At 48.6% G+C, this 142,047-nt stretch overlaps 3 protein-coding genes and 1 long non-coding RNA gene across 4 annotated transcripts in view; 1 reads left to right on the top strand and 3 right to left on the bottom strand.

Moving 5' to 3' along the window:
• Positions 1 to 26,376: 26,376 nt before the first annotated feature.
• LOC142094333 (uncharacterized) lies at positions 26,377 to 67,052 on the bottom strand. The gene is made up of 2 exons (XR_012677640.1): positions 66,926 to 67,052; positions 26,377 to 26,708 (listed from the first exon to the last, which is right to left on the bottom strand). It is a non-coding gene; the product is annotated as an uncharacterized LOC142094333 (long non-coding RNA).
• LOC142094076 (uncharacterized) lies at positions 30,522 to 54,294 on the top strand. Its single transcript, XM_075175913.1, has 21 exons — positions 30,522 to 30,620; positions 32,509 to 32,565; positions 33,259 to 33,341; positions 34,555 to 34,720; positions 35,432 to 35,538; positions 36,583 to 36,810; positions 37,886 to 38,030; positions 38,323 to 38,469; positions 38,653 to 38,883; positions 40,420 to 40,613; positions 42,768 to 42,885; positions 43,069 to 43,269; positions 44,040 to 44,219; positions 44,879 to 45,013; positions 45,355 to 45,486; positions 45,926 to 46,057; positions 47,972 to 50,467; positions 51,181 to 51,336; positions 51,763 to 51,870; positions 52,025 to 52,075; positions 53,963 to 54,294. The coding sequence occupies exons 1-21, from the start codon at positions 30,522 to 30,524 to the stop codon at positions 54,131 to 54,133; spliced, it is 5,337 nt and encodes a 1,778-aa protein (XP_075032014.1). The 3' UTR covers positions 54,134 to 54,294.
• A 1,517-nt stretch (positions 67,053 to 68,569) lies between the features above and the next one.
• On the bottom strand, positions 68,570 to 92,324 carry LOC142094099 (uncharacterized). The gene is made up of 21 exons (XM_075175938.1): positions 92,226 to 92,324; positions 90,280 to 90,336; positions 89,504 to 89,586; positions 88,126 to 88,291; positions 87,308 to 87,414; positions 86,036 to 86,263; positions 84,816 to 84,960; positions 84,377 to 84,523; positions 83,963 to 84,193; positions 82,233 to 82,426; positions 79,962 to 80,079; positions 79,578 to 79,778; positions 78,628 to 78,807; positions 77,834 to 77,968; positions 77,361 to 77,492; positions 76,789 to 76,938; positions 72,397 to 74,892; positions 71,528 to 71,683; positions 70,994 to 71,101; positions 70,789 to 70,839; positions 68,570 to 68,901 (listed from the first exon to the last, which is right to left on the bottom strand). Exons 1-21 carry the CDS (start codon positions 92,322 to 92,324, stop codon positions 68,731 to 68,733), a joined length of 5,355 nt encoding a protein of 1,784 aa, XP_075032039.1. The 3' UTR covers positions 68,570 to 68,730.
• A 40,800-nt stretch (positions 92,325 to 133,124) lies between these two features.
• Positions 133,125 to 142,047, bottom strand: part of LOC142094098 (uncharacterized) — an 11,538-nt gene continuing 2,615 nt past the window's right edge. Inside the window, exons 5-11 of the mRNA XM_075175937.1 lie at positions 141,794 to 141,925; positions 141,205 to 141,354; positions 136,812 to 139,307; positions 135,943 to 136,098; positions 135,409 to 135,516; positions 135,204 to 135,254; positions 133,125 to 133,307 (exon numbers count right to left, since the gene is read on the bottom strand). Coding sequence (XP_075032038.1) covers positions 133,137 to 133,307; positions 135,204 to 135,254; positions 135,409 to 135,516; positions 135,943 to 136,098; positions 136,812 to 139,307; positions 141,205 to 141,354; positions 141,794 to 141,925 — 3,264 coding nt within the window. The 3' untranslated portion in view covers positions 133,125 to 133,136. The remainder of the gene's footprint in view (positions 133,308 to 135,203; positions 135,255 to 135,408; positions 135,517 to 135,942; positions 136,099 to 136,811; positions 139,308 to 141,204; positions 141,355 to 141,793; positions 141,926 to 142,047) is intronic.

The following is a 142,047-nucleotide window of genomic DNA, read 5'->3' as shown; positions in this document are numbered from 1 at the left end:
CTCCACATCTGCTCTCGCCGCCTGGGAGCAGGCGATGCAAAGGAAAGAGAGCGAGCGGGACCCCCCGTCCCCACCCCGAATGCCAGGAGTCCCGAATATCTGTCTTTTTCAAAAGTGTTACAAGCGGCAAGCGCTTGGCTGCCGTGGGAGGTGCGGGAGGCAGCAGCTCGGGGGTCTCGCAAATCGCACGTCTCAAAAACCAGCTCCTGAGCCAGAGCGGTGGAGGGAACGAGGCTCTGATTGGCTTCCAGGTGAGACAGGACTCTCTGTTTTTCCTTTGTTCCTAGGGTCACCTGGAATTGTGCGTGGGCAAATCGAGGGGAGATAAACCGAAGATCTAGATGCTCTTTTTCCACCTATGCCTTGTGCTCGTGAGTCAATTTTCGTACTTGCCGAGGGCCCGACAGGCTCAGTGTGCCGGGTGCTTCCGCGCGCTGCACTGCTGCTCGGGCCACGGACAGGGAGGAATTGGTGATCCCTTGTGGGTAGACGGTGATTCCAGCCAGGCCCGCTGGGCCCTTAAACCAGCGCTTCCAGTCAGGCAGTATTATTTTTCTAGATAATAAACGAGGCTGAGGTATAAACCCACTTACGTTCCTGTGTGGTGGTGTACTTTGTCAGAGAGCTCAGTAATACTGAAGAAGCTGGCACAGAGTTCGCTTGGGACTCCAGATTTGACTGTGTTGTTGTTGTTGACAGAGTTTAGAGTCTCCTTTGGAAGTTACTTGATGAGGCACAACTTTTCCGTGATTTTTGTACCTAAATTCTGACTGTAATGCCACTGCCACGTGATAACCTTCCTGCGAAATTTTTAAAATCAGCACGAGCGTTAGTAATCTGATTACCTTTTAACGGAATTCAAAACAAAGTTGCAACGGGAAATTTTGCAAGTCTTCCTGGGTGTTGCCGCTGTGCACGTTATCCGGCTGTCCGCTAATCTTCCCTGCCTCTCGTTCTGTTGTAGTAATTCCTTTGGGCAATGCACTGGCCTCTAGATGCACTGACTTCCTTCTGAGCACCCAAGGTATTATTGGTCTTTGCCTTCCTCACGTTTAAAAGGGCGTGGGAAGGCCAGAGAGACTGGAAGGCTCTGCTGTTTTGTGCAGAGCAGCTGTCAGTCTTAGAAGAGACTTGCTGTCGCCAGCCTGTAGCCAGCAAGTGCATCATGGTGCTTCGATACCAGGACGAGCCCACAGACCTTCTCCATCTTCTTTGGGAAAAGGGATCACAAGGAAGCGTGCTGACGTTGGAGGGGGCAGAGGTAGGAGGCAGCTTTCAACCCCTTGTAAGCTTTACTCCTGAACTCCTGAAAACGGTTACGGGCTTTGAGGGGTTTGGTTTGGGATTTTTGCCTTAAGTGTATTTACCTTTCAGGGTAACGCTTTCTGTGGCAGTTGGAAACAGTCCTCCTGGTACGCCAAACCAAACCCCGTGTTTGGAAGGGTCATTCAGGGCGCTGCGGCGTGCGTTTTATTCCCTATACGTCACTTGGCCCCAACCATACACATTCTTCCAGTTTGGCACATTCTTATCCCCCCTCACTGAAAGTCTTTTCACCAGTTGAATGCTTCCTCAGCCTGCCACAGGCCATAACAAATGTGTGTTTATAGACCACTTTCCTTGCTTGCTGGTTTCAGATTGGAGCATCGATGCCATGGACGGAGCAGGAGAGCAGCAGCTGGATGTAGAGCACAATCTGTTTAAACAACGTTTGGATACAGCTGGCCATCGTGTGACTCCAGAGGCCGAGAGACACGGTAAGGTGCTCTTCTGCCTTTCTGGGATGGCTGCTCTCGTAGTCTTTGCGTCACTGTGTGCCTGTTTTGAGATGCCCGGGAACAAGTGACAGCTGAAGAGCATTTAAACACCATAAACTCTTGAAGAGTTTATAGCACGCAAATGTATTAAACTGGCGGATCAGACCAACTCCTATTACACTCGCTACTTTTGCGAGGCAAAGCTTTGCCTGGTCCCTCTGAAATTGCGACAAGGACTCATGGATGCATTTCAGGAACAAAGCTGCTGAGTTAATGGTCTTTTACAACTAGAAATCAAGCAGCTGCTCTGCCAAAACTTGACTTTGCTTGTTCCTTGAACTCACAGCGGGCTGACAAATGGGACGACCTGGTTAGAGGAAAGAGCCTCTGCCCAGGCAGGGCTCCAGTGACGCGACCCGTAAGCCTGAACTTGCACCTTACTACCTTTACTTTGCGTGTGTTAATGCATACCTGATAAATATGTTTTAGTTGAGTTTTTAAAAGAGTTGGATTACTAAATTTGCCTGTTTCTATTCCTCCTTTCCTCTGTTTTTAGGGCAAGACCGTCAACGCTGGAGGGAGGGTTAATGGCAAACTTCCTTCATTACTTTTCTACTTCTGGATAACATCTTGGTCACCGGAAAAAACATGTTTTGCTGGGCCAAAGAAAAAGTTGAAGGCTGGAATCACGAATCCCTCAAGATGGAAACTTCTCTGGGGAAGGACACAACCTGACAGATGGGACAGACCAAGTTACTTCAGAGACGAAAATAGCGAAGGGTAGTCCAGAACCTATGGACTATCACGGATCCGTTCTTACAGGAATTTGCAGGTAGGAGGAATGAGAAGCACCAAATGACACCCGTTGTCTGTGTGAGCGATAACTGTCTGGTCTTTGCCCCCTCAGGATGCAAAGCCTGCAGCAGAAGTCAGAAGGCAAAGCCGTAACCAGGTTTTATTCCAAGACAGCTCACGTAACGAGGAAACAATTTACACAGCTCCCCTCTGGACACCACATAACCCCAGAGAAGATTCCGTTTGCTGAGATACAATCTTTGGGCTGCTGCAAAGGTAGTGCAATTTGCACTGCCCTTAAACAGGCGTGTAGACAAACTAGACAACCTAACTCTGCACGTTCTTAACAACTTCCAAAGGCATACCAAAAGCACAACAGTTCTCATCATTCTCTGAACATGTGCCCAGGAGGATTTCATTGCACAGACCTTCACAGGCATTTTGAAAAGAAAAAAACCTGCATGCAACACAACTGTTATTAATTCAAGTGCTAAGAAGATACGAAAAGGTGTAAAGGCTACCGAATGTCCTCTGACTCTGCCCCGTAACAGCTCTCGCAGCGACTGGCAGCCAAAGAATTTGGATCCAGCACTTTGTCGTCTTCTTTCCCCAGCTCTAAGACAAGAGAGGATTCAAAGTGATGAGGCACGTCTAGAAACGCTACCTTGTACTCTGCTTTTGTTCTACGCACCAGTGACTGTTCTACACACGAACGCAATGATTTCGTGTCGGAAGCTGCGCATCCTGCACCCAAAGCCCACCTGAAACGGTACGCATAGAGCCTGTTGAGGTGTGAAGTAAGGCCAAGAAGCAGAGGAGCATTTGTCATCTCAAGAACACCCTCCACAGAAAGAACTGGCTATCTGCAAGCCTTGCTGGAGCACTGATCAGATGTCACTTGCCTAAAGGCTTTGTTAAAACGTTGTCTAAAGTAGACCCAGTCAGTAAATTGCGACTGGTACAGGACCTGTTGCACAAACAAAATTTTAAATAGCAGTCAACCACAGTCAACAGTGCATAACGCATAATCCCGTCCCAACACGGTTATATATGGCTGTGAAACAAGATCGGAGTGGGAGTCTCCGAGTGGAAGATTGACACCCAGTCCTCCAGGATGACAATGCTGACAAGGCACACAGGTTAATCACTGCTCGCTAGAAATCTCCAGGGAATTTCCACCTTCTTCGTGACTGAACAGTTCTGCCAATGTCTGTGCCACGCGCGTGCTGAGTGTGCAGCCGCAGTACGGCTGGGGCACGAACTCTTGGAGGTTTATGTTCTTATGTGCAGAAGGCTGAAGAGGGACTTGTAACAGAGGAGATGAGAGCTGGTGACAGCTGAAACCCGCCAAAGGGCAGGAGATGCCTACAGAAAACTCAAACAGGACTTTTGTTTTGTCAGGAACCAAAACAAGTATCAAAGGTCTGCAAATTTGGGGGTTAGGAATAAGTGAGCCAAGGAATTTTGTGCCTACAATTTTCAAAACCGTTGGCTCTTATAATAGGAGGACCCCTTAAAATCAGGCTGTTTCAACTCGCAAATCCCGAAGGACAGGACCAAGTCTCCTGGGTTACAAAAGCCCTCAAGGGCTCACTATCTAGGCGCTGCTGCACTACCCTCTATCAGCCTTGAAGAGGTGGCTCCTTGGATAACTAGTGCTGGGGAGGGTGATAAGGTACATAGTCAGACACTGCTGAGGGGATAAAACGTTATCAGGCCCTTGTTTGGTGAGATGGGGAGGTAGAACAGGCGGACGGAAGTGAGTATTAAAGATGTCTGTATTTTGTATTAGCCACAGAAAGAAGAGATTTTAATTAGAAAGTATGAAATATGCATAAAAATCAATCATTAACCTTACTTCCTTAAGCAAACACTTTATGGTAGTTACGATCAAGCAAATAAAACCTTACCCATTATTAAACAACTGTGCGAGACTTTCCAAAGCTTACAACATTCACAGTAGTTAAAAGTGCACTTAAGAGTTCGTTGTTTAAAAAGCAGTATGGCTTTTCATCTTGTAATTACACTAAAAGATAGTGTCGGGAAGAATACAGCTTAGTAATTGCTACGCTTTGTCAAAGCCATGATTCCCACCATTTGAACAAGTACACCTGTACAACACACGGAGTCTTTCAAGGTCCAGCAACCAGGAACAGCTTTTTAAATGTAATCAGCAGCTGCCTGTTGAGTTGTCTCAGAGACAGCATCCAGAGGTGACGCACACAGTTTAGATACTATAAAGCAACTGCAGTACGTAAAACTCCGCATGCAGGGTTTCTTGCTGTTAACACGGTCCTCAACTTGCATGCAGATACGATAGGTGAAATTGGAAAACTCTGTCCACGTTAAAAGGAAGGAAACGGTAAGAACCACCAGTAAAGAGTTCAGTCACTTATTGCCTTTCAGTGGAAATGAGTAAGACGACAGCCAAGCACAGAATGCAACTATCCTGGAAATCGTGAAGCTATTAACTCTTTTAATGTAACTACGATTAGGAAAAGCCTCCAGCTACTACTCCATAAAAGCTGGGTATGCTTTACTAAATTTAAGGTCAATACTGCTACAGTTGCCATTTAAATAACTGACTGAACGTCAGTGTTACTAACAGAACCTGATAATCACAGGGTTTAATGAAGACGGGTGGATACTTCTGATCTAACTTGCAACACGGGTGATGGAAACTGAACTAGCCGTGTGCTTTTTCCAGACAGCAGAAGAAATTGCTTGTTGCGTGCAACGCATCTGATCTCTTTTAGAACGCCCCTTCTAGGCGAGACGGTTTGCTCCCTACACGTTTCTCTTCCTCTCCACTCACTGTATAAGGAGTCAGAGCAAGCGGTTCAGGCGGAGATTGGCAATGCAAGTAAGGCAGGAGGCCAGGTGTTAACAGAGAATGAGATAAGAAAAGCTGGCTTTGTCCCCAGACATTAAATCTGTAATGCCACAACCTCTGAATACAGAAAGGCTGCTAAGTGACACAACAGTAAGAACACTATCACCACATTCCCGTGACAACGGGAGAAACTCTCGTACCTACCGATTGTTCAGCTCTTGGCTTAGCTTAGCCTTTCAACTTCAAGAACAGAAAAGTTAAATCCGAGTGATACAAATCAACAAATTCAGTCCACGCTCATACGTAGAACTACACTATCTCCCAGAAAAGGTAATAAGGAGCTCGTGTTTTGGAGAGGAAAAGTCAGGACAGTATTACTGTTAGATTGCAACGCTTTGCCAGAATCGTTTCTGGTTTGTATCGAAGCACAACGATGAGTCATAACGTGTCAAAAACGTAGAGGAGAGGTTTGTGTAGCCAAGGACCACTTACTACAACTTGTAACCGATACATTTGGGGGCTCATCCGAGATGGTCTTGGTTCTCGAATTCTGACTTGATCTAGGAGAGGGTACCCCCACCGTTTTGGTGGCTCCTGATCGGGTCGGGTCGGGACTAACGCCATCCTGAACCTGAATAGAGGCAAGCAAAGAATCTGGATTTGATTTTTTTATGAGCTCGCTCCCTTGCCGGCTGCAGCAGTGTGTTTTGCCCGTAATTCTGCGCGCGAAGATCCGAACGGGGATACCGTTCGGTTAGATCCCGAACGAAGACGACGGAGTCGTAAGTGTTGTGCATACGTCCGTTGTGCATTCGATCCCGGACACCGTTCGGTTGGGTGGGTATTCGGTTGCCTGTGTGTGTAAGAGTGTGAGTGACTGAGTATAAGAGTGTGACTGAGACGGAACATAGTTCCGAAGCGAGTGCGGAGGTCTTCTAACCGCGGTTCAATCTCCCGCGAGGGACTTGGCCAGTGAAGGACCGAAGCAATTGGGGCGACTGGAGTGGTTGTACCGTTCGGTTCGATCCCGAACGAAGATAGAAATCGTGGGTGGGTGATAGGTCCTAAACCCCCTGCAAGACACTCTTACTAGGCAACCAAGGGCTGTAGGAATTGCCACAGTAAAATTCCTAGATGGGTCAGATAAAATCGAGGACCCAGGACCAGAAGAAAGGGAGCAAATTACCAGATATACCTCCGGAGAGTCCATTAGGAATAATGATTAAAAATTGGAATGAAAGGGGCCCCAGAAAAGGAAAAAATAAATCAAAATTAGTTCAATATTGTATGATAGAATGGCCAAAAGAACCTTTCAGACCGTATGTCTCTTGGCCTGTTTTTGGATCCTTTGACGACTGGGTTTGCCAAGTTTTAAATGAATATGTTAATTCAAAGGAACCTTTTAGACAGGAAGAAAGCAATTATGCGGAGTTATGGATCAGGACTTCACGTCCTTTTCCAGCCTCAATATTTACATTAAAAACAGATGAAAAAATTAAGGAGGAGGAAAAAAGCGAAAAAGAAAAAGAAAAAGATGATAAATGGGAGCCACTGGATAATTTACCTCCTCCGTACCGTAACAATCTAGCTTCGGCTCCCCCTCCGGTGGCTGCGCTACCTTTTTCACAGTCACCTCAGCCCCTGCCTCCAACATTAACAGCACCAGAATTAGATCAACCTCCTGCGGCATGTACGAGAAGTAAAACTGCCATATCAGAGGGGACTCCCCTATATCCCTTACGAGAAGTACCCCTCGGAGGTAATCAAGGAGGCATCGGGTTTGTGGCAGTCCCACTAAATACCACAGATGTGAGAAATTTTAAAAAGTAAATGGGTAATTTATTAGATGATCCCTTAGGAGTAGCAGAAAAACTGGACCAATTCCTAGGCCCTAATACTTATACCTGGGAAGAAATACAGTCCATTTTAGGGATTTTATTTACTGCTGAGGAAAGGGGAATGATAAGGCAAGTTGGAATGAGGATCTGGGAAAGACAGAATCAGGCAGGACCGCCGGGAGACCAGAAATGGCCAGGCGTGGATCCCCACCGGGACCATCAACAACCTCAAGGAAGGCAGAATATGAGAGATTTGAGAACATTAATCATACAGGGAATAAGAGAAGCGGTTCCCAGAGGACAAAATATTAATAAAGCATTTAATGAACAACAAGGAAAAGATGAATCTCCGACAGAATGGTTGGAGACATTAAAAAAAAGTTTACAAATGTATTCCGGAATAGATCCGAATACTGTGGCTGGAACCGCACTCCTTAAAACACAATTTGTGGCTAAATCTTGGGGGGACATAAGAAGGAAATTAGAAAAGTTGGAAGACTGGCAAGAGAGGGGATTAGCAGAGTTGCTTAGAGAGGCACAGAAAGTTTACGTTAGAAGAGATGAGGAAAAACAGAAAGCAAAAGCTAAGACTCTTATAGCAGCAGTAAAAGAAAGTCAGAAAAATAAGACCCCGTCTGAAGAGAAGGGAGAAAACGGAATAGAAGAAACAACACCCAGGGGGCAGCTTTGTCGGAAAAGATTTACAGTCCCTGTCTGTTACTACTGTGATAAGAGGGGACATGTTCAGAAGAATTGCCGCAAGCAAAAACAAGATGAGAAAATATTAAAGGAGGAATAGAGGTGTCAGGGGCTATATCTTCTGGGGACTTCAACATCAACCGAGCCCTTGGTAAAATTATTAATAGGTCCCCATAAGGAGGAAGTTTCATTTTTAGTGGACACGGGGGCTGAAAAATCCACCATACAAAAACTTCCAAAAGGAATAGAAAAAGGGAAAAGTTATATATCAGTAGTAGGGGCAAAAGGAGAGCCTTTTAAAGTGCCCATTTTAAAAGATGTAGAAGTAGAAACAGAAAAGAAGATTTGTCTTAATGATTTACTTTTGCTCCCTGAAGCAGAGTATAATTTATTAGGAAGGGATTTGATTTTGAAGTTAAACTTGAGTATTCAGAGTCAAGGGGACAAATTGCAGATTAAGTTATACACTTTAACACAAAAAGATGAAGAAGCCATTAACCCCTCAGTGTGGTATAAGGAGGGGGAAACTGGAAAGATAGAAATGGACCCCATAAACGTTCAAATACTAGACCCGAATTGTCCAATTAGAGTCAAACAATACCCTATACCAATGGAGGGTCGAAAAGGATTAAAACCTGTAGTTGACAGACTTTTGAAAAGAGGGACTCTAGAACCATGTATGTCACCTCATAATACACCCATCCTCCCCGTAAAGAAATCGGATGGGTCATACAGGATGGTACAGGATCTAAGAGCTGTAAATCAGCGAACAATCACTAAATTCCCTGTGGTGGCAAATCCTTATACCTTACTGAGTCATATATCTCCTAAACATACTTGGTATAGTGTAATAGATTTAAAGGATGCTTTCTGGGCCTGCTCTCTGGATGAAGGATCCAGAGATTATTTTGCTTTTGAATGGGAGGACCCCGAAACGGGACGAAAACAACAATTAAGATGGACTGTGCTACCGCAGGGGTTTACAGAGTCACCAAATCTATTTGGACAGACTTCAGAAAAAATCTTACAAGATTTCATATTACCCAAGGAGGTAAAATTATTACAATATGTGGATGATTTATTAATAGCAGGAGACACTGAAGAAGGAACCCAAGAAGCCACTATTAAATTATTAAATTTTCTGGGAGAAAAAGGACTAAAGGTGTCCCGATCAAAGTTACAGTTCGTAGAACAAGAAGTAAAATACTTAGGACACTGGCTAAGTAAAGGGAAAAAGAAGCTAGATCCTGACAGAATATCTGGAATACTATCCTTAAGACCCCCACAAACTAAAAAGGAGATTCGGCAATTATTGGGATTGTTGGGATATTGTAGACCATGGCTTGAAAGCTACAGTGAAAAGGTAAAATTTCTATATGAAAAATTAACTAATAACCAACTTAAGTGGTTCATAGAAGACGATCAGAAATTTGAGGAAATAAAAAAGGCATTAATCCAAGCACCTGTATTGAACCTCCCAGATCTAGAAAAACCTTTCTATCTCTTTGTGAATACATCAAACCAGACAGCATATGGAGTTCTTAGAAAATCGGGATATGCAATAATTAATAAGGACTTAGAACTTGTGGAATCAGGACCTCTGAGTCCATCATGGTCAGCTCAGGCTTGTGAGCTGTATGCCCTATGTAGGGCCCTGGAATTATTAAAAGGAAAAAGCGGGACTATATTTACGGATTCTAAATATGCGTATGGGGTGGTCCACACTTTTGAAAAAATTTGGGAAGAAAGAGGTTTGATTAATACTCAAGGGAGGAATCTAATACATCAAGAATTAATAGTAAAAATTTTAAAGGTATTAAGAGAACCAAAGGAGATAGCAGTGGTACATGTAAAGGGACACCAAAAGGGATTAGATTACCGAACCAGAGGAAATAATTTAGCAGATAAAGAAGCTCAGGGAGCAGCCCTGAGGATTCAGGTCGCTAAAATTAATGTAGTCCGAACAGAAGACAACACCAGCAAAGAAGAACAGGAGGAAGGGGAAAAGAAGTTTACCCCCGAGGAGTTAACAAAATTGGAGAAAATAAGGGCTAAATTAGAACAAGGAAAATGGACACTGCCCGATGGGCGAGAAATGTTGCCAAAAGCCTACGCCAGGCAAATATTGAAACGTTTACATGCACAAACACATTGGGGTACAAAGGCGTTAAGTGATCATTTCCTTAAACAATTTGGCTGTATTGGAATTTTTGAAATAGCAAAGCAAATTACACAAGGCTGTTTAACTTGTCAGAAGATAAATAAAAAGGTGTTTTGACAAGCGGCCATGGGAGGAAGAAAAACCGCTTATAGGCCTTTCGAAAAAGTACAAGTTGATTTCACTGAATTGCCCAAGGTGGGGAGGATAAAATATTTATTGGTAATAGTAGATCATTTAACACAATGGGTAGAAGCATACCCTGTAGCACGAGCTACGCACAAATGGTGGCAAAAATTCTATTAGAACATCTGATACCTAGATATGGGATAATCCAGTATATTGACTCTGATCAGGGCACACACTTTACCTCAAAAATAGTAAAATTATTATGTCAATCATTAGGTATTCAATGGAAATACCACACTCCGTGGCACCCACAAAGTTCGGGGAAAGTAGAAAGAATGAATCAAACAATGAAACAACAATTGGCTAAATTAATGATTGAGACACAAATGCCCTGGACTAAATGCTTACCATTGGCACTTTTAAACATAAGAACTAAGCCACATAGTGAGACTGGATTATCACCATATGAAATGTTATATGGCATGCCTTATTCTCAAGGGATGCCTCTGGGGAACAATGTAATTGAGGATCATAGTGTCCAAAAATATAGAATTACCATTGGGAAAAGATTAAAAGAGCTAAGAGAAATCGGGATGATGGCTCAGACACCACCTTTAGAATTTGCAATTCATCAGTTACAACCGGGGGATAAGGTTTTAATAAAGACATGGAAAGAAGAAAATTTATCTCCCCTCTGGGAAGGACCTTTTCTTGTTTTATTAACTACGGAAACTGCTGTGAGAACTGCTGAAAAAGGATGGACACGTGTCGCGAGTAAAAGGTCCAGTGAAGGAGTGGACAGTCACCTCTGAACCCGGAGAAACTATCCATCAGACGGACTTGAAAAGGCGTGAATTAGAGAATATAAGCTACATTGCTGTGGGAATTTTATTGTGACTACTCCTGTAGAATTGGGGAACGGAGAGACTCCTGAATGGATACCCATTAAGGGAGACAATTTATTAATAACAGGGATCAGTTAAGCATTACCCCTTAGGGATAACAATAGGCTATCCACAGTATACACCAGATTTTTGGGACATAGCATACAAATTGGAAGAGGCCACCCTTTAAGATTAAAGAAGAGGGCAAGACCGGATAGGGAACCGCTGTTGCGGCTTGAAAAGGTCTGCCAAGGGCTGCAACTCCTTCGGGCTGTGACCGCCGATCACTATGGCCCTTACCGGACCTCTTCTAATCCTACTTGGGGTGAGTTCCTTGACCCTGACTACGGCAAACAACTGCAGTCAGTGTGTGGTGACTACTAGAAGGGGACGGGTAAGTTCCCAGACCTTGGTGTATCACACTTTCTATGACTGTAAGGGCCAGAAAACAGGAATCTGCATTTATAACCAAACCCAGTATGCTCTATGCAGAGAAGGTAACAGGACCATATGCTATGATCCAAATGAACTCCCTTATCAATATTGGGTGGAAATGAAGACAAATTCAGGACAAGTAAGGTTATAGCCAATTTGAGTACATCGGTCATGAAATGGAAACAGGAGTGAAATATGAAATTCCCACAGTTGCTAAAAATCTATTTGTAAAATTTAATCTTAGTAATTGTTGTTTAGAAATTGATGAAGAGGGAAAAGCTGTAAATGAGCTTGTAAAAGAAATGAAGAAAATTGCACATGTCCCAGTTCAAACTTGGAATGGAATCAATCTAGGAGGATTTTGGAGAGATTTTATGAGTGGTGATTGGCTTACCAAAATCGGGATAGTTGTATTGGGAATATGTGGGGGATTGTTAATAATTCCATGTTTGATACCTTGTTTTACTAGATTGATCCACTCGATTATACAAGGAATGCAAATATCTGCAGTATCTATTGATCCCAAACCAGGGAAAACTCATTCCCTTATGATAATAAAAACAAAAGATGATCCAAAGTTAATACCAATTCGGCAAGTGTTGACTCGATTGGAAGCGAAAACAGGAATCAATACTATAAAAAAGAAGATGGGGGATTGTGAAATATGTTCATCTGATTCGTGTGATGAAGTGTGACCTTCTGTACTACATACCCTTGTATGACCACAAGCCTAAGTCTAGCAGCGTGGTTAATGTATATAGTATGTATATAGTTCCTGCTTCTTGCAAAAGCCACTTAGTGAACATTCTGGTATAGTAAATGAATTTACTATACTTTTTAGAGAAGGGGGGATTGATAGAGGGAACTAACACTTAAGGGTTAATAACAGAGCCATTGTCTAGCCTAAGCCATAAATTAACTAACAATTCCTGACTGAGATTTTACCATGGTACATCCTCCCACTTGATAAGAGCGGACAGGCCTTGAGCTGGCTCCTTAGGCCTCCTATGTAACAGCTGTAACGAGATAGTGTCCTATGTAAATCACTAACAATAAACAACTGTGAAGGAATAAGTGTTAAAGGACAAGATAACCCGATGCCCCGTTACATTCCAAGAGTCAAAGAAATTAAATGACCATATATAGACAAAGGAAGCCCAGAGTTCAACTAATGGACACAGTGAAGAAGACTATGAACGACCACCGGAGAGGAAAAAGACCCTAACCCTAATTTTACTGCGCATGCTTGGACAATGTAAATGACTTTTGGAACTCATTTTAATACGAAGCGGGGACAGGTCATGCATATGTATAGGCATATTACAAAATTATATGAATATGTAATGTTTCACTGTATATATTTATGATGAGTGCCGTGTTACGGTGTGTGTCCTGGTGGAGCGGAGACTCCCGGCACACCCAGCGCTGTTTGCTTGCCTCTATTCATTTAATAAATGAATGTTGGGGCAATTATTATTCATTTAATAAATCTTACACTGTGATCTATAGCTGGATAGCTGTTGTAATGTGAACAAAACTTTAATTTTTAATCATTTAAAGTTTTTCTTTTAACTTTAAAATGTGTGTATATTTTGATACTATCCTGTAAAGAGTAGCTGCCAGTTTGGGAAGATAGAAGGGGAGGACCTTATCAGCCTCAAAGTAATGTTGCAGTATTACTCATCTTCAAGACACAAAGAAGCAGCACTTCAGAAGCTGTTTACCGGTTTTCATACGTTTTGTTAATTTTGCGTTGGAAACTAACACAATTTTCACAGAAGAATTTAACTGGCTGTAAGTTATGGACATTTCAGGGCGGTGTGCAACAGCCAAGTGTTTCTGGAACATGGACAATTGCATGGCTATTTTTGAATTTCTAGTCATTATAGTTATAGATCCATTCTTTGAATGCTGCACAATTTCATAAATTGTAGTATATATACAGCGGACAATACAATGTAATTTGTTTGATCGCAGACTGTGTAAATTGTGGAAATGTACCTGATTGTTTACAGGAAAATACGTGTGGCGTATTAGCAGATGTGACCTTCTGAAACTGTTGTAATGCCATGTTTTGCTATGGAACTGCTTGCCTTTTTTGCTCAACAATGTGTAACTTTGTCTGGGAAAGCACTAGGGATTGCACTTTGTGAAAAGGCGTAGTGCTAGCCAATTAAATTACTAGTCTTTAAAGTTACAAAGATTAGAGAAGGCAGGGCCTAATGCAGAGGAGCTAGTTCTTTCTTCCGAAAACAAAGGCTGGCATTCATTTCCCAAAAAGAGAAATCTCTTCTCACTGGTAACTTCTTCCCTCTCTCACTGCAGAAATTAAATTGTGTACATTTGGCAAAAAAAAAAAAACCAAAACTTTGGAAGGTGGCCACTAAAAGAAATCGGTCTCCATTAGTGCTGTCCCTAAACGTGTCCTTGGTTCTGTAAAATCCTGTGAAGTTTTACTCTAAAATGTGAAAAACTGTCCAAGTGGTGTACACATTTAAGCTTTTGAGAAAATTTAACTATTTCAGAACATAACATGAAGCAGCTCAAAACTGTTCCTTACTCTAACCTCTGTAGAGCAGACTGGCTTAGCATGGAGGCAATGTGTTGTAAAAAGTTTTCTGTTTTATTATGCATTAAATGCCATAGTTGAATTTTGGTCTATTCCTAGTAATGTTTTGGATTGTGTTTTGTTTTGGTTTTGGATGTGTTTTGTAAGCCGCTTGGGTTCAAACAAATTAGTCAAGTATCTGTAAAGTTCTCTGTAAATGTTAATGGAAATGATTTCATAGATGTCGATGTGGGTTATGTTACAGCTGAGAAAAAACAGTGTATATGAAACAACCATTTAATAAAATGCTGAAACAAGTTGGTTGCTTTTGTGAATGAATGCATCTAAAACCAAAACCATGAGTGGTTGATCTGAATGATAGGTGCTTGAGGGTCCAAATCATTTACAGTCACTCCCTTAGACCCTGCTTGTATCTGGACTAGTGTGTAATAAAAACACTTGAACAAATACTACTTCAAAAAAAAATCAGCTGGCTTCAAGAATTTGAAGATCCAGTTTTGCATAAGGTTTATACCACAATTTCTATGTTAAAAGGACACAGTCAAGTGGAAAAAACTGCAGGTTTTGCTTACTGTAGTTAAATCACTTAAAATGAAGATGTTAGTAGGGGGGAACATGTGGAGCCCAAGGTTTTGCGTGCACAAGAATGCCCTTTTCAAGTAGGTTACAGGCACATAAAACACCAAGTAATGGCATAAGGACTCCCCAGAACATCTTTTGGACAACTCTATTTTATATAAGCAGCTGTTTTCATGCAACCTCAGCTGGCGTTGTGCTGCTCTTTACAGGGTTGGGTGAGTGGTGTTGTCTTTGGCAGTGTGGGCTTAAATGTGTTTCTAATGTATGTGTCAAATAATTACCTGTTAAACAGACTGCCAATCTGGCTGAAGCCAATGCTTCCGAAGAAGATAAAATAAAGGCTATGGCGATACAGTCTTGCCAGGAATATGATCCAATCAAGTAAGTGTTGATAATGTCAAATCTGTTCTTTGAAGATTATGGAAAAATTGTAGAGAAGTTTGTTTTAACGAGAGAGACACGTGCATACCTTTTTCTTTTTTTCCTAAAAAACTTTTAGTTACATGAAGAAACCCTGGGGTCCACCTCCACCATCATATGCTTGCTTTCGTTGCAGAAAACCTGGCCACCACATAAAGAACTGCCCAACAAAAGGGGTAAGACTGTGGGGGACTTCTGGTGTTACTTAGCTTTTCATTTTTTTACCTTGGCAGTTACATAACAAATCCATGAATACTCATATTAAGAATTGTTTCTCTTGGGGTGAAAGACAGAGGTTATTTGGCAATGTTGCAAAGCCCTTCAAAATTCAAGGGAAACCTAGAATTATAAACGTAAAATTTTCTTTTTTCTAGGTCAGAAACATTAAATATGTCCATAGATCTTTCTCTGTGAACTTTCATCCATATTTTTAAGTATTTCAATATTACTGGAAATTTTTCTGGTTTTAATTCTTTTTAATGAAGTTCACAGTTTTTAGTGTTTTGTATAAAAACAAGATGTTTCTGTTGACCCCATCTATTGAACATTTGCATGTTTTAATTACACAACTTGAGTATTCATGCCATTTAACGCTAGTCACTGAATGTACATGCACGAGGTATGGATTCAACCTTCATATATAGATGGTGCATATAAGTTTCCCCAGTGACTGATTCAAAGCACCGAATTAAGCTCTCGCTTTGAACTGCGCTTTGGAGGAGGAGGGGGTTTGTGTCTCTTCTCTGAATGGATGGGGAGCTAAGGGATATTTCACCCTTAAGGAACCTGAACTTAAGCCAAAGAATGTGGAATGAGTTCAAAACACTGCTCAAGCCTTTGGAACATCCTGGCTATATTCATTTAGGAAAATAAGTATTTTAGTCGAGCATCCCTTATGCTAGGTAAAAGGAGAGGATTAAAGGCTTTTGCTGCTTAAAATAATCATTGAAATGTCATTTTAAGTGTGGGTCTTAAGATGAGATATGTCTGCATTTCTTTTCTTAACAGGACAAAAATTTTGAGTCTGTTCCCAGAATCTAAAAGAGCACAGGAATTCCAAGGAGTTTCATGATGGAGGTGAAAGACCCCAATACAAAGGGTGCTATGCTGACAAACACTGGAAAATACGCAATACCAACTATTAATGCATACGTATGGAATTCATTGGACTGACCAAAAAGTGAGCAAGAGACACCATGCGTGCATGTCTGAGTGGCTATGCAACCAAGTTGGCCAGCATCTGTACTTACGGGGCAGGAAGCACTGTCATTGTGCTTAACCATAGAATCTGTGATACTTTTGAATATTAAAATAGGGTGGTCCTACTGTTCATGCCCCTGGAAGTTGGTTAAACCTGTGCTATGCTAAGAGTCTGTATTTCTGCAAAACATTTCAGTAGTGTTTACAGTGGAGTCCTTTTCTCTGAAAGCTCATTTTGCTTTTGGTTTATGTTTCAAAGGCTTCTTGCAAAATTTAACCAATAGCTGTTGGACTGACATTTCCTTCCCTTCTGACTTTTATCAAATCCCATCCCAGACTGAAGTTTTCCTGTTGCTATAAACTAAGAAAATACTACTGTGTGCTGACACGAGTGGCTGTTTTAAAATGCACTTGGTAGCACTTCTGTTTTTCTGTCATGGATCTCCTTTTGTAGAAGCTGTAACATAGATTTCTTCCATGTATAAAATGTAATTGCTCGGAGGCTAACTTCATCCTGAGCCTGCAATTTACATTTGCCCTCTGGCAAAAGAGAGGTGGGATTCATTCCACCTGATTTCTAGCTGTCAAAAAGTTATTTTTCTAGCCTGAGGTAATTTCTTAGTTGATCCAAAGAATGGGGGAGTGCTGCAGAAGGAAAATTGTTTCCCCCCTCCCTCTTCTAGTGTTGTGGCTATAGAAAAGTAGTTTAAACTAAATGCGTACGTTTTAAATGGCTAGTGTGGAGTGAGAATAATTCCATCTATTGTCTTCCTTTGATAAAATCCAAAGCTTGGAGAAATTTTCCTTTACCCATCTTTAACTTTTTTCTTTTTCCTTCCCCTCCAGGGAAGCTTATGTGAGAGGAAAGAAGGAAAAGCCTCCCTTTTCACCCGAGGAGCCCGAGTCCTCCTCCTCCTCCTCCTCAGATGATCCTCTTCCAGATGAGTTGTTATGTCTCATTTGTAGATACGATGACTGAGCAGTTGTTAGTCCCTGCTGTGGAAACTGTTATTGTGAAGAATGTGTTACTCCCATGTTTGTTAATTCAAAACATCATATCTGATCTTCTGAAAGCAGAAATAGGAGATAACAAAGTTACTTTGTTACCGGTTCTATTTAATACTTAAGTATACCCTGAATAGGAAAGGACTCTTCTCCCATAAAGGAAAAAAAAAACGGAAAGCTTTTTTCCCATTTTATGTATCTAGTTAAATCCTCTTTACATGCGGAAGGACGAGTATGAGAAGAGTGCAGAATTGTGCAGGTGATTACAGTGTTGGATATTGAATGCATTTAGTTTGTCCACAGCCTTTTCTCTCATACAAAATTCTATAGCCAACTCTGGTGACTTACTGTGGTCTGCCACAAACGGATAGTTAGGCATTTAATCCACATTCTTCTCCACAGGAGAGTTGGTTAAAACCTTCAGAACTCAAGCCTACTAATGGTTTTGTGAGAAGCGTTTTATTCATTAACCTTGAGGTTGGTGACTTCTTACTGTACTAGACAGTGGAAAGAAGACTAGTCGAAACATCAAGACACAGCCTACTCTACATCTTCAAATGTTACAGTAGTGAAATATCAAAACTGTATAGTTATTTGCTGCATACTAGAAATTTTTTACACTATTGAACATTTATAGCTTCATGCTCTCCATTCCAGACCCTATTCACACATTAATCATATACATCTTTTTATAATTGATTAACACCCCAAAAATGTCCTTAGTTTGGCTAAAAACTATTTTGATTATTCTAATTATTCACAGGTATTAGAACAGCATTACTGGAATCTGAGGAATATACATGCCCAACGTGTCATCAGACAGATGTTTCTCTTGATGTGTTAGTTGCCAACAGTTGCTACGCCAGGTAACATGACGACTTTTATGTAAACTGTTTGTAAGAAAAGTCTATTTGTAAAAAGCTGAAAGAGAAGAAAACATTAATTTACATCTCCTTCAGCAAGGCTAAATTGAATAAGGCTAAATTTACTTTTCAATACATTATCTGTTGTTACAGAAGCTTACAACTCTTTAAAGACAATCTGGCAAATTCAGGTCACACTTTCATTTAACATGATTGCCTCACTTTCAAATTCGGCGTTAACACTGAAGTACTTTAAATACAGATAAACTCTGAGTTACCAGTCATTAATATCAGTGTTTCATGTGATGTGTTCATATATCTCCATAAGACGGTTCAGCAGCAACAGCAGCAGCAGCCACCGCCACCGCCACCAGCACTCACGGCTGTTATACCTCCTGCTTCTCGGGTGACTGCCGCCCAACTTTCTAAATCTTCTTCTCTGTCAATCTGCAGTTTGTTGGACGAGAAGGTATGTTGTATTTCAACATATGCAGGCTTTGTGCCTGTGCCTCCACCTCCCTGGTATCCTCCACCGCCCCAGGCACTTCCTCTTCCACCGCGGGTACCACCACCACAGTTTCCTCCTCAGTTTCCACCTGGTCAGCCTCCATCTGCTGGATGCACTGTCCTCCCTCCAGGATATCCCTCAGCTCCTGCAGACATGTCATCAGCTTGGGTACCAACAGCAGTACCAACGGCTCATTCAAATACCATCCCAACGACACAAGAGCCTCCTTTATAGAATCACAGAATCATAGAATCATTTATGTTGGAAAAGACCCTTCAGATTGTCGAGTCCGACCGAAAACCTAACACGGCAAAGTCCACCACTAAACCATGTCCCTAAGCGCCACATCTACACGTCTTTTAAATACCTCCAGGGATGGCGACTCCACCACTTCCCTGGGCAGCCTGTTCCAATGCTTGAGAACCCTTTCGGTGAAGACATTTTTCCTAATGTCCAATCTAAACCTCCCCTGGCACAACTTGAGGCCATTTCCTCTTGTCCTATCGCTTGTTACCTGGGAAAAGAGACCCACCCCCACCTCACCACAACTTCCTTTCAGGTAGTTGTGGAGAGCAACGAGGTCTCCCCTGAGCCTTCTTTTCTCCAGATTAAACCACCCCAGTTCCCTCAGCCGCTCCTCATCAGACTTGTGCTCCAGGCCCTTCACCAGCTTCGTTGCCCTCCTCTGGACACGCTCCAGCACCTCCATGTCCTTCTTGTAGTGAGGGGCCCAAAACTGAACACAGGATTCGAGGTGTGGCCTCACCAGTGCCGAGCACAGGGGCACGGTCACTTTCCTACTGCTGCTGGCCACACCATTTCTGATACAGGCCAGGATGCCGATGGCCTCCCTTATCTAGGAAGGACTTTTACAGAGAACAACGGACACTTATAGAGGAGTAAGTATTTGGCTCAATGAAGTTGAGAGCCAGAGAAATCACAAGAAAAGATCTGCCCCCTAACAGTCAAATTAAGTAGAAACGCCAATAACTGCAAATGTGACTTCCAAGTAACTCAAGTGGGCTAACAGCGAGATGTTCAGATAAGCTTACTGCGCTGACTGAGACCAAAATCTTAATTGGAATGTATAGTTAAATGGGCAGCTTTCTCTCTAGATTTCTTATTTGGGGATTCATAAGCATCAGTTATGTATTAATGTAATGGTTTGGTTGTAGTCCAACACTACTTATTAATTCTGATTTGGGGATTTGCTTTAATTAGATAGTACTTTGACAGTGCTGTTTAACTCTGGTTTGATTGAGTTTCTAACGGCTTTAATCTTAGTAATATACTCTGACCTACACCCTGGTGGGCATTCCAGCTCTTCTGACAACAGGATGTGCTGCAATACCGCTTCTGGGGTCAGGCAGCACCCGGAGCTGCAGCGAGGGCTGGGGACTGACAAGCAGAGCGGCACCGGCTGACGAGGCGGCAGACGTCGAGCCAGGTGTGCGGAACGGCTGCCTGGATGGGAAGCTCTGCTGCAGGAGCCTATGCTGACCCAGCCCTCCTCCTGCCGGGGTGGATGCCAGAGGCACAGTGGCACAGAGCTGCTGGCTCCCGCTGGGCTGCAGGCCCCTCACAACAGGGCTTTCGCAGCAGAAAATAAAAAGGTCATGCTGCTAATCTTCTGCACTTGCTGTTCTTTCTCAAACATACGGGCTAAGGCTGTGCAGCCTGCTGGGAGAGCTGATGGAGGATCAGGAGCAGGCAGTGAGCTCTCCCAGCCACAGGAGACGGGGCTCCTGCACACATCAGCTGGTGCTGAGACCGGTGCTCACGTTCATCAGGGGCTCGGCTCAGGCACGCTCGCCCGTGCAGGACCTTACAGGAGGGCTGGCTGGGCTGCACCCGTTTCATGGGGACAGCAGGCAAGCACTCCGAGACTTCGAACAAAAGCCACTTGTCAACATTCAATCTGGAGAAAACCCACAACTGAAAAAACTAACCAGCCTAAAAGGCTGGCTGTTAGGCAGCAGACCCTGGCTATGATTTCCTATAGGAAGCTGAAAACTACTGTTACAGCTTATTTGCTAGTGTTACACAGCCATCTATAAGCGTAAAGTCAGTCCTTTTCTCCTGCTCACCTTCCCCTATTGGATATATGCTACTTTGCTCTTCCTTTTCCTAGCGCTACAGCAGTTGCCACAGGATTTAACCACCTGCTAATCCCGGGCTCGTCCACTGTGCTCACTGCGGGCAGCAGGGATTTCCTCCTGGGAATACTCAGTGTGGCCAACGGCAGCTGCTTGGGGAAGCAGCAGGCAAGAACATGAACCTACCATACATAACGAACCGTAACTCCCTTTCCTCTACATTTCTGGGCATATGCTCCCTGTGTTCTCACAAAGTTCCTTATTTTAAAGGGCCTGATCAAACAGAGCACACTTCAACATTATATACCTTAGCCCCTAGAGTATATAAGCTTGTTTCTTCTGTACCCTCTTTCTAGTCAGCTTGTGTTCTTAAAGGGTAACATCTAACAAAAGACATCCTGTGGTACAGTAAGAATAGAGAGAGCAATTCTGGGATGGAGGAGGATAAAGAAGAAAGGGTGCTCTACACCTGTTTAGCATGTGTCCTTGAGCACGAGGCACAAGTCCTTTTCTTTTGAAGAAAAAAGATTAAATTTGCCTCAACTCTAATTCAAACTTGCCGCTTACTCTCTAATCAAATAGTATTGCATGGGCAACACAAAGCAGGCTCGACACTTTGCAACGGACGCTGGGGACAGTGCAAGGCGCAGCGGTGGGAAGCAGCGGCACGGGACACACGAGGCCTCCCCCAGGCCAAAGAGACGACGACAGAACACGGGGCAGTCCCCAAGCCACGGGGCCCGGACCGCTGGCTGGACGAGCCAGCAATGGGCGGAGCCAGCAACGGGCGGAGTCAGCAATGGGCGGAGTCAGCAACGGGCGGAGTCAGCAACGGGCGGAGCCAGCAACAGGCGGAGCCAGCAACAGGTGGAGCCAGCAACGGGCGGAGTCAGGAACGGGCGGAGCCAGCAACAGGTGGAGCCAGCAATGGGCGGAGTCAGGAACGGGCGGAGCCAGCAACGGGTGTAGCCAGCAATGGGTGGAGCCAGCAACGGGCGGAGCCAGCAACAGGTGGAGCCAGCAATGGGCGGAGTCAGGAACGGGCGGAGTCAGGAACGGGCGGAGCCAGCAACGGGTGGAGCCAGCAACGGGCGGAGCCAGCAATGGGTGGAGTCAGCAGTGTGCGGAGCCTGCACCCGGCCACATGGGAGAGTTAAGAAGGCCAAAACAATCAACATGGTCGATGCCAACGGTCACGGCAATGTGCAGGCACGCGGCAGTGGGCAGAAAGCTGCGTCCTCGGCTTCCCCAGCGCTCCCAGCGCCCGGCAGAGCCCCTGCAGCCGCACTGCCAGAGCGCCTATCCCAGCAGGCGCCCGTGTGGTATTGTATGGTATGGTGTGTATTGTATCGTATATGTTGTATGGTATGTATTGTATGGTATGTTTTGTATGGTATGGTAGGCGTTGTATTGATTGTTTTGTATTGTATTGTATGGTACAGTATGAATTGTATGATATGTATTGTATTGTACAGTATGTATTGTATTGTATGTATATTTGTATTGTGTTCTATCATGTATCATAAATGCATTTTGTGTGGTATTGTTTATTGCATTTTCTATTGTATTATATATTTTATTTTGTGTTGTACTGTTTATTGTATTGTATAGTGTATTGTGTGTATTATATGGTATGGTACGTTTGGTGTGGGTATTGTGGGTATTACATTGTTTTGTACTGTATGTATCATAGGGTATTGTGTGTATTGTAGGGTATTGTAGGTATCATGTTTTATATATTGTGGTTTGTATTGTGTTTTCTATTTTGTAATGTGTTTTGTATTGCATTGTATGTATTGTATGGTATGCTACTGTACTGTATGTACTGTGTCTTGGTATTGTTTGTATTGTATTGTATTTTGTATTGTATTGTATTTTGTGTTGTATTTTAGGTATTGTACAGTTTGTACTCAATGTTTTGTATTGTATGTATGGTATGTACGGTATGGTTATGTATGGTATGGTTATGTATGGTATTGTATTTTATATTGTTGGTGTTTGGTATAGTATTTTTTGTGTTGTATTGTTTTGTATTGTGTATTGTTCATTGGGGTTTGGATTGTATTGTTTATTGGTTTTTGGATTGTATGTTGTTTTGTATTGTATGGTTTGGTATGTATGGTATTGTACGTAGTGTATTGTATGGTATTTATTGCATTCTGTATTGTATTGTACATATTGCATGTATGGTATGGTATGCATTGTATGTATTGTATTTTATATTGTGTAGTATGGTACATATGGTATGAATTGTATAGTATTGCATGGTATGGTATTTATTGTATGTGTTGTACATAATATGTTGTATTGTATTTTGTATTGCATTGTATTTCGTATTGTATTATATGTATTGTCTGTAGAATATAGTATGGTATGTAAAGGATGATATGTAATGTATGCTATGTAAAGTATTCTCTAATATATTGTATTGCATTGTTTGTATTTAGTTGTATTCTGTTTTGTCTGTTGTGTGTATTGTGTTGTATTTCATTCTATTTTATCTTGCACTGTATTGTTTGTATTGTATATTTTGTGTTCTATTCTATGATATGGCATTTATTTTATTGTATGTATTGTACTGTAGAGTATGGTATTTATTTTTGGTAAGTATTGTATGTATTATATGGTATGGGTTTTATTGTACTTTATTGTATTTTGTATTGTATGGTATCTGTTGTATGGTATGGTATGGTATTGTATGTTATGGTATTGTATTGTGTTTTGTTTTGTATTGTATTTTGTATTATATGTATTGTATTTAGCGCATGTAATGTATGGTACTGTGTGTATGGTATTTGGTATTTTGTATTTTGTATTGTTTTTATTCCATTGTAATTTATTTTGTATTGTATTTTACGTACTGTATTGTATGGTATTTATCATATTGTATGTATTGTAATGTATTTTGTATTGTAATATTTATGTATTGTATTTTATGGGTGGTATGGCTTGTATTGTACGGCTTGTATTGCATGGCTTGTATTGTACTTCAGTTTGTTTTGTATTGTACTGTGGTGTTGTAGACTATTTTGTAGAAGAATATATACAATATGTATTGTATCCTATTGTGTATTCATTGGTATTACCGAGACTTGGTGGAATGAGTCTGGGAGTTCTGGGATGGAGGGCTATGGGCTGTATTGTATATATTGCATTTTGTATCGTACTGTATTTTTTGTATTGTAGTCTTTGAATTGCATTGTATAGATCGTATTTTGTACAGTATTTTGTATTGTTTGTATGGAATTGTCGTGGTTTAACCTGGCAGGCAGCCAAATACCACGCAGCCGCTCACTCACTCCCCCCACCCCCAGCGGGACGGGGAGAGAATCGGAAGGGTAAGAGTGAGAAAAACTCGTGGGTTGAGATAAAGACAGTTTAATAGAACTGAAAAAGGGAAAATAATAATGATAATGATAAAACATACAAAATGAGTGATGCACAACGCAATTGCTCACCACCCGCGCTGACCGATAACCAAGTAGCGATCGGTACTTCCTGGATCACGCCTACCCTTCATATACTGAGCATGACGTCACATGGTATGGAATACTCCATTGGCCAGCTGGGCTGGCTGTCCTGATTATGTTCCCTCCCATCTCGTGTACCTAGCTCAGTCAGTAGGCACAGGAGCTGTCCTTGGACTAGGAGGGCACTTAGCAACAACTGAAAACATCCGTGTGTTATCAACATTCTCCTCATACTAAATCCAAAACACAGCACTAGGAAGAAATTTAACCCTATCCCAGCCGAAACCAGGACAGGTAAGCTATTTATTGTATTGTATGTGTAGTGTTGCATTTGTGTTGTATTTTGTATTGTATTGTATTTTGTATTGTATGGTTTGGTATGACTGTATGGTATGGACTGTATTGTTTCTATGGTATAGTTTGTATTGTATTGCATGTATTGCATGGTTTCTATGGTATGGTTTGTTGGTATGGTAGAATCATAGAATCATTAAGGTTGGAAAAGACCTCTAAGATCATTGAGTCCAACGATCAACCCAACACCACCATAACCACTAAACCATGTCCCTAAGTGCCACATCTACACGTCTTTTAAATACCTCCAGGGATGGTGACTCCACTTCCCTGGGCAGCCGTTTCCAAGGCCTGACCGCTCTTTCAGTAAAGAAATTTTCCTAATCTAAACCTCCCTTGGCGCAACTTGAGGCCATTTCCTCTTGTCCTATCGCTAGTTACTTGGGAGAAGAGACGAACACCCACCTCGCTACAACCTCCTTTCAGGTAGTTGTAGAGCGCGATGAGGTCTCCCCTCAGCCTCCTCTTCTCCAGACTAAACACCCCCAGTTCCCTCAGCCGCTCCCCATCAGACTTGTGCTCCAGGCCCTTCACCAGCTTCGTTGCCCTTCTCTGGACACGCTCCAGCACCCCAACGTCCTTATAGTGAGGGGCCCAAAACTGAACACAGGATTCGAGGTGCGGCCTCACCAGTGCCGAGTACAGGGGCACAATCACCTCCCTGCTCCTGCTGGCCACACCAGTTCTGATACAGGCCAGGATGCCGTTGGCCTTCTTGGCCACCTGGGCACACTGCCGGCTCGTGTTCAGCAGCTGTCAACCAGCACCCCCAGGTCCTTTTCCTCCGGGCACTTTCCAGCCACTCTTCCCCAAGCCTGTAGCGTTGCCTGGGGTTGTTGTGGCCGAAGTGCAGGACCTGGCACTTGGCCTTGTTGAACCTCATACATTGGCCTCGGTCCATTGATCCAGCCTGTCCAGGTCCCTCTGCAGAGCCCTCCTGCCCTCCAGCAGATCAACACTCCCGCCCAACTTGGTGTCATCTGCAAACTGACTGAGGGAGCACTCGATCCCCTCATCCAGATCATTGATAAAGAGATTGAACCGGACCAGCCTCAGTACTGAGCCCTGGGGAACACCGCTCGTGACCGGCCGCCAACTGGATTTAACTCCGTTGACCACAACTCTCTGGGCTCGGCCGTCCAGCCAGTTTTTTACCCAGCGAAGAGTGTACCTGTCTAGGCCGTGAGCCGCCAGCTTCTCTAGGAGAATGCTGTGGGAGACAGCGTCAAAGGCTTTACTGAAGTCCAGGTAGACCACATCCACGGGGAGGACAACTGGCCTGGCCGAATGGGGAGCTCTGGCTGGGACTCAGGAAAAAAAGGAGAGTTTATCAGGTGTGGAAGAAGGGGCAGGCAACTCAAGAAGAGTACAGGGATCTCGTAAGGTCATGCAGAGAGAAAATGAGAAAGGCAAAAGCCCAGCTAGAACTCAACCTGGCCACTGTCGTGAGAGACAACAAAAAATGTTTTTACAAATATATTAATGACAAAGAGAGAGCCAAGGAGAATTTCCATGCCTTATTGGATGCGGGGGCAAACATTGCCACCGAGGACGAGGAAAAGGCTGAGGTACTTAACGTCTTCTTTGCCTCAGTCTTTAATAGTCAGAGCAGTTATCCTCAGGGTATTCCCTCTCTCGTCACAGGGAACCGCTACGAACTCAAGAGCTTCAATCAGACAACAGCTCGTAATGGCTTACTTCTGCAAGTAAGAAACTCGTAGAATCTTTTCCTAAGTCACGTATTTACCTACCCCTTGCTTCTTCCTGCTGAAAAAGTGCAGTCCTGCAAAACGTCTTTTATTACAAAAAAGTTTAAAAATCACGGTCGCTAGGAGATGCTTCCAAATGCAAACAGAACCAATGCACCCCCATTTCCCGCAGCAAAACACAACACATTCCTGCCAAGGGCACAGGACAGGAACCCCGCGATGCTGCAGCCGTTCCTCTACAGGTTCAGAGGCTGACCCAGCTTCCCAGTCTCTGCTTCGGGATCAGCAGCCTTGGGCTCCCGGACCACAGCTGCTAAGGAGCAAGACAGCTCGTGGTGAAGGTCCGACAGCTCCTGCCTGGTCTTTGCACAGCAGTCTTGGGCCAGCTGCGTCTGCACAAGGGACACCTGAAAGAGGCAAAAGGCTGAGCTCAGACACGCCCGCGCTGTGAGGACCATCCGTAGCTCCACGGTACCGGCTGCCGGGGAAGACGCACCCTCGAACTCCAGCCCTTGCAGACGCTTTGTCCCTGGGGAACGGGAAGGAACAGGTTCCCAGAGTCACCCCGACTGAACTTAGATTACCAACAATCCAGGCTTCTTTCTGGCGTACCGTTCGCACGTACAACACCGAGACATCGCCCGTATATTGAAGACAGAGGTTCCTACAGGATTTCGTAACCCCACTCTTTTTATCAAAAGAGAGATTTGGGCTACTGACACCTTAGTTCCACATGCTTTTTCCTCAGCAGGAGCACTACTGGCTACACAAGGTAGTGAAGAACCGTCCTGCTATGATCTAGGTGAAAGACTTGTCAGCTAGCGCATGACGAGGGAGCAAACTCTCATTTCTCCTAACGTCAGAGCATTTCACCACTGAGCAGAGCATAATGCGATGAACTAAGCCCAGGGGGGAAATGAGCCCTAAAGGACTGCTGAGGCCTTGCAAAGCCTCAAACTCTCCTCTTTCCTGGCAACACGGGGTTGTGCCTGCGGGGCTTCTTGGTGGAGGGACCCAGCTGCTCTCACCTCCGGTGAGGTTTGCAGTGCAGAGCAGCCACAGGGGCTCTGGCATGTTGCCCTCTGCCTGCTTTGGAGCGGAGGAGATGCCAGCACTGGGAGCAGCGCTCGGTGCTCTGCCCTTTTGGGGAAAACAGCTCAGGTGAGAGGTCTTCCTCTCTTTTCAGAGTGACGCGTGCTTTGCCAAGGGCTGTGGTCCACACGGGAATGTGATCCCCAACCTCAAGCCAGCAATATGAAAATATTCCTTCTCGGCAAGTGAACTCAAATAACGGAAGCAATTCCTCAAGGAGTTTTATGGCTTATGGAACCTGCTACGTTTGAATCACAATACCGAGGTCTGTCCACGTAAAGCCAAACCAGATGAAAAGCGGGACCCTGATCTGCTAAGCATCTAGAGCAGACGAGGTGCGAAACGCAGGCAGCCAGCTCCAGAAGGGGAATGCGCGGTGCTGAATTAGAAGCCCGTAGTGCACACGGCAAGTAAGACGTCAGAGGGACTTCACGGCAAACAATATGCATAGGCCAGGGAACACCACCACCGAAGAGAGGGACAGATCTGACCTCCTCTCTGAAATCGTAAGGGCACCTTTGTGAAACCGGGCTAGGAAGCCTGAAAAACCCTCCCACGCTTTGGTAGGTAACAGTCCTGGTTCTGGCTGAGATAGACTTAATCTTCTTCCTAGTAGCTGGTACAGTGCTGTGTTTTGGATTTAGCATGAGAATAACGTGATAACACACTGAGGTTTTAGTTGTCGCTAAGCAGTGTTTACACTGAGTCAAGGACTTTTCAGCTTCCCATGCTCTGCCAGCGAGGAGGTGCACCAGGAGCTGGGAGGGAGTATAGCCAGGAAAGCTGACCCAAACTGGCCAAAGGGATATTCCATTCCATATGACGTCACGCTCGGTATTGAAGCTGGGGGGAGTTGGCTGGGGGGCAGCAACGGCTACTTGGGGACTGGCTGGGTGTCAGTCGGCAGGTGGTGAGCGGTTGCATCACTTGTTTTTCTCCCGGGTTTTGTCCCCCTCTGTCTCCCTCTCTCTCTCCCCCGTTGTTTGACTGTTCTTCTCTCAACCCACAACTTTTCTTACATTTGCTCTTCCGATTCTCTCCCCCATCCCACTGGGGCGGGGGGGAGGGTGAGCGAGCGGCTGTGTGGTGCTTAGTTGCCGACTGGGGCTAAACCACGACAGTAACCCAGAGGTATGAGTGGGAGAAGTGGCCATCTGCTGTTAAGAGCATCTCCCAGGAAGCGGGAGATCAAGTTCCAGTTTGCGCTGTTCCCCAGACGCAGCGGAGTGCCCTAACTAGCCAGCGGAGGACTATTCTTTGAGCAGAGCCCCTTCATTCTCCTGCTGAACTGCTGAAGTAGGTCCACAGTGCAGGCAGACACAACAGTCACAAGGGGAAGGGGGTCCAGTGAGTTATCTGTAGCAACAGAACTTCAAACACGGAGGCTTCCTGGTGAAAACGTCCTTAAGATACAACTTGATAGCTTCAGCAGTATTCTCGGCTCACTTGCCAGAGCTGAGCGTCATGCACTTCACTCACATAAATCCTACGTGCATTTTGCCCTCAACACCTGTGAAGATTCACCTCCTCAGGGAGCCCGGGTCTACCAGACCCATAGAAGTACCCAGAGGAGAAGGCTGGCGACTGCTGCTACTGCCAATACCACTGTCCAAGGATGCAGCAGGGTTCAGGAGCTGGGATGTACATTCTTACGCTGATAAAACAAATGGCCATGGAGCGTTTAGGTCTCTGACTCAGTCCGATATTGGGATCGTGATTGGCACAGAATAGCAACACGAGACTAACGACTGCCGGAAGGCTGTAAGCTCTGGCGCTGCCTCAGGTCCCTGGAGGCGAGGCGAGAGGACGAGCAGTACCTCCACGGGCCACAGCAATGGCTGTGCGAGATGTTTGACTCTACCAGGGGGTGGAGTGTGACTGTTCACTCAACTCCTGCTCGACTTTGGCCAACCCAGCTCATGCTAAGGCCTGATGTGTGCTGGGAGCAGCGCCGTTAGGTTGAAGCGAGAGCTACTTACCTACCAGGTAGGCAGCACAGGTGGCCAGGAAGAGCTGAGGGGCCATGATGCAGCCATTATCACGTGCAGCTGGCTGTCTCCTGCAGCTATCATCTTTGTCTGGCAGTATTGTCAGAATCTGCTGACTTTTGGGAATGGTATAGACCAGACTTCCAAGCTGGAAGGTGTGAAACAGCAGCTTACCCAAAAAGCCTTTGAAGCAGGTCCAACAGCAGCTGGACCACTGCAGCTTTCGTGCTTCCCAGGGTGATACAGGGGATGCCCGCACCGTCGCAGAGGAGGAAGGATGAGCACTCTCGCTAGGGAACTAATTCTTTTTTTTTTTTTTTTTTTTTTTGCTTGTAAGTGCATGAATTGAGTATTACGGGTTGTAAGTTATGAAACCTCGTGACTTGAGTGGTGAATTCACGTAATAGACTAGTCTGGACAAAGGGGACTGAGCCCCGTTTGTCATGTTTGTTGTATTTCTTCATGAGCTCATGAAAGAAAAGCCTAATTCACAGGGTACGTTGCCCTACAAATTTGAAGTTTTCTCTCCCCGCTTGCAGTCTGTCCCGTTCATGCTGCAAAACAGGGAGAAAAAGATTCACTAATTCCGTCTGTGTATGTTTGGTTTTCGTACTGGATGGGAACTCCTGCTCCAGCGGCAGTCGCGGGCTGAAGTTGGAGCTTTTAGTGGAAAGCCGTAGCTGTTCAGTTGGCTTCCCTGTGCGACGGACCTTTTCTGCTGTCACTGCGGTCCCACCCTTCTTGCCCCAGAGTCCCCGTACCCCCCCATCCGCCACTCTGGTGTCAGGCACCGGTTCCTCCGCTCCTTCTCTCCCAGACTGTACAGGGAGCGCTTTTTGCCTCCAACGTTCCGGGGCCGTTAACCCGGGCGCGTCCATCGCTTTCTGCTCTGTTCTCCGAGCAGAACTCGCCGGCGCGAACCGCTGCCGGGGACCGTTAACCGCCTCTGCGCAGAACTCGCCGGCGCGAACCGCTGCCGGGCGGCCTCTCCCCCGCGGCAGCACCGCAGCCCGGCGCGGCACCGTCAGCGAGGAGCGAGAAGGGAACCGCTGCCACAGCGCGGCCCCGAGCGAGCCCGGCTCTCCCGCCCCGCGGCCCGGCTGGCTCTCAGGGCGGCGGGCCCGGCTGGCGAGCGGGGCCATGGCGGCGCGGAGCCAGGCCTCCCTGCGGCGCCGGCTGCAGAGCTCGCAGGAGGCGCAGCACCGCCAAGCGGTGCTGGTGCGGAAGCTGCAGGCGAAGGTGAGGAGCGGGGGCGCCCGCCCGGGGGGAGCTGCCCGGGGCCGGGCCGCCGTGGCGGGGCCGGGCTGCCCGGGCCGCCCGCGCCGCGCGGAGAGGGGACCGGGCGGCGGAGATGGCGGGGGGCGAACGCGCGGCCCCAGCGGGGCCCTCCCCGGCGCTGCCGCGGGCGGGACGGCGCCGAGCCCGGAGCTCGGGGGGAGCCCCGGAGCCGCCCTGCTCCGCCCGGCCCGGCCCGGCCCGCCCAGGCGCGCTGGGCGCCGGGCGCTGCCGCTGTCGCCCTGCCGCGCCTCTCGCTGGGTCGTTTCCGTACTCGGAGAAAGAGGCCTGGCGTGCGAACCCTTTCTCCGGCCCCGCTAGCAGGGGGCTGTCCCGCGGCAGGGGTCGAGCCGGCGGGGCCGCTTTTGGGCGGCCCCGGGCGGAGGCGGGCGGCTCTGGCCGGGTTCGCCCGGGCCGCGGGAGCGGCGGCAGCGAGGAGGGTGCCAGAGCCGGGCGGGGGTCGGGGCAGGCCGCGCCCTGCCCGGCCCGGTGCCCGACGGCGGGCGCGGCGCTGCTGTCGGGTCCTCCTGCTTTCTGGCCCGTGCTCGCCTTCTGCAGCTGAACGGAAATCCGCGTTCTGCAGTGGCTGAGCAGGACTGGGGTCGGAACTGGCTTTGCTTGCCGCAGACTGAAAAGCGATTTTGATCCTTTCCCTAATTGCAAGCACCCGCTGGACTTCTAGCCCGCTGGAAATACTGATTTGGGGTACATAGTGGTGTTATAAATGCTTAGTCCCAAACAGGATTCCAATTAAAGTTTACAATTTATTAAACGAATAGAGGCAAGCAAACAGCGCTGGGTGTGCCGGGAGTCTCCGCTCCACCAGGACACACACCGTAACACGGCACTCATCATAAATATATACAGTGAAACATTACATATTCATATAATTTTGTAATATGCCTATACATATGCATGACCTGTCCCCGCTTCGTATTAAAATGAGTTCCAAAAGTCATTTACATAGTCCAAGCATGCGCAGTAAAATTAGGGTTAGGGTCTTTTTCCTCTCCGGTGGTCGTTCATAGTCTTCTTCACTGTGTCCATTAGTTGAACTCTGGGCTTCCTTTGTCTATATATGGTCATTTAATTTCTTTGACTCTTGGAATGTAACGGGGCATTGGGTTATCTTGTCCTTTAACACTTATCCCTTCACAGTTGTTTATTGTTAGTGATTTACATAGGACACTATCTCGTTACAGCTGTTACATAGGAGGCCTAAGGAGCCAGCTCAAGGCCTGTCCGCTCTTATCAAGTGGGAGGATGTACCATGGTAAAATCTCAGTCAGGAATTGTTAGTTAATTTATGGCTTAGGCTAGACAATGGCTCTGTTATTAACCCTTAAGTGTTAGTTCCCTCTATCAATCCCCCCTTCTCTAAAAAGTATAGTAAATTCATTTACTATACCAGAATGTTCACTAAGTGGCTTTTGCAAGAAGCAGGAACTATATACATACTATATACATTAACCACGCTGCTAGACTTAGGCTTGTGGTCATACAAGGGTATGTAGTACAGAAGGTCACACTTCATCACACGAATCAGATGAACATATTTCACAGTGGCCATAGGGCAGGCATGGCTGGCTAAGCCCGTCTCATCACTCTGCTCGCCATCGCTGTCTTAGGATGAGCAGGTAGCACTACGTGTAAAAGAAACCCTGTCTCAGTTTCTCTAAAGTTAGATAAAGTGAAGCTTCCCTATGTCGTAACGACTTCTGGTTGACTGTATCAGCAGCACTGTGAAAGGTACTGTGCTTGGGCTGTGAAGACCTGGAGAAAAGCTAATGCGGGAGGAGCCGAGGCTGCCACAAGCTGCATTCGCTCATCTTCATCCTATGTATCCGTCTAGGTACTGCAGTACCGGACCTGGTGTCGAGAGTTGGAGCAGCAACTGGAGGCAGGAGGGGTGAGTGTGCAGGCTGCTATCTAAAGATAGTGTGCGTAGCATTCGTTAGCGCAGACAAAAAGTTCCCCAAAGCAATGACAGAGGAAAAACAAGATTTTGCTACCTGAGGATTGAAGGAAGCACTCTAAGTTTGCCCGTCAGTGTTTCGTCCAGTTGCCATTCTTAGAGCAGCCAGTAGTCCCAGCAATGCCAGTGCAGAAAACCCTATCAAGAAGGATTTTAATTTTGTGAAAGAGTGCAATAGCTGGAGTAACATTTGTCCTCGGTCTGAGGAGAGGGTGTACTGCCTGTGACACTGTACGGCTGTCTCTGAAAAAGAATGGGTTGAAACATAGCATTTGGCGTTCAACGTAGAGAGCTGGCTCTGTGCTTTTCTTTCTGCTTCACGGCCAAAGTAACCCTAGGAAACGAAGGATAGGAGACTAGTCCCAGGCTTCAAGTCGAAGTGAGCGCTCACGGTCATGAGCTGAGGATACCTAGCTGGGAGAGTGCAGGAGTGGGAGACTGAGGAGAGCTACTCACACTGAGTAACACCCTTCCCCTCCCTTCCTCCCCGTAGTCATGACACTGTTATGTGGCCTGGAAGAAGCCACGAGCTCCTGCGATACCAAGCAAATGGAAGGGAAAGCGATGGATGCGAACAGTAGTGGAGGGAACACAAGAATTTGACTAAACATTTCCTTTCTTCTTAAGGGATCCCTTCCAGGCAGGTGGGAAGCCACAGAAGACCACAGCCTGAAGAAAGTGCTGCTTCAGTTGGAAGAGGAGCATCAAAGGTAAAAGGAAGAAGCGTTACCTCATCCTTGGTGTTCTGGACGCTCATGGAAGTGAGGGAAAACCTGTCAGTGCTGCCTGGTCTCCCCAAGGGAAGCAGTTGGGCAAGCCGTTTTGAAAGGAGAAAGGTCCACAGTTGTTCTGTGGTGCAGTAATAGCGTTGGGTGCTGAATGGCTCCGTTTGGAGCCGGGGGTTGCCGCAGGTGACCTCCAAAGGTCCCTTTCCAGCCTAAATTACTCTATGATTCAGTAGGTGAGCTACTCAGCAGAGCCCGGTTTTAGGTTGAGAATCAAGCCCTGACGTCCTGAACGTTTCATGGCGCAGAAGTTTCCCTGTGTGTTTTTACCTGAATAGCATATCCTGTGCTTGTGTCGGAGTCTTCCCGTAGAGCACTTGGCACCACAGGCGTTTTCTGCCAGATTTCTTTCTCTGCTTTCCTTTTTGCCTCTGCCCACGAGATAAATTGTGTGCGGTGTAAAAGGCATCTGCGTGCTGCGTTTCGTATGTTGCAAGCTAAGGTGGGAGAAGCACAACTCCCGTTTCGATCCAGAAACTGAGTTTTGTGCTTGTTCGCAGGGCAGCAGTTCTTGATATTCTGTTCATGAAATGTTTCCTGGGTGGGATATTAGTCTGTGGCCCCAAAGTCATTAAGCTGCAGTGCTTGACCTTCCAGTTTTCAGCTGAAAGTTTCATATAAAGCTGTTTCCCCTATGTATATGGTGCTGTCTTCGTGGTGTGCAGTTTACTGGATCAACAGGGCGGGGTCTTTGCTACAGGTCTTACACAGCGTATATAGGACAAGGACAGGGAGAGGCTTGACAAGAAGGTGAGGGCAGTGGTGGGTACAACATTGCAAGGGAAAAGGCCATGGAAACTTGGAGAGAGGTGTGGAGGAAGAGGCTATCAGGACAACGATAGAGAAAGGCGATGCATGCGGTGACCAGACAGCACGGAGGGGAGGCAAGACGTTAACTGTGGGCATCATCAAAGTTGAAGAGGAAGGGGGGACCGAAATCGTAGGTGGAAATTGAAGGCTCAGAGCAAGGAGAAGCAAGTGAGTTTGCCATAACAGAGAGATCTTAATCCTAGGAAGCACTTTTACTACCTCTCAGTTTGACAAGAAGGTCAGTGTTGAAGGAGTTGGAAAATCACGGGGATGCTGCTTGTGAATAGCTGTTGTTCGGTGACCTCATTGCTGTTTCTCCCTTTCCAAGGTGTGAGAAGCTGGCAGAAGTGACCACTCTCCTGCAGGAGCACCTAGATAAAGCGAATGAAGTTAATGTAGCCCTCAAAGAAGATGTTGGAAAACTGACGGCGGATTGGACGAGGGCCCGGGAGGAGCTGGAATTGAAGGAGAGAGAATGGCGCAATGAACGTGAGGTAAGGATAGGCTACGGGCATGTCAGACGTGATGCCAGAGTGGAATGAGAATGCATTTTATTTCTGGCACAGAGAACTTGCTGTGTGAAAGTTGTGGCGACATTGAGGATGTATTGGTGTTGACTAGCGGAAGACGGGGGTGTGAGGTGGAGGAGTGTCAGCAAATTGTGGTGACGGGAGATGCCCGCCTGCTGTGACCATGCTGCTCGGTCTTACAGGCAAATGCTTGCTGTTGCTGGGCACTGTAGGGCAGTCACGCATGAACGCTCCTCTTTTGAATAGTTCCTAAATCTCCACTGTCTACAAGCAGTGGAGAGCGGAGAGGTCTGCGTGTTTTCAGATTCAGAGTGGCCAACAGAAGAACAAGACAGGCCTCCCTTACCAATAGCCTGTTGTAAGCAAATCTGACGCTGGTCTTGGAGGGGCTTGCTTTGGTCTTCCTCCACCTCTGCAAGGCGAGATGATGAATCCTGATCAGTTTGCTCTGCTGGTACCCACTCCTGCAGGAGAAGCGTGGATGTTCCCTTCCTGGAAGTCAGGTGGCAGGTCTACTGAGGATGCTTATGTGGTGCTATTCAGTCCTCGATGCCCCTGTTGGAACTGCTATTAAAGGAGATCTGGTGATGATGGTCGTACTCTCTCCTACCCGAAAGACCTGTACAGTGACAGGGAAGGCTGAGTTGGCATTTCTTTTTGTCTTTGCATGTTTAGCTTTATGACAGCTACTCAAGGGGTGAACATAACCGCCTACTCAGCCTATGGCGTCAGGTGGTAACCTTCCGCCGTCATTTCCTGGAAATGAAGACTGCCACTGACCGGTGAGTAGAAGTTGAGGCTAGATGTCTTGCAGAAAAAATGTAGCTTCCCTTCACACCTGCTTTTTGAGCCTTGATGTTACTTTACTTGCGGCTAAAGATATGATTTCTCCTTCGGTAGTCTGAAGCAATGCCATTAAGCATGCTTGAGGCTATTTTCGGAATCATTTTGTTTGATGCTGGTTTTCAGATAAAACTGAGGGGCTTGGGCTATAAGCAATGCAGAGGCCCCGAACAGATGAACTTGACTGTGTTGATTTTGGGGCATATTAACACAGACACAGGCATATGTGGACACACTGGAAGAGACTCACCAAAGCTATGCATGCAGCATGTAGAGCGGTCCCTTTTATAGAGTGATTAAAATCTGCCTTAAATCTCACTGGCTTTCTTTTCCCACTGCTCCTGATGGAAAGATCATTCATGAATACATAGGGGTTTTTTCCTTCTCATTTCCAGCTTACATTTATTCTGGTCAGTTTGCATCCGCTTATTCCTGTACCAACATTGTTGAGAGAAAGAATAGCTTCTCTACCGTCTTACTGCATTTATCCAATTTATTTTGCTTAGTTTGATACCTCCTTTTTGTGATTGTTTGCTTGTTCTTGCGCGCTCTGAAGTTCCTTTCTCACAGTTGCCTTCTGTGAAACAAAAATAGTGTAGCCGTAATGGTACATTCTTCCGGTGTCAGCGTGCGGTTTCAAACTCTGGGTTACCGTCAGCCATTTACCTTATTTGATTATAAGCTTTCCTTAATGTGCAGAGGATGCCTGACCTACTGGTTAATTCTTGAAGCCTTCTGGCTGTGCCATACATTTCTTCTTATCTCTGAGGAGAAAATCGACTCATTCCTCGACCGTCAAATAGACCCATGGCTCAACTATCCAGATGTGTCCTGATCCCAAAGTGCCAGACGAATGATTCGCCCCCAACGAAAATGTCGTCTTTCCTGCCAGCTTTTACTGTTGCGCAATTACGTGCTTCAGAGGTGAGTCAGCGGATAAAGATGGTGGTGTGAACATTCTCTCTTTCTTTATTCTTCTCCAGAGATTTGTCAGAGCTGAAGGCAGAGCAAATGAGGCTTTCTGGGTCTATACTTGTAAACTGCTCCCACCTAAACTCTGGCATACAGCTCTGGGAGTCCGTCACTCTGGGTAGACCCGTCCTAGAAGATCAGGCACAGCAGCAAGCGGAACAGGAAATAAGCCAGAAGACTTGGGAAGCGATGTGCTTACAAGTCAAGGGGGACCTGGAGAAGAAGGAGCTTCAGGACAGGTAAATGTGTTTTAAACTTTGCTGTTACCAACGTTATCTTTTGTGGCTGCTTCTTGGATTCATAGATGGGCTGTGTTCACGTTTAAAACACGCCCATTCTGTACAGCCTTGTTTCTGTCCCTAGTCAAACTATTGCCTTCAACAGAATGGATAGGAAGAAACATCTGACTGACAGAAGCTCTTCTGAGTAAGACAAGACTGGAAAAGAGATTGCATATTACAATGGTTTTGCCGCTAACTGATTGTTGGTGAGAAATTGAGACCGGCATAAAGAGAGCTCTGTCTCTCGTACAGCCCTTTTGCTACCCAGGGCTGTGCTAAGGGAGTTGGGAGGAATTTGCACAGGACCATCATAAGCAATGTAGCACCTCTGTACTGACATTTCCTTGCAAGACTGAGCGCAGAAGGCCTTTGGGGCAAGAAGTGCCATTTTGCAACATTACTCATATTACCCTGAATCATCCTGCAATCCTATGATTATTGGATTGGAAATTCATAGACATCTCCCCGAATAGATTGCAAGCTCTTTCATCAATTCACTGCTGAAGGCAAAAGTAATTGTGGGAATAGTAATCTGGACTTTAAAAGTCTGTCTTAGCCAAAGAACAACTTTGGAAAGCCTTATATCCAACGTATGAAAGGGGAGAGAGAGAACTGACAGGCAGGAAGCTGTTAGCTACCTGAAAGGAGGTTGTAGCGAGGTGGATGTCGGTCTCTTCTGCCAAGTAACAAGCGATAGGACGAGAGGAAACGGCCTCAAGTTGCGCCAGGGGAGGTTTAGATTGGACATTAGGAAACATTTCTTCACCGAAAGGGTTCTCAAGCATTGGAACGGGCTGCCCAGGGAAGTGGTTGAGTCGCCGTCCCTGGAGGGATTTAAAAGACGTGTAGACGTGGTGCTTAGGGACATGGTTTAGTGGTGGACGTGGCAGTGTTAGGGTAACGGTTGGACTCGATGATCTTCAAGGTCTTTTCCAACCTAAGTGATTCTGTGATTCTATGATTCTATACTCTTGGTTTTGGAAATGAGGCTGTTCTTACATTAAAAACCTGTTTGTCTTTCCCCTTCTCATAGACTGAAGGACTTAGCTGCACTTGAAGGAGAACATTCATTATTACAGAGTGAGTTGGTAGTCGCAAGAGAGACACCGGAGGATTCGCACCTTCAGAGGGATCTGGTGAAGCAAGAGAAACATGAGCTTACGATGGCACTGGAAAAGGTACGGTCACCTTATTCCTAGGCAGCACTTGTGGGAGAGGGAGTTGTCATAGCAAGACCACCACAGATGTTGTTTCTGGCAGTAGAAGACAGGGACGATGTTGTTCTCCTTCTTGGAAAATGGTGATCAGACCACACAGGCTCTTTGGTGTAGTTAGTCCCCACTAACTTCGGTGCTTATTGGGAACACCGAAGTGGGAGTATGGCAGAGACACAAAAGGGGATGTGGAGTTGCTGCTTAAAGTCGGGGATTTTCCTGTCTTTGTTTTCACGTTGTTCTTTTGTCTCTTCAGGCAGAGCAGTCGGTGGCAGAGTTGACAGGGGCTCTGGAAAAGCGGAGTGCTGAAGTAGCTGACCTACATGTTGCAACAGCGAAGATGAGCGGTATTAATGAAGCCCTTGCGTTGGATAAGGCACAACTGCAGAAACTCGTGTTGCAGGTGAGCAGAGTCGCCAAAGATCTTGCCGGGTGTTCGTCTCCAGCTGCTGCTTCTTTTCAGACCTCTTGCCTTCCGACAGTATGACTGTCTGAATATGGAAACGTTCCTTTTTCTGTCCAAGCCAAAGCTTCTCCATAGTAAATCTTACTGTCTTTTATTCCCTCTGTGCTTCTGTGATCGTAGCTGGAGCAAGAGAATGGCGTTCTGTCAGGTAAAGTGGGCGAGATGGAGAGAGCAAAGATCTCTGACCAGGAGAAGCTGAACTTGTGTGAAAGAAGAAACGAAGAGCTCTGCGCAGAGAAAGCCCACCTGGAGCAGCTGCTGAAGAAAGCAGAGGAGCAACAGGAAGGGCTGCAGGTAGAGCTGAGGATACTGGCAGAGGAGAAGGCAGAAACCCAAGAGAAACTCAATCAGGCGAGACCAAAAACCTGGGCTTTTGGCTGCTTGGCTCAGTGAAGCCGTATCTGTTGGATGCTGCAGTCAAGGTTTTGTCAAGGAGACACTTGGTAGTGCTGGAGGTCAGAAGGCTTTGTTTACTTCTTTTTGGAAATGCGTTGATACTTGCAGAGGTGTTCTGCAATTCTTTGAGTTGTCCTCTGCTTCTACACGTTCCTTTAATCCACCTGTCTGCGCTGGCCTCCTTTTTGGCTTTTGATAAGCTGCAGAGAGATGATTTGTCTTGCCCATGAATCTGAGTGAGGCCACTACTCTCACATGTGGCAAAAGGAGCAAACAGCATAGCTCTCCACCCTTTTTCTGAGGCAAGACAAACGGGGCTGTGTGTTTCGATTTATGCTTTTTCTTGTGAAGTCTGCAACTTTCAAAACTCCATTTGTTCGAGCCTAGAGAGCGGGACAAAGCTGCAAGTCGATGTCTGCTGTCTGGTACTGCTAAGAATGGGCATGACATCTTGAAATTGTTGAAACTGTATTTGAAGACATACATGCAGCTTTGAATTGCTAGAGCCTCTGCAGGCTTTGAGGAAGAAGATGAGAAGCAGGTGATCACGCAAGACTGTTTACTCTGGACTGACTGATTTTGGTACAGTGGAAAAAGAGCTTGGGAGAATCATATCACTGGAGGAGACTAGGCAGTTTGCCATCATTCAAGTGTCAGTTTCATAACGTACAATCTGGGGTGTTACGGGATAACTTTGAGAGGAGAATTGTTTGTTTCTGATGGTCTGTTCTCTGTTAGACAGCCTTAGTTTTGGAGTACGTGGTATGTTTGGCAAATAGCCGGCAGAGGTGTTACACTGAAGGAAAAAAAGCTAAAAAATGCCGGTTAACCTTCAAGCTTGAATACCAGCAAGGTATATTAGACAACTTCTTTGTGTAAGACAAGTAAACAGTATTGTTGACATGAACTACTGTACAAATAGAGTCTACCATCTCTTTGGCCGCACCAGACAGGCTTTCATAAATCCCTAAAGGACACTGCTCACCACAGGGGCTGTTGCCCTGCCAAGCATCACCTCCTTGCATCCAACTGCTTTACGCGCTAAAGTAGGTGACACTTTGATCCTTTTTTTTTCCTAGAAGGAGAAACCATGTGTATTTCCACTTTCTTCAGAGAGCAAAGTTGCTTTTGCGCAAACTTTCCTGAAAATTTCCAGCACTGGAATAGATTCTGATAGAATTTTAGTTTGCAGGGTGGCAGTTCCGGAAAGTGCAGTACTTCTGCATGAGAACACGTAGTCTGGGGTATGTACGTTTGTCCTGAAGGAGCTGTCTGGTCCCAGGCTACCCAGCAGGGCCTTACACATCACTTCCAAGTTAACAGTCCCAGTGCCTTTTGGCAGCCCAGTGCGGTACAGAGCAGGTGCTCTTAAACTTTCAGCCCAGAAAGTGCAGGGGCTTTTTCTCCTCCAGGAGATTCAGCAGTGGCACTGGCTGGCTCTGGACAGAACTCCAGAGAAAGGACTCTGACTGTATTTTGTCCCACTTTCAGGTTTACCGCCAGCAAGAGTCAGCTAGCAGTGGTCTGGAGCAGTTGCGCCAGGAGTCCTCTCGCCAAGGGCGTGCACTGGCCAAGGTGTCCGAAGAGAAGGAATTGCTGGTGCGTGAGAAGGCTGCCCTAGAGGTGCGACTGGCAGCCACGGAGCGGAACAGACAAGGCCTTTCGGAGCAGCTGGCAGAGGCCAGGTAAAGGCAGGGAGGAGACCCTAGGCAATTATAAAGGTGGTAATCATTGCACGGGGGTTTATTGCATCCTCTCCGCTTTTCAGATGCTTTCACTGTCCGCCGACAGGAAACGGAAGAATCTCGAGCAAAAAAAACCCAACACTATAGCATGATTTGAATGTTATTTTTCTGACAGCGAAAGCTAACAAAGCTCTCCTGAGCCTTGGGCTCACGTTTATGCCCCCTTGCACATTCCTGTGTGAAGTCCAAAGCAAGCCAATATAATTCCTCAGTATCTGGTACCTTGCCTCTGCATTGAGTAATACTTAAACCACGCAGATGTTTACGGAAACCTGAAGCTTCTCTCTGGTTTTGGTTTCTTGTTCTGTGCGTTTGAAGATAGGTCTTTCCTTAGCAAGTAGTTTGACATGGGATCTTCAGAATTCAAGGCTATTACATTCGGACATTGTGAGTAGGACACTGCCATTTAGGGTGAAGCTAGAGGCTCGTGCTGAAAATCTTGAGGGCCTTCTGTCTCTAAGCTAACTCTTGTTACCTATGGTGCAGGACCTAGGGTTGGTTACACCAGCAGCAGGGAAACCTCTTTTGAATTCTCGCCAGTCTTCGGGAGTTCTTGCCCCTCACTGATGTCTGGGTCCTTACTCCTTACCACTGTGCTGTTTAGAGACAGACGTCATGGAGAAGTTACACAGGGAAGGAACAAGATTCTGTCCTTCTGTTGTATCAGGTTTCTAAGATCAAATGCGACAAGTTTGCGTTTCCAAAAAAAAAAAAACCACCCCCAAAACAACCCAAGGTATCGAGATGTTTGCCCTCCTCTTCGGTGTTTTTTAGAAGACTCCTGAACTTGCAGAGCTGTACAAATGATGTTTGTCATGCTTCTTGACTTTTACGCTTTACCACTCCAGAGTACGTTGTTAGCGAGGCTGATGAACACCCTTTTGACTCAGCCTGTTTCTTGAGAGCTGCTGCTTCTTCTGAGCTCCAGCTTCTCTTATTCGATCCAGCTGAATTATGTTTTGTCAATTATTGGGCTGTAGCAACTATTCTTGCCAGGTGTTGTTCTCAAGAGCCTTTTGTTGTCACAGTTTTGGACTCTATCTTTTCTGTTCTGTTTTAGAGGCTGACTTTGGCTTATCCTTAAAATGGAGCATAGTTACTTTGGACTGCCAGAGATTGGCGTAATCAGAAATATGTGCTTGTTCTCTTTCTTGAAGACACATCCTCCATTGTTCATCAAAGTTGGGGCGCTCAGGCGCCCCTGTACCCTGAAGGATGCTGTCCTGATTGCATCCCTGTACTAGTGAGGCAGGGCTGTGTATTGTAGGAACCTGGCACACAGGACGCTGCGTTAGATCAGGGAGGTAACTTCAGCTCCTGGTTCCAAAATCCCGTGTGTCATACGCAGCCGTCGGTTGAAGTCTGTGGATGTAACGGTTTGCCTCTGCAGTACTACAACTTCCATTTTAAGGAGCGACGAGTCATTTGGGCTACTGCCTACTTCATTAGCAACGCTTAAAGAAAAGTAGCAAGTTTTTCTCTTGAACTTCCAACAGTTTAAACTGAAGGATACCCGTCTCTCCTTTCAGGTAGTCCTTGTTCAGGTAAAATCTAGTTCATATTTCTTCCAAATGCTGCTACAAGCATGAGGTTTTATTGTATCATCTGATGTATTTCTTTAGTCCCTTTTAAATATAGGGAGTCTGGAGAATTACCTACACTAGGAACAGCATTAAAAAGTCACGAGTCAGCCAGGGAAATGCTCCTATTCTGTGCCCCTGCAGACAACTTGGAAGTGCTGATGAGATGAGGGCTGTGAGCAGAGGCTGGGCTTTTGCTTGCTGGCACAGACCTTGTGGGCACGGCTACCCGTGTGTCATAGATCAGAGAACGGCAATTTAAGAGTTGGCTGTTGAGATCAAATTCGGCCGGGCTTTCTGCGTTACGCTAGGTCGTAAGTAAAGCCTGGGCATCCCCTCGGAGGGGCCTGCATTGCTATTTTAAATGGCAGAGGTATGCTTTCTGTATACAAGTTTCCACGCAACCCATTTTCCGTACTCACGGGTAGGGATCTTGAACGACTTCTCACTGCAGTAACTCCCTGTGGGTGTCAGGAGCAAGAAACTCATTTCTCCCCGTATTTGCAACTCGTAGGTCAGTGAAGGAGACCCTGGAATCCAGCCTGTTTGAGGCGCAGCAGCACTTATCTCAGCTGGAGATCGCCAGGAGTCAGCTCGAAATCCAACTTCACGCAGCCACGCAGGCCAAGGAGGTGATACGAGGTGAGAGCCTCGTGTGCTTTGTTTCTGGTGATCCCCCTGCCTAGGGAAGGTGGTATAAAAAGAGCTCTCTGTCCGCAGTGCTTCTGAGGAGTGAAGGAGCTGGAGACAGATCCCTCCTGCACTGAAATTGAAATGGCTTAAGGTCAGTGAAGTCAGAAGCCCTGTTTGTGTAGGCACTGAATCTTGCCGTTTGTGTGTTTGCAGGGGAAGTGAAGTGCCTTCAACGTGAGCTGGAAGCAGAGAGATCTCTAATGAGGCGGGAACGGGAAAACATGGCACAAGAGCTCTTGCAGACAGAGCGGCAGTACGACAGCACCCTCAGGCTTCGGCAAACTGATCACGAGGTGGAAATAAACAAGCTCCTGCAAGACCTGGTAGGAAACAATGTGCTTTTGAATTCTTCAAGCAAGGTTTGTGGGCTGGCTTTAGAAGAGTAACAGCCTGAGAAAGGTGCGAAGTGGCAGCAATCATCTGTCATAGGCCACACGTGGCTAGGTCGGGCAGCAGAGCCAGTGGCTCGTACTTGAAGGCACGTGAAGACCCACAGGACTATGTTGGGACGGTAACTGCAGCCACAGATTCAGGGACGCGTTCAGCAGAAGGTTGGGCGGTCCCCACCCAAAGCATGGCAGCAAAGGGGTAGGATCTTACCAGGCTCCTGTCTACCATGAAGTAGACTCCTTACATTGCTGCCAGCTGCAGTCACGGGAACTTTGTTCCTTCCTTTCTGTCCTCTCATGGTTGACGGAGGTATTTGGGCTTAAAGCATACGGAACAGACCCCTTGTTCCTGGTACTTCAGTTCGTGGCCTGTCTTGTGACTAGCGCATCGGGGTGCTGGCCCCTTTCTCACCCTGCAGTCCATCTGCATCTTTTCGTTGATGAGAACGGAGTTGAGCTTTGAAAATAGAGACTCTGAGAACAGAGAGAAATCCCGAGGAGGGAGGTGCTAGGAGGCAGGCTGCCATCAGAGAGGGGAAGGTAACATCTCCTTTGAAGTTCCTTGACAGGATGTGATTTACGGAGGGCTCGAAGACACTACTGTGCACTGTTGAGGTGGGGGTTTGTGGGAGGGATGACGCTTCACATTTTCTTGAGGAGCTTGGCTGGGACTCCATCCTGACGTCTTTTCCTCCCCTCATCAGGCAAGAGAGCGGGAAGGGCACCGTTCAGAGCTACAGGAGATGCTGGAGCAATGGGAAAAGGAGAAGGCAGAGACAGAAAGGGAGCACGAGGAGACGCTCTTTGATATGAAGCAGAAAGTTGCCACCATGCAAGCTCAGCAAGAAGAGGAACGAACTAGAGTCGAAAATGCCAAGCAAGAGGTAAAGACTGTGAAAGGAGAATTTGTGTGGTTTTTTTACTCTTCTGGGCTCCTTATTGGCAGTGCTTCTCTGGACACTGTCCGTCTGGGTAGAAGTGTCTCTTGGATGCCCCTTTGTAAGCGTGAGAGGTGCTTTAGCAACGACGAGAGCTTTGTGCCATGAGGGAGAGGGCCTCTAAATCGAGAGGCTACCAGAGCATAGGTTTTAAGAAAGGCAGGGAGCGCGTTGCAGGCCTGAAGAGAACATGAACACCATAACCGTGTCTCACAATGAGTGAGCTCGCAAAGGAAGCCGCCTGCACAGCAAGGAGAGAGCTGGCTGGTTATCGGGCTGCTAACTAGGTGCGAAAGTCGCTATTGAAAGACAAACAGGACACAGCAGAAGACGAGGGATGCCCTCAGCGGCAAGGCGAGACACTTGAGAAATGCCACACGTTTTCCTGATGGATGACTACGAGCTTGTTGAAGATTCAATCACGGGTGGACCCTGTTTGTACTGCCAGTCTCACTTAGGAATCTGTGCCTCCAAGCGGGCAGATAATGACCTAGGAGACCAGCAGCACAGTGCTTTGAGAACGTGTGAGCCCGTCGGTCTTTGAGTCTTACCTCTCAAATTTTGTATGGGAAGTTTAAATCCGTCTTCTCTCTATTTCTGTGCAGGTCCTGCTAGAAAAGGAGCGTGAGAGGGACGCTTTATTAGAGGCGCTACTCCAAACTCAGGGAGAGCTAAGAGAAGCCCGCCAGCAGCTAGAGCAGCTCAGGCAGGAGGTGGAAGAGCAGCGAGAGACTGGGCAGGTAAGCCTGACTAGTAGGGTAGGTTGAAGGAACAGGCCGTTGGCAATGGGACGTAAGCTGAGAGAGAGGCTGAGGGCGCCAGGTGACAGAGTGCAGGGCAGTAACGAGGAAATAAAACATAAGTGCTGCGCCTGAGGAGGCAAGGACTACTGCAGGCACTGAAAGCACGGAGCCTGGTAAGCTCCGGAGATCAGCAACGGGAAGGAAGGGTTACAAGGGAAGCCGAGCTGGGTAGAAAAGCAGAAAGAAGTGGCTGAATGAATGTGCTTTTGAGACAGAAAGAGGAAAAAGCTGGGCCCGATGGCAGCTCCCAGTAGCTTGCTCTCCCTTTGTGTTTACAGAACGTCAGAGAAAAGCTGCAAGGAGAGCTGCAGGAAACTCGCAGTAAGATCAAGGCAGTGGAGGAGCGGCACCAAACCGTCAAAGAGGAAATGAATATCCTTCTTCAGCAGAGGGATGCTCTACAAAAACAGGTGACTGAAACAGCAGTAGCTACTGCAGTCACCAGACAGGTGGTCTCTCCCCTTCTTGCCTTTCCATCGCAGAGCAGCAGGCTGATGGGGTAATGCCTCTGACTGCCATCATGCTGTGGTCTCCACCTCAGCTGGTCTGAAGGAGACTTACCGGCCAGCTGAATCTCAGCTCCTCCCTGGACAGATGGGCTCGTCCTTTTGCCTGTTTGCCAGTAATCATCAGAATGGATTTCTGCTGGTCCTGTTTTTTTAAGGTGGTTTTTCAGATGAATGTGGTGACCCACCTAGATTTTTAAACAAGTCGGCTGTATCCATTTGAATCTGGTACTCTCATGATAGGGTGAAATTCAAAGTTGTCCTTTCCCTTTCCTCACAGTACATGATATGGCTGACAGTGACAAGCTGTAGTCTCTGACTGCTTTGTTGTGTTTTACTTGAGGTGGAAGAGTTGACATACCAGCTAGCAGCCTCCGAAGAGTGCCTAAAGAAGGAGGCTATGACTCTGCATCAAGAGGTGGCGTCTCTGGAAAAGAAACTCGAGAGCACTGAGAAGCAAAGAAAGGAGGTCCTGGTGAGACTGTCAGATGCTGTAAAGGGCCATTTCTTACACATTTTTTGGCCTTCTGTTAATCCTTCTAAGGAGCAACTTTTTCCAGTGGAGAGCTGATTTTGGGCGGTCTTGTACAGGTTCAGTCCAAATCTGAGAAGATACAGAGTACGCAAATGCTGACCAAGTTTCCCTCATTTTCCCCTTCCTTCCACTCAGCATTCCTTGTTTCCCAGACTTTTGCCATGTAGCTGAATTAGCAGGGTCATCACCTTGGGTAAGAGAAGACAGGCCAGAAAGGAGGGATAGTTAAGATGACCTGTATCACAAACTATGTGGAGAGACCACTCAGCACCACAGGAGCAGAAGAGTGTTATTTATAGCAGTGGTTGTTTTTTGGTTTAACTTTTCCAATTGCATTCTTCTGATTGAGCAGGAAAAGATGCTGTAGTCATATAAAACTCAGTTCCGATTCAGGGTGTTTATTTTCCTCAATTCTGAAAATTGTGGCGGAAAAGGACCTGGGGGTATTGGTCGACAGCCGGCTGAACATGAGCCGGCAGTGTGCCCAGGTGGCCAAGGCGGCCAACGGCATCCTGGCCTGTATCAGAAACAGCGTGGCCAGCAGGAGCAGGGAATTGGTCGTGGCCCTGTGCTCGGCACTGGTGAGGCCGCACCTCGAATCCTGTGTTCGGTTTTGGGCCCCTCACTACAAGACAGACACGGAGGTGCTGGAGCACGTCCAGAGAAGGGCAATGAAGCTGGGGAAGGGTCTGGAGAACAAGTCTGATGGGGAGCGAACTGGGGTTGTTTAGTCTGGAGAAAAGGAGGCTTGCTACAACTCCCTGAAAGGAGGTTGTAGCGAGGTGGGTGTCGGTCTCTTCTCCCAAGTAACAAGCGATAGGACGAGAGGAAACGGCCTCAAGTTGCACCAGGGGAGGTTTAGATTGGATATTAGGAAACATTTCTTCACCGAAAGGGTTCTCAAGCATTGGAACGGGCTGCCCAGGGAAGTGGTTGAGTCGCCGTCCCTGGAGGTATTTAAAAGACGTGTAGACGTGGTGCTTAGGGACATGGTTTAGTGGTGGACGTGGCAGTGTTAGGGTAACAGTCGGACTCGATGATCTTCAAGGTCTTTTCCCACCTAAACGAGTCTACGATTCCATGATTTCTGCCCTCGAAGCTTTAGTCAAAGTAATTTTCAAACTTATCTCTATTTACATTGCATGGTTTGGGCAATTATTTGTGTCCACTTCCATATTTAGATTTCTAAATATCTGGATCTGGAAAAAGGGGTGAGAAGACAAAGTTTGCCAGTCACAGAAAGCTGTTCCACATTGCCCATCTGAGAGCAGACAGTGGGGAAAAAATAGAGCCATGTGAGAAACAAAAGTGCTGATCCAGATAAATATGTATGGCTGCGAGGGGAAAACTCGTCCTGATTTCAAACACAGAATGACAGACTGCGATCTGACCATTACTCCTTCAAGAGGGGACAGTGGGGTTCTAGAAGATGGTACCATGAAAACTCTACACAGAAGAGGTCCAAAAAAAAAGACCCCCCAAAATCGGGAAATCAAATGTTGGGGTTGTTCTCTCTTCCCTTTCTTCCCTAATGGAGAGAACATCATCAAGCCACTGCCTAAATCGTGCCTAGTCTGGACTGTAAATCCTGGCTGCAGTTCTGGCGGCTCCTCCCCAAAAGAACACACTAGAGCTAGAAGAGGTTCAGAGAAGGGCAAAGAGGAAGATGGGACTGGCTGAGTAAGCTGGGAAAGACGCAACCTAAAGGGTGGCACAGGAAGGGTCTACAACATCCCGAGAGGCAGGGAGAGAGGGGGCAGCCCTTGACTGCCACTGAAGCCGGAGTTCAAATCTGGTACGACAAGCAAACCTATATGGATGGAATTATTGAATCTTTTTCTCACTGTTTTGCAGCATGAACGGGACAGACTGCAAGCAGTTAAAGAAAAACTGGTATGGGAGGTAAAACTTCTTCAGGAATCAGTCACAGCCTCTGAAACCCGAGCAAATACAGCCACAGATGTGACTCACTGCCTTGAACAAGAACTTCAAACGACGTTGTCCATCTTAAAAATGAAAAACGAGGAAGTGGAAATGCAGTGGGAGAAAATCCAGATGCTCCAGAAAGAGGCAGCACAGGGAAAAGCTTTGCAGGAGACTCTCACTCATATGACTGCCATCCTGTCAGAGAGGGAGGGAGAAATGAAGTTGTACCAGGAGCAGGTGAGAATGCTGGAAAAGCAGAAAGAAATGCATAAAACTACTCTCGCTCACGTTATTAAGGACATAACAGAGAAAAACGAGAAGATGGAAGCCCAGCAAGAACAGATACGGGACCTGGAGAAGCAGCAAGAAAAACAAAGGCTTGCTGTAAGCAAAATGAGCAGAGACCTGCAAGAGAGAGACCGGGAGATCAGATCCCAGCAAGAACAGATACGGGACCTGGAGAAGCAGCGAGAAATGCAGAGGGCTGCTGTGAGCAAGGTGAGCAAAGAGCTGGAGGAGAGAGACCAGGAGATCAAATCGCAGGAGGGGAAAAGAATGATTCTAGAACAACACGGTGCATCACAAGCGAGAAATCTGCAGGTGGATCTTGATCATATGAAAGGCAACTTGAAGGAGAAAAACTTAGAGCTTGTGCCTCTGACTCAGCAGATCCAAGAACTGGAAATGGAGAGAGCGCAGGTGCAATCTCTGCACGCGAGCCTTGAACACCTGAGGGCAGTTCTTAAGGACAGAGAGAGCGAGTGTGATTCTCCAAGGGATCCGTTAAGACTCTGGCAGCAGTACAAGGAACAGCAAGAGGGGTACCTGCAAGAGCTTCATGGTAAAGTAGAGAAGATGACACTTTCTTTATCTGAAAAAGATCAAGAGCTTGAGTCACAACAAAAGCAAATCCAGGAAGCTGAAGAAGTCATGGAAATGCAGTTAAGGGCTGTCCGTGACCAGCTGGAGCAGACCTTAGAAACCTTAAAAGAGAAGGACAGACTCGTAGACATCCAAAAGCAACAAACAAGGAGCTATGAGGAGAAAACAGGAGAACAGATGAATGTCGTACGCAGAGACTTGGAATACACTACGGCAATACTGAAAGAGAAGAATTTTGTGATTGAATCTCAGAAGGAGCTGATTGAGACCTTCCAAAACCAAGAACAAGACTCTGAACAGCAGAAGGAAATTCTGCAGCGTCTTCAAGTGGCACTAGAGGAAAAAGAGCAAGAAATTTTATCCCTTAGAAAGCGATGTGAGGCATGCGAGGAGAAGGAGGAAAAGCATGAAGCTGAGCAAACAAATCCTCAAGCAACCAAACTGACTCTGAAAGAAAGAGAAGAAAAGATAGGGGTTCTGGAGGAGGCTATCTCTAAGCTTCAACAGCAAAAGGAGGAGGCAGCGATGCAGACTAAAGCTATACTGCAAAAACTAGAATACGCTGAATCTTCCCTAGAAGCTAGAGATCGAGAGATAGCGTCTTTGCAAGAGCATGTCCAGGACCTTCGAGAGCAGAAGGAGTTAGAAGGCAAGCAGGATCTAGACAAAATGAGCCAAATATGGAAGGAGAACCGTTTGGAGTTCCTCAAGCAGACAGAGCAAATGAACGCGTTGCGGCTTCGTGGCGAAAGCACGAAAGCAGCACTAGCAGCATGCCAGAAGACGGTGACTCTGCTTGAGGAAGTGGTGAGGAAGAGAGACGAAGACAACGAAACTCTCATGCAAAAAGTCCAGCGCCAAGAAGAAGAACTGAAGACCTTGCAGAATCTCCAGTTTAGGCAAACGGAGGAGAACGAAGAGGTTAGACATCCCAGAGAGCAAGAGAAGCTCCTGGAAGAAGCCTTGCGTGAGAGGGAACGAGAGACCAAGGCTCAAGGTGAGCAAAAAGAAGAGGAAGTGAGAGCTCTTCGGGAAGATCTCCAGCACGTTCAGCTGACTCTGACAAAGAAGGATGAGGAGATCAAGTACCAGAGAGAGAGAGTCGGGTATTTAGAGGAGACTCTGACAGGGAGAGAACAAGAGCTTAGGAGGCTGAGTAAACTCCTGAAACAATTAACATCAGCTTTGCGATGGAAAGATGACGAGGAGACCCTAAAGAAACAGATCCAGAAACTCCAAAAATGGGAGGAAGAGGAAGCAGAGAAGAGGAGAGTTCTCCAGGAGAGAGACCGTTCCTTGCAAAGGCAGAAGGAGCTAACCCAACAACTGGAAGATGAGCGGAAAGCAAAGGGGGAAGAATTGGAGTGTGTGGTTGCTGTTTTGAAGCAGACTGAAAGCAGAGAAGTCAAATGGAAAGAGAAAGCACAAGCACTGACTCTTGCCCTTACCAAGAGTGAAATGGCCAATGGGACTTTGAGGGAAGAAGTAGCCGTCCTGCAGAGCATGGTTTCAGAGAGGGACACGGACCGGTTTCATCATCAGGTAGGCGGTGTGCTTGATCATCAGTCCACTAAAATGTCTATAAAGGATTCTAATGACTGTATATTCCCATAAATACGTGACCTGCTTGGCCAAAGAAACTATGATTGCAGCCAGCAGGCTTGCCTGTCTGTGTAGCTCCGGCCAGAGACCATTCACCGGCTAGAATGTTTTCTGTCAAGCCCAGAGCTACTGAAAGAACTACGGAGCTTGTTGTTAATTTTAACTCAAGCCCAAAAGTTGGGGATGGGTAATTGGTTCTCTCCTATCCAGGCAAGCTTAGCCAACATGTCGTGGTTAGGATTTGGCATGGAAAGGAAAGGGCACAGCTGACCAAACTAATGTACCAAACTCTGCAGAATTTTGTAACGATGGCTGAACGGCAGCTACACTGATGGTGCTTTCAGCGATTTAGATTTCTGAGGTACAGGTTTTCCAGTGTATTAAAAATAACGGAATTCGTACCATTGCCTGATCAGGCTTCATTGTGCCGCAGTCCAAAAAGCATGAAGGCAAATTTGTGTGGATTTCTCCAAGGTGACCTGGAGGAGGGCCCTGGGAAGAGAGTGTGTTGCTTTGGCCTGTGGACCAGGAGGAGAAGAAGGGACTTAGCACTGTCCGTTCCTGAGTCCGGTCACTCTCCCCGACTGGTTGATTCTGGCCCTTCTAACCTTTATGCGGCACCAGCTCACGTCATCTCCTCTCTGAATACCCAGCAGGCTGTTGCAGAGGGGGAGCAGCTATCATGGCTCTCGGAGAAGAGAATCCTGTCGCAGCGGCTGGAATGTCTGCAGCGAGCAGTTGCAAGGCAGGAACTTGAGAAGACTGAGCTGAAGCAACTCAACGCTGAGCTCAGGAGGACTCTTGAGCAGGTGAAACAGGCTTTCACTGCCTCTGCAGAGCCTCACGGTCCTCTGGAACACAACACGTTTCCACAGAGAGCACTTTGGAGTCCTCTGCTTGTTTCCTTCCCTCTCCCGCTTTTCCCTGTGGACACACACTTTCGTATTTTCTCTCTCTTCTGGCAGCCCATTGCCTTCACAAGTGCACATTCACTCCGGTGCCACCCTTCTTGCCCCCGTGTCCCCACAGACACACATTTGACACTCTTGTGTCAGGAGCTGTTTCCTCTTGCTCTTTCTCTTCCACGGTCTACTTCGAGTGTTTCTTGCCCCCGACGTTCTCTGGTGCCCTCAACAGTCTCTGAACAGAAATCTCCTTGCCATGATGTCCAGAGGTCCTTTTGCTCCTTGGTTGGCGGCAGGTTTCTGTGACCCTTTCTCCTGTCCAACGTGCAGGTGGAACGTGAACGGAGGAGTCTGAAGAGATGTTGTAGGGGTCCGTCGCTGGCAGATGCAGGCGGATTTTCTCTCTCTGACCAGCACAAGATGCCTGCTTCTAGACAGGTGAGAACAGAACCTTACTCGGTGGGAGGAGGGTCTGGCCATAGAGAGGAACAATGGCAGCAGCCCCCCAGCGTAGACCTAATAGAAGTCGGATACAGACCGTGGCCCTGGCCAAACTGGAGACGAAAAAGAAACCCTTGTGTTTTCTTCACAGGAGGAGTCTCACGCGCGCTGCAGTCGTCGATTAGCTGAGTTGCAGAACCAGGTGAGGAGTAGGAAAGCTCTCATCAAAAGCTGCTGTGGCTGTGCTGACGGGCACAACTTTGCACGATGCTAGAGCCCGAGTTTTGTTTGGCTGTCAGGAAGCGAGTACACCAGGCAGTGGAAATACCCCGTCAGACACATCTGTTGGCCATGGCCAAACAGCATCATTCACCTCGGTCTAGTCTCCGACTTGCCTAAAGGTCAGGCATGGTGGGAGAGGGATTGGAGGAAATTCAGAAAACTGGAACTCGCCGGAAAGTAGAGAATATTCTAGGGATGTTCCCCTTGAGTCTTACTCGTCTTGTTGACCCTTCCTATTTTCCCTTGGCTCAATTAACAGTGGAGCTTGCATCATATTAGAGCTCCAGGGATGTGAGGCAGCGCCAGAGCTTACAGCCTTCCGGCAGTCGTTAGTCTCGTGTTGCTATTCTGTGCTAATCGCGATCCCAATATCGGACTGAGTCAGAGACCTAAACGCTCCATGGCCATTTGTTTTATCAGCGTAAGAATGTACATCCCAGCTCCTGAACCCTGCTGCATCCTTGGACAGTGGTATTGGCAGTAGCAGCAGTCGCCAGCCTTCTCCTCTGGGTACTTCTATGGGTCTGGTACACCCGGGCTCCCTGAGGAGGTGAATCTTCACAGGTGTTGAGGGCAAAATGCACGTAGGATTTATGTGAGTGAAGTGCATGACGCTCAGCTCTGGCAAGTGAGCCGAGAATACTGCTGAAGCCATCAAGTTGTATCTTAAGGACGTTTTCACCAGGAAGCCTCCGTGTCTGAAGTCCCTCTGACGTCTTACTTGCCGTGTGCACTACGGGCTTCTAATTCAGCACCGCGCATTCCCCTTCTGGAGCTGGCTGCCCGCGTTTCGCACCTAGTCTGCTCTAGATGCTTAGCAGATCAGGGTCCCGCTTTTCATCTGGCTTGGCTTTATGTGGACAGACCTCGGTATTGTGATTCAAACGTAGCAGGTTCCATAAGCCATAAAACTCCTTGAGGAATTGCTTCCGTTATTTGAGTTCACTTGCTGAGAAGGAATATTTTCATATTGCTGGCTTGAGGTTGGGGATCACATTCCCGTGTGGACCACAGCCCTTGGCAAAGCACGCGTCACTCTGAAAAGAGAGGAAGACCTCTCACCTGAGCTGTTTTCCCCAAAAGGGCAGAGCACCGAGCGCTGCTCCCAGTGCTGGCATCTCCTCCGCTCCAAAGCAGGCAGAGGGCAACATGCCAGAGCCCCTGTGGCTGCTCTGCACTGCAAACCTCACCAGAGGTGAGAGCAGCTGGGTCCCTCCCACCAAGAAGCCCCGCAGGCACAACCCCGTGTTGCCAGGAAAGAGGAGAGTTTGAGGCTTTGCAAGGCCTCAGCAGTCCTTTAGGGCTCATTTCCCCCCTGGGCTTAGTTCATCGCATTATGCTCTGCTCAGTGGTGAAATGCTCTGACGTTAGGAGAAATGAGAGTTTGCTCCCTCGTCATGCGCTAGCTGACAAGTCTTTCACCTAGGTCATAGCAGGACGGTTCTTCACTACCTTGTGTAGCCAGTAGTGCTCCTGCTGAGGAAAAAGCATGTGGAACTAAGGTGTCAGTAGCCCAAATCTCTCTTTTGATAAAAAGAGTGGGGTTACGAAATCCTGTAGGAACCTCTGTCTTCAATATACGGGCGATGTCTCGGTGTTGTACGTGCGAACGGTACGCCAGAAAGAAGCCTGGGTTGTTGGTAATCTAAGTTCAGTCGGGGTGACTGTTCCTTCCCATTCCCCAGGGACAAAGCGTCTGCAAGGGCTGGAGTTCGAGGGTGCGTCTTCCCCGACAGCCGGTACCGTGGAGCTACGGATGGTCCTCACAGTGCGGGCGTGTCTGAGCTCAGCCTTTTGCCTCTTTCAGGTGTCCCTTGTGCGGACGCAGCTGGCCCAAGACTGCTGTGCAAAGACCAGGCAGGAGCTGTCGGACCTTCACCACGAGCTGTCTTGCTCCTTAGCAGCTGTGGTCCGGGAGCCGAAGGCTGCTGATCCCGAAGCAGAGACTGGGAAGCTGGGTCAGCCTCTGAACCTGTAGAGGAACGGCTGCAGCATCGCGGGGTTCCTGTCCTGTGCCCTTGGCAGGAATGTGTTGTGTTTTGCTGCGGGAAATGGGGGTGCATTGGTTCTGTTTGCATTTGGAAGCATCTCCTAGCGACCGTGATTTTTAAACTTTTTTGTAATAAAAGACGTTTTGCAGGACTGCACTTTTTCAGCAGGAAGAAGCAAGGGGTAGGTGAATACGTGACTTAGGAAAAGATTCTACGAGTTTCTTACTTGCAGAAGTAAGCCATTAAGAGCTGTTGTCTGATTGAAGCTCTTGAGTTCGTAGCGGTTCCCTGTGACGAGAGAGGGAAATGGAGGTGTTACCAAAAGGAGGGGGTGAAGAGTACACGCCAGGGATGGCGTGGGGCAAGAGAGCGGGGTTTCCTTCCTTGCTTGCACGCTTCAGCACAAAAAGCGCTGGTGCTCTCCCGAGATGACTTGCTTTCAGCTTTGCTGCTGAGGGACAGCTCCTTGTTCTCCAAAGGGCATTAGTAACAAACTCCCGACCTTTCAAAGACGGAGGCAGTGGATGGGCCGGGGAGGATGCCAAACCGAGTGAGAAGCGGTCTCCAGCAGCAGCTTCGCCTTGGTACCAAGCCCTTTCCAGCCAACAGATGTCGGCATCGTCAGCGTCTCCCGGGTGTCCTTCGGAGGCCCGGGGGCCGTTGGCAGGGAGGGTCAGAAGAGGGCGAGGCGGCAGCGAGGACCTCCCCGCCGGGAGGAGACGGGGAGCCCCAGCCCGTGCCCGCCAGCCCCCTCGGCCAGCTTCGGGCCGCGCCGCCCGGCGGGGCCGGGGGCGGTGCCGGGTCTGGGGCGGTGCCGGGTCTGGGGCGGTGCCGGGGCGGTGCCGGGTCTGGGGCGGTACCGAGACGGTGCCGGGGCGGTGCCGGGGCTGACGCGGGGGCGGTGCCGGGGCTGACGCGGGGGCGGGGCCGGAGGCGGGCCGGGTCTGGGGCGGGGCCGGGGGCGGTGCCGGGGCGGGGGCGGGTCTCGGGAGGGACCGAGGCGGTGCCAGGGCGGGGGCGGTGCCGGGGCGGTGCCGGGTCTGGGGCGGGTCTCGGGAGGGACTGAGGCGGTGCCGGGGCGGGGGCTGTGCCGGGGCGGTGCCGGGTCTGGGGCGGTGCCGGTGGCGGTGCCGGGTCTGGGGCGGTGCCGGGGCGGTGCCGGGTCTGGGGCGGTACCGAGGCGGTGCCGGGGCGGGGGCGGTGCCGGTGCCGGGGGCGGTGCCGGGGCGGGGGCGGTGCCGGGGGCGGTGCCGGGTCTGGGGCGGTGCCGAGGCGGTGCCGGTGCCGGGGGCCGTGCCGGGGCAGGGGGCGGTGCCGGGGCGGGAGCGGTGCCGGGGGCGGTGCCGGGGCGGCGGCGGTGCCGGGGGGGGGAGCGGTGCCGTGGGCGGTGCCGGGGCAGGAGGCGGTGCCGGGGCGGGGGCGGTGCCGGGGGCGGTGCCGGGGCAGGGGGCGGTGCCGGGGCTGTGCCGGGGCAGGGGGCGGTGCCGGGGCGGGGGCGGTGCCGGGGCGGTGCCGGTGCCGGGGGCGGTGCCGGGGCGGGGGCGGTGCCGGGGCAGGGGGCGGTGCCGGGGCGGTGCCGGGGCAGGGGGCGGTGCCGGGGGCGGTGCCGGGGCAGGGGCAGGGGCGGTGCCGGAAGGCGGGCTCGGGGCCGGGCCGCGCGGCGCCAGGGACTCGCAGCGGCGGCTGAAGCGGCTCGATGCCTTCCCCAAGACCCTCGAAGACTTTCGGGTCAAGACGTGCGGGGGCGCGCCGGGTGAGCGGGCGGGGTGAGGGCGGCCGGGGGCTGGGCGCCGGCGGGCGGGCCCGGGCCGCGCCGTGGGGCGGCGGCCGGCCGGGGGGACCTTGCGGGCCGGCGCTCGGCGGCCGGAGGCAGCGGCTCGGGGCGGTGGCGGGCGGGCTGAGGCGGGGCCGCGGCGAGGCGGGGCCGCGGCCGGCGGGGCTGACGGCGGTTCTGGTCTCCGCGGCAGTGAGCGCTGTCAGCGGGCTCACGGCGGTGCTGCTTTTCTTCTCGCAGCTGCAGCACCGCCTCGCCAGGGAGGCGAGTGGCGGCGGCGGCGGCGGCAGCGGCGGGGGGGCCCGGCCCCCGGTGCTGCCTCCTGCCCGCGCTGCCCCGGCGGAGAGAGGCGGCCCTGCGGCCCGGGGCGGCCTGCCGTGCCCCCGCCGAGCCGCCGCCGCCTCCTCCGGGCTGCCCAGGCAGCAGCTGCACCCGCCGCAGGTCTGCCTGGAGGATTTTCTCTCCCCCCGCTGGTCGCCTTGGCGGCGGGAGCGGGCTGCCCTCCCCCGAAAGCCGCTCGGCGCAAGGGCTGGCTGTGGCCTCCCGTGAGGCTGTGGCAGCAGAGCGTCTCCACATCTGCTCTCGCCGCCTGGGAGCAGGCGATGCAAAGGAAAGAGAGCGAGCGGGACCCCCCGTCCCCACCCCGAATGCCAGGAGTCCCGAATATCTGTCTTTTTCAAAAGTGTTACAAGCGGCAAGCGCTTGGCTGCCGTGGGAGGTGCGGGAGGCAGCAGCTCGGGGGTCTCGCAAATCGCACGTCTCAAAAACCAGCTCCTGAGCCAGAGCGGTGGAGGGAACGAGGCTCTGATTGGCTTCCAGGTGAGACAGGACTCTCTGTTTTTCCTTTGTTCCTAGGGTCACCTGGAATTGTGCGTGGGCAAATCGAGGGGAGATAAACCGAAGATCTAGATGCTCTTTTTCCACCTATGCCTTGTGCTCGTGAGTCAATTTTCGTACTTGCCGAGGGCCCGACAGGCTCAGTGTGCCGGGTGCTTCCGCGCGCTGCACTGCTGCTCGGGCCACGGACAGGGAGGAATTGGTGATCCCTTGTGGGTAGACGGTGATTCCAGCCAGGCCCGCTGGGCCCTTAAACCAGCGCTTCCAGTCAGGCAGTATTATTTTTCTAGATAATAAACGAGGCTGAGGTATAAACCCACTTACGTTCCTGTGTGGTGGTGTACTTTGTCAGAGAGCTCAGTAATACTGAAGAAGCTGGCACAGAGTTCGCTTGGGACTCCAGATTTGACTGTGTTGTTGTTGTTGACAGAGTTTAGAGTCTCCTTTGGAAGTTACTTGATGAGGCACAACTTTTCCGTGATTTTTGTACCTAAATTCTGACTGTAATGCCACTGCCACGTGATAACCTTCCTGCGAAATTTTTAAAATCAGCACGAGCGTTAGTAATCTGATTACCTTTTAACGGAATTCAAAACAAAGTTGCAACGGGAAATTTTGCAAGTCTTCCTGGGTGTTGCCGCTGTGCACGTTATCCGGCTGTCCGCTAATCTTCCCTGCCTCTCGTTCTGTTGTAGTAATTCCTTTGGGCAATGCACTGGCCTCTAGATGCACTGACTTCCTTCTGAGCACCCAAGGTATTATTGGTCTTTGCCTTCCTCACGTTTAAAAGGGCGTGGGAAGGCCAGAGAGACTGGAAGGCTCTGCTGTTTTGTGCAGAGCAGCTGTCAGTCTTAGAAGAGACTTGCTGTCGCCAGCCTGTAGCCAGCAAGTGCATCATGGTGCTTCGATACCAGGACGAGCCCACAGACCTTCTCCATCTTCTTTGGGAAAAGGGATCACAAGGAAGCGTGCTGACGTTGGAGGGGGCAGAGGTAGGAGGCAGCTTTCAACCCCTTGTAAGCTTTACTCCTGAACTCCTGAAAACGGTTACGGGCTTTGAGGGGTTTGGTTTGGGATTTTTGCCTTAAGTGTATTTACCTTTCAGGGTAACGCTTTCTGTGGCAGTTGGAAACAGTCCTCCTGGTACGCCAAACCAAACCCCGTGTTTGGAAGGGTCATTCAGGGCGCTGCGGCGTGCGTTTTATTCCCTATACGTCACTTGGCCCCAACCATACACATTCTTCCAGTTTGGCACATTCTTATCCCCCCTCGCTGAAAGTCTTTTCATCAGTTGAATGCTTCCTCAGCCTGCCACAGGCCATAACAAATGTGTGTTTATAGACCACTTTCCTTGCTTGCTGGTTTCAGATTGGAGCATCGATGCCATGGACGGAGCAGGAGAGCAGCAGCTGGATGTAGAGCACAATCTGTTTAAACAACGTTTGGATACAGCTGGCCATCGTGTGACTCCAGAGGCCGAGAGACACGGTAAGGTGCTCTTCTGCCTTTCTGGGATGGCTGCTCTCGTAGTCTTTGCGTCACTGTGTGCCTGTTTTGAGATGCCCGGGAACAAGTGACAGCTGAAGAGCATTTAAACACCATAAACTCTTGAGGAGTTTATAGCACGCAAATGTATTAAACTGGCGGATCAGACCAACTCCTATTACACTCGCTACTTTTGCGAGGCAAAGCTTTGCCTGGTCCCTCTGAAATTGCGACAAGGACTCATGGATGCATTTCAGGAACAAAGCTGCTGAGTTAATGGTCTTTTACGACTAGAAATCAAGCAGCTGCTCTGCCAAAACTTGACTTTGCTTGTTCCTTGAACTCACAGCGGGCTGACAAATGGGACGACCTGGTTAGAGGAAAGAGCCTCTCCCCAGGGAAGGCTCCAGTGACGCGACCCGTAAGCCTGAACTTGCACCTTACTACCTTTACTTTGCGTGTGTTAATGCATACCTGATAAATATGTTTTAGTTGATGTATCGGTTACAAGTTGTAGTAAGTGGTCCTTGGCTACACAAACCTCTCCTCTACGTTTTTGACACGTTATGACTCATCGTTGTGCTTCGATACAAACCAGAAACGATTCTGGCAAAGCGTTGCAATCTAACAGTAATACTGTCCTGACTTTTCCTCTCCAAAACACGAGCTCCTTATTACCTTTTCTGGGAGATAGTGTAGTTCTACGTATGAGCGTGGACTGAATTTGTTGATTTGTATCACTCGGATTTAACTTTTCTGTTCTTGAAGTTGAAAGGCTAAGCTAAGCCAAGAGCTGAACAATCGGTAGGTACGAGAGTTTCTCCCGTTGTCACGGGAATGTGGTGATAGTGTTCTTACTGTTGTGTCACTTAGCAGCCTTTCTGTATTCAGAGGTTGTGGCATTACAGATTTAATGTCTGGGGACAAAGCCAGCTTTTCTTATCTCATTCTCTGTTAACACCTGGCCTCCTGCCTTACTTGCATTGCCAATCTCCGCCTGAACCGCTTGCTCTGACTCCTTATACAGTGAGTGGAGAGGAAGAGAAACGTGTAGGGAGCAAACCGTCTCGCCTAGAAGGGGCGTTCTAAAAGAGATCAGATGCGTTGCACGCAACAAGCAATTTCTTCTGCTGTCTGGAAAAAGCACACAGCTAGTTCAGTTTCCATCACCCGTGTTGCAAGTTAGATCAGAAGTATCCACCCGTCTTCATTAAACCCTGTGATTATCAGGTTCTGTTAGTAACACTGACGTTCAGTCAGTTATTTAAATGGCAACTGTAGCAGTATTGACCTTAAATTTAGTAAAGCATACCCAGCTTTTATGGAGTAGTAGCTGGAGGCTTTTCCTAATCGTAGTTACATTAAAAGAGTTAATAGCTTCACGATTTCCAGGATAGTTGCATTCTGTGCTTGGCTGTCATCTTACTCATTTCCACTGAAAGGCAATAAGTGACTGAACTCTTTACTGGTGGTTCTTATCGTTTCCTTCCTTTTAACGTGGACAGAGTTTTCCAATTTCACCTATCGTATCTGCATGCAAGTTGAGGACCGTGTTAACAGCAAGAAACCCTGCATGCAGAGTTTTACGTACTGCAGTTGCTTTATAGTATCTAAACTGTGTGCGTCACCTCTGGATGCTGTCTCTGAGACAACTCAACAGGCAGCTGCTGATTACATTTAAAAAGCTGTTCCTGGTTGCTGGACCTTGAAAGACTCCGTGTGTTGTACAGGTGTACTTGTTCAAATGGTGGGAATCATGGCTTTGACAAAGCGTAGCAATTACTAAGCTGTATTCTTCCCGACGCTATCTTTTAGTGTAATTACAAGATGAAAAGCCATACCGCTTTTTAAACAACGAACTCTTAAGTGCACTTTTAACTACTGTGAATGTTGTAAGCTTTGGAAAGTCTCGCACAGTTGTTTAATAATGGGTAAGGTTTTATTTGCTTGATCGTAACTACCATAAAGTGTTTGCTTAAGGAAGTAAGGTTAATGATTGATTTTTATGCATATTTCATACTTTCTAATTAAAATCTCTTCTTTCTGTGGCTAATACAAAATACAGACATCTTTAATACTCACTTCCGTCCGCCTGTTCTACCTCCCCATCTCACCAAACAAGGGCCTGATAACGTTTTATCCCCTCAGCAGTGTCTGACTATGTACCTTATCACCCTCCCCAGCAGAGTTTTTAAAAGAGTTGGATTACTAAATCTGCCTGTTTCTATTCCTCCTTTCCTCTGTTTTTCGGGCAAGACTGTCAACGCTGGAGGGACGGTTAATGGCAAACTTCCTTCATTACTTTTCTACTTCTGGATAACATCTTGGTCACCGGAAAAAACATGTTTTGCTGGGCCAAAGAAAAAGTTGAAGGCTGGAATCACGAATCCCTCAAGATGGAAACTTCTCTGGGGAAGGACACAACCTGACAGATGGGACAGACCAAGTTACTTCAGAGACGAAAATAGCGAAGGGTAGTCCAGAACCTATGGACTATCACGGATCCGTTCTTACAGGAATTTGCAGGTAGGAGGAATGAGAAGCACCAAATGACACCCGTTGTCTGTGTGAGCGATAACTGTCTGGTCTTTGCCCCCCTCAGCATGCAAAGCCTGCAGCAGAAGTCAGAAGGCAAAGCCGTAACCAGGTTTTATTCCAAGACAGCTCACGTAACAAGGAAACAATTTACACAGCTCCCCTCTGGACACCACATAACCCCAGAGAAGATTCCGTTTGCTGAGATACAATCTTTGGGCTGCTGCAAAGGTAGTGCAATTTGCACTGCCCTTAAACAGGCGTGTAGACAAACTAGACAACCTAACTCTGCACGTTCTTAACAACTTCCAAAGGCATACCAAAAGCACAACAGTTCTCATCATTCTCTGAACATGTGCCCAGGAGGATTTCATTGCACAGACCTTCACAGGCATTTTGAAAAGAAAAAAACCTGCATGCAACACAACTGTTATTAATTCAAGTGCTAAGAAGATACGAAAAGGTGTAAAGGCTACCGAATGTCCTCTGACTCTGCCCCGTAACAGCTCTCGCAGCGACTGGCAGCCAAAGAATTTGGATCCAGCACTTTGTCGTCTTCTTTCCCCAGCTCTAAGACAAGAGAGGATTCAAAGTGATGAGGCACATCTAGAAACGCTACCTTGTACTCTGCTTTTGTTCTACGCACCAGTGACTGTTCTACACACGAACGCAATGATTTCGTGTCGGAAACTGCGCATCCTGCACCCAAAGCCCACCTGAAACGGTACGCATAGAGCCTGTTGAGGTGTGAAGTAAGGCCAAGAAGCAGAGGAGCATTTGCCATCTCAAGAACACCCTCCACAGAAAGAACTGGCTATCTGCAAGCCTTGCTGGAGCACTGATCAGATGTCACTTGCCTAAAGGCTTTGTTAAAACGTTGTCTAAAGTAGACCCAGTCAGTAAATTGCGACTGGTACAGGACCTGTTGCACAAACAAAATTTTAAATAGCAGTCAACCACAGTCAACAGTGCATAACGCATAATCCCGTCCCAACACGGTTATATATGGCTGTGAAACAAGATCGGAGTGGGAGTCTCCGAGTGGAAGATTGACACCCAGTCCTCCAGGATGACAATGCTGACAAGGCACACAGGTTAATCACTGCTCGCTAGAAATCTCCAGGGAATTTCCACCTTCTTCGTGACTGAACAGTTCTGCCAATGTCTGTGCCACGCGCGTGCTGAGTGTGCAGCCGCAGTACGGCTGGGGCACGAACTCTTGGAGGTTTATGTTCTTATGTGCAGAAGGCTGAAGAGGGACTTGTAACAGAGGAGATGAGAGCTGGTGACAGCTGAAACCCGCCAAAGGGCAGGAGATGCCTACAGAAAACTCAAACAGGACTTTTGTTTTGTCAGGAACCAAAACAAGTATCAAAGGTCTGCAAATTTGGGGGTTAGGAATAAGTGAGCCAAAGAATTTTGTGCCTACAATTTTCAAAACCGTTGGCTCTTATAATAGGAGGACCCCTTAAAATCAGGCTGTTTCAACTCGCAAATCCCGAAGGACAGGACCAAGTCTCCTGGGTTACAAAAGCCCTCAAGGGCTCACTATCTAGGCGCTGCTGCACTACCCTCTATCAGCCTTGAAGAGGTGGCTCCTTGGATAACTAGTGCTGGGGAGGGTGATAAGGTACATAGTCAGACACTGCTGAGGGGATAAAACGTTATCAGGCCCTTGTTTGGTGAGATGGGGAGGTAGAACAGGCGGACGGAAGTGAGTATTAAAGATGTCTGTATTTTGTATTAGCCACAGAAAGAAGAGATTTTAATTAGAAAGTATGAAATATGCATAAAAATCAATCATTAACCTTACTTCCTTAAGCAAACACTTTATGGTAGTTACGATCAAGCAAATAAAACCTTACCCATTATTAAACAACTGTGCGAGACTTTCCAAAGCTTACAACATTCACAGTAGTTAAAAGTGCACTTAAGAGTTCGTTGTTTAAAAAGCGGTATGGCTTTTCATCTTGTAATTACACTAAAAGATAGCGTCGGGAAGAATACAGCTTAGTAATTGCTACGCTTTGTCAAAGCCATGATTCCCACCATTTGAACAAGTACACCTGTACAACACACGGAGTCTTTCAAGGTCCAGCAACCAGGAACAGCTTTTTAAATGTAATCAGCAGCTGCCTGTTGAGTTGTCTCAGAGACAGCATCCAGAGGTGACGCACACAGTTTAGATACTATAAAGCAACTGCAGTACGTAAAACTCTGCATGCAGGGTTTCTTGCTGTTAACACGGTCCTCAACTTGCATGCAGATACGATAGGTGAAATTGGAAAACTCTGTCCACGTTAAAAGGAAGGAAACGATAAGAACCACCAGTAAAGAGTTCAGTCACTTATTGCCTTTCAGTGGAAATGAGTAAGATGACAGCCAAGCACAGAATGCAACTATCCTGGAAATCGTGAAGCTATTAACTCTTTTAATGTAACTACGATTAGGAAAAGCCTCCAGCTACTACTCCATAAAAGCTGGGTATGCTTTACTAAATTTAAGGTCAATACTGCTACAGTTGCCATTTAAATAACTGACTGAACGTCAGTGTTACTAACAGAACCTGATAATCACAGGGTTTAATGAAGACGGGTGGATACTTCTGATCTAACTTGCAACACGGGTGATGGAAACTGAACTAGCCGTGTGCTTTTTCCAGACAGCAGAAGAAATTGCTTGTTGCGTGCAACGCATCTGATCTCTTTTAGAACGCCCCTTCTAGGCGAGACGGTTTGCTCCCTACACGTTTCTCTTCCTCTCCACTCACTGTATAAGGAGTCAGAGCAAGCGGTTCAGGCGGAGATTGGCAATGCAAGTAAGGCAGGAGGCCAGGTGTTAACAGAGAATGAGATAAGAAAAGCTGGCTTTGTCCCCAGACATTAAATCTGTAATGCCACAACCTCTGAATACAGAAAGGCTGCTAAGTGACACAACAGTAAGAACACTATCACCACATTCCCGTGACAACGGGAGAAACTCTCGTACCTACCGATTGTTCAGCTCTTGGCTTAGCTTAGCCTTTCAACTTCAAGAACAGAAAAGTTAAATCCGAGTGATACAAATCAACAAATTCAGTCCACGCTCATACGTAGAACTACACTATCTCCCAGAAAAGGTAATAAGGAGCTCGTGTTTTGGAGAGGAAAAGTCAGGACAGTATTACTGTTAGATTGCAACGCTTTGCCAGAATCGTTTCTGGTTTGTATCGAAGCACAACGATGAGTCATAACGTGTCAAAAACGTAGAGGAGAGGTTTGTGTAGCCAAGGACCACTTACTACAACTTGTAACCGATACATCAACTAAAACATATTTATCAGGTATGCATTAACACACGCAAAGTAAAGGTAGTAAGGTGCAAGTTCAGGCTTACGGGTCGCGTCACTGGAGCCCTGCCTGGGCAGAGGCTCTTTCCTCTAACCAGGTCGTCCCATTTGTCAGCCCGCTGTGAGTTCAAGGAACAAGCAAAGTCAAGTTTTGGCAGAGCAGCTGCTTGATTTCTAGTCGTAAAAGACCATTAACTCAGCAGCTTTGTTCCTGAAATGCATCCATGAGTCCTTGTCGCAATTTCAGAGGGACCAGGCAAAGCTTTGCCTCGCAAAAGTAGCGAGTGTAATAGGAGTTGGTCTGATCCGCCAGTTTAATACATTTGCGTGCTATAAACTCCTCAAGAGTTTATGGTGTTTAAATGCTCTTCAGCTGTCACTTGTTCCCGGGCATCTCAAAACAGGCACACAGTGACGCAAAGACTACGAGAGCAGCCATCCCAGAAAGGCAGAAGAGCACCTTACCGTGTCTCTCGGCCTCTGGAGTCACACGATGGCCAGCTGTATCCAAACGTTGTTTAAACAGATTGTGCTCTACATCCAGCTGCTGCTCTCCTGCTCCGTCCATGGCATCGATGCTCCAATCTGAAACCAGCAAGCAAGGAAAGTGGTCTATAAACACACATTTGTTATGGCCTGTGGCAGGCTGAGGAAGCATTCAACTGGTGAAAAGACTTTCAGCGAGGGGGGATAAGAATGTGCCAAACTGGAAGAATGTGTATGGTTGGGGCCAAGTGACGTATAGGGAATAAAACGCACGCCGCAGCGCCCTGAATGACCCTTCCAAACACGGGGTTTGGTTTGGCGTACCAGGAGGACTGTTTCCAACTGCCACAGAAAGCGTTACCCTGAAAGGTAAATACACTTAAGGCAAAAATCCCAAACCAAACCCCTCAAAGCCCGTAACCGTTTTCAGGAGTTCAGGAGTAAAGCTTACAAGGGGTTGAAAGCTGCCTCCTACCTCTGCCCCCTCCAACGTCAGCACGCTTCCTTGTGATCCCTTTTCCCAAAGAAGATGGAGAAGGTCTGTGGGCTCGTCCTGGTATCGAAGCACCATGATGCACTTGCTGGCTACAGGCTGGCGACAGCAAGTCTCTTCTAAGACTGACAGCTGCTCTGCACAAAACAGCAGAGCCTTCCAGTCTCTCTGGCCTTCCCACGCCCTTTTAAACGTGAGGAAGGCAAAGACCAATAATACCTTGGGTGCTCAGAAGGAAGTCAGTGCATCTAGAGGCCAGTGCATTGCCCAAAGGAATTACTACAACAGAACGAGAGGCAGGGAAGATTAGCGGACAGCCGGATAACGTGCACAGCGGCAACACCCAGGAAGACTTGCAAAATTTCCCGTTGCAACTTTGTTTTGAATTCCGTTAAAAGGTAATCAGATTACTAACGCTCGTGCTGATTTTAAAAATTTCGCAGGAAGGTTATCACGTGGCAGTGGCATTACAGTCAGAATTTAGGTACAAAAATCACGGAAAAGTTGTGCCTCATCAAGTAACTTCCAAAGGAGACTCTAAACTCTGTCAACAACAACAACACAGTCAAATCTGGAGTCCCAAGCGAACTCTGTGCCAGCTTCTTCAGTATTACTGAGCTCTCTGACAAAGTACACCACCACACAGGAACGTAAGTGGGTTTATACCTCAGCCTCGTTTATTATCTAGAAAAATAATACTGCCTGACTGGAAGCGCTGGTTTAAGGGCCCAGCGGGCCTGGCTGGAATCACCGTCTACCCACAAGGGATCACCAATTCCTCCCTGTCCGTGGCCCGAGCAGCAGTGCAGCGCGCGGAAGCACCCGGCACACTGAGCCTGTCGGGCCCTCGGCAAGTACGAAAATTGACTCACGAGCACAAGGCATAGGTGGAAAAAGAGCATCTAGATCTTCGGTTTATCTCCCCTCGATTTGCCCACGCACAATTCCAGGTGACCCTAGGAACAAAGGAAAAACAGAGAGTCCTGTCTCACCTGGAAGCCAATCAGAGCCTCGTTCCCTCCACCGCTCTGGCTCAGGAGCTGGTTTTTGAGACGTGCGATTTGCGAGACCCCCGAGCTGCTGCCTCCCGCACCTCCCACGGCAGCCAAGCGCTTGCCGCTTGTAACACTTTTGAAAAAGACAGATATTCGGGACTCCTGGCATTCGGGGTGGGGACGGGGGGTCCCGCTCGCTCTCTTTCCTTTGCATCGCCTGCTCCCAGGCGGCGAGAGCAGATGTGGAGACGCTCTGCTGCCACAGCCTCACGGGAGGCCACAGCCAGCCCTTGCGCCGAGCGGCTTTCGGGGGAGGGCAGCCCGCTCCCGCCGCCAAGGCGACCAGCGGGGGGAGAGAAAATCCTCCAGGCAGACCTGCGGCGGGTGCAGCTGCTGCCTGGGCAGCCCGGAGGAGGCGGCGGCGGCTCGGCGGGGGCACGGCAGGCCGCCCCGGGCCGCAGGGCCGCCTCTCTCCGCCGGGGCAGCGCGGGCAGGAGGCAGCACCGGGGGCCGGGCCCCCCCGCCGCTGCCGCCGCCGCCGCCGCCGCCGCCGCCACTCGCCTCCCTGGCGAGGCGGTGCTGCAGCTGCGAGAAGAAAAGCAGCACCGCCGTGAGCCCGCTGACAGCGCTCACTGCCGCGGAGACCAGAACCGCCGTCAGCCCCGCCGGCCGCGGCCCCGCCTCGCCGCGGCCCCGCCTCAGCCCGCCCGCCACCGCCCCGAGCCGCTGCCTCCGGCCGCCGAGCGCCGGCCCGCAAGGTCCCCCCGGCCGGCCGCCGCCCCACGGCCCGGCCCGGGCCCGCCCGCCGGCGCCCGGCCCCCGGCCGCCCTCACCCCGCCCGCTCACCCGGCGCGCCCCCGCACGTCTTGACCCGAAAGTCTTCGAGGGTCTTGGGGAAGGCATCGAGCCGCTTCAGCCGCCGCTGCGAGTCCCTGGCGCCGCGCGGCCCGGCCCCGAGCCCGCCTTCCGGCACCGCCCCTGCCCCTGCCCCGGCACCGCCCCCGGCACCGCCCCCTGCCCCGGCACCGCCCCGGCACCGCCCCCTGCCCCGGCACCGCCCCCGCCCCGGCACCGCCCCCGGCACCGCCCCCGCCCCGGCACCGCCCCCTGCCCCGGCACAGCCCCGGCACCGCCCCCTGCCCCGGCACCGCCCCCGGCACCGCCCCCGCCCCGGCACCGCCCCCTGCCCCGGCACCGCCCACGGTACCGCTCCCCCCCCCGGCACCGCCACCGCCCCGGCACCGCCCCCGGCACCGCTCCCGCCCCGGCACCGCCCCCTGCCCCGGCACGGCCCCCGGCACCGGCACCGCCTCGGCACCGCCCCAGACCCGGCACCGCCCCCGGCACCGCCCCCGCCCCGGCACCGCCCCCGGCACCGGCACCGCCCCCGCCCCGGCACCGCCTCGGTACCGCCCCCGCCCCGGCACCGCCCCGGCACCGCCCCAGACCCGGCACCGCCACCGGCACCGCCCCAGACCCGGCACCGCCCCGGCACAGCCCCCGCCCCGGCACCGCCTCGGTCCCTCCCGAGACCCGCCCCAGACCCGGCACCGCCCCGGCACCGCCCCCGCCCCGGCACCGCCTCGGTACCGCCCCAGACCCGGCACCGCCCCGGCACCGCCCCCGCCCTGGCACCGCCTCGGTCCCTCCCGAGACCCGCCCCCGCCCCGGCACCGCCCCCGGCCCCGCCCCAGACCCGGCCCGCCTCCGGCCCCGCCCCCGCGTCAGCCCCGGCACCGCCCCCGCGTCAGCCTCGGCACCGCCCCGGCACCGTCTCGGTACCGCCCCAGACCCGGCACCGCCCCGGCACCGCCCCAGACCCGGCACCGCCCCAGACCCGGCACCGCCCCCGGCCCCGCCGGGCGGCGCGGCCCGAAGCTGGCCGAGGGGGCTGGCGGGCACGGGCTGGGGCTCCCCGTCTCCTCCCGGCGGGGAGGTCCTCGCTGCCGCCTCGCCCTCTTCTGACCCTCCCTGCCAACGGCCCCCGGGCCTCCGAAGGACACCCGGGAGACGCTGACGATGCCGACATCTGTTGGCTGGAAAGGGCTTGGTACCAAGGCGAAGCTGCTGCTGGAGACCGCTTCTCACTCGGTTTGGCATCCTCCCCGGCCCATCCACTGCCTCCGTCTTTGAAAGGTCGGGAGTTTGTTACTAATGCCCTTTGGAGAACAAGGAGCTGTCCCTCAGCAGCAAAGCTGAAAGCAAGTCATCTCGGGAGAGCACCAGCGCTTTTTGTGCTGAAGCGTGCAAGCAAGGAAGGAAACCCCGCTCTCTTGCCCCACGCCATCCCTGGCGTGTACTCTTCACCCCCTCCTTTTGGTAACACCTCCATTTCCCTCTCTCGTCACAGGGAACCGCTACGAACTCAAGAGCTTCAGTCAGACAACAGCTCGTAATGGCTTACTTCTGCAAGTAAGAAACTCGTAGAATCTTTTCCTAAGTCACGTATTCACCTACCCCTTGCTTCTTCCTGCTGAAAAAGTGCAGTCCTGCAAAACGTCTTTTATTACAAAAAAGTTTAAAAATCACGGTCGCTAGGAGATGCTTCCAAATGCAAACAGAACCAATGCACCCCCATTTCCCGCAGCAAAACACAACACATTCCTGCCAAGGGCACAGGACAGGAACCCCGCGATGCTGCAGCCGTTCCTCTACAGGTTCAGAGGCTGACCCAGCTTCCCAGTCTCTGCTTCGGGAACAGCAGCCTTGGGCTCCCGGACCACAGCTGCTAAGGAGCAAGACAGCTCGTGGTGAAGGTCCGACAGCTCCTGCCTGGTCTTTGCACAGCAGTCTTGGGCCAGCTGCGTCCGCACAAGGGACACCTGAAAGAGGCAAAAGGCTGAGCTCAGACACGCCCGCACTGTGAGGACCATCCGTAGCTCCACGGTACCGGCTGTCGGGGAAGACGCACCCTCGAACTCCAGCCCTTGCAGACGCTTTGTCCCTGGGGAATGGGAAGGAACAGTCACCCCGACTGAACTTAGATTACCAACAACCCAGGCTTCTTTCTGGCGTACCGTTCGCACGTACAACACCGAGACATCGCCCGTATATTGAAGACAGAGGTTCCTACAGGATTTCGTAACCCCACTCTTTTTATCAAAAGAGAGATTTGGGCTACTGACACCTTAGTTCCACATGCTTTTTCCTCAGCAGGAGCACTACTGGCTACACAAGGTAGTGAAGAACCGTCCTGCTATGATCTAGGTGAAAGACTTGTCAGCTAGCGCATGACGAGGGAGCAAACTCTCATTTCTCCTAACGTCAGAGCATTTCACCACTGAGCAGAGCATAATGCGATGAACTAAGCCCAGGGGGGAAATGAGCCCTAAAGGACTGCTGAGGCCTTGCAAAGCCTCAAACTCTCCTCTTTCCTGGCAACACGGGGTTGTGCCTGCGGGGCTTCTTGGTGGGAGGGACCCAGCTGCTCTCACCTCCGGTGAGGTTTGCAGTGCAGAGCAGCCACAGGGGCTCTGGCATGTTGCCCTCTGCCTGCTTTGGAGCGGAGGAGATGCCAGCACTGGGAGCAGCGCTCGGTGCTCTGCCCTTTTGGGGAAAACAGCTCAGGTGAGAGGTCTTCCTCTCTTTTCAGAGTGACGCGTGCTTTGCCAAGGGCTGTGGTCCACACGGGAATGTGATCCCCAACCTCAAGCCAGCAATATGAAAATATTCCTTCTCGGCAAGTGAACTCAAATAACGGAAGCAATTCCTCAAGGAGTTTTATGGCTTATGGAACCTGCTACGTTTGAATCACAATACCGAGGTCTGTCCACATAAAGCCAAGCCAGATGAAAAGCGGGACCCTGATCTGCTAAGCATCTAGAGCAGACTAGGTGCGAAACGCAGGCAGCCAGCTCCAGAAGGGGAATGCGCGGTGCTGAATTAGAAGCCCGTAGTGCACACGGCAAGTAAGACGTCAGAGGGACTTCAGATACGGAGGCTTCCTGGTGAAAACGTCCTTAAGATACAACTTGATAGCTTCAGCAGTATTCTCGGCTCACTTGCCAGAGCTGAGCGTCATGCACTTCACTCACATAAATCCTACGTGCATTTTGCCCTCAACACCTGTGAAGATTCACCTCCTCAGGGAGCCCGGGTGTACCAGACCCATAGAAGTACCCAGAGGAGAAGGCTGGCGACTGCTGCTACTGCCAATACCACTGTCCAAGGATGCAGCAGGGTTCAGGAGCTGGGATGTACATTCTTACGCTGATAAAACAAATGGCCATGGAGCGTTTAGGTCTCTGACTCAGTCCGATATTTGGATCGCGATTAGCACAGAATAGCAACACGAGACTAACGACTGCCGGAAGGCTGTAAGCTCTGGCGCTGCCTCACATCCCTGGAGCTCTAATATGATGCAAGCTCCACTGTTAATTGAGCCAAGGGAGAATAGGAAGGGTCAACAAGACGAGTAAGACTCAAGGGGAACATCCCTAGAATATTCTCTACTTTCCGGCGAGTTCCAGTTTTCTGAATTTCCTCCAATCCCTCTCCCACCATGCCTGACCTTTAGGCAAGTCGGAGACTAGACCGAGGTGAATGATGCTGTTTGGCCATGGCCAACAGATGTGTCTGACGGGGTATTTCCACTGCCTGGTGTACTCGCTTCCTGACAGCCAAACAAAACTCGGGCTCTAGCATCGTGCAAAGTTGTGCCCGTCAGCACAGCCACAGCAGCTTTTGATGAGAGCTTTCCTACTCCTCACCTGGTTCTGCAACTCAGCTAATCGACGACTGCAGCGCGCGTGAGACTCCTCCTGTGAAGAAAACACAAGGGTTTCTTTTTCGTCTCCAGTTTGGCCAGGGCCACGGTCTGTATCCGACTTCTATTAGGTCTACGCTGGGGGGCTGCTGCCATTGTTCCTCTCTATGGCCAGACCCTCCTCCCACCGAGTAAGGTTCTGTTCTCACCTGTCTAGAAGCAGGCATCTTGTGCTGGTCAGAGAGAGAAAATCCGCCTGCATCTGCCAGCGACGGACCCCTACAACATCTCTTCAGACTCCTCCGTTCACGTTCCACCTGCACGTTGGACAGGAGAAAGGGTCACAGAAACCTGCCGCCGACCAAGGAGCAAAAGGACCTCTGGACATCATGGCAAGGAGATTTCTGTTCAGAGACTGTTGAGGGCACCAGAGAACGTCGGGGGCAAGAAACACTCGAAGTAGACCGTGGAAGAGAAAGAGCAAGAGGAAACAGCTCCTGACACAAGAGTGTCAAATGTGTGTCTGTGGGGACACGGGGGCAAGAAGGGTGGCACCGGAGTGAATGTGCACTTGTGAAGGCAATGGGCTGCCAGAAGAGAGAGAAAATATGAAAGTGTGTGTCCACAGGGAAAAGCGGGAGAGGGAAGGAAACAAGCAGAGGACTCCAAAGTGCTCTCTGTGGAAACGTGTTGTGTTCCAGAGGACCGTGAGGCTTTGCAGAGGCAGTGAAAGCCTGTTTCACCTGCTCAAGAGTCCTCCTGAGCTCAGCGTTGAGTTGCTTCAGCTCAGTCTTCTCAAGTTCCTGCCTTGCAACTGCTCGCTGCAGACATTCCAGCCGCTGCGACAGGATTCTCTTCTCCGAGAGCCATGATAGCTGCTCCCCCTCTGCAACAGCCTGCTGGGTATTCAGAGAGGAGATGACGTGAGCTGGTGCCGCATAAAGGTTAGAAGGGCCAGAATCAACCAGTCGGGGAGAGTGACCGGACTCAGGAACGGACAGTGCTAAGTCCCTTCTTCTCCTCCTGGTCCACAGGCCAAAGCAACACACTCTCTTCCCAGGGCCCTCCTCCAGATCACCTTGGAGAAATCCACACAAATTTGCCTTCATGCTTTTTGGACTGCGGCACAATGAAGCCTGATCAGGCAATGGTACGAATTCCGTTATTTTTAATACACTGGAAAACCTGTACCTCAGAAATCTAAATCGCTGAAAGCACCATCAGTGTAGCTGCCGTTCAGCCATCGTTACAAAATTCTGCAGAGTTTGGTACATTAGTTTGGTCAGCTGTGCCCTTTCCTTTCCATGCCAAATCCTAACCACGACATGTTGGCTAAGCTTGCCTGGATAGGAGAGAACCAATTACCCATCCCCAACTTTTGGGCTTGAGTTAAAATTAACAACAAGCTCCGTAGTTCTTTCAGTAGCTCTGGGCTTGACAGAAAACATTCTAGCCGGTGAATGGTCTCTGGCCGGAGCTACACAGACAGGCAAGCCTGCTGGCTGCAATCATAGTTTCTTTGGCCAAGCAGGTCACGTATTTATGGGAATATACAGTCATTAGAATCCTTTATAGACATTTTAGTGGACTGATGATCAAGCACACCGCCTACCTGATGATGAAACCAGTCCGTGTCCCTCTCTGAAACCATGCTCTGCAGGACGGCTACTTCTTCCCTCAAAGTCCCATTGGCCATTTCACTCTTGGTAAGGGCAAGAGTCAGTGCTTGTGCTTTCTCTTTCCATTTGACTTCTCTGCTTTCAGTCTGCTTCAAAACAGCAACCACACACTCCAATTCTTCCCCCTTTGCTTTCCGCTCATCTTCCAGTTGTTGGGTTAGCTCCTTCTGCCTTTGCAAGGAACGGTCTCTCTCCTGGAGAACTCTCCTCTTCTCTGCTTCCTCTTCCTCCCATTTTTGGAGTTTCTGGATCTGTTTCTTTAGGGTCTCCTCGTCATCTTTCCATCGCAAAGCTGATGTTAATTGTTTCAGGAGTTTACTCAGCCTCCTAAGCTCTTGTTCTCTCCCTGTCAGAGTCTCCTCTAAATACCCGACTCTCTCTCTCTGGTACTTGATCTCCTCATCCTTCTTTGTCAGAGTCAGCTGAACGTGCTGGAGATCTTCCCGAAGAGCTCTCACTTCCTCTTCTTTTTGCTCACCTTGAGCCTTGGTCTCTCGTTCCCTCTCACGCAAGGCTTCTTCCAGGAGCTTCTCTTGCTCTCTGGGATGTCTAACCTCTTCGTTCTCCTCCGTTTGCCTAAACTGGAGATTCTGCAAGGTCTTCAGTTCTTCTTCTTGGCGCTGGACTTTTTGCATGAGAGTTTCGTTGTCTTCGTCTCTCTTCCTCACCACTTCCTCAAGCAGAGTCACCGTCTTCTGGCATGCTGCTAGTGCTGCTTTCGTGCTTTCGCCACGAAGCCGCAACGCGTTCATTTGCTCTGTCTGCTTGAGGAACTCCAAACGGTTCTCCTTCCATATTTGGCTCATTTTGTCTAGATCCTGCTTGCCTTCTAACTCCTTCTGCTCTCGAAGGTCCTGGACATGCTCTTGCAAAGACGCTATCTCTCGATCTCTAGCTTCTAGGGAAGATTCAGCGTATTCTAGTTTTTGCAGTATAGCTTTAGTCTGCATCGCTGCCTCCTCCTTTTGCTGTTGAAGCTTAGAGATAGCCTCCTCCAGAACCCCTATCTTTTCTTCTCTTTCTTTCAGAGTCAGTTTGGTTGCTTGAGGATTTGTTTGCTCAGCTTCATGCTTTTCCTCCTTCTCCTCGCATGCCTCACATCGCTTTCTAAGGGATAAAATTTCTTGCTCTTTTTCCTCTAGTGCCACTTGAAGACGCTGCAGAATTTCCTTCTGCTGTTCAGAGTCTTGTTCTTGGTTTTGGAAGGTCTCAATCAGCTCCTTCTGAGATTCAATCACAAAATTCTTCTCTTTCAGTATTGCCGTAGTGTATTCCAAGTCTCTGCGTACGACATTCATCTGTTCTCCTGTTTTCTCCTCATAGCTCCTTGTTTGTTGCTTTTGGATGTCTACGAGTCTGTCCTTCTCTTTTAAGGTTTCTAAGGTCTGCTCCAGCTGGTCACGGACAGCCCTTAACTGCATTTCCATGACTTCTTCAGCTTCCTGGATTTGCTTTTGTTGTGACTCAAGCTCTTGATCTTTTTCAGATAAAGAAAGTGTCATCTTCTCTACTTTACCATGAAGCTCTTGCAGGTACCCCTCTTGCTGTTCCTTGTACTGCTGCCAGAGTCTTAACGGATCCCTTGGAGAATCACACTCGCTCTCTCTGTCCTTAAGAACTGCCCTCAGGTGTTCAAGGCTCGCGTGCAGAGATTGCACCTGCGCTCTCTCCATTTCCAGTTCTTGGATCTGCTGAGTCAGAGGCACAAGCTCTAAGTTTTTCTCCTTCAAGTTGCCTTTCATATGATCAAGATCCACCTGCAGATTTCTCGCTTGTGATGCACCGTGTTGTTCTAGAATCATTCTTTTCCCCTCCTGCGATTTGATCTCCTGGTCTCTCTCCTCCAGCTCTTTGCTCACCTTGCTCACAGCAGCCCTCTGCATTTCTCGCTGCTTCTCCAGGTCCCGTATCTGTTCTTGCTGGGATCTGATCTCCCGGTCTCTCTCTTGCAGGTCTCTGCTCATTTTGCTTACAGCAAGCCTTTGTTTTTCTTGCTGCTTCTCCAGGTCCCGTATCTGTTCTTGCTGGGCTTCCATCTTCTCGTTTTTCTCTGTTATGTCCTTAATAACGTGAGCGAGAGTAGTTTTATGCATTTCTTTCTGCTTTTCCAGCATTCTCACCTGCTCCTGGTACAACTTCATTTCTCCCTCCCTCTCTGACAGGATGGCAGTCATATGAGTGAGAGTCTCCTGCAAAGCTTTTCCCTGTGCTGCCTCTTTCTGGAGCATCTGGATTTTCTCCCACTGCATTTCCACTTCCTCGTTTTTCATTTTTAAGATGGACAACGTCGTTTGAAGTTCTTGTTCAAGGCAGTGAGTCACATCTGTGGCTGTATTTGCTCGGGTTTCAGAGGCTGTGACTGATTCCTGAAGAAGTTTTACCTCCCATACCAGTTTTTCTTTAACTGCTTGCAGTCTGTCCCGTTCATGCTGCAAAACAGTGAGAAAAAGATTCAATAATTCCATCCATATAGGTTTGCTTGTCGTACCAGATTTGAACTCCGGCTTCAGTGGCAGTCAAGGGCTGCCCCCTCTCTCCCTGCCTCTCGGGATGTTGTAGACCCTTCCTGTGCCACCCTTTAGGTTGCGTCTTTCCCAGCTTACTCAGCCAGTCCCATCTTCCTCTTTGCCCTTCTCTGAACCTCTTCTAGCTCTAGTGTGTTCTTTTGGGGAGGAGCCGCCAGAACTGCAGCCAGGATTTACAGTCCAGACTAGGCACGATTTAGGCAGTGGCTTGATGATGTTCTCTCCATTAGGGAAGAAAGGGAAGAGAGAACAACCCCAACATTTGATTTCCCGATTTTGGGGGGTCTTTTTTTTTTGGACCTCTTCTGTGTAGAGTTTTCATGGTACCATCTTCTAGAACCCCACTGTCCCCTCTTGAAGGAGTAATGGTCAGATCGCAGTCTGTCATTCTGTGTTTGAAATCAGGACGAGTTTTCCCCTCGCAGCCATACATATTTATCTGGATCAGCACTTTTGTTTCTCACATGGCTCTATTTTTTCCCCACTGTCTGCTCTCAGATGGGCAATGTGGAACAGCTTTCTGTGACTGGCAAACTTTGTCTTCTCACCCCTTTTTCCAGATCCAGATATTTAGAAATCTAAATATGGAAGTGGACACAAATAATTGCCCAAACCATGCAATGTAAATAGAGATAAGTTTGAAAATTACTTTGACTAAAGCTTCGAGGGCAGAAATCATGGAATCGTAGACTCGTTTAGGTGGGAAAAGACCTTGAAGATCATCGAGTCCAACCGTTACCCTAACACTGCCACGTCCACCACTAAACCATGTCCCTAAGCACCACGTCTACACGTCTTTTAAATACCTCCAGGAACGGCGACTCAACCACTTCCCTGGGCAGCCCGTTCCAATGCTTGAGAACCCTTTCGGTGAAGAAATGTTTCCTAATATCCAATCTAAACCTCCCCTGGTGCAACTTGAGGCCGTTTCCTCTCGTCCTATCGCTTGTTACTTGGGAGAAGAGACCGACACCCACCTCGCTACAACCTCCTTTCAGGGAGTTGTAGCAAGCCTCCTTTTCTCCAGACTAAACAACCCCAGTTCGCTCCCCATCAGACTTGTTCTCCAGACCCTTCCCCAGCTTCATTGCCCTCTCTGGACATGCTCCAGCACCTCCGTGTCTGTCTTGTAGTGAGGGGCCCAAAACCGAACACAGGATTCGAGGTGCGGCCTCACCAGTGCCGAGCACAGGGCCACGACCAATTCCCTGCTCCTGCTGGCCACGCTGTTTCTGATACAGGCCAGGATGCCGTTGGCCGCCTTGGCCACCTGGGCACACTGCCGGCTCATGTTCAGCCGGCTGTCGACCAATACCCCCAGGTCCTTTTCCACCACAATTTTCAGAATTGAGGAAATTAAACACCCTGAATCGGAACTGAGTTTTATATGACTACAGCATCTTTTCCTGCTCAATCAGAAGAATGCAATTGGAAAAGTTAAACCAAAAAACAACCACTGCTATAAATAACACTCTTCTGCTCCTGTGGTGCTGAGTGGTCTCTCCACATAGTTTGTGATACAGGTCATCTTAACTATCCCTCCTTTCTGGCCTGTCTTCTCTTACCCAAGGTGATGACCCTGCTAATTCAGCTACATGGCAAAAGTCTGGGAAACAAGGAATGCTGAGTGGAAGGAAGGGGAAAATGAGGGAAACTTGGTCAGCATTTGCGTACTCTGTATCTTCTCAGATTTGGACTGAACCTGTACAAGACCGCCCAAAATCAGCTCTCCACTGGAAAAAGTTGCTCCTTAGAAGGATTAACAGAAGGCCAAAAAATGTGTAAGAAATGGCCCTTTACGGCATCTGACAGCCTCACCAGGACCTCCTTTCTTTGCTTCTCAGTGCTCTCGAGTTTCCTTTCCAGAGACGCCACCTCTTGATGCAGAGTCATAGCCTCCTTCTTTAGGCACTCTTCGGAGGCTGCTAGCTGGGATGTCAACTCTTCCACCTCAAGTAAAACACAACAAAGCAGTCAGAGACTACAGCTTGTCACTGTCAGCCATATCATGTACTGTGAGGAAAGGGAAAGGACAACTTTGAATTTCACCCTATCATGAGAGTACCAGATTCAAACGGATACAGCCGACTTGTTTAAAAATCTAGGTGGGTCACCACATTCATCTGAAAAACCACCTTAAAAATCCATTCTGATGATTACTGGCAAACAGGCAAAAGGACTAGCCCATCTGTCCAGGGAGGAGCTGAGATTCAGCTGGCCGGTAAGTCTCCTTCAGACCAGCTGAGATGGAGACCACAGCATGATGGCAGTCAGAGGCATTACCCCATCAGCCTGCTGCTCTGCGATGGAAAGGCAAGAAGGGGAGAGACCACCTGTCTGGTGATTGCAGTAGCTACTGCTGTTTCAGTCACCTGTTTTTGTAGAGCATCCCTCTGCTGAAGAAGGATATTCATTTCCTCTTTGACGGTTTGGTGCCGCTCCTCCACTGCCTTGATCTTACTGCGAGTTTCCTGCAGCTCTCCTTGCAGCTTTTCTCTGACGTTCTGTAAACACAAAGGGAGAGCAAGCTACTGGGAGCTGCCATCGGGCCCAGCTTTTTCCTCTTTCTGTCTCAAAAGCACATTCATTCAGCCACTTCTTTCTGCTTTTCTACCCAGCTCGGCTTCCCTTGTAACCCTTCCTTCCCGTTGCTGATCTCTGGAGCTTACCAGGCTCCGTGCTTTCAGTGCCTGCTGTAGTCCTTGCCTCCTCAGGCGCAGCACTTATGTTTTATTTCCTCGTTACTGCCCTGCACTCTGTCACCTGGCGCCCTCAGCCTCTCTCTCAGCTTACGTCCCATTGCCAACGGCCTGTTCCTTCAACCTACCCTACTAGTCAGGCTTACCTGCCCAGTCTCTCGCTGCTCTTCCACCTCCTGCCTGAGCTGCTCTAGCTGCTGGCGGGCTTCTCTTAGCTCTCCCTGAGTTTGGAGTAGCGCCTCTAATAAAGCGTCCCTCTCACGCTCCTTTTCTAGCAGGACCTGCACAGAAATAGAGAGAAGACGGATTTAAACTTCCCATACAAAATTTGAGAGGTAAGACTCAAAGACCGACGGGCTCACACGTTCTCAAAGCACTGTGCTGCTGGTCTCCTAGGTCATTATCTGCCCGCTTGGAGGCACAGATTCCTAAGTGAGACTGGCAGTACAAACAGGGTCCACCCGTGATTGAATCTTCAACAAGCTCGTAGTCATCCATCAGGAAAACGTGTGGCATTTCTCAAGTGTCTCGCCTTGCCGCTGAGGGCATCCCTCGTCTTCTGCTGTGTCCTGTTTGTCTTTCAATAGCGACTTTCGCACCTAGTTAGCAGCCCGATAACCAGCCAGCTCTCTCCTTGCTGTGCAGGCGGCTTCCTTTGCGAGCTCACTCATTGTGAGACACGGTTATGGTGTTCATGTTCTCTTCAGGCCTGCAACGCGCTCCCTGCCTTTCTTAAAACCTATGCTCTGGTAGCCTCTCGATTTAGAGGCCCTCTCCCTCATGGCACAAAGCTCTCGTCGTTGCTAAAGCACCTCTCACGCTTACAAAGGGGCATCCAAGAGACACTTCTACCCAGACGGACAGTGTCCAGAGAAGCACTGCCAATAAGGAGCCCAGAAGAGTAAAAAAACCACACAAATTCTCCTTTCACAGTCTTTACCTCTTGCTTGGCATTTTCGACTCTAGTTCGTTCCTCTTCTTGCTGAGCTTGCATGGTGGCAACTTTCTGCTTCATATCAAAGAGCGTCTCCTCGTGCTCCCTTTCTGTCTCTGCCTTCTCCTTTTCCCATTGCTCCAGCATCTCCTGTAGCTCTGAACGGTGCCCTTCCCGCTCTCTTGCCTGATGAGGGGAGGAAAAGACGTCAGGATGGAGTCCCAGCCAAGCTCCTCAAGAAAATGTGAAGCGTCATCCCTCCCACAAACCCCCACCTCAACAGTGCACAGTAGTGTCTTCGAGCCCTCCGTAAATCACGTCCTGTCAAGGAACTTCAAAGGAGATGTTACCTTCCCCTCTCTGATGGCAGCCTGCCTCCTAGCACCTCCCTCCTCGGGATTTCTCTCTGTTCTCAGAGTCTCTATTTTCAAAGCTCAACTCCGTTCTCATCAACGAAAAGATGCAGACGGACTGCAGGGTGAGAAAGGGGCCAGCACCCCGATGCGCTAGTCACAAGACAGGCCACGAACTGAAGTACCAGGAACAAGGGGCCTGTTCCGTATGCTTTAAGCCCAAATACCTCCGTCAACCATGAGAGGACAGAAAGGAAGGAACAAAGTTCCCGTGACTGCAGCTGGCAGCAATGTAAGGAGTCTACTTCATGGTAGACAGGAGCCTGGTAAGATCCTACCCCTTTGCTGCCATGCTTTGGGTGGGGACCGCCCAACCTTCTGCTGAACGCGTCCCTGAATCTGTGGCTGCAGTTACCGTCCCAACATAGTCCTGTGGGTCTTCACGTGCCTTCAAGTACGAGCCACTGGCTCTGCTGCCCGACCTAGCCACGTGTGGCCTATGACAGATGATTGCTGCCACTTCACACCTTTCTCAGGCTGTTACTCTTCTAAAGCCAGCCCACAAACCTTGCTTGAAGAATTCAAAAGCACATTGTTTCCTACCAGGTCTTGCAGGAGCTTGTTTATTTCCACCTCGTGATCAGTTTGCCGAAGCCTGAGGGTGCTGTCGTACTGCCGCTCTGTCTGCAAGAGCTCTTGTGCCATGTTTTCCCGTTCCCGCCTCATTAGAGATCTCTCTGCTTCCAGCTCACGTTGAAGGCACTTCACTTCCCCTGCAAACACACAAACGGCAAGATTCAGTGCCTACACAAACAGGGCTTCTGACTTCACTGACCTTAAGCCATTTCAATTTCAGTGCAGGAGGGATCTGTCTCCAGCTCCTTCACTCCTCAGAAGCACTGCGGACAGAGAGCTCTTTTTATACCACCTTCCCTAGGCAGGGGGATCACCAGAAACAAAGCACACGAGGCTCTCACCTCGTATCACCTCCTTGGCCTGCGTGGCTGCGTGAAGTTGGATTTCGAGCTGACTCCTGGCGATCTCCAGCTGAGATAAGTGCTGCTGCGCCTCAAACAGGCTGGATTCCAGGGTCTCCTTCACTGACCTACGAGTTGCAAATACGGGGAGAAATGAGTTTCTTGCTCCTGACACCCACAGGGAGTTACTGCAGTGAGAAGTCGTTCAAGATCCCTACCCGTGAGTACGGAAAATGGGTTGCGTGGAAACTTGTATACAGAAAGCATACCTCTGCCATTTAAAATAGCAATGCAGGCCCCTCCGAGGGGATGCCCAGGCTTTACTTACGACCTAGCGTAACGCAGAAAGCCCGGCCGAATTTGATCTCAACAGCCAACTCTTAAATTGCCGTTCTCTGATCTATGACACACGGGTAGCCGTGCCCACAAGGTCTGTGCCAGCAAGCAAAAGCCCAGCCTCTGCTCACAGCCCTCATCTCATCAGCACTTCCAAGTTGTCTGCAGGGGCACAGAATAGGAGCATTTCCCTGGCTGACTCGTGACTTTTTAATGCTGTTCCTAGTGTAGGTAATTCTCCAGACTCCCTATATTTAAAAGGGACTAAAGAAATACATCAGATGATACAATAAAACCTCATGCTTGTAGCAGCATTTGGAAGAAATATGAACTAGATTTTACCTGAACAAGGACTACCTGAAAGGAGAGACGGGTATCCTTCAGTTTAAACTGTTGGAAGTTCAAGAGAAAAACTTGCTACTTTTCTTTAAGCGTTGCTAATGAAGTAGGCAGTAGCCCAAATGACTCGTCGCTCCTTAAAATGGAAGTTGTAGTACTGCAGAGGCAAACCGTTACATCCACAGACTTCAACCGACGACTGCGTATGACACACGGGATTTTGGAACCAGGAGCTGAAGTTACCTCCCTGATCTAACGCAGCGTCCTGTGTGCCAGGTTCCTACAATACACAGCCCTGCCTCACTAGTACAGGGATGCAATCAGGACAGCATCCTTCAGGGTACAGGGGCGCCTGAGCGCCCCAACTTTGATGAACAATGGAGGATGTGTCTTCAAGAAAGAGAACAAGCACATATTTCTGATTACGCCAATCTCTGGCAGTCCAAAGTAACTATGCTCCATTTTAAGGATAAGCCAAAGTCAGCCTCTAAAACAGAACAGAAAAGATAGAGTCCAAAACTGTGACAACAAAAGGCTCTTGAGAACAACACCTGGCAAGAATAGTTGCTACAGCCCAATAATTGACAAAACATAATTCAGCTGGATCGAATAAGAGAAGCTGGAGCTCAGAAGAAGCAGCAGCTCTCAAGAAACAGGCTGAGTCAAAAGGGTGTTCATCAGCCTCGCTAACAACGTACTCTGGAGTGGTAAAGCGTAAAAGTCAAGAAGCATGACAAACATCATTTGTACAGCTCTGCAAGTTCAGGAGTCTTCTAAAAAACACCGAAGAGGAGGGCAAACATCTCGATACCTTGGGTTGTTTTGGGGGTGTTTTTTTTTTTTTGGAAACGCAAACTTGTCGCATTTGATCTTAGAAACCTGATACAACAGAAGGACAGAATCTTGTTCCTTCCCTGTGTAACTTCTCCATGACGTCTGTCTCTAAACAGCACAGTGGTAAGGAGTAAGGACCCAGACATCAGTGAGGGGCAAGAACTCCCGAAGACTGGCGAGAATTCAAAAGAGGTTTCCCTGCTGCTGGTGTAACCAACCCTAGGTCCTGCACCATAGGTAACAAGAGTTAGCTTAGAGACAGAAGGCCCTCAAGATTTTCAGCACGAGCCTCTAGCTTCACCCTAAATGGCAGTGTCCTACTCACAATGTCCGAATGTAATAGCCTTGAATTCTGAAGATCCCATGTCAAACTACTTGCTAAGGAAAGACCTATCTTCAAACGCACAGAACAAGAAACCAAAACCAGAGAGAAGCTTCAGGTTTCCGTAAACATCTGCGTGGTTTAAGTATTACTCAATGCAGAGGCAAGGTACCAGATACTGAGGAATTATATTGGCTTGCTTTGGACTTCACACAGGAATGTGCAAGGGGGCATAAACGTGAGCCCAAGGCTCAGGAGAGCTTTGTTAGCTTTCGCTGTCAGAAAAATAACATTCAAATCATGCTATAGTGTTGGGTTTTTTTTGCTCGAGATTCTTCCGTTTCCTGTCGGCGGACAGTGAAAGCATCTGAAAAGCGGAGAGGATGCAATAAACCCCCGTGCAATGATTACCACCTTTATAATTGCCTAGGGTCTCCTCCCTGCCTTTACCTGGCCTCTGCCAGCTGCTCCGAAAGGCCTTGTCTGTTCCGCTCCGTGGCTGCCAGTCGCACCTCTAGGGCAGCCTTCTCACGCACCAGCAATTCCTTCTCTTCGGACACCTTGGCCAGTGCACGCCCTTGGCGAGAGGACTCCTGGCGCAACTGCTCCAGACCACTGCTAGCTGACTCTTGCTGGCGGTAAACCTGAAAGTGGGACAAAATACAGTCAGAGTCCTTTCTCTGGAGTTCTGTCCAGAGCCGGCCAGTGCCACTGCTGAATCTCCTGGAGGAGAAAAAGCCCCTGCACTTTCTGGGCTGAAAGTTTAAGAGCACCTGCTCTGTACCGCACTGGGCTGCCAAAAGGCACTGGGACTGTTAACTTGGAAGTGATGTGTAAGGCCCTGCTGGGTAGCCTGGGACCAGACAGCTCCTTCAGGACAAACGTACATACCCCAGACTACGTGTTCTCATGCAGAAGTACTGCACTTTCCGGAACTGCCACCCTGCAAACTAAAATTCTATCAGAATCTATTCCAGTGCTGGAAATTTTCAGGAAAGTTTGCGCAAAAGCAACTTTGCTCGCTGAAGAAAGTGGAAATACACATGGTTTCTCCTTCTAGGAAAAAAAAAGGATCAAAGTGTCACCTACTTTAGCGCGTAAAGCAGTTGGATGCAAGGAGGTGATGCTTGGCAGGGCAACAGCCCCTGTGGTGAGCAGTGTCCTTTAGGGATTTATGAAAGCCTGTCTGGTGCGGCCAAAGAGATGGTAGACTCTATTTGTACAGTAGTTCATGTCAACAATACTGTTTACTTGTCTTACACAAAGAAGTTGTCTAATATACCTTGCTGGTATTCAAGCTTGAAGGTTAACCGGCATTTTTTAGCTTTTTTTCCTTCAGTGTAACACCTCTGCCGGCTATTTGCCAAACATACCACGTACTCCAAAACTAAGGCTGTCTAACAGAGAACAGACCATCAGAAACAAACAATTCTCCTCTCAAAGTTATCCCGTAACACCCCAGATTGTACGTTATGAAACTGACACTTGAATGATGGCAAACTGCCTAGTCTCCTCCAGTGATATGATTCTCCCAAGCTCTTTTTCCACTGTACCAAAATCAGTCAGTCCAGAGTAAACAGTCTTGCGTGATCACCTGCTTCTCATCTTCTTCCTCAAAGCCTGCAGAGGCTCTAGCAATTCAAAGCTGCATGTATGTCTTCAAATACAGTTTCAACAATTTCAAGATGTCATGCCCATTCTTAGCAGTACCAGACAGCAGACATCGACTTGCAGCTTTGTCCCGCTCTCTAGGCTCGAACAAATGGAGTTTTGAAAGTTGCAGACTTCACAAGAAAAAGCATAAATCGAAACACACAGCCCCGTTTGTCTTGCCTCAGAAAAAGGGTGGAGAGCTATGCTGTTTGCTCCTTTTGCCACATGTGAGAGTAGTGGCCTCACTCAGATTCATGGGCAAGACAAATCATCTCTCTGCAGCTTATCAAAAGCCAAAAAGGAGGCCAGCGCAGACAGGTGGATTAAAGGAACGTGTAGAAGCAGAGGACAACTCAAAGAATTGCAGAACACCTCTGCAAGTATCAACGCATTTCCAAAAAGAAGTAAACAAAGCCTTCTGACCTCCAGCACTACCAAGTGTCTCCTTGACAAAACCTTGACTGCAGCATCCAACAGATACGGCTTCACTGAGCCAAGCAGCCAAAAGCCCAGGTTTTTGGTCTCGCCTGATTGAGTTTCTCTTGGGTTTCTGCCTTCTCCTCTGCCAGTATCCTCAGCTCTACCTGCAGCCCTTCCTGTTGCTCCTCTGCTTTCTTCAGCAGCTGCTCCAGGTGGGCTTTCTCTGCGCAGAGCTCTTCGTTTCTTCTTTCACACAAGTTCAGCTTCTCCTGGTCAGAGATCTTTGCTCTCTCCATCTCGCCCACTTTACCTGACAGAACGCCATTCTCTTGCTCCAGCTACGATCACAGAAGCACAGAGGGAATAAAAGACAGTAAGATTTACTATGGAGAAGCTTTGGCTTGGACAGAAAAAGGAACGTTTCCATATTCAGACAGTCATACTGTCGGAAGGCAAGAGGTCTGAAAAGAAGCAGCAGCTGGAGACGAACACCCGGCAAGATCTTTGGCGACTCTGCTCACCTGCAACACGAGTTTCTGCAGTTGTGCCTTATCCAACGCAAGGGCTTCATTAATACCGCTCATCTTCGCTGTTGCAACATGTAGGTCAGCTACTTCAGCACTCCGCTTTTCCAGAGCCCCTGTCAACTCTGCCACCGACTGCTCTGCCTGAAGAGACAAAAGAACAACGTGAAAACAAAGACAGGAAAATCCCCGACTTTAAGCAGCAACTCCACATCCCCTTTTGTGTCTCTGCCATACTCCCACTTCGGTGTTCCCAATAAGCACCGAAGTTAGTGGGGACTAACTACACCAAAGAGCCTGTGTGGTCTGATCACCATTTTCCAAGAAGGAGAACAACATCGTCCCTGTCTTCTACTGCCAGAAACAACATCTGTGGTGGTCTTGCTATGACAACTCCCTCTCCCACAAGTGCTGCCTAGGAATAAGGTGACCGTACCTTTTCCAGTGCCATCGTAAGCTCATGTTTCTCTTGCTTCACCAGATCCCTCTGAAGGTGCGAATCCTCCGGTGTCTCTCTTGCGACTACCAACTCACTCTGTAATAATGAATGTTCTCCTTCAAGTGCAGCTAAGTCCTTCAGTCTATGAGAAGGGGAAAGACAAACAGGTTTTTAATGTAAGAACAGCCTCATTTCCAAAACCAAGAGTATAGAATCATAGAATCACAGAATCACTTAGGTTGGAAAAGACCTTGAAGATCATCGAGTCCAACCGTTACCCTAACACTGCCACGTCCACCACTAAACCATGTCCCTAAGCACCACGTCTACACGTCTTTTAAATCCCTCCAGGGATGGCGACTCAACCACTTCCCTGGGCAGCCTGTTCCAATGCTTGAGAACCCTTTCGGTGAAGAAATGTTTCCTAATATCCAGTCTAAACCTCCCCTGGCGCAACTTGAGGCCATTTCCTCTCGTCCTATCGCTTGTTACTTGGGAGAAGAGACCGACATCCACCTCGCTACAACCTCCTTTCAGGTAGCTAACAGCTTCCTGCCTGTCAGTTCTCTCTCTCCCCTTTCATACGTTGGATATAAGGCTTTCCAAAGTTGTTCTTTGGCTAAGACAGACTTTTAAAGTCCAGATTACTATTCCCACAATTACTTTTGCCTTCAGCAGTGAATTGATGAAAGAGCTTGCAATCTATTCGGGGAGATGTCTATGAATTTCCAATCCAATAATCATAGGATTGCAGGATGATTCAGGGTAATATGAGTAATGTTGCAAAATGGCACTTCTTGCCCCAAAGGCCTTCTGCGCTCAGTCTTGCAAGGAAATGTCAGTACAGAGGTGCTACATTGCTTATGATGGTCCTGTGCAAATTCCTCCCAACTCCCTTAGCACAGCCCTGGGTAGCAAAAGGGCTGTACGAGAGACAGAGCTCTCTTTATGCCGGTCTCAATTTCTCACCAACAATCAGTTAGCGGCAAAACCATTGTAATATGCAATCTCTTTTCCAGTCTTGTCTTACTCAGAAGAGCTTCTGTCAGTCAGATGTTTCTTCCTATCCATTCTGTTGAAGGCAATAGTTTGACTAGGGACAGAAACAAGGCTGTACAGAATGGGCGTGTTTTAAACGTGAACACAGCCCATCTATGAATCCAAGAAGCAGCCACAAAAGATAACGTTGGTAACGGCAAAGTTTAAAACACATTTACCTGTCCTGAAGCTCCTTCTTCTCCAGGTCCCCCTTGACTTGTAAGCACATCGCTTCCCAAGTCTTCTGGCTTATTTCCTGTTCCGCTTGCTGCTGTGCCTGATCTTCTAGGACGGGTCTACCCAGAGTGACGGACTCCCAGAGCTGTATGCCAGAGTTTAGGTGGGAGCAGTTTACAAGTATAGACCCAGAAAGCCTCATTTGCTCTGCCTTCAGCTCTGACAAATCTCTGGAGAAGAATAAAGAAAGAGAGAATGTTCACACCACCATCTTTATCCGCTGACTCACCTCTGAAGCACGTAATTGCGCAACAGTAAAAGCTGGCAGGAAAGACGACATCTTCGTTGGGGGCGAATCATTCATCTGGCACTTTGGGATCAGGACACATCTGGATAGTTGAGCCATGGGTCTATTTGACGGTCGAGGAATGAGTCGATTTTCTCCTCAGAGATAAGAAGAAATGTATGGCACAGCCAGAAGGCTTCAAGAATTAACCAGTAGGTCAGGCATCCTCTGCACATTAAGGAAAGCTTATAATCAAATAAGGTAAATGGCTGACGGTAACCCAGAGTTTGAAACCGCACGCTGACACCGGAAGAATGTACCATTACGGCTACACTATTTTTGTTTCACAGAAGGCAACTGTGAGAAAGGAACTTCAGAGCGCGCAAGAACAAGCAAACAATCACAAAAAGGAGGTATCAAACTAAGCAAAATAAATTGGATAAATGCAGTAAGACGGTAGAGAAGCTATTCTTTCTCTCAACAATGTTGGTACAGGAATAAGCGGATGCAAACTGACCAGAATAAATGTAAGCTGGAAATGAGAAGGAAAAAACCCCTATGTATTCATGAATGATCTCTCCATCAGGAGCAGTGGGAAAAGAAAGCCAGTGAGATTTAAGGCAGATTTTAATCACTCTATAAAAGGGACCGCTCTACATGCTGCATGCATAGCTTTGGTGAGTCTCTTCCAGTGTGTCCACATATGCCTGTGTCTGTGTTAATAGGCCCCAAAATCAACACAGTCAAGTTCATCTGTTCGGGGCCTCTGCATTGCTTATAGCCCAAGCCCCTCAGTTTTATCTGAAAACCAGCATCAAACAAAATGATTCCGAAAATAGCCTCAAGCATGCTTAATGGCATTGCTTCAGACTACCGAAGGAGAAATCATATCTTTAGCCGCAAGTAAAGTAACATCAAGGCTCAAAAAGCAGGTGTGAAGGGAAGCTACATTTTTTCTGCAAGACATCTAGCCTCAACTTCTACTCACCGGTCAGTGGCAGTCTTCATTTCCAGGAAATGACGGCGGAAGGTTACCACCTGACGCCATAGGCTGAGTAGGCGGTTATGTTCACCCCTTGAGTAGCTGTCATAAAGCTAAACATGCAAAGACAAAAAGAAATGCCAACTCAGCCTTCCCTGTCACTGTACAGGTCTTTCGGGTAGGAGAGAGTACGACCATCATCACCAGATCTCCTTTAATAGCAGTTCCAACAGGGGCATCGAGGACTGAATAGCACCACATAAGCATCCTCAGTAGACCTGCCACCTGACTTCCAGGAAGGGAACATCCACGCTTCTCCTGCAGGAGTGGGTACCAGCAGAGCAAACTGATCAGGATTCATCATCTCGCCTTGCAGAGGTGGAGGAAGACCAAAGCAAGCCCCTCCAAGACCAGCGTCAGATTTGCTTACAACAGGCTATTGGTAAGGGAGGCCTGTCTTGTTCTTCTGTTGGCCACTCTGAATCTGAAAACATGCAGACCTCTCCGCTCTCCACTGCTTGTAGACAGTGGAGATTTAGGAACTATTAAAAAGAGGAGCGTTCATGCGTGACTGCCCTACAGTGCCCAGCAACAGCAAGCATTTGCCTGTAAGACCGAGCAGCATGGTCACAGCAGGCGGGCATCTCCCGTCACCACAATTTGCTGACACTCCTCCACCTCACACCCCCGTCTTCCGCTAGTCAACACCAATACATCCTCAATGTCGCCACAACTTTCACACAGCAAGTTCTCTGTGCCAGAAATAAAATGCATTCTCATTCCACTCTGGCATCACGTCTGACATGCCCGTAGCCTATCCTTACCTCACGTTCATTGCGCCATTCTCTCTCCTTCAATTCCAGCTCCTCCCGGGCCCTCGTCCAATCCGCCGTCAGTTTTCCAACATCTTCTTTGAGGGCTACATTAACCTCATTCGCTTTATCTAGGTGCTCCTGCAGGAGAGTGGTCACTTCTGCCAGCTTCTCACACCTTGGAAAGGGAGAAACAGCAATGAGGTCACCGAACAACAGCTATTCACAAGCAGCATCCCCGTGATTTTCCAACTCCTTCAACACTGACCTTCTTGTCAAACTGAGAGGTAGTAAAAGTGCTTCCTAGGATTAAGATCTCTCTGTTATGGCAAACTCACTTGCTTCTCCTTGCTCTGAGCCTTCAATTTCCACCTACGATTTCGGTCCCCCCTTCCTCTTCAACTTTGATGATGCCCACAGTTAACGTCTTGCCTCCCCTCCGTGCTGTCTGGTCACCGCATGCATCGCCTTTCTCTATCGTTGTCCTGATAGCCTCTTCCTCCACACCTCTCTCCAAGTTTCCATGGCCTTTTCCCTTGCAATGTTGTACCCACCACTGCCCTCACCTTCTTGTCAAGCCTCTCCCTGTCCTTGTCCTATATACGCTGTGTAAGACCTGTAGCAAAGACCCCGCCCTGTTGATCCAGTAAACTGCACACCACGAAGACAGCACCATATACATAGGGGAAACAGCTTTATATGAAACTTTCAGCTGAAAACTGGAAGGTCAAGCACTGCAGCTTAATGACTTTGGGGCCACAGACTAATATCCCACCCAGGAAACATTTCATGAACAGAATATCAAGAACTGCTGCCCTGCGAACAAGCACAAAACTCAGTTTCTGGATCGAAACGGGAGTTGTGCTTCTCCCACCTTAGCTTGCACATACGAAACGCAGCACGCAGATGCCTTTTACACCGCACACAATTTATCTCGTGGGCAGAGGCAAAAAGGAAAGCAGAGAAAGAAATCTGGCAGAAAACGCCTGTGGTGCCAAGTGCTCTACGGGAAGACTCCGACACAAGCACAGGATATGCTATTCAGGTAAAAACACACAGGGAAACTTCTGCGCCATGAAACGTTCAGGACGTCAGGGCTTGATTCTCAACCTAAAACCGGGCTCTGCTGAGTAGCTCACCTACTGAATCATAGAGTAATTTAGGCTGGAAAGGGACCTTTGGAGGTCACCTGCGGCAACCCCCGGCTCCAAACGGAGCCATTCAGCACCCAACGCTATTACTGCACCACAGAACAACTGTGGACCTTTCTCCTTTCAAAACGGCTTGCCCAACTGCTTCCCTTGGGGAGACCAGGCAGCACTGACAGGTTTTCCCTCACTTCCATGAGCGTCCAGAACACCAAGGATGAGGTAACGCTTCTTCCTTTTACCTTTGATGCTCCTCTTCCAACTGAAGCAGCACTTTCTTCAGGCTGTGGTCTTCTGTGGCTTCCCACCTGCCTGGAAGGGATCCCTTAAGAAGAAAGGAAATGTTTAGTCAAATTCTTGTGTTCCCTCCACTACTGTTCGCATCCATCGCTTTCCCTTCCATTTGCTTGGTATCGCAGGAGCTCGTGGCTTCTTCCAGGCCACATAACAGTGTCATGACTACGGGGAGGAAGGGAGGGGAAGGGTGTTACTCAGTGTGAGTAGCTCTCCTCAGTCTCCCACTCCTGCACTCTCCCAGCTAGGTATCCTCAGCTCATGACCGTGAGCGCTCACTTCGACTTGAAGCCTGGGACTAGTCTCCTACCCTTCGTTTCCTAGGGTTACTTTGGCCGTGAAGCAGAAAGAAAAGCACAGAGCCAGCTCTCTACGTTGAACGCCAAATGCTATGTTTCAACCCATTCTTTTTCAGAGACAGCCGTACAGTGTCACAGGCAGTACACCCTCTCCTCAGACCGAGGACAAATGTTACTCCAGCTATTGCACTCTTTCACAAAATTAAAATCCTTCTTGATAGGGTTTTCTGCACTGGCATTGCTGGGACTACTGGCTGCTCTAAGAATGGCAACTGGACGAAACACTGACGGGCAAACTTAGAGTGCTTCCTTCAATCCTCAGGTAGCAAAATCTTGTTTTTCCTCTGTCATTGCTTTGGGGAACTTTTTGTCTGCGCTAACGAATGCTACGCACACTATCTTTAGATAGCAGCCTGCACACTCACCCCTCCTGCCTCCAGTTGCTGCTCCAACTCTCGACACCAGGTCCGGTACTGCAGTACCTAGACGGATACATAGGATGAAGATGAGCGAATGCAGCTTGTGGCAGCCTCGGCTCCTCCCGCATTAGCTTTTCTCCAGGTCTTCACAGCCCAAGCACAGTACCTTTCACAGTGCTGCTGATACAGTCAACCAGAAGTCGTTACGACATAGGGAAGCTTCACTTTATCTAACTTTAGAGAAACTGAGACAGGGTTTCTTTTACACGTAGTGCTACCTGCTCATCCTAAGACAGCGATGGCGAGCAGAGTGATGAGACGGGCTTAGCCAGCCATGCCTGCCCTATGGCCACTGTGAAATATGTTCATCTGATTCGTGTGATGAAGTGTGACCTTCTGTACTACATACCCTTGTATGACCACAAGCCTAAGTCTAGCAGCGTGGTTAATGTATATAGTATGTATATAGTTCCTGCTTCTTGCAAAAGCCACTTAGTGAACATTCTGGTATAGTAAATGAATTTACTATACTTTTTAGAGAAGGGGGGATTGATAGAGGGAACTAACACTTAAGGGTTAATAACAGAGCCATTGTCTAGCCTAAGCCATAAATTAACTAACAATTCCTGACTGAGATTTTACCATGGTACATCCTCCCACTTGATAAGAGCGGACAGGCCTTGAGCTGGCTCCTTAGGCCTCCTATGTAACAGCTGTAACGAGATAGTGTCCTATGTAAATCACTAACAATAAACAACTGTGAAGGAATAAGTGTTAAAGGACAAGATAACCCGATGCCCCGTTACATTCCAAGAGTCAAAGAAATTAAATGACCATATATAGACAAAGGAAGCCCAGAGTTCAACTAATGGACACAGTGAAGAAGACTATGAACGACCACCGGAGAGGAAAAAGACCCTAACCCTAATTTTACTGCGCATGCTTGGACTATGTAAATGACTTTTGGAACTCATTTTAATACGAAGCGGGGACAGGTCATGCATATGTATAGGCATATTACAAAATTATATGAATATGTAATGTTTCACTGTATATATTTATGATGAGTGCCGCGTTACGGTGTGTGTCCTGGTGGAGCGGAGACTCCCGGCACACCCAGCGCTGTTTGCTTGCCTCTATTCGTTTAATAAATTGTAAACTTTAATTGGAATCCTGTTTGGGACTAAGTCATTTATAACACCACTATGTACCCCAAATCAGTATTTCCAGCGGGCTAGAAGTCCAGCGGGTGCTTGCAATTAGGGAAAGGATCAAAATCGCTTTTCAGTCTGCGGCAAGCAAAGCCAGTTCCGACCCCAGTCCTGCTCAGCCACTGCAGAACGCGGATTTCCGTTCAGCTGCAGAAGGCGAGCACGGGCCAGAAAGCAGGAGGACCCGACAGCAGCGCCGCGCCCGCCGTCGGGCACCGGGCCGGGCAGGGCGCGGCCTGCCCCGACCCCCGCCCGGCTCTGGCACCCTCCTCGCTGCCGCCGCTCCCGCGGCCCGGGCGAACCCGGCCAGAGCCGCCCGCCTCCGCCCGGGGCCGCCCAAAAGCGGCCCCGCCGGCTCGACCCCTGCCGCGGGACAGCCCCCTGCTAGCGGGGCCGGAGAAAGGGTTCGCACGCCAGGCCTCTTTCTCCGAGTACGGAAACGACCCAGCGAGAGGCGCGGCAGGGCGACAGCGGCAGCGCCCGGCGCCCAGCGCGCCTGGGCGGGCCGGGCCGGGCCGGGCGGAGCAGGGCGGCTCCGGGGCCCCCCCCGAGCTCCGGGCTCGGCGCCGTCCCGCCCGCGGCAGCGCCGGGGAGGGCCCCGCTGGGGCCGCGCGTTCGCCCCCCGCCATCTCCGCCGCCCGGTCCCCTCTCCGCGCGGCGCGGGCGGCCCGGGCAGCCCGGCCCCGCCACGGCGGCCCGGCCCCGGGCAGCTCCCCCCGGGCGGGCGCCCCCGCTCCTCACCTTCGCCTGCAGCTTCCGCACCAGCACCGCTTGGCGGTGCTGCGCCTCCTGCGAGCTCTGCAGCCGGCGCCGCAGGGAGGCCTGGCTCCGCGCCGCCATGGCCCCGCTCGCCAGCCGGGCCCGCCGCCCTGAGAGCCAGCCGGGCCGCGGGGCGGGAGAGCCGGGCTCGCTCGGGGCCGCGCTGTGGCAGCGGTTCCCTTCTCGCTCCTCGCTGACGGTGCCGCGCCGGGCTGCGGTGCTGCCGCGGGGGAGAGGCCGCCCGGCAGCGGTTCGCGCCGGCGAGTTCTGCGCAGAGGCGGTTAACGGTCCCCGGCAGCGGTTCGCGCCGGCGAGTTCTGCTCGGAGAACAGAGCAGAAAGCGATGGACGCGCCCGGGTTAACGGCCCCGGAACGTTAACCTGTACAGTCTGGGAGAGAAGGAGCGGAGGAACCGGTGCCTGACACCAGAGTGGCGGATGGGGGGGTACGGGGACTCTGGGGCAAGAAGGGTGGGACCGCAGTGACAGCAGAAAAGGTCCGTCGCACAGGGAAGCCAACTGAACAGCTACGGCTTTCCACTAAAAGCTCCAACTTCAGCCCGCGACTGCCGCTGGAGCAGGAGTTCCCATCCAGTACGAAACCCAAACATACACAGACGGAATTAGTGAATCTTTTTCTCCCTGTTTTGCAGCATGAACGGGACAGACTGCAAGCGGGGAGAGAAAACTTCAAATTTGTAGGGCAACGTACCCTGTGAATTAGGCTTTTCTTTCATGAGCTCATGAAGAAATACAACAAACATGACAAACGGGGCTCAGTCCCCTTTGTCCAGACTAGTCTATTACGTGAATTCACCACTCAAGTCACGAGGTTTCATAACTTACAACCCGTAATACTCAATTCATGCACTTACAAGCAAAAAAAAAAAAAAAAAAAAAAAGAATTAGTTCCCTAGCGAGAGTGCTCATCCTTCCTCTGCGACGGTGCGGGCATCCCCTGTATCACCCTGGGAAGCACGAAAGCTGCAGTGGTCCAGCTGCTGTTGGACCTGCTTCAAAGGCTTTTTGGGTAAGCTGCTGTTTCACACCTTCCAGCTTGGAAGTCTGGTCTATACCATTCCCAAAAGTCAGCAGATTCTGACAATACTGCCAGACAAAGATGATAGCTGCAGGAGACAGCCAGCTGCACGTGATAATGGCTGCATCATGGCCCCTCAGCTCTTCCTGGCCACCTGTGCTGCCTACCTGGTAGGTAAGTAGCTCTCGCTTCAACCTAACGGCGCTGCTCCCAGCACACATCAGGCCTTAGCATGAGCTGGGTTGGCCAAAGTCGAGCAGGAGTTGAGTGAACAGTCACACTCCACCCCCTGGTAGAGTCAAACATCTCGCAAAGCCATTGCTGTGGCCCGTGGAGGTATTGCTCCTCCTCTCGCCTCGCCTCCAGGGACCTGAGGCAGCGCCAGAGCTTACAGCCTTCCAGCAGTCGTTAGTCTCGTGTTGCTATTCTGTGCCAATCACGATCCCAATATCGGACTGAGTCAGAGACCTAAACGCTCCATGGCCATTTGTTTTATCAGCGTAAGAATGTACATCCCAGCTCCTGAACCCTGCTGCATCCTTGGACAGTGGTATTGGCAGTAGCAGCAGTCGCCAGCCTTCTCCTCTGGGTACTTCTATGGGTCTGGTACACCCGGGCTCCCTGAGGAGGTGAATCTTCACAGGTGTTGAGGGCAAAATGCACGTAGGATTTATGTGAGTGAAGTGCATGACGCTCAGCTCTGGCAAGTGAGCCGAGAATACTGCTGAAGCTATCAAGTTGTATCTTAAGGACGTTTTCACCAGGAAGCCTCCGTGTCTGAAGTTCTGTTGCTACAGATAACTCACTGGACCCCCTTCCCCTTGTGACTGTTGTGTCTGCCTGCACTGTGGACCTACTTCAGCAGTTCAGCAGGAGAATGAAGGGGCTCTGCTCAAAGAATAGTCCTCCACTGGCTAGTTAGGGCACTCCGCTGCGTCTGGGGAACAGCGCAAACTGGAACTTGATCTCCCGCTTCCTGGGAGATGCTCTTAACAGCAGATGGCCACTTCTCCCACTCATACCTCTGGGTTACTGTCGTGGTTTAGCCCCAGTCGGCAACTAAGCACCACACAGCCGCTCGCTCACCCTCCCCCCCGCCCCGGTGGGATGGGGGAGAGAATCGGAAGAGCAAATGTAAGAAAAGTTGTGGGTTGAGAGAAGAACAGTCAAACAATGGGGGAGAGAGAGAGGGAGACAGAGGGGGACAAAACCCGGGAGAAAAACAAGTGATGCAACCGCTCACCACCTGCCGACTGACACCCAGCCAGTCCCCAAGTAGCCGTTGCTGCTCCCCAGCCAACTCCCCCCAGCTTCAATACCGAGCGTGACGTCATATGGAATGGAATATCCCTTTGGCCAGTTTGGGTCAGCTTTCCTGGCTATACTCCCTCCCAGCTCCTGGTGCACCTCCTCGCTGGCAGAGCATGGGAAGCTGAGAAGTCCTTGACTCAGTGTAAACACTGCTTAGCGACAACTAAAACCTCAGTGTGTTATCACGTTATTCTCATGCTAAATCCAAAACACAGCACTGTACCAGCTACTAGGAAGAAGATTAAGTCTATCTCAGCCAGAACCAGGACTGTTACCTACCAAAGCGTGGGAGGGTTTTTCAGGCTTCCTAGCCCGGTTTCACAAAGGTGCCCTTACGATTTCAGAGAGGAGGTCAGATCTGTCCCTCTCTTCGGTGGTGGTGTTCCCTGGCCTATGCATATTGTTTGCCGTGAAGTCCCTCTGACGTCTTACTTGCCGTGTGCACTACGGGCTTCTAATTCAGCACCGCGCATTCCCCTTCTGGAGCTGGCTGCCTGCGTTTCGCACCTCGTCTGCTCTAGATGCTTAGCAGATCAGGGTCCCGCTTTTCATCTGGTTTGGCTTTACGTGGACAGACCTCGGTATTGTGATTCAAACGTAGCAGGTTCCATAAGCCATAAAACTCCTTGAGGAATTGCTTCCGTTATTTGAGTTCACTTGCCGAGAAGGAATATTTTCATATTGCTGGCTTGAGGTTGGGGATCACATTCCCGTGTGGACCACAGTCCTTGGCAAAGCACGCGTCACTCTGAAAAGAGAGGAAGACCTCTCACCTGAGCTGTTTTCCCCAAAAGGGCAGAGCACCGAGCGCTGCTCCCAGTGCTGGCATCTCCTCCGCTCCAAAGCAGGCAGAGGGCAACATGCCAGAGCCCCTGTGGCTGCTCTGCACTGCAAACCTCACTGGAGGTGAGAGCAGCTGGGTCCCTCCACCAAGAAGCCCTGCAGGCACAACCCCGTGTTGCCAGGAAAGAGGAGAGTTTGAGGCTTTGCAAGGCCTCAGCAGTCCTTTAGGGCTCATTTCCCCCCTGGGCTTAGTTCATCGCATTATGCTCTGCTCAGTGGTGAAATGCTCTGACGTTAGGAGAAATGAGAGTTTGCTCCCTCGTCATGCGCTAGCTGACAAGTCTTTCACCTAGATCATAGCAGGACGGTTCTTCACTACCTTGTGTAGCCAGTAGTGCTCCTGCTGAGGAAAAAGCATGTGGAACTAAGGTGTCAGTAGCCCAAATCTCTCTTTTGATAAAAAGAGTGGGGTTACGAAATCCTGTAGGAACCTCTGTCTTCAATATACGGGCGATGTCTCGGTGTTGTACGTGCGAACGGTACGCCAGAAAGAAGCCTGGATTGTTGGTAATCTAAGTTCAGTCGGGGTGACTCTGGGAACCTGTTCCTTCCCGTTCCCCAGGGACAAAGCGTCTGCAAGGGCTGGAGTTCGAGGGTGCGTCTTCCCCGGCAGCCGGTACCGTGGAGCTACGGATGGTCCTCACAGCGCGGGCGTGTCTGAGCTCAGCCTTTTGCCTCTTTCAGGTGTCCCTTGTGCGGACGCAGCTGGCCCAAGACTGCTGTGCAAAGACCAGGCAGGAGCTGTCGGACCTTCACCACGAGCTGTCTTGCTCCTTAGCAGCTGTGGTCCGGGAGCCCAAGGCTGCTGATCCCGAAGCAGAGACTGGGAAGCTGGGTCAGCCTCTGAACCTGTAGAGGAACGGCTGCAGCATCGCGGGGTTCCTGTCCTGTGCCCTTGGCAGGAATGTGTTGTGTTTTGCTGCGGGAAATGGGGGTGCATTGGTTCTGTTTGCATTTGGAAGCATCTCCTAGCGACCGTGATTTTTAAACTTTTTTGTAATAAAAGACGTTTTGCAGGACTGCACTTTTTCAGCAGGAAGAAGCAAGGGGTAGGTAAATACGTGGCTTAGGAAAAGATTCTACGAGTTTCTTACTTGCAGAAGTAAGCCATTACGAGCTGTTGTCTGATTGAAGCTCTTGAGTTCGTAGCGGTTCCCTGTGACGAGAGAGGGAATACCCTGAGGATAACTGCTCTGACTATTAAAGACTGAGGCAAAGAAGACGTTAAGTACCTCAGCCTTTTCCTCGTCCTCGGCGGCAATGTTTGCCCCCGCATCCAATAAGGCATGGAAATTCTCCTTGGCTCTCTCTTTGTCATTAATATATTTGTAAAAACATTTTTTGTTGTCTCTCACGACAGTGGCCAGGTTGAGTTCTAGCTGGGCTTCTGCCTTTCTCATTTTCTCTCTGCATGACCTTACGAGATCCCTGTACTCTTCTTGAGTTGCCTGCCCCTTCTTCCACACCTGATAAACTCTCCTTTTTTTCCTGAGTCCCAGCCAGAGCTCCCCATTCGGCCAGGCCAGTTGTCCTCCCCGTGGATGTGGTCTACCTGGACTTCAGTAAAGCCTTTGACGCTGTCTCCCACAGCATTCTCCTAGAGAAGCTGGCGGCTCACGGCCTAGACAGGTACACTCTTCGCTGGGTAAAAAACTGGCTGGACGGCCGAGCCCAGAGAGTTGTGGTCAACGGAGTTAAATCCAGTTGGCGGCCGGTCACGAGCGGTGTTCCCCAGGGCTCAGTACTGAGGCTGGTCCGGTTCAATCTCTTTATCAATGATCTGGATGAGGGGATCGAGTGCTCCCTCAGTCAGTTTGCAGATGACACCAAGTTGGGTGGGAGTGTTGATCTGCTGGAGGGCAGGAGGGCTCTACAGAGGGACCTGGACAGGCTGGATCAATGGACCGAGGCCAATGTATGAGGTTCAACAAGGCCAAGTGCCGGGTCCTGCACTTCGGCCACAACAACCCCAGGCAACGCTACAGGCTTGGGGAAGAGTGGCTGGAAAGTGCCCGGAGGAAAAGGACCTGGGGGTGCTGGTTGACAGCTGCTGAACACGAGCCGGCAGTGTGCCCAGGTGGCCAAGAAGGCCAACGGCATCCTGGCCTGTATCAGAACTGGTGTGGCCAGCAGGAGCAGGGAGGTGATTGTGCCCCTGTACTCGGCACTGGTGAGGCCGCACCTCGAATCCTGTGTTCAGTTTTGGGCCCCTCACTATAAGGACGTTGGGGTGCTGGAGCGTGTCCAGAGAAGGGCAACGAAGCTGGTGAAGGGCCTGGAGCACAAGTCTGATGGGGAGCGGCTGAGGGAACTGGGGGTGTTTAGTCTGGAGAAGAGGAGGCTGAGGGGAGACCTCATCGCGCTCTACAACTACCTGAAAGGAGGTTGTAGCGAGGTGGGTGTTCGTCTCTTCTCCCAAGTAACTAGCGATAGGACAAGAGGAAATGGCCTCAAGTTGCGCCAAGGGAGGTTTAGATTAGGAAAATTTCTTTACTGAAAGAGCGGTCAGGCCTTGGAAACGGCTGCCCAGGGAAGTGGAGTCACCATCCCTGGAGGTATTTAAAAGACGTGTAGATGTGGCACTTAGGGACATGGTTTAGTGGTTATGGTGGTGTTGGGTTGATCGTTGGACTCAATGATCTTAGAGGTCTTTTCCAACCTTAATGATTCTATGATTCTACCATACCAACAAACCATACCATAGAAACCATGCAATACATGCAATACAATACAAACTATACCATAGAAACAATACATACCATACAGTACATACCATACAGTCATACCAAACCATACAATACAAAATACAATACAATACAAAATACAACACAAATGCAACACTACACATACAATACAATAAATAGCTTACCTGTCCTGGTTTCGGATGGGATAGGGTTAAATTTCTTCCTAGTGCTGTGTTTTGGATTTAGTATGAGGAGAATGTTGATAACACACGGATGTTTTCAGTTGTTGCTAAGTGCCCTCCTAGTCCAAGGACAGCTCCCGTGCCTACTGACTGAGCTAGGTACACGAGATGGGAGGGAACATAATCAGGACAGCCAGCCCAGCTGGCCAATGGGGTATTCCATACCATGTGACATCATGCTCAGTATATGAAGGGTAGGCGTGATCCAGGAAGTACCGATCGCTACTTGGTTATCGGTCAGCGCGGGTGGTGAGCAATTGCGTTGTGCATCACTCATTTTGTATGTTTTATCATTATCATTATTATTTTCCCTTTTTCAGTTCTATTAAACTGTCTTTATCTCAACCCACGAGTTTTTCTCACTCTTACCCTTCCGATTCTCTCCCCGTCCCGCTGGGGGTGGGGGGAGTGAGTGAGTGGCTGCGTGGTATTTGGCTGCCTGCCAGGTTAAACCACGACAATTCCATACAAACAATACAAAATACTGTACAAAATACGATCTATACAATGCAATTCAAAGACTACAATACAAAAAATACAGTACGATACAAAATGCAATATATACAATACAGCCCATAGCCCTCCATCCCAGAACTCCCAGACTCATTCCACCAAGTCTCGGTAATACCAATGAATACACAATAGGATACAATACATATTGTATATATTCTTCTACAAAATAGTCTACAACACCACAGTACAATACAAAACAAACTGAAGTACAATACAAGCCATGCAATACAAGCCGTACAATACAAGCCATACCACCCATAAAATACAATACATAAATATTACAATACAAAATACATTACAATACATACAATATGATAAATACCATACAATACAGTACGTAAAATACAATACAAAATAAATTACAATGGAATAAAAACAATACAAAATACAAAATACCAAATACCATACACACAGTACCATACATTACATGCGCTAAATACAATACATATAATACAAAATACAATACAAAACAAAACACAATACAATACCATAACATACAATACCATACCATACCATACAACAGATACCATACAATACAAAATACAATAAAGTACAATAAAACCCATACCATATAATACATACAATACTTACCAAAAATAAATACCATACTCTACAGTACAATACATACAATAAAATAAATGCCATATCATAGAATAGAACACAAAATATACAATACAAACAATACAGTGCAAGATAAAATAGAATGAAATACAACACAATACACACAACAGACAAAACAGAATACAACTAAATACAAACAATGCAATACAATATATTAGAGAATACTTTACATAGCATACATTACATATCATCCTTTACATACCATACTATATTCTACAGACAATACATATAATACAATACGAAATACAATGCAATACAAAATACAATACAACATATTATGTACAACACATACAATAAATACCATACCATGCAATACTATACAATTCATACCATATGTACCATACTACACAATATAAAATACAATACATACAATGCATACCATACCATACATGCAATATGTACAATACAATACAGAATGCAATAAATACCATACAATACACTACGTACAATACCATACATACCAAACCATACAATACAAAACAACATACAATCCAAAAACCAATAAACAATACAATCCAAACCCCAATGAACAATACACAATACAAAACAATACAACACAAAAAATACTATACCAAACACCAACAATATAAAATACAATACCATACATAACCATACCATACATAACCATACCGTACATACCATACATACAATACAAAACATTGAGTACAAACTGTACAATACCTAAAATACAACACAAAATACAATACAATACAAAATACAATACAATACAAACAATACCAAGACACAGTACATACAGTACAGTAGCATACCATACAATACATACAATGCAATACAAAACACATTACAAAATAGAAAACACAATACAAACCACAATATATAAAACATGATACCTACAATACCCTACAATACACACAATACCCTATGATACATACAGTACAAAACAATGTAATACCCACAATACCCACACCAAACGTACCATACCATATAATACACACAATACACTATACAATACAATAAACAGTACAACACAAAATAAAATATATAATACAATAGAAAATGCAATAAACAATACCACACAAAATGCATTTATGATACATGATAGAACACAATACAAATATACATACAATACAATACATACTGTACAATACAATACATATCATACAATTCATACTGTACCATACAATACAATACAAAACAATCAATACAACGCCTACCATACCATACAAAACATACCATACAATACATACCATACAACATATACGATACAATACACACCATACCATACAATACCACACGGGCGCCTGCTGGGACAGGCGCTCTGGCAGTGCGGCTGCAGGGGCTCTGCCGGGCGCTGGGAGCGCTGGGGAAGCCGAGGACGCAGCTTTCTGCCCACTGCCGCGTGCCTGCACATTGCCGTGACCGTTGGCATCGACCATGTTGATTGTTTTGGCCTTCTTAACTCTCCCATGTGGCCGGGTGCAGGCTCCGCACACTGCTGACTCCACCCATTGCTGGCTCCGCCCGTTGCTGGCTCCGCCCGTTCCTGACTCCGCCTGTTGCTGGCTCCACCTGTTGCTGGCTCTGCCTGTTGCTGACTCCACCCATTGCTGGCTCCGCCCATTGCTGGCTCCACCCGTTGCTGGCTCCGCCCATTGCTGGCTCCGCCCATTGCTGGCTCGTCCAGCCAGCGGTCCGGGCCCCGTGGCTTGGGGACTGCCCCGTGTTCTGTCGTCGTCTCTTTGGCCTGGGGGAGGCCTCGTGTGTCCCGTGCCGCTGCTTCCCACCGCCGCTGCCGCTGCGCCTTGCACTGTCCCCAGCGTCCGTTGCAAAGTGTCGAGCCTGCTTTGTGTTGCCCATGCAATACTATTTGATTAGAGAGTAAGCGGCAAGTTTGAATTAGAGTTGAGGCAAATTTAATCTTTTTTCTTCAAAAGAAAAGGACTTGTGCCTCGTGCTCAAGGACACATGCTAAACAGGTGTAGAGCACCCTTTCTTCTTTATCCTCCTCCATCCCAGAATTGCTCTCTCTATTCTTACTGTACCACAGGATGTCTTTTGTTAGATGTTACCCTTTAAGAACACAAGCTGACTAGAAAGAGGGTACAGAAGAAACAAGCTTATATACTCTAGGGGCTAAGGTATATAATGTTGAAGTGTGCTCTGTTTGATCAGGCCCTTTAAAATAAGGAACTTTGTGAGAACACAGGGAGCATATGCCCAGAAATGTAGAGGAAAGGGAGTTACGGTTCGTTATGTATGGTAGGTTCATGTTCTTGCCTGCTGCTTCCCCAAGCAGCTGCCGTTGGCCACACTGAGTATTCCCAGGAGGAAATCCCTGCTGCCCGCAGTGAGCACAGTGGACGAGCCCGGGATTAGCAGGTGGTTAAATCCTGTGGCAACTGCTGTAGCGCTAGGAAAAGGAAGAGCAAAGTAGCATATATCCAATAGGGGAAGGTGAGCAGGAGAAAAGGACTGACTTTACGCTTATAGATGGCTGTGTAACACTAGCAAATAAGCTGTAACAGTAGTTTTCAGCTTCCTATAGGAAATCATAGCCAGGGTCTGCTGCCTAACAGCCAGCCTTTTAGGCTGGTTAGTTTTTTCAGTTGTGGGTTTTCTCCAGATTGAATGTTGACAAGTGGCTTTTGTTCGAAGTCTCGGAGTGCTTGCCTGCTGTCCCCATGAAACGGGTGCAGCCCAGCCAGCCCTCCTGTAAGGTCCTGCACGGGCGAGCGTGCCTGAGCCGAGCCCCTGATGAACGTGAGCACCGGTCTCAGCACCAGCTGATGTGTGCAGGAGCCCCGTCTCCTGTGGCTGGGAGAGCTCACTGCCTGCTCCTGATCCTCCATCAGCTCTCCCAGCAGGCTGCACAGCCTTAGCCCGTATGTTTGAGAAAGAACAGCAAGTGCAGAAGATTAGCAGCATGACCTTTTTATTTTCTGCTGCGAAAGCCCTGTTGTGAGGGGCCTGCAGCCCAGCGGGAGCCAGCAGCTCTGTGCCACTGTGCCTCTGGCATCCACCCCGGCAGGAGGAGGGCTGGGTCAGCATAGGCTCCTGCAGCAGAGCTTCCCATCCAGGCAGCCGTTCCGCACACCTGGCTCGACGTCTGCCGCCTCGTCAGCCGGTGCCGCTCTGCTTGTCAGTCCCCAGCCCTCGCTGCAGCTCCGGGTGCTGCCTGACCCCAGAAGCGGTATTGCAGCACATCCTGTTGTCAGAAGAGCTGGAATGCCCACCAGGGTGTAGGTCAGAGTATATTACTAAGATTAAAGCCGTTAGAAACTCAATCAAACCAGAGTTAAACAGCACTGTCAAAGTACTATCTAATTAAAGCAAATCCCCAAATCAGAATTAATAAGTAGTGTTGGACTACAACCAAACCATTACATTAATACATAATTGATGCTTATGAATCCCCAAATAAGAAATCTAGAGAGAAAGCTGCCCATTTAACTATACATTCCAATTAAGATTTTGGTCTCAGTCAGCGCAGTAAGCTTATCCGAACATCTCGCTGTTAGCCCACTTGAGTTACTTGGAAGTCACATTTGCAGTTATTGGCGTTTCTACTTAATTTGACTGTTAGGGGGCAGATCTTTTCTTGTGATTTCTCTGGCTCTCAACTTCATTGAGCCAAATACTTACTCCTCTATAAGTGTCCGTTGTTCTCTGTAAAAGTCCTTCCTAGATAAGGGAGGCCATCGGCATCCTGGCCTGTATCAGAAATGGTGTGGCCAGCAGCAGTAGGAAAGTGACCGTGCCCCTGTGCTCGGCACTGGTGAGGCCACACCTCGAATCCTGTGTTCAGTTTTGGGCCCCTCACTACAAGAAGGACATGGAGGTGCTGGAGCGTGTCCAGAGAAGGGCAATGAAGCTGGGGAAGGGTCTGGAGAACAAGTCTGATGAGGAGCGGCTGAGGGAACTGGGGTGGTTTAATCTGGAGAAAAGAAGGCTCAGGGGAGACCTCGTTGCTCTCCACAACTACCTGAAAGGAAGTTGTGGTGAGGTGGGGGTGGGTCTCTTTTCCCAGGTAACAAGCGATAGGACAAGAGGAAATGGCCTCAAGTTGTGCCAGGGGAGGTTTAGATTGGACATTAGGAAAAATGTCTTCACCGAAAGGGTTCTCAAGCATTGGAACAGGCTGCCCAGGGAAGTGGTGGAGTCGCCATCCCTGGAGGTATTTAAAAGACGTGTAGATGTGGCGCTTAGGGACATGGTTTAGTGGTGGACTTTGCCGTGTTAGGTTTTCGGTCGGACTCGACAATCTGAAGGGTCTTTTCCAACATAAATGATTCTATGATTCTGTGATTCTATAAAGGAGGCTCTTGTGTCGTTGGGATGGTATTTGAATGAGCCGTTGGTACTGCTGTTGGTACCCAAGCTGATGACATGTCTGCAGGAGCTGAGGGATATCCTGGAGGGAGGACAGTGCATCCAGCAGATGGAGGCTGACCAGGTGGAAACTGAGGAGGAAACTGTGGTGGTGGTACCCGCGGTGGAAGAGGAAGTGCCTGGGGCGGTGGAGGATACCAGGGAGGTGGAGGCACAGGCACAAAGCCTGCATATGTTGAAATACAACATACCTTCTCGTCCAACAAACTGCAGATTGACAGAGAAGAAGATTTAGAAAGTTGGGCGGCAGTCACCCGAGAAGCAGGAGGTATAACAGCCGTGAGTGCTGGTGGCGGTGGCGGTGGCTGCTGCTGCTGTTGCTGCTGAACCGTCTTATGGAGATATATGAACACATCACATGAAACACTGATATTAATGACTGGTAACTCAGAGTTTATCTGTATTTAAAGTACTTCAGTGTTAACGCCGAATTTGAAAGTGAGGCAATCATGTTAAATGAAAGTGTGACCTGAATTTGCCAGATTGTCTTTAAAGAGTTGTAAGCTTCTGTAACAACAGATAATGTATTGAAAAGTAAATTTAGCCTTATTCAATTTAGCCTTGCTGAAGGAGATGTAAATTAATGTTTTCTTCTCTTTCAGCTTTTTACAAATAGACTTTTCTTACAAACAGTTTACATAAAAGTCGTCATGTTACCTGGCGTAGCAACTGTTGGCAACTAACACATCAAGAGAAACATCTGTCTGATGACACGTTGGGCATGTATATTCCTCAGATTCCAGTAATGCTGTTCTAATACCTGTGAATAATTAGAATAATCAAAATAGTTTTTAGCCAAACTAAGGACATTTTTGGGGTGTTAATCAATTATAAAAAGATGTATATGATTAATGTGTGAATAGGGTCTGGAATGGAGAGCATGAAGCTATAAATGTTCAATAGTGTAAAAAATTTCTAGTATGCAGCAAATAACTATACAGTTTTGATATTTCACTACTGTAACATTTGAAGATGTAGAGTAGGCTGTGTCTTGATGTTTCGACTAGTCTTCTTTCCACTGTCTAGTACAGTAAGAAGTCACCAACCTCAAGGTTAATGAATAAAACGCTTCTCACAAAACCATTAGTAGGCTTGAGTTCTGAAGGTTTTAACCAACTCTCCTGTGGAGAAGAATGTGGATTAAATGCCTAACTATCCGTTTGTGGCAGACCACAGTAAGTCACCAGAGTTGGCTATAGAATTTTGTATGAGAGAAAAGGCTGTGGACAAACTAAATGCATTCAATATCCAACACTGTAATCACCTGCACAATTCTGCACTCTTCTCATACTCGTCCTTCCGCATGTAAAGAGGATTTAACTAGATACATAAAATGGGAAAAAAGCTTTCCGTTTTTTTTTTCCTTTATGGGAGAAGAGTCCTTTCCTATTCAGGGTATACTTAAGTATTAAATAGAACCGGTAACAAAGTAACTTTGTTATCTCCTATTTCTGCTTTCAGAAGATCAGATATGATGTTTTGAATTAACAAACATGGGAGTAACACATTCTTCACAATAACAGTTTCCACAGCAGGGACTAACAACTGCTCAGTCATCGTATCTACAAATGAGACATAACAACTCATCTGGAAGAGGATCATCTGAGGAGGAGGAGGAGGAGGACTCGGGCTCCTCGGGTGAAAAGGGAGGCTTTTCCTTCTTTCCTCTCACATAAGCTTCCCTGGAGGGGAAGGAAAAAGAAAAAAGTTAAAGATGGGTAAAGGAAAATTTCTCCAAGCTTTGGATTTTATCAAAGGAAGACAATAGATGGAATTATTCTCACTCCACACTAGCCATTTAAAACGTACGCATTTAGTTTAAACTACTTTTCTATAGCCACAACACTAGAAGAGGGAGGGGGGAAACAATTTTCCTTCTGCAGCACTCCCCCATTCTTTGGATCAACTAAGAAATTACCTCAGGCTAGAAAAATAACTTTTTGACAGCTAGAAATCAGGTGGAATGAATCCCACCTCTCCTTTGCCAGAGGGCAAATGTAAATTGCAGGCTCAGGATGAAGTTAGCCTCCGAGCAATTACATTTTATACATGGAAGAAATCTATGTTACAGCTTCTACAAAAGGAGATCCATGACAGAAAAACAGAAGTGCTACCAAGTGCATTTTAAAACAGCCACTCGTGTCAGCACACAGTAGTATTTTCTTAGTTTATAGCAACAGGAAAACTTCAGTCTGGGATGGGATTTGATAAAAGTCAGAAGGGAAGGAAATGTCAGTCCAACCGCTATTGGTTAAATTTTGCAAGAAGCCTTTGAAACATAAACCAAAAGCAAAATGAGCTTTCAGAGAAAAGGACTCCACTGTAAACACTACTGAAATGTTTTGCAGAAATACAGACTCTTAGCATAGCACAGGTTTAACCAACTTCCAGGGGCATGAACAGTAGGACCACCCTATTTTAATATTCAAAAGTATCACAGATTCTATGGTTAAGCACAATGACAGTGCTTCCTGCCCCGTAAGTACAGATGCTGGCCAACTTGGTTGCATAGCCACTCAGACATGCACGCATGGTGTCTCTTGCTCACTTTTTGGTCAGTCCAATGAATTCCATACTTATGCATTAATAGTTGGTATTGCGTATTTTCCAGTGTTTGTCAGCATAGCACCCTTTGTATTGGAGTCTTTCACCTCCATCATGAAACTCCTTGGAATTCCTGTGCTCTTTTAGATTCTGGGAACAGACTCAAAATTTTTGTCCTGTTAAGAAAAGAAATGCAGACATATCTCATCTTAAGACCCACACTTAAAATGACATTTCAATGATTATTTTAAGCAGCAAAAGCCTTTAATCCTCTCCTTTTACCTAGCATAAGGGATGCTCGACTAAAATACTTATTTTCCTAAATGAATATAGCCAGGATGTTCCAAAGGCTTGAGCAGTGTTTTGAACTCATTCCACATTCTTTGGCTTAAGTTCAGGTTCCTTAAGGGTGAAATATCCCTTAGCTCCCCATCCATTCAGAGAAGAGACACAAACCCCCTCCTCCTCCAAAGCGCAGTTCAAAGCGAGAGCTTAATTCGGTGCTTTGAATCAGTCACTGGGGAAACTTATATGCACCATCTATATATGAAGGTTGAATCCATACCTCGTGCATGTACATTCAGTGACTAGCGTTAAATGGCGTGAATACTCAAGTTGTGTAATTAAAACATGCAAATGTTCAATAGATGGGGTCAACAGAAACATCTTGTTTTTATACAAAACACTAAAAACTGTGAACTTCATTAAAAAGAATTAAAACCAGAAAAATTTCCAGTAATATTGAAATACTTAAAAATATGGATGAAAGTTCACAGAGAAAGATCTATGGACATATTTAATGTTTCTGACCTAGAAAAAAGAAAATTTTACGTTTATAATTCTAGGTTTCCCTTGAATTTTGAAGGGCTTTGCAACATTGCCAAATAACCTCTGTCTTTCACCCCAAGAGAAACAATTCTTAATATGAGTATTCATGGATTTGTTATGTAACTGCCAAGGTAAAAAAATGAAAAGCTAAGTAACACCAGAAGTCCCCCACAGTCTTACCCCTTTTGTTGGGCAGTTCTTTATGTGGTGGCCAGGTTTTCTGCAACGAAAGCAAGCATATGATGGTGGAGGTGGACCCCAGGGTTTCTTCATGTAACTAAAAGTTTTTTAGGAAAAAAAGAAAAAGGTATGCACGTGTCTCTCTCGTTAAAACAAACTTCTCTACAATTTTTCCATAATCTTCAAAGAACAGATTTGACATTATCAACACTTACTTGATTGGATCATATTCCTGGCAAGACTGTATCGCCATAGCCTTTATTTTATCTTCTTCGGAAGCATTGGCTTCAGCCAGATTGGCAGTCTGTTTAACAGGTAATTATTTGACACATACATTAGAAACACATTTAAGCCCACACTGCCAAAGAGAACACCACTCACCCAACCCTGTAAAGAGCAGCACAACGCCAGCTGAGGTTGCATGAAAACAGCTGCTTATATAAAATAGAGTTGTCCAAAAGATGTTCTGGGGAGTCCTTATGCCATTACTTGGTGTTTTATGTGCCTGTAACCTACTTGAAAAGGGCATTCTTGTGCACGCAAAACCTTGGGCTCCACATGTTCCCCCCTACTAACATCTTCATTTTAAGTGATTTAACTACAGTAAGCAAAACCTGCAGTTTTTTCCACTTGACTGTGTCCTTTTAACATAGAAATTGTGGTATAAACCTTATGCAAAACTGGATCTTCAAATTCTTGAAGCCAGCTGATTTTTTTTTGAAGTAGTATTTGTTCAAGTGTTTTTATTACACACTAGTCCAGATACAAGCAGGGTCTAAGGGAGTGACTGTAAATGATTTGGACCCTCAAGCACCTATCATTCAGATCAACCACTCATGGTTTTGGTTTTAGATGCATTCATTCACAAAAGCAACCAACTTGTTTCAGCATTTTATTAAATGGTTGTTTCATATACACTGTTTTTTCTCAGCTGTAACATAACCCACATCGACATCTATGAAATCATTTCCATTAACATTTACAGAGAACTTTACAGATACTTGACTAATTTGTTTGAACCCAAGCGGCTTACAAAACACATCCAAAACCAAAACAAAACACAATCCAAAACATTACTAGGAATAGACCAAAATTCAACTATGGCATTTAATGCATAATAAAACAGAAAACTTTTTACAACACATTGCCTCCATGCTAAGCCAGTCTGCTCTACAGAGGTTAGAGTAAGGAACAGTTTTGAGCTGCTTCATGTTATGTTCTGAAATAGTTAAATTTTCTCAAAAGCTTAAATGTGTACACCACTTGGACAGTTTTTCACATTTTAGAGTAAAACTTCACAGGATTTTACAGAACCAAGGACACGTTTAGGGACAGCACTAATGGAGACCGATTTCTTTTAGTGGCCACCTTCCAAAGTTTTGGTTTTTTTTTTTTTGCCAAATGTACACAATTTAATTTCTGCAGTGAGAGAGGGAAGAAGTTACCAGTGAGAAGAGATTTCTCTTTTTGGGAAATGAATGCCAGCGTTTGTTTTCGGAAGAAAGAACTAGCTCCTCTGCATTAGGCCCTGCCTTCTCTAATCTTTGTAACTTTAAAGACTAGTAATTTAATTGGCTAGCACTACGCCTTTTCACAAAGTGCAATCCCTAGTGCTTTCCCAGACAAAGTTACACATTGTTGAGCAAAAAATGCAAGCAGTTCCATAGCAAAACATGGCATTACAACAGTTTCAGAAGGTCACATCTGCTAATACGCCACACGTATTTTCCTGTAAACAATCAGGTACATTTCCACAATTTACACAGTCTGCGATCAAACAAATTACATTGTATTGTCCGCTGTATATATACTACAATTTATGAAATTGTGCAGCATTCAAAGAATGGATCTATAACTATAATGACTAGAAATTCAAAAATAGCCATGCAATTGTCCATGTTCCAGAAACACTTGGCTGTTGCACACCGCCCTGAAATGTCCATAACTTACAGCCAGTTAAATTCTTCTGTGAAAATTGTGTTTGTTTCCAACGCAAAATTAACAAAACGTATGAAAACCGGTAAACAGCTTCTGAAGTGCTGCTTCTTTGTGTCTTGAAGATGAGTAATACTGCAACATTACTTTGAGGCTGATAAGGTCCTCCCCTTCTATCTTCCCAAACTGGCAGCTACTCTTTACAGGATAGTATCAAAATATACACACATTTTAAAGTTAAAAGAAAAACTTTAAATGATTAAAAATTAAAGTTTTGTTCACATTACAACAGCTATCCAGCTATAGATCACAGTGTAAGATTTATTAAATGAATAATAATTGCCCCAACATTCATTTATTAAATGAATAGAGGCAAGCAAACAGCGCTGGGTGTGCCGGGAGTCTCCGCTCCACCAGGACACACACCGTAACACGGCACTCATCATAAATATATACAGTGAAACATTACATATTCATATAATTTTGTAATATGCCTATACATATGCATGACCTGTCCCCGCTTCGTATTAAAATGAGTTCCAAAAGTCATTTACATTGTCCAAGCATGCGCAGTAAAATTAGGGTTAGGGTCTTTTTCCTCTCCGGTGGTCGTTCATAGTCTTCTTCACTGTGTCCATTAGTTGAACTCTGGGCTTCCTTTGTCTATATATGGTCATTTAATTTCTTTGACTCTTGGAATGTAACGGGGCATTGGGTTATCTTGTCCTTTAACACTTATCCCTTCACAGTTGTTTATTGTTAGTGATTTACATAGGACACTATCTCGTTACAGCTGTTACATAGGAGGCCTAAGGAGCCAGCTCAAGGCCTGTCCGCTCTTATCAAGTGGGAGGATGTACCATGGTAAAATCTCAGTCAGGAATTGTTAGTTAATTTATGGCTTAGGCTAGACAATGGCTCTGTTATTAACCCTTAAGTGTTAGTTCCCTCTATCAATCCCCCCTTCTCTAAAAAGTATAGTAAATTCATTTACTATACCAGAATGTTCACTAAGTGGCTTTTGCAAGAAGCAGGAACTATATACATACTATATACATTAACCACGCTGCTAGACTTAGGCTTGTGGTCATACAAGGGTATGTAGTACAGAAGGTCACACTTCATCACACGAATCAGATGAACATATTTCACAATCCCCCATCTTCTTTTTTATAGTATTGATTCCTGTTTTCGCTTCCAATCGAGTCAACACTTGCCGAATTGGTATTAACTTTGGATCATCTTTTGTTTTTATTATCATAAGGGAATGAGTTTTCCCTGGTTTGGGATCAATAGATACTGCAAATATTTGCATTCCTTGTATAATCGAGTGGATCAATCTAGTAAAACAAGGTATCAAACATGGAATTATTAACAATCCCCCACATATTCCCAATACAACTATCCCGATTTTGGTAAGCCAATCACCACTCATAAAATCTCTCCAAAATCCTCCTAGATTGATTCCATTCCAAGTTTGAACTGGGACATGTGCAATTTTCTTCATTTCTTTTACAAGCTCATTTACAGCTTTTCCCTCTTCATCAATTTCTAAACAACAATTACTAAGATTAAATTTTACAAATAGATTTTTAGCAACTGTGGGAATTTCATATTTCACTCCTGTTTCCATTTCATGACCGATGTACTCAAATTGGCTATAACCTTACTTGTCCTGAATTTGTCTTCATTTCCACCCAATATTGATAAGGGAGTTCATTTGGATCATAGCATATGGTCCTGTTACCTTCTCTGCATAGAGCATACTGGGTTTGGTTATAAATGCAGATTCCTGTTTTCTGGCCCTTACAGTCATAGAAAGTGTGATACACCAAGGTCTGGGAACTTACCCGTCCCCTTCTAGTAGTCACCACACACTGACTGCAGTTGTTTGCCGTAGTCAGGGTCAAGGAACTCACCCCAAGTAGGATTAGAAGAGGTCCGGTAAGGGCCATAGTGATCGGCGGTCACAGCCCGAAGGAGTTGCAGCCCTTGGCAGACCTTTTCAAGCCGCAACAGCGGTTCCCTATCCGGTCTTGCCCTCTTCTTTAATCTTAAAGGGTGGCCTCTTCCAATTTGTATGCTATGTCCCAAAAATCTGGTGTATACTGTGGATAGCCTATTGTTATCCCTAAGGGGTAATGCTTAACTGATCCCTGTTATTAATAAATTGTCTCCCTTAATGGGTATCCATTCAGGAGTCTCTCCGTTCCCCAATTCTACAGGAGTAGTCACAATAAAATTCCCACAGCAATGTAGCTTATATTCTCTAATTCACGCCTTTTCAAGTCCGTCTGATGGATAGTTTCTCCGGGTTCAGAGGTGACTGTCCACTCCTTCACTGGACCTTTTACTCGCGACACGTGTCCATCCTTTTTCAGCAGTTCTCACAGCAGTTTCCGTAGTTAATAAAACAAGAAAAGGTCCTTCCCAGAGGGGAGATAAATTTTCTTCTTTCCATGTCTTTATTAAAACCTTATCCCCCGGTTGTAACTGATGAATTGCAAATTCTAAAGGTGGTGTCTGAGCCATCATCCCGATTTCTCTTAGCTCTTTTAATCTTTTCCCAATGGTAATTCTATATTTTTGGACACTATGATCCTCAATTACATTGTTCCCCAGAGGCATCCCTTGAGAATAAGGCATGCCATATAACATTTCATATGGTGATAATCCAGTCTCACTATGTGGCTTAGTTCTTATGTTTAAAAGTGCCAATGGTAAGCATTTAGTCCAGGGCATTTGTGTCTCAATCATTAATTTAGCCAATTGTTGTTTCATTGTTTGATTCATTCTTTCTACTTTCCCCGAACTTTGTGGGTGCCACGGAGTGTGGTATTTCCATTGAATACCTAATGATTGACATAATAATTTTACTATTTTTGAGGTAAAGTGTGTGCCCTGATCAGAGTCAATATACTGGATTATCCCATATCTAGGTATCAGATGTTCTAATAGAATTTTTGCCACCATTTGTGCGTAGCTCGTGCTACAGGGTATGCTTCTACCCATTGTGTTAAATGATCTACTATTACCAATAAATATTTTATCCTCCCCACCTTGGGCAATTCAGTGAAATCAACTTGTACTTTTTCGAAAGGCCTATAAGCGGTTTTTCTTCCTCCCATGGCCGCTTGTCAAAACACCTTTTTATTTATCTTCTGACAAGTTAAACAGCCTTGTGTAATTTGCTTTGCTATTTCAAAAATTCCAATACAGCCAAATTGTTTAAGGAAATGATCACTTAACGCCTTTGTACCCCAATGTGTTTGTGCATGTAAACGTTTCAATATTTGCCTGGCGTAGGCTTTTGGCAACATTTCTCGCCCATCGGGCAGTGTCCATTTTCCTTGTTCTAATTTAGCCCTTATTTTCTCCAATTTTGTTAACTCCTCGGGGGTAAACTTCTTTTCCCCTTCCTCCTGTTCTTCTTTGCTGGTGTCGTCTTCTGTTCGGACTACATTAATTTTAGCGACCTGAATCCTCAGGGCTGCTCCCTGAGCTTCTTTATCTGCTAAATTATTTCCTCTGGTTCGGTAATCTAATCCCTTTTGGTGTCCCTTTACATGTACCACTGCTATCTCCTTTGGTTCTCTTAATACCTTTAAAATTTTTACTATTAATTCTTGATGTATTAGATTCCTCCCTTGAGTATTAATCAAACCTCTTTCTTCCCAAATTTTTCCAAAAGTGTGGACCACCCCATACGCATATTTAGAATCCGTAAATATAGTCCCGCTTTTTCCTTTTAATAATTCCAGGGCCCTACATAGGGCATACAGCTCACAAGCCTGAGCTGACCATGATGGACTCAGAGGTCCTGATTCCACAAGTTCTAAGTCCTTATTAATTATTGCATATCCCGATTTTCTAAGAACTCCATATGCTGTCTGGTTTGATGTATTCACAAAGAGATAGAAAGGTTTTTCTAGATCTGGGAGGTTCAATACAGGTGCTTGGATTAATGCCTTTTTTATTTCCTCAAATTTCTGATCGTCTTCTATGAACCACTTAAGTTGGTTATTAGTTAATTTTTCATATAGAAATTTTACCTTTTCACTGTAGCTTTCAAGCCATGGTCTACAATATCCCAACAATCCCAATAATTGCCGAATCTCCTTTTTAGTTTGTGGGGGTCTTAAGGATAGTATTCCAGATATTCTGTCAGGATCTAGCTTCTTTTTCCCTTTACTTAGCCAGTGTCCTAAGTATTTTACTTCTTGTTCTACGAACTGTAACTTTGATCGGGACACCTTTAGTCCTTTTTCTCCCAGAAAATTTAATAATTTAATAGTGGCTTCTTGGGTTCCTTCTTCAGTGTCTCCTGCTATTAATAAATCATCCACATATTGTAATAATTTTACCTCCTTGGGTAATATGAAATCTTGTAAGATTTTTTCTGAAGTCTGTCCAAATAGATTTGGTGACTCTGTAAACCCCTGCGGTAGCACAGTCCATCTTAATTGTTGTTTTCGTCCCGTTTCGGGGTCCTCCCATTCAAAAGCAAAATAATCTCTGGATCCTTCATCCAGAGAGCAGGCCCAGAAAGCATCCTTTAAATCTATTACACTATACCAAGTATGTTTAGGAGATATATGACTCAGTAAGGTATAAGGATTTGCCACCACAGGGAATTTAGTGATTGTTCGCTGATTTACAGCTCTTAGATCCTGTACCATCCTGTATGACCCATCCGATTTCTTTACGGGGAGGATGGGTGTATTATGAGGTGACATACATGGTTCTAGAGTCCCTCTTTTCAAAAGTCTGTCAACTACAGGTTTTAATCCTTTTCGACCCTCCATTGGTATAGGGTATTGTTTGACTCTAATTGGACAATTCGGGTCTAGTATTTGAACGTTTATGGGGTCCATTTCTATCTTTCCAGTTTCCCCCTCCTTATACCACACTGAGGGGTTAATGGCTTCTTCATCTTTTTGTGTTAAAGTGTATAACTTAATCTGCAATTTGTCCCCTTGACTCTGAATACTCAAGTTTAACTTCAAAATCAAATCCCTTCCTAATAAATTATACTCTGCTTCAGGGAGCAAAAGTAAATCATTAAGACAAATCTTCTTTTCTGTTTCTACTTCTACATCTTTTAAAATGGGCACTTTAAAAGGCTCTCCTTTTGCCCCTACTACTGATATATAACTTTTCCCTTTTTCTATTCCTTTTGGAAGTTTTTGTATGGTGGATTTCTCAGCCCCCGTGTCCACTAAAAATGAAACTTCCTCCTTATGGGGACCTATTAATAATTTTACCAAGGGCTCTGTTGATGTTGAAGTCCCCAGAAGATATAGCCCCTGACACCTCTATTCCTCCTTTAATATTTTCTCATCTTGTTTTTGCTTGCGGCAATTCTTCTGAACATGTCCCCTCTTATCACAGTAGTAACAGACAGGGACTGTAAATCTTTTCCGACAAAGCTGCCCCCTGGGTGTTGTTTCTTCTATTCCGTTTTCTCCCTTCTCTTCAGACGGGGTCTTATTTTTCTGACTTTCTTTTACTGCTGCTATAAGAGTCTTAGCTTTTGCCTTCTGTTTTTCCTCATCTCTTCTAACGTAAACTTTCTGTGCCTCTCTAAGCAACTCTGCTAATCCCCTCTCTTGCCAGTCTTCCAACTTTTCTAATTTCCTTCTTATGTCCCCCCAAGATTTAGCCACAAATTGTGTTTTAAGGAGTGCGGTTCCAGCCACAGTATTCGGATCTATTCCGGAATACATTTGTAAACTTTTTCTTAATGTCTCCAACCATTCTGTCAGAGATTCATCTTTTCCTTGTTGTTCATTAAATGCTTTATTAATATTTTGTCCTCTGGGAACCGCTTCTCTTATTCCCTGTATGATTAATGTTCTCAAATCTCTCATATTCTGCCTTCCTTGAGGTTGTTGATGGTCCCGGTGGGGATCCACGCCTGGCCATTTCTGGTCTCCCGGCGGTCCTGCCTGATTCTGTCTTTCCCAGATCCTCATTCCAACTTGCCTTATCATTCCCCTTTCCTCAGCAGTAAATAAAATCCCTAAAATGGACTGTATTTCTTCCCAGGTATAAGTATTAGGGCCTAGGAATTGGTCCAGTTTTTCTGCTACTCCTAAGGGATCATCTAATAAATTACCCATTTCCTTTTTAAAATTTCTCACATCTGTGGTATTTAGTGGGACTGCCACAAACCCAATGCCTCCTTGATTACCTCCGAGGGGTACTTCTCGTAAGGGATATAGGGGAGTCCCCTCTGATATGGCAGTTTTACTTCTCGTACATGCCGCAGGAGGTTGATCTAATTCTGGTGCTGTTAATGTTGGAGGCAGGGGCTGCGGTGACTGTGAAAAAGGTAGCGCAGCCACCGGAGGGGGAGCCGAAGCTAGATTGTTACGGTACGGAGGAGGTAAATTATCCAGTGACTCCCATTTATCATCTTTTTCTTTTTCTTTTTCGCTTTTTTCCTCCTCCTTAATTTTTTCATCTGTTTTTAATGTAAATATTGAGGCTGGAAAAGGACGTGAAGTCCTGATCCATAACTCCGCATAATCGCTTTCTTCCTGTCTAAAAGGTTCCTTTGAATTAACATATTCATTTAAAACTTGGCAAACCCAGTCGTCAAAGGATCCAAAAACAGGCCAAGAGACATACGGTCTGAAAGGTTCTTTTGGCCATTCTATCATACAATATTGAACTAATTTTGATTTATTTTTTCCTTTTCTGGGGCCCCTTTCATTCCAATTTTTAATCATTATTCCTAATGGACTCTCCGGAGGTATATCTGGTAATTTGCTCCCTTTCTTCTGGTCCTGGGTCCTCGATTTTATCTGACCCATCTAGGAATTTTACTGTGGCAATTCCTACAGCTCTTGGTTGCCTAGTAAGAGTGTCTTGCAGGGGGTTTAGGACCTATCACCCACCCACGATTTCTATCTTCGTTCGGGATCGAACCGAACGGTACAACCACTCCAGTCGCCCCAATCGCTTCGGTCCTTCACTGGCCAAGTCCCTCGCGGGAGATTGAACCGCGGTTAGAAGACCTCCGCACTCGCTTCGGAACTATGTTCCGTCTCAGTCACACTCTTACACTCAGTCACTCACACTCTTACACACACAGGCAACCGAATACCCACCCAACCGAACGGTGTCCGGGATCGAATGCACAACGGACGTATGCACAACACTTACGACTCCGTCGTCTTCGTTCGGGATCTAACCGAACGGTATCCCCGTTCGGATCTTCGCGCGCAGAATTACGGGCAAAACACACTGCTGCAGCCGGCAAGGGAGCGAGCTCATAAAAAAATCAAATCCAGATTCTTTGCTTGCCTCTATTCAGGTTCAGGATGGCGTTAGTCCCGACCCAACCCGATCAGGAGCCACCAAAACGGTGGGGGTACCCTCTCCTAGATCAAGTCAGAATTCGAGAACCAAGACCATCTCGGATGAGCCCCCAAATGTATCGGTTACAAGTTGTAGTAAGTGGTCCTTGGCTACACAAACCTCTCCTCTACGTTTTTGACACGTTATGACTCATCGTTGTGCTTCGATACAAACCAGAAACGATTCTGGCAAAGCGTTGCAATCTAACAGTAATACTGTCCTGACTTTTCCTCTCCAAAACACGAGCTCCTTATTACCTTTTCTGGGAGATAGTGTAGTTCTACGTATGAGCGTGGACTGAATTTGTTGATTTGTATCACTCGGATTTAACTTTTCTGTTCTTGAAGTTGAAAGGCTAAGCTAAGCCAAGAGCTGAACAATCGGTAGGTACGAGAGTTTCTCCCGTTGTCACGGGAATGTGGTGATAGTGTTCTTACTGTTGTGTCACTTAGCAGCCTTTCTGTATTCAGAGGTTGTGGCATTACAGATTTAATGTCTGGGGACAAAGCCAGCTTTTCTTATCTCATTCTCTGTTAACACCTGGCCTCCTGCCTTACTTGCATTGCCAATCTCCGCCTGAACCCCTTGCTCTGACTCCTTATACAGTGAGTGGAGAGGAAGAGAAACGTGTAGGGAGCAAACCGTCTCGCCTAGAAGGGGCGTTCTAAAAGAGATCAGATGCGTTGCACGCAACAAGCAATTTCTTCTGCTGTCTGGAAAAAGCACACGGCTAGTTCAGTTTCCATCACCCGTGTTGCAAGTTAGATCAGAAGTATCCACCCGTCTTCATTAAACCCTGTGATTATCAGGTTCTGTTAGTAACACTGACGTTCAGTCAGTTATTTAAATGGCAACTGTAGCAGTATTGACCTTAAATTTAGTAAAGCATACCCAGCTTTTATGGAGTAGTAGCTGGAGGCTTTTCCTAATCGTAGTTACATTAAAAGAGTTAATAGCTTCACGATTTCCAGGATAGTTGCATTCTGTGCTTGGCTGTCGTCTTACTCATTTCCACTGAAAGGCAATAAGTGACTGAACTCTTTACTGGTGGTTCTTACCGTTTCCTTCCTTTTAACGTGGACAGAGTTTTCCAATTTCACCTATCGTATCTGCATGCAAGTTGAGGACCGTGTTAACAGCAAGAAACCCTGCATGCGGAGTTTTACGTACTGCAGTTGCTTTATAGTATCTAAACTGTGTGCGTCACCTCTGGATGCTGTCTCTGAGACAACTCAACAGGCAGCTGCTGATTACATTTAAAAAGCTGTTCCTGGTTGCTGGACCTTGAAAGACTCCGTGTGTTGTACAGGTGTACTTGTTCAAATGGTGGGAATCATGGCTTTGACAAAGCGTAGCAATTACTAAGCTGTATTCTTCCCGACGCTATCTTTTAGTGTAATTACAAGATGAAAAGCCATACCGCTTTTTAAACAACGAACTCTTAAGTGCACTTTTAACTACTGTGAATGTTGTAAGCTTTGGAAAGTCTCGCACAGTTGTTTAATAATGGGTAAGGTTTTATTTGCTTGATCGTAACTACCATAAAGTGTTTGCTTAAGGAAGTAAGGTTAATGATTGATTTTTATGCATATTTCATACTTTCTAATTAAAATCTCTTCTTTCTGTGGCTAATACAAAATACAGACATCTTTAATACTCACTTCCGTCCGCCTGTTCTACCTCCCCATCTCACCAAACAAGGGCCTGATAACGTTTTATCCCCTCAGCAGTGTCTGACTATGTACCTTATCACCCTCCCCAGCACTAGTTATCCAAGGAGCCACCTCTTCAAGGCTGATAGAGGGTAGTGCAGCAGCGCCTAGATAGTGAGCCCTTGAGGGCTTTTGTAACCCAGGAGACTTGGTCCTGTCCTTCGGGATTTGCGAGTTGAAACAGCCTGATTTTAAGGGGTCCTCCTATTATAAGAGCCAACGGTTTTGAAAATTGTAGGCACAAAATTCCTTGGCTCACTTATTCCTAACCCCCAAATTTGCAGACCTTTGATACTTGTTTTGGTTCCTGACAAAACAAAAGTCCTGTTTGAGTTTTCTGTAGGCATCTCCTGCCCTTTGGCGGGTTTCAGCTGTCACCAGCTCTCATCTCCTCTGTTACAAGTCCCTCTTCAGCCTTCTGCACATAAGAACATAAACCTCCAAGAGTTCGTGCCCCAGCCGTACTGCGGCTGCACACTCAGCACGCGCGTGGCACAGACATTGGCAGAACTGTTCAGTCACGAAGAAGGTGGAAATTCCCTGGAGATTTCTAGCGAGCAGTGATTAACCTGTGTGCCTTGTCAGCATTGTCATCCTGGAGGACTGGGTGTCAATCTTCCACTCGGAGACTCCCACTCCGATCTTGTTTCACAGCCATATATAACCGTGTTGGGACGGGATTATGCGTTATGCACTGTTGACTGTGGTTGACTGCTATTTAAAATTTTGTTTGTGCAACAGGTCCTGTACCAGTCGCAATTTACTGACTGGGTCTACTTTAGACAACGTTTTAACAAAGCCTTTAGGCAAGTGACATCTGATCAGTGCTCCAGCAAGGCTTGCAGATAGCCAGTTCTTTCTGTGGAGAGTGTTCTTGAGATGACAAATGCTCCTCTGCTTCTTGGCCTTACTTCACACCTCAACAGGCTCTATGCGTACCGTTTCAGGTGGGCTTTGGGTGCAGGATGCGCAGCTTCCGACACGAAATCGTTGCGTTCGTGTGTAGAACAGTCACTGGTGCGTAGAACAAAAGCAGAGTACAAGGTAGCGTTTCTAGACGTGCCTCATCACTTTGAATCCTCTCTTGTCTTAGAGCTGGGGAAAGAAGATGACAAAGTGCTGGATCCAAATTCTTTGGCTGCCAGTCGCTGCGAGAGCTGTTACGGGGCAGAGTCAGAGGACATTCGGTAGCCTTTACACCTTTTCGTATCTTCTTAGCACTTGAATTAATAACAGTTGTGTTGCATGCAGGTTTTTTTCTTTTCAAAATGCCTGTGAAGGTCTGTGCAATGAAATCCTCCTGGGCACATGTTCAGAGAATGATGAGAACTGTTGTGCTTTTGGTATGCCTTTGGAAGTTGTTAAGAACGTGCAGAGTTAGGTTGTCTAGTTTGTCTACACGCCTGTTTAAGGGCAGTGCAAATTGCACTACCTTTGCAGCAGCCCAAAGATTGTATCTCAGCAAACGGAATCTTCTCTGGGGTTATGTGGTGTCCAGAGGGGAGCTGTGTAAATTGTTTCCTCGTTACGTGAGCTGTCTTGGAATAAAACCTGGTTACGGCTTTGCCTTCTGACTTCTGCTGCAGGCTTTGCATCCTGAGGGGGCAAAGACCAGACAGTTATCGCTCACACAGACAACGGGTGTCATTTGGTGCTTCTCATTCCTCCTACCTGCAAATTCCTGTAAGAACGGATCCGTGATAGTCCATAGGTTCTGGACTATCCTTCGCTATTTTCGTCTCTGAAGTAACTTGGTCTGTCCCATCTGTCAGGTTGTGTCCTTCCCCAGAGAAGTTTCCATCTTGAGGGATTCGTGATTCCAGCCTTCAACTTTTTCTTTGGCCCAGCAAAACATGTTTTTTCCGGTGACCAAGATGTTATCCAGAAGTAGAAAAGTAATGAAGGAAGTTTGCCATTAACCCTCCCTCCAGCGTTGACGGTCTTGCCCGAAAAACAGAGGAAAGGAGGAATAGAAACAGGCAAATTTAGTAATCCAACTCTTTTAAAAACTCAACTAAAACATATTTATCAGGTATGCATTAACACACGCAAAGTAAAGGTAGTAAGGTGCAAGTTCAGGCTTACGGGTCGCGTCACTGGAGCCCTGCCTGGGCAGAGGCTCTTTCCTCTAACCAGGTCGTCCCATTTGTCAGCCCGCTGTGAGTTCAAGGAACAAGCAAAGTCAAGTTTTGGCAGAGCAGCTGCTTGATTTCTAGTCGTAAAAGACCATTAACTCAGCAGCTTTGTTCCTGAAATGCATCCATGAGTCCTTGTCGCAATTTCAGAGGGACCAGGCAAAGCTTTGCCTCGCAAAAGTAGCGAGTGTAATAGGAGTTGGTCTGATCCGCCAGTTTAATACATTTGCGTGCTATAAACTCCTCAAGAGTTTATGGTGTTTAAATGCTCTTCAGCTGTCACTTGTTCCCGGGCATCTCAAAACAGGCACACAGTGACGCAAAGACTACGAGAGCAGCCATCCCAGAAAGGCAGAAGAGCACCTTACCGTGTCTCTCGGCCTCTGGAGTCACACGATGGCCAGCTGTATCCAAACGTTGTTTAAACAGATTGTGCTCTACATCCAGCTGCTGCTCTCCTGCTCCGTCCATGGCATCGATGCTCCAATCTGAAACCAGCAAGCAAGGAAAGTGGTCTATAAACACACATTTGTTATGGCCTGTGGCAGGCTGAGGAAGCATTCAACTGGTGAAAAGACTTTCAGCGAGGGGGGATAAGAATGTGCCAAACTGGAAGAATGTGTATGGTTGGGGCCAAGTGACGTATAGGGAATAAAACGCACGCCGCAGCGCCCTGAATGACCCTTCCAAACACGGGGTTTGGTTTGGCGTACCAGGAGGACTGTTTCCAACTGCCACAGAAAGCGTTACCCTGAAAGGTAAATACACTTAAGGCAAAAATCCCAAACCAAACCCCTCAAAGCCCGTAACCGTTTTCAGGAGTTCAGGAGTAAAGCTTACAAGGGGTTGAAAGCTGCCTCCTACCTCTGCCCCCTCCAACGTCAGCACGCTTCCTTGTGATCCCTTTTCCCAAAGAAGATGGAGAAGGTCTGTGGGCTCGTCCTGGTATCGAAGCACCATGATGCACTTGCTGGCTACAGGCTGGCGACAGCAAGTCTCTTCTAAGACTGACAGCTGCTCTGCACAAAACAGCAGAGCCTTCCAGTCTCTCTGGCCTTCCCACGCCCTTTTAAACGTGAGGAAGGCAAAGACCAATAATACCTTGGGTGCTCAGAAGGAAGTCAGTGCATCTAGAGGCCAGTGCATTGCCCAAAGGAATTACTACAACAGAACGAGAGGCAGGGAAGATTAGCGGACAGCCGGATAACGTGCACAGCGGCAACACCCAGGAAGACTTGCAAAATTTCCCGTTGCAACTTTGTTTTGAATTCCGTTAAAAGGTAATCAGATTACTAACGCTCGTGCTGATTTTAAAAATTTCGCAGGAAGGTTATCACGTGGCAGTGGCATTACAGTCAGAATTTAGGTACAAAAATCACGGAAAAGTTGTGCCTCATCAAGTAACTTCCAAAGGAGACTCTAAACTCTGTCAACAACAACAACACAGTCAAATCTGGAGTCCCAAGCGAACTCTGTGCCAGCTTCTTCAGTATTACTGAGCTCTCTGACAAAGTACACCACCACACAGGAACGTAAGTGGGTTTATACCTCAGCCTCGTTTATTATCTAGAAAAATAATACTGCCTGACTGGAAGCGCTGGTTTAAGGGCCCAGCGGGCCTGGCTGGAATCACCGCCTACCCACAAGGGATCACCAATTCCTCCCTGTCCGTGGCCCGAGCAGCAGCGCAGCGCGCGGAAGCACCCGGCACACTGAGCCTGTCGGGCCCTCGGCAAGTACGAAAATTGACTCACGAGCACAAGGCATAGGTGGAAAAAGAGCATCTAGATCTTCGGTTTATCTCCCCTCGATTTGCCCACGCACAATTCCAGGTGACCCTAGGAACAAAGGAAAAACAGAGAGTCCTGTCTCACCTGGAAGCCAATCAGAGCCTCGTTCCCTCCACCGCTCTGGCTCAGGAGCTGGTTTTTGAGACGTGCGATTTGCGAGACCCCCGAGCTGCTGCCTCCCGCACCTCCCACGGCAGCCAAGCGCTTGCCGCTTGTAACACTTTTGAAAAAGACAGATATTCGGGACTCCTGGCATTCGGGGTGGGGACGGGGGGTCCCGCTCGCTCTCTTTCCTTTGCATCGCCTGCTCCCAGGCGGCGAGAGCAGATGTGGAGACGCTCTGCTGCCACAGCCTCACGGGAGGCCACAGCCAGCCCTTGCGCCGAGCGGCTTTCGGGGGAGGGCAGCCCGCTCCCGCCGCCAAGGCGACCAGCGGGGGGAGAGAAAATCCCCCAGGCAGACCTGCGGCGGGTGCAGCTGCTGCCTGGGCAGCCCGGAGGAGGCGGCGGCGGCTCGGCGGGGGCACGGCAGGCCGCCCCGGGCCGCAGGGCCGCCTCTCCGCCGGGGCAGCGCGGGCAGGAGGCAGCACCGGGGGCCGGGCCCCGCCGCCGCCGCCGCCGCTCGCCTCCCTGGCGAGGCGGTGCTGCAGCTGCGAGAAGAAAAGCAGCACCGCCGTGAGCCCGCTGACAGCGCTCACTGCCGCGGAGACCAGAACCGCCGTCAGCCCCGCCGGCCGCGGCCCCGCCTCGCCGCGGCCCCGCCTCAGCCCGCCCGCCACCGCCCCGAGCCGCTGCCTCCGGCCGCCGAGCGCCGGCCCGCAAGGTCCCCCCGGCCGGCCGCCGCCCCACGGCGCGGCCCGGGCCCGCCCGCCGGCGCCCGGCCCCCGGCCGCCCTCACCCCGCCCGCTCACCCGGCGCGCCCCCGCACGTCTTGACCCGAAAGTCTTCGAGGGTCTTGGGGAAGGCATCGAGCCGCTTCAGCCGCCGCTGCGAGTCCCTGGCGCCGCGCGGCCCGGCCCCGAGCCCGCCTTCCGGCACCGCCCCTGCCCCTGCCCCGGCACCGCCCCCGCCCCGGCACCGCCCCCGCCCCGGCACCGCCCCCTGCCCCGGCACCGCCCCCGGCACCGCTCCCGCCCCGGCACCGCCCCCTGCCCCGGCACCGCCCCCTGCCCCGGCACCGCCCCCGGCACCGCTCCCGCCCCGGCACCGCCCCCGCCCCGGCACCGCCCCCGGCACCGCTCCCGCCCCGGCACCGCCCCCTGCCCCGGCACCGCCCCAGACCCGCCCCCGCCCCGGCACCGCCCCGCCCCGGCACCGCCCCCGCCCCGGCACCGCCCCCGGCACCGCCCCCGGCCCCGGCACCGCCCCCGCCCCGGCACCGCCCCGACACCGCCCCCGGCACCGCCCCCGCCCCGGCACCGCCCCCGGCACCGGCACCGCCCCGGCACCCCCCCCGACCCGGCACCGCCCCAGCCCCGGCACCGCCTCGGCACCGCCCCAGACCCGGCACCGCCCCAGACCCGGCACCGCCCCGGCACCGCCCCAGACCCGGCCCGCCCACGGCCCCGCCCCCTGCCCCGCCCCCCGGCCCCGCCCCCGCGTCAGCCCCGGCACCGCCCCCGCGTCAGCCCCGGCACCGCCCCGGCACCGTCTCGGTACCGCCCCAGACCCGGCACCGCCCCGGCACCGCCCCCGCCCCGGCACCGCCCCCGGCACCGGCACCGCCCCAGACCCGGCACCGCCTCGGTACCGCCCCAGACCCGGCACCGCCCCGGCACCGCCCCCGCCCCGGCACCGCCTCGGTACCGCCCCAGACCCGGCGCCGCCCCGGCACCGCCCCCGCCCTTGCACCGCCTCGGTCCCTCCCGAGACCCGCCCCCGCCCCGGCACCGCCCCCGGCCCCGCCCCAGACCCGGCCCGCCCCCGGCCCCGCCCCCGCGTCAGCCCCGGCACCGCCCCCGCGGCAGCCCCGGCACCGCCCCGGCACCGCCTCGGTACCGCCCCAGACCCGGCACCGCCCCGGCACCGCCCCCGCCCCGGCACCGCCCCCGCCCCCGGCCCCGCCGGGCGGCGCGGCCCGAAGCTGGCCGAGGGGGCTGGCGGGCACGGGCTGGGGCTCCCCGTCTCCTCCCGGCGGGGAGGTCCTCGCTGCCGCCTCGCCCTCTTCTGACCCTCCCTGCCAACGGCCCCCGGGCCTCCGAAGGACACCCGGGAGACGCTGACGATGCCGACATCTGTTGGCTGGAAAGGGCTTGGTACCAAGGCGAAGCTGCTGCTGGAGACCGCTTCTCACTCGGTTTGGCATCCTCCCCGGCCCATCCACTGCCTCCGTCTTTGAAAGGTCGGGAGTTTGTTACTAATGCCCTTTGGAGAACAAGGAGCTGTCCCTCAGCAACAAAGCTGAAAGCAAGTCATCTCGGGAGAGCACCAGCGCTTTTTGTGCTGAAGCGTGCAAGCAAGGAAGGAAACCCCGCTCTCTTGCCCCACGCCATCCCTGGCGTGTACTCTTCACCCCCTCCTTTTGGTAACACCTCCATTTCCCTCTCTCGTCACAGGGAACCGCTACGAACTCAAGAGCTTCAATCAGACAACAGCTCGTAATGGCTTACTTCTGCAAGTAAGAAACTCGTAGAATCTTTTCCTAAGTCACGTATTCACCTACCCCTTGCTTCTTCCTGCTGAAAAAGTGCAGTCCTGCAAAACGTCTTTTATTACAAAAAAGTTTAAAAATCACAGTCGCTAGGAGATGCTTCCAAATGCAAACAGAACCAATGCACCCCCATTTCCCGCAGCAAAACACAACACATTCCTGCCAAGGGCACAGGACAGGAACCCCGCGATGTGGGTAGTTAGGATCAGGTGGCTGGAAGATATCGCGCTGTATGGAAAGATAGGACCCCCTCCCCTAATAGCCAGTAGCATTTAGGTGTGAAGTAAGCAGGCGGAAATGACGTCGTAAACCCAAGGTATATAACACCGTGTTATCTACCAATAAACGCCATTTGCCGTCCACCACATTGGTGTCTGCGAGTCGATGGCCCGAGCGCCCCGGGGAGGGGGGTCGCCGTGCCGTTCCTGAACCAGGTCGCTTCGCCTCACGAAGGCGACAAGTGGTGCCGAAACCCGGGAAAGCCCACCTGGAATCGGGTGAACGGTGGCCGGAGCGGCAGGACCAGCCCGGCGGGGAGGACGCTCCCGGACCAACAAGGAGGATGGAAGCTCTTGTGAAGGTCGTATCGCAATTACATAAGCAGTGGGGTATTGATTGTAGGCCCAAAGATTTTACCCTCGCCGTTGCGAGGCTTTTACACATTGGGACCATTGACCAGCCGGTCGATATCCTTCACCCTGAAGTGTGGGATAAATGTACTAAAGCGTTAGCCGAGGAGACGATGTCCTCGGGTTGTGGGAAAACCCTTAAGTCGTGGGGGAAAGTCGTACAGGCTCTGCAGAAGGCAATACAAGAACAGGAGACTTGGAGGGCGGCAAAGAACTGTTTGCTGGCCATCCCGAAATTGGGAGTCGGGGCAGCCACGCAGACTTTGCACCCCTTAGATGGTGATGATTCTGCCGAGCCTAAAGATCTGAAAGAGGGCGCCATGTCCCCTCAATCCCCGAACCCTGACCCGCTTACGGAGGCGCAAGAGAGAGCTAAATCCTTCTGGGGAGGGCTGGCTGAGGAAGCCAGGGGCGTTACGAAAAGGATGGAGTCTGAGGAAGCCCGGGCTAAACCACCGCCCTATACGCCCCAAGATGGCGCCGAGCACAAAGGGGATGGGCGGGCCGAAGGTGCCCGCGGCGGGAACTGGGAGGAGGCGCTAGCATTAACAAGCGCACATGAACAAAAAGGGGAGGAGAACGAGAAGAAGAAAGGCGGCGGGAGTGGCCAGGAGGAGGAGGGGAGCGTGAGCGAAGGGCGGAAAGCCAATCAGAGCGACCATCTGAAAAAATGCCCTCAGAGGGCAGGCCCCCCCCCGAGCAAAGGGCGGGGCGAACCAGCAAGGAGGGGCGGGCCAAGAGGGAGGGAATGGCTCGCCCGCAGGAGAAGCGGGCGGGGCTGGAGCCCGACAAAAAGGTATCAGAAACCGGAAGCAGCCGGTCAGTCGAGTTCCGGCTCCGGATCAGACACTAGCTGGGACGAGTGGCTCGTGACCGATCCAAGCTCAGAGGAGGAGGAAATGGGAGTACACACAGTCAAAAGCCAAAACACTTTCATCCAAAATAAAAACAAAAACCTCCCCCTCACCGACTGGAGGAAAATAAAGACTGCGTGTGCCGAGTGGGTTCCATCAGCCAGGCTAGCGTTCCCGGTCCGAGTGACGGATGGGGGGCAGAGGGTTTACTCGCCAGTAAACCCTAAAGATATACAAGCGATCGTTAAGTCGATTGCAGATAAAGGCCTTAATTCTGCCATGGTCTCCACCCTCATAGATGGCGTCTTTAGGGGAGACGATATGCTCCCGTTCGATATAAAACAAACTTGTAGATTGATTTTTGATGGGGCAGGGATGATCGTTTTTAAACAAGAATGGGAGGACAACTGTGCGAGACAATTAGCCCAAGTGGCCGGGGCGGATCACCCGCTACACGGTTCCAGCCTGCAGCGGCTGATGGGTACAGACCCCACCATGATTACCCCCAGGCGCAGGCCCAGGGCCTGCGGGTCCATGAGATTATGACAACTACCCGCGCGGCTAGAGAAGCTATTCGCACCGCTTCTAGAGTTATTGCCAAGCTGTCGCCGTGGTCCACAATTAAGCAAAATGAAAGCGAGAGCTTTACGCAGTTTGTGGATCGCCTTCAGGCAGCGGTCGACTCCTCGACCCTGCCCGCGGAGGCGAAAGGCCCGGTTGTTGCAGATTGCTTACGTCAGCAGTGTAATTCGGCAACCAAAGAGATCCTACGATCACTGCCAGTGGGGTCAAGTATCGCAGACATGATCAAGCATGTTGCAAAGGAAGAGCACTTAGCCCCAATTCAGGTAGCTGTTCGCACTGCGATAGCTAATGTGATGGCATGTTTTAATTGTGGTCAGGTGGGCCACGTGGCGGCAAACTGCCCTCGGTTGGGGAACCTGCCCACAGCGCTCCCCCCATGCCAAAATCGACCGAGAGGACCGTGTTGGGCCTGTGGAAAGAAAGGGCATTTCGCCAAAGACTGCAGATCTAAAAAGCAGGGAAATGGGAAGGGGAGAGGGCACTCGGGCCGCGCACAGCCCTCTCCCACTTGGGACATAATGCGGCCCAGTTATGCCAACCCCGGATGGGGCACAACACCCCCGAACCCGCTGCCCCCTCGAGACACGACCAACTTTATGGCTCAACCGACGATCCATCCGAACCAGTCCCTACCTCAAGGGCAGCAACAACCATCTCCTGGGGGCGAGACCCCAGGGTGGCCCTGGCAGTAAAATGCGATAGCCCGCCAGTAGTGTGGGGCATCTGTTCCCTCTATAATACCCTAGATGACACCACCATTAGTGTCCCCTTTTTGATTGACACCAGAGCAGATGTTACAGTTATTCCCGAGACAAACTGGCCCCCGCATTGGAAATTAGAAAATGCCCCCATGGTGGGTGGAGTCGGGGGGTTAACCCGGGCTCGGAAAAGTGCTCAACTAACAGCAATCACGCTTCACACTGAAAAAGGGCCAGAGAAAACCATTACCCTCTTCCCATATGTTATGTCAGGAGTCCCACCCCTGCTGGGAAGGGACGCTCTAGCCCTTTTGAAAGCCAGGGTGACAAATTTATTGTGAGGGCCACTGCCGCACACCCACTTCCACCTATTAAACTGACGTGGAAATCGTCCGACCTAGTGTGGGTCGAGCAGTGGCCCCTGTCAAAGCCTCGAATGGACGCTCTTCTTAAGCTAGTCGACCGCGAGTTACAGCGAGGTCATATAGAGCCTTCCACTAGCCCATGGAACACCCCAGTTTTTGTAATACCCAAACGAACTGGCGAGGGGTTTCGTCTCCTCCATGACCTGCGCGAAGTAAACAAGAAAATTCAACCAATGGGTCCCGTCCAAACGCTGCTGCCCATGAACTCTATGATACCAGAAGGACAACCGTGTGCCGTCCTTGATATTAAAGACTGTTTCTTTTCAATACCACTGCATGAGGAGGACAAAGAGCGGTTTGCTTTTTCTGTAGTGTTCCCAAACAGCTCACGCCCCAACCTACGTTTCCAGTGGAAAGTGCTGCCTCAAGGAATGATCAACTCGCCTACTCTCTGCCAAATTATAGTGGACCGCGCAGTAGCACCGGTTCGGCACAATGATCCAACTGCGACTATCATTCAATACATGGATGATATTCTAATTGCCGCACCGACAGAAAATCAGGTGAACCAGCTAGTAACAGCGGTTTCGGAAACTTTAAAAACGAACGGGTTCGAAATCGCAGGCGCGAAAGTTAAAAGGGGACCATGTGTAACTTTCCTGGGGGTGGGGATCACCAGTTCTTACGTAACCCCCCCCCAAATAAAAATCCGTCGGAACATCAAAACACTCCATGATATGCAGCAATTGGTGGGATCCTTGCAGTGGCTCCGTAACATTGTCCTGATCCCTCCTGAAATCATGGCCCCCCCTATACGATCTTCTGAAAGGAAAAAACCCCTGGGAACAAAAAACTCTGACGATGGACGCAATGAACTCTCTCGACTTTATCGACCAACAGGTATCGTCGAGCATGCTCGCCAGGTGGAACCCAGGTGTACCGCTTGATCTGTATGTACATTTCACGGAGGGCGGGGGAGTAGGGGCACTAGCCCAGGGGCCCCCTGAAAAGGCTCGACCAATACAATGGATAGTCCTGGGAAAACCATCACGTGCATTCTCTCCAGGAGTCGAGTGCCTTGGTAATCTCATCATGAAAGGCAGAAAACTCGCCCTAAGACACCTAGGCATCGAACCCGCCAAGATATACCTACCCTTCCGCAAACAGCTCCCAAAGCAATCAGTAGCGATGTCAGAGTATCTAGCTATAGCTCTTGTTGGGTTTGGCGGAGAAGTCCGGTATGCTACAAAGCCCCCCTGGACTCAAATGCTAGCCATTGTTGACATCGACCTCCCACAGAAGATCATGGACCGGCCCCAACAGGGACCAACGGTCTTTACAGACGCATCCTCAACAACCTCAACCGCAGCAGCAGTATGGCAATCTGGAGAAAAATGGCACTGCATTAAAATGACCGACTGTGCGCTTTCAGCCCAGCAGCTAGAAGCGATGGCTGTAGTGCTGGCGTGTGGACTATTCCCAGAGGAACATCTCAATATCGTGACCGATTCGATGTTCGTGGCCAAACTTTGCTTGGCCATGGCGGGGCCCGGCGTGTCAACATCCACAACAGCCCTGATGCTGGAAGAAGCACTTTTTTCTCGAAAGGGCACCATATCGGTCATCCACGTTAACAGCCACGACCCAATCAAAGGGTTTTTCCAAACCGGTAACGACAAAGCAGACGCCGCAGCGAAAGGGTTGTGGATGCTAAGGAACACCCGTCAGCTACACGAGTCCCTCCACATCGGAGCTAAAGCGCTAGCAAAGAGATGCGGAATCTCGGTCACTGACGCAAAACATGTAGTAGCCACATGTCCCCACTGTCAGAAAACACCACTGTGGTCCAGTGGAGTCAACCCCAGAGGTCTCAAAGCCTCCGAATTGTGGCAAACAGATTTCACGCTCTGTCAGTTGCTAAAACCCCGAGCGTGGCTAGCAGTAACTGTAGATACATATAGCGGAATGATCGTAGCCACACAACACCTTAGAACCAACTCCAAAGCAACCATCCAACATTGGTTAATGGTTATGGCGTGGCTTGGCATTCCTAATCAGATCAAAACAGACAACGGTCCGAATTTTGTCTCCAAATCAGTTCAGGCATTTGCTTTGAAATGGGGTATTACCCTGACACACGGCATTCCGTATAATAGCACAGGACAGGCCATAGTCGAACGAGCGAATCACACTCTAAAGTCTAAATTAGAGGTGCTGGCAAAAACAGAAGGTTTCACCAGCGCCATTCCCCCGGGAGACCAAGCACGCCTGTTAGCAACTGCTCTTTTAGCACTAAATCAATTTCCTAGGGGGGAAGAGAAAAATAGCCCCACCCAAAAACATTGGGCCACTCGGGCGCTAGAAGAAGGCCCGTTGGTCATAGTCAGAAATGAGCTAGGAGAATGGGAACAAGGGTGGAGGCTAGTCCTTACAGGGCGAGGGTATGCCGCAGTCAAAAGAGATGGAACAGTTAAGTGGTGTCCGCTTAAGTCCATCAAACCAGACCTCCAGAATAAAACTAATAAAAATTGTGAGTTTTTCTCCACAGAACCGGATTATCGGACGCCCTCGTAATCCGTATGCTCCGGTAGCAGGAGAAGACGACAAATCAGCAAACGTCCTGCCCACACCTGAGAGTTCCGCACCAGCAGAATCCGGACAACGGCGACACAACCCCCATAAGCAGAGGCTACAATGTTTACACCCACAATGTATAATCTTCATTGTAGGGCTCGTCACTATAGGACAAGCAGCATCAGAACACCATCCTCATCGTCCATTTAAATGGTCCCTCATTCGAGTTGAAGATCAGCACGTTATCGCTACTCAGATTACATCAAGTGCACCGAGCTTCACTACCATTCTGTGTCAGCTTGTCCCAATAAACCCATGCTGGGAATACTCAGGATTTTATATGTGCCCCAGCTCTAATCCTGGGAAAAGTTATTGTAACTACCCTGATCAATATTTTTGCGGTCATTGGGGATGTGAGACCATAGCCCCTACTTGGATACCGGGTGACGGTAAGGATAAATACCTAAAAGTCCAGTGGGGTCCGCATAAGTGTTCTCCACCGCGAGCAGCGTCAGGACGTGCAAAATGGGGGCGTGCCCCATCACAAGGGCCAGGACGAGCGACATCACAAAAAAAGGGAGATTGCTCATTCCTCTTTCTAAATGTTACCAACCCCCGAGAAGACGCTTGGCTTCTTGGGAAAATGTGGGGAGTAAGGTATCTAGAATCAGGGTCAGACAGAGGTGGTTTTATCCTCATAAAAAAGGAGATTGTTCCGAAAGATCCACTGCCAGCAGGCCCCAACTGAGTAATTAAGCCTAACCCAGTTCCTCACCCAAAAATACCTGACCCGACAATACCTGCACCATTGCCACATAGTACTGTAAGTAGTACCGAACATATTGTACACACCACCAGACTTACTGCACACACCGCCGTAATTTCTGACCGACATTCTCTCTGGAAAATGATGCAAGCTAGCTATCAGCTGCTGAACAAAACTAACCCCAATCTTACGGAGCATTGTTGGTTGTGTTACGGAATACGGCCACCCTTTTACGAGGCTGTAGGAGTAAATAACAAGCCCATGCGAGTAAATGGTTCAAATCCAGCCCAGTGTACATGGGACATAGAAAAACAAGGGATTACATTAGCAGAAGTAGTAGGAAGCGGCGTGTGCGTGGGTAAAGTCCCAAACCACAAAAAACAACTATGTGTTAATGAGACACAGGATAAAACTCCTGCAAAGTGGTTAATACCGGCCGACAATACCAAGTGGGTTTGTTCTATTATGGGAGTTACACCCTGTTTGTCCTTGGACAAATTTGATGAATCCTCGGAATATTGTGTCCAGGTAGCTATAATCCCTAAAATCTTTTACCATTCTGAAGACTTTGTCTATGACTCGCAGATTACCCCAGCACACCATCTGTCAAAACGGGAACTCTTTACAGCACTAACAGTAGCCACTCTAATGATCATGGCAGGCACGGGAGTGGGTACAGGAGTAGCATCCTTAGTGCAACAAAATAAAGAATTCAGTGCCTTGAGAATGGCAGTAGATGAGGACTTAGCTAGAATCGAACAATCAATAAGTGCGTTAGAAAGCTCAATTAGATCACTATCTGAAGTAGTGCTACAAAATCGGAGAGGGTTAGACCTAGTGTTCTTACAACAAGGAGGAGTATGCGCTGCGCTGAGAGAAGAATGCTGTGTATATGCCGACCACACTGGAATAGTGAGAGACACCATGGCCAAATTGCGAGAAGGACTGGAAAAACGAAAAAGGGAACGAGAGGCGCAGCAAAATTGGTTCGCATCATGGTTTAACCATTCACCGTGGCTTGCCACCCTGATATCCACCCTGGTAGGGCCAGTAGTAACAATCATAATAGCATTGATCTTCGGACCCTGTATATTGAATAAGCTCGTGTCGTTTGCCAAGAGCCGGCTAGAACAAGTTAACATCATGATGATAGAACGCCGGCAATTGCTCTAAGAATATTCTTGCTTAGAATTTTTTACCTACCTCTAGTTCTACCTCTAATTGCCCTGTTATTCCCTGTTACACCCTAGTTATCCCTTGCATTAGCGTGCCTTATATTTTCTATTCAAGTTTATAGTATATATTTCAACGTTTTTTACCCAAGATTATGATATATATCTTTTTAAGATTTTTACATTTAGCTAGTTTCATTATGCATAGGGAGGGGGGGAATGTGGGTAGTTAGGATCAGGCGGCCGGAAGATATCGCGCTGTACGGAAAGATAGGACCCCCTCCCCTAATAGCCAGTAGCATTTAGGTGTGAAGTAAGCAGGCGGAAATGACGTCGTAGACTCAAGGTATATAACACCGTGTTATCTACCAATAAACGCCATTTGCCGTCCACCACATTGGTGTCTGCGAGTCGATGGCCCGAGCGCCCCGGGGAGGGGGGTCGCCGTGCCGTTCCTGAACCAGGTCGCCACGCCGAATGAAGGCGACACGCGATGCTGCAGCCGTTCCTCTACAGGTTCAGAGGCTGACCCAGCTTCCCAGTCTCTGCTTCGGGATCAGCAGCCTTGGGCTCCCGGACCACAGCTGCTAAGGAGCAAGACAGCTCGTGGTGAAGGTCCGACAGCTCCTGCCTGGTCTTTGCACAGCAGTCTTGGGCCAGCTGCGTCCGCACAAGGGACACCTGAAAGAGGCAAAAGGCTGAGCTCAGACACGCCCGCGCTGTGAGGACCATCCGTAGCTCCACGGTACCGGCTGCCGGGGAAGACGCACCCTCGAACTCCAGCCCTTGCAGACGCTTTGTCCCTGGGGAACGGGAAGGAACAGGTTCCCAGAGTCACCCCGACTGAACTTAGATTACCAACAATCCAGGCTTCTTTCTGGCGTACCGTTCGCACGTACAACACCGAGACATCGCCCGTATATTGAAGACAGAGGTTCCTACAGGATTTCGTAACCCCACTCTTTTTATCAAAAGAGAGATTTGGGCTACTGACACCTTAGTTCCACATGCTTTTTCCTCAGCAGGAGCACTACTGGCTACACAAGGTAGTGAAGAACCGTCCTGCTATGATCTAGGTGAAAGACTTGTCAGCTAGCGCATGACGAGGGAGCAAACTCTCATTTCTCCTAACGTCAGAGCATTTCACCACTGAGCAGAGCATAATGCGATGAACTAAGCCCAGGGGGGAAATGAGCCCTAAAGGACTGCTGAGGCCTTGCAAAGCCTCAAACTCTCCTCTTTCCTGGCAACACGGGGTTGTGCCTGCGGGGCTTCTTGGTGGAGGGACCCAGCTGCTCTCACCTCCAGTGAGGTTTGCAGTGCAGAGCAGCCACAGGGGCTCTGGCATGTTGCCCTCTGCCTGCTTTGGAGCGGAGGAGATGCCAGCACTGGGAGCAGCGCTCGGTGCTCTGCCCTTTTGGGGAAAACAGCTCAGGTGAGAGGTCTTCCTCTCTTTTCAGAGTGACGCGTGCTTTGCCAAGGGCTGTGGTGCACACGGGAATGCGATCCCCAACCTCAAGCCAGCAATATGAAAATATTCCTTCTCGGCAAGTGAACTCAAATAACGGAAGCAATTCCTCAAGGAGTTTTATGGCTTATGGAACCTGCTACGTTTGAATCACAATACCGAGGTCTGTCCACGTAAAGCCAAACCTGATGGAAAGCGGGACCCTGATCTGCTAAGCATCTAGAGCAGACTAGGTGCGAAACGCAGGCAGCCAGCTCCAGAAGGGGAATGCGCGGTGCTGAATTAGAAGCCCGTAGTGCACACGGCAAGTAAGACGTCAGAGGGACTTCAGACACGGAGGCTTCCTGGTGAAAACGTCCTTAAGATACAACTTGATGGCTTCAGCAGTATTCTCGGCTCACTTGCCAGAGCTGAGCGTCATGCACTTCACTCACATAAATCCTACGTGCATTTTGCCCTCAACACCTGTGAAGATTCACCTCCTCAGGGAGCCCGGGTGTACCAGACCCATAGAAGTACCCAGAGGAGAAGGCTGGCGACTGCTGCTACTGCCAATACCACTGTCCAAGGATGCAGCAGGGTTCAGGAGCTGGGATGTACATTCTTACGCTGATAAAACAAATGGCCATGGAGCGTTTAGGTCTCTGACTCAGTCCGATATTGGGATCGCGATTAGCACAGAATAGCAACACGAGACTAACGACTGCCGGAAGGCTGTAAGCTCTGGCGCTGCCTCACATCCCTGGAGCTCTAATATGATGCAAGCTCCACTGTTAATTGAGCCAAGGGAAAATAGGAAGGGTCAACAAGACGAGTAAGACTCAAGGGGAACATCCCTAGAATATTCTCTACTTTCCGGCGAGTTCCAGTTTTCTGAATTTCCTCCAATCCCTCTCCCACCATGCCTGACCTTTAGGCAAGTCGGAGACTAGACCGAGGTGAATGATGCTGTTTGGCCATGGCCAACAGATGTGTCTGACGGGGTATTTCCACTGCCTGGTGTACTCGCTTCCTGACAGCCAAACAAAACTCGGGCTCTAGCATCGTGCAAAGTTGTGCCCGTCAGCACAGCCACAGCAGCTTTTGATGAGAGCTTTCCTACTCCTCACCTGGTTCTGCAACTCAGCTAATCGACGACTGCAGCGCGCGTGAGACTCCTCCTGTGAAGAAAACACAAGGGTTTCTTTTTCGTCTCCAGTTTGGCCAGGGCCACGGTCTGTATCCGACTTCTATTAGGTCTACGCTGGGGGGCTGCTGCCATTGTTCCTCTCTATGGCCAGACCCTCCTCCCACCGAGTAAGGTTCTGTTCTCACCTGTCTAGAAGCAGGCATCTTGTGCTGGTCAGAGAGAGAAAATCCGCCTGCATCTGCCAGCGACGGACCCCTACAACATCTCTTCAGACTCCTCCGTTCACGTTCCACCTGCACGTTGGACAGGAGAAAGGGTCACAGAAACCTGCCGCCGACCAAGGAGCAAAAGGACCTCTGGACATCATGGCAAGGAGATTTCTGTTCAGAGACTGTTGAGGGCACCAGAGAACGTCGGGGGCAAGAAACACTCGAAGTAGACCGTGGAAGAGAAAGAGCAAGAGGAAACAGCTCCTGACACAAGAGTGTCAAATGTGTGTCTGTGGGGACACGGGGGCAAGAAGGGTGGCACCGGAGTGAATGTGCACTTGTGAAGGCAATGGGCTGCCAGAAGAGAGAGAAAATACGAAAGTGTGTGTCCACAGGGAAAAGCGGGAGAGGGAAGGAAACAAGCAGAGGACTCCAAAGTGCTCTCTGTGGAAACGTGTTGTGTTCCAGAGGACCGTGAGGCTTTGCAGAGGCAGTGAAAGCCTGTTTCACCTGCTCAAGAGTCCTCCTGAGCTCAGCGTTGAGTTGCTTCAGCTCAGTCTTCTCAAGTTCCTGCCTTGCAACTGCTCGCTGCAGACATTCCAGCCGCTGCGACAGGATTCTCTTCTCCGAGAGCCATGATAGCTGCTCCCCCTCTGCAACAGCCTGCTGGGTATTCAGAGAGGAGATGACGTGAGCTGGTGCCGCATAAAGGTTAGAAGGGCCAGAATCAACCAGTCGGGGAGAGTGACCGGACTCAGGAACGGACAGTGCTAAGTCCCTTCTTCTCCTCCTGGTCCACAGGCCAAAGCAACACACTCTCTTCCCAGGGCCCTCCTCCAGGTCACCTTGGAGAAATCCACACAAATTTGCCTTCATGCTTTTTGGACTGCGGCACAATGAAGCCTGATCAGGCAATGGTACGAATTCCGTTATTTTTAATACACTGGAAAACCTGTACCTCAGAAATCTAAATCGCTGAAAGCACCATCAGTGTAGCTGCCGTTCAGCCATCGTTACAAAATTCTGCAGAGTTTGGTACATTAGTTTGGTCAGCTGTGCCCTTTCCTTTCCATGCCAAATCCTAACCACGACATGTTGGCTAAGCTTGCCTGGATAGGAGAGAACCAATTACCCATCCCCAACTTTTGGGCTTGAGTTAAAATTAACAACAAGCTCCGTAGTTCTTTCAGTAGCTCTGGGCTTGACAGAAAACATTCTAGCCGGTGAATGGTCTCTGGCCGGAGCTACACAGACAGGCAAGCCTGCTGGCTGCAATCATAGTTTCTTTGGCCAAGCAGGTCACGTATTTATGGGAATATACAGTCATTAGAATCCTTTATAGACATTTTAGTGGACTGATGATCAAGCACACCGCCTACCTGATGATGAAACCGGTCCGTGTCCCTCTCTGAAACCATGCTCTGCAGGACGGCTACTTCTTCCCTCAAAGTCCCATTGGCCATTTCACTCTTGGTAAGGGCAAGAGTCAGTGCTTGTGCTTTCTCTTTCCATTTGACTTCTCTGCTTTCAGTCTGCTTCAAAACAGCAACCACACACTCCAATTTTTCCCCCTTTGCTTTCCGCTCATCTTCCAGTTGTTGGGTTAGCTCCTTCTGCCTTTGCAAGGAACGGTCTCTCTCCTGGAGAACTCTCCTCTTCTCTGCTTCCTCTTCCTCCCATTTTTGGAGTTTCTGGATCTGTTTCTTTAGGGTCTCCTCGTCATCTTTCCATCGCAAAGCTGATGTTAATTGTTTCAGGAGTTTACTCAGCCTCCTAAGCTCTTGTTCTCTCCCTGTCAGAGTCTCCTCTAAATACCCGACTCTCTCTCTCTGGTACTTGATCTCCTCATCCTTCTTTGTCAGAGTCAGCTGAACGTGCTGGAGATCTTCCCGAAGAGCTCTCACTTCCTCTTCTTTTTGCTCACCTTGAGCCTTGGTCTCTCGTTCCCTCTCACGCAAGGCTTCTTCCAGGAGCTTCTCTTGCTCTCTGGGATGTCTAACCTCTTCGTTCTCCTCCGTTTGCCTAAACTGGAGATTCTGCAAGGTCTTCAGTTCTTCTTCTTGGCGCTGGACTTTTTGCATGAGAGTTTCGTTGTCTTCGTCTCTCTTCCTCACCACTTCCTCAAGCAGAGTCACCGTCTTCTGGCATGCTGCTAGTGCTGCTTTCGTGCTTTCGCCACGAAGCCGCAACGCGTTCATTTGCTCTGTCTGCTTGAGGAACTCCAAACGGTTCTCCTTCCATATTTGGCTCATTTTGTCTAGATCCTGCTTGCCTTCTAACTCCTTCTGCTCTCGAAGGTCCTGGACATGCTCTTGCAAAGACGCTATCTCTCGATCTCTAGCTTCTAGGGAAGATTCAGCGTATTCTAGTTTTTGCAGTATAGCTTTAGTCTGCATCGCTGCCTCCTCCTTTTGCTGTTGAAGCTTAGAGATAGCCTCCTCCAGAACCCCTATCTTTTCTTCTCTTTCTTTCAGAGTCAGTTTGGTTGCTTGAGGATTTGTTTGCTCAGCTTCATGCTTTTCCTCCTTCTCCTCGCATGCCCCACATCGCTTTCTAAGGGATAAAATTTCTTGCTCTTTTTCCTCTAGTGCCACTTGAAGACGCTGCAGAATTTCCTTCTGCTGTTCAGAGTCTTGTTCTTGGTTTTGGAAGGTCTCAATCAGCTCCTTCTGAGATTCAATCACAAAATTCTTCTCTTTCAGTATTGCCGTAGTGTATTCCAAGTCTCTGCGTACGACATTCATCTGTTCTCCTGTTTTCTCCTCATAGCTCCTTGTTTGTTGCTTTTGGATGTCTACGAGTCTGTCCTTCTCTTTTAAGGTTTCTAAGGTCTGCTCCAGCTGGTCACGGACAGCCCTTAACTGCATTTCCATGACTTCTTCAGCTTCCTGGATTTGCTTTTGTTGTGACTCAAGCTCTTGATCTTTTTCAGATAAAGAAAGTGTCATCTTCTCTACTTTACCATGAAGCTCTTGCAGGTACCCCTCTTGCTGTTCCTTGTACTGCTGCCAGAGTCTTAACGGATCCCTTGGAGAATCACACTCGCTCTCTCTGTCCTTAAGAACTGCCCTCAGGTGTTCAAGGCTCGCGTGCAGAGATTGCACCTGCGCTCTCTCCATTTCCAGTTCTTGGATCTGCTGAGTCAGAGGCACAAGCTCTAAGTTTTTCTCCTTCAAGTTGCCTTTCATATGATCAAGATCCACCTGCAGATTTCTCGCTTGTGATGCACCGTGTTGTTCTAGAATCATTCTTTTCCCCTCCTGCGATTTGATCTCCTGGTCTCTCTCCTCCAGCTCTTTGCTCACCTTGCTCACAGCAGCCCTCTGCATTTCTCGCTGCTTCTCCAGGTCCCGTATCTGTTCTTGCTGGGATCTGATCTCCCGGTCTCTCTCTTGCAGGTCTCTGCTCATTTTGCTTACAGCAAGCCTTTGTTTTTCTTGCTGCTTCTCCAGGTCCCGTATCTGTTCTTGCTGGGCTTCCATCTTCTCGTTTTTCTCTGTTATGTCCTTAATAACGTGAGCGAGAGTAGTTTTATGCATTTCTTTCTGCTTTTCCAGCATTCTCACCTGCTCCTGGTACAACTTCATTTCTCCCTCCCTCTCTGACAGGATGGCAGTCATATGAGTGAGAGTCTCCTGCAAAGCTTTTCCCTGTGCTGCCTCTTTCTGGAGCATCTGGATTTTCTCCCACTGCATTTCCACTTCCTCGTTTTTCATTTTTAAGATGGACAACGTCGTTTGAAGTTCTTGTTCAAGGCAGTGAGTCACATCTGTGGCTGTATTTGCTCGGGTTTCAGAGGCTGTGACTGATTCCTGAAGAAGTTTTACCTCCCATACCAGTTTTTCTTTAACTGCTTGCAGTCTGTCCCGTTCATGCTGCAAAACAGTGAGAAAAAGATTCAATAATTCCATCCATATAGGTTTGCTTGTCGTACCAGATTTGAACTCCGGCTTCAGTGGCAGTCAAGGGCTGCCCCCTCTCTCCCTGCCTCTCGGGATGTTGTAGACCCTTCCTGTGCCACCCTTTAGGTTGCGTCTTTCCCAGCTTACTCAGCCAGTCCCATCTTCCTCTTTGCCCTTCTCTGAACCTCTTCTAGCTCTAGTGTGTTCTTTTGGGGAGGAGCCGCCAGAACTGCAGCCAGGATTTACAGTCCAGACTAGGCACGATTTAGGCAGTGGCTTGATGATGTTCTCTCCATTAGGGAAGAAAGGGAAGAGAGAACAACCCCAACATTTGATTTCCCGATTTTGGGGGGTCTTTTTTTTTTGGACCTCTTCTGTGTAGAGTTTTCATGGTACCATCTTCTAGAACCCCACTGTCCCCTCTTGAAGGAGTAATGGTCAGATCGCAGTCTGTCATTCTGTGTTTGAAATCAGGACGAGTTTTCCCCTCGCAGCCATACATATTTATCTGGATCAGCACTTTTGTTTCTCACATGGCTCTATTTTTTCCCCACTGTCTGCTCTCAGATGGGCAATGTGGAACAGCTTTCTGTGACTGGCAAACTTTGTCTTCTCACCCCTTTTTCCAGATCCAGATATTTAGAAATCTAAATATGGAAGTGGACACAAATAATTGCCCAAACCATGCAATGTAAATAGAGATAAGTTTGAAAATTACTTTGACTAAAGCTTCGAGGGCAGAAATCATGGAATCGTAGACTCGTTTAGGTGGGAAAAGACCTTGAAGATCATCGAGTCCGACCGTTACCCTAACACTGCCACGTCCACCACTAAACCATGTCCCTAAGCACCACGTCTACACGTCTTTTAAATACCTCCAGGAACGGCGACTCAACCACTTCCCTGGGCAGCCCGTTCCAATGCTTGAGAACCCTTTCGGTGAAGAAATGTTTCCTAATATCCAATCTAAACCTCCCCTGGTGCAACTTGAGGCCGTTTCCTCTCGTCCTATCGCTTGTTACTTGGGAGAAGAGACCGACACCCACCTCGCTACAACCTCCTTTCAGGGAGTTGTAGCAAGCCTCCTTTTCTCCAGACTAAACAACCCCAGTTCGCTCCCCATCAGACTTGTTCTCCAGACCCTTCCCCAGCTTCATTGCCCTTCTCTGGACGTGCTCCAGCACCTCCGTGTCTGTCTTGTAGTGAGGGGCCCAAAACCGAACACAGGATTCGAGGTGCGGCCTCACCAGTGCCGAGCACAGGGCCATGACCAATTCCCTGCTCCTGCTGGCCACGCTGTTTCTGATACAGGCCAGGATGCCGTTGGCCGCCTTGGCCACCTGGGCACACTGCCGGCTCATGTTCAGCCGGCTGTCGACCAATACCCCCAGGTCCTTTTCCACCACAATTTTCAGAATTGAGGAAAATAAACACCCTGAATCGGAACTGAGTTTTATATGACTACAGCATCTTTTCCTGCTCAATCAGAAGAATGCAACTGGAAAAGTTAAACCAAAAAACAACCACTGCTATAAATAACACTCTTCTGCTCCTGTGGTGCTGAGTGGTCTCTCCACATAGTTTGTGATACAGGTCATCTTAACTATCCCTCCTTTCTGGCCTGTCTTCTCTTACCCAAGGTGATGACCCTGCTAATTCAGCTACATGGCAAAAGTCTGGGAAACAAGGAATGCTGAGTGGAAGGAAGGGGAAAATGAGGGAAACTTGGTCAGCATTTGCGTACTCTGTATCTTCTCAGATTTGGACTGAACCTGTACAAGACCGCCCAAAATCAGCTCTCCACTGGAAAAAGTTGCTCCTTAGAAGGATTAACAGAAGGCCAAAAAATGTGTAAGAAATGGCCCTTTACGGCATCTGACAGCCTCACCAGGACCTCCTTTCTTTGCTTCTCAGTGCTCTCGAGTTTCCTTTCCAGAGACGCCACCTCTTGATGCAGAGTCATAGCCTCCTTCTTTAGGCACTCTTCGGAGGCTGCTAGCTGGGATGTCAACTCTTCCACCTCAAGTAAAACACAACAAAGCAGTCAGAGACTACAGCTTGTCACTGTCAGCCATATCATGTACTGTGAGGAAAGGGAAAGGACAACTTTGAATTTCACCCTATCATGAGAGTACCAGATTCAAACGGATACAGCCGACTTGTTTAAAAATCTAGGTGGGTCACCACGTTCATCTGAAAAACCACCTTAAAAAAACAGGACCAGCAGAAATCCATTCTGATGATTACTGGCAAACAGGCAAAAGGACTAGCCCATCTGTCCAGGGAGGAGCTGAGATTCAGCTGGCCGGTAAGTCTCCTTCAGACCAGCTGAGATGGAGACCACAGCATGATGGCAGTCAGAGGCATTACCCCATCAGCCTGCTGCTCTGCGATGGAAAGGCAAGAAGGGGAGAGACCACCTGTCTGGTGACTGCAGTAGCTACTGCTGTTTCAGTCACCTGTTTTTGTAGAGCATCCCTCTGCTGAAGAAGGATATTCATTTCCTCTTTGACGGTTTGGTGCCGCTCCTCCACTGCCTTGATCTTACTGCGAGTTTCCTGCAGCTCTCCTTGCAGCTTTTCTCTGACGTTCTGTAAACACAAAGGGAGAGCAAGCTACTGGGAGCTGCCATCGGGCCCAGCTTTTTCCTCTTTCTGTCTCAAAAGCACATTCATTCAGCCACTTCTTTCTGCTTTTCTACCCAGCTCGGCTT

The sequence above is a fragment of the Calonectris borealis genome, chromosome 29 (genome assembly GCF_964195595.1).
Source record: "Calonectris borealis chromosome 29, bCalBor7.hap1.2, whole genome shotgun sequence".
In the NCBI taxonomy this organism is placed as follows: Eukaryota; Metazoa; Chordata; class Aves; order Procellariiformes; family Procellariidae; genus Calonectris; species Calonectris borealis.
This window is presented reverse-complemented; position numbering and strand designations above follow the sequence as displayed.

Coding starts and splice junctions, on each gene's coding strand:
- LOC142094076 (XM_075175913.1), top strand. CDS start 30,522: ATGGCGGCGCGGAGCCAGGCCTCCCTGCGGCGCCGGCTGCAGAGCTCG. Junction 32,566..33,258: donor AGCAACTGGAGGCAGGAGGG/GTGAGTGTGCAG, acceptor TTTCTTCTTAAG/GGATCCCTTCCAGGCAGGTG. Junction 38,470..38,652: donor TGCAGAAACTCGTGTTGCAG/GTGAGCAGAGTC, acceptor CTGTGATCGTAG/CTGGAGCAAGAGAATGGCGT.
- LOC142094099 (XM_075175938.1), bottom strand. CDS start 92,324: ATGGCGGCGCGGAGCCAGGCCTCCCTGCGGCGCCGGCTGCAGAGCTCG. Junction 87,415..88,125: donor AATGGCGCAATGAACGTGAG/GTAAGGATAGGC, acceptor TTGCATGTTTAG/CTTTATGACAGCTACTCAAG. Junction 86,264..87,307: donor ATGAAGACTGCCACTGACCG/GTGAGTAGAAGT, acceptor ATTCTTCTCCAG/AGATTTGTCAGAGCTGAAGG.